The sequence below is a fragment of the Xenopus laevis genome, chromosome 5L, assembly GCF_017654675.1.
Source record: "Xenopus laevis strain J_2021 chromosome 5L, Xenopus_laevis_v10.1, whole genome shotgun sequence".
Lineage (NCBI taxonomy): Eukaryota > Metazoa > Chordata > Amphibia > Anura > Pipidae > Xenopus > Xenopus laevis.
The window spans coordinates 32,991,773-33,118,449 of NC_054379.1; the positions used below are offsets into that span (position 1 = coordinate 32,991,773).

General features: G+C 38.6%; 1 protein-coding gene and 1 long non-coding RNA gene across 5 annotated transcripts; one reads left to right on the forward strand and one right to left on the reverse strand.

The window, feature by feature from the left end:
* Positions 1–1,483: 1,483 nt before the first annotated feature.
* Positions 1,484–6,710, reverse strand: LOC121393627. The gene is made up of 2 exons (XR_005961200.1): positions 5,669–6,710; positions 1,484–1,577 (listed from the first exon to the last, which is right to left on the reverse strand). It is a non-coding gene; the product is annotated as an uncharacterized LOC121393627 (long non-coding RNA).
* Positions 6,711–11,089: 4,379 nt separating this feature from the next.
* bcl11a.L (BCL11A, BAF complex component L homeolog) lies at positions 11,090–110,261 on the forward strand. 4 transcript variants are annotated; one of them, XM_018261760.2, is made up of 4 exons: positions 11,090–12,158; positions 17,426–17,755; positions 101,581–103,594; positions 109,118–109,231. In XM_018261760.2, the coding sequence occupies exons 1-3, from the start codon at positions 12,104–12,106 to the stop codon at positions 103,590–103,592; spliced, it is 2,397 nt and encodes a 798-aa protein (XP_018117249.1). In that variant the 5' UTR covers positions 11,090–12,103; the 3' UTR covers positions 103,593–103,594; positions 109,118–109,231.
* Positions 110,262–126,677: the final 16,416 nt, after the last annotated feature.

The following is a 126,677-nucleotide window of genomic DNA, read 5'->3' on the forward strand; positions in this document are numbered from 1 at the left end:
GAACCACCCCTTCAAAGCTCCAAGACTTATGCCATAGTCCTAGTCCATTCCTGTGAGTTATCTAGTGCTCTATGATAGACCTTGATGACAAAAAGTAATGCAATTTCCCTCCAGCCCCTAATTTGCATATGCAAATAAGGATTCGGCCTGGAAGAGGGATTTGGCCGAATCGGAATCCTGCTGAAAGAGGCTGAATCCTGGATTCAGTGCATCCCTAATATATATATATATATATATATATATATATATATATATATATATATATATAAAATTTTAAACAAACAAGGTTGGGAGAGTGAGCATTTAAGGAGAGAGCCTACTCCCCAAAAAATATACAAATTTTAAACAAACAAGCTGAAATGCCGCTCCTCACCGTTCTTATTGGGTGCACGTGGGCAAGGCTTAATTTACATACTAAACAAGGTAGCCCCAGCACTCTAAATATATAACCCCCTGAAAAAATATTCTTGCACAACTGAACTGTAACTTTCTTAAAAAAGACACTTTTAGTTACAAAGTTTGTACAAAGCATGCATAAGCTAACGCGCAGTGTCCATGCGTCAGTCCTATCCTAAGTGAAAAAAAAGAAAGTGTTACCTTTGGGGGGAGACAGACCATACCTGCTTTTCTCTTTATTTAGCATGATCTTTTCCAAAGACACAATAAGTGGGGGGTTGGGAGAGCGAGCATTTAAGGAGAGAGCCACCTCTTGCAGTTATGCAAGAATATTTTTTTCAGGGGGTTATATATTGAGAGTGCTGGGGCTACCTTGTTTAGTATGTAAATTAAGCCTTGCGCACGTGCACCCAATAAGAAAGATGAGGAGCGGCATTTCAGCTTGTTTATTTAAAAATTTTATATTTTTTTGGGGAGGTGGCTCTCTCCTTAAATGCTTGCTCTCCCAATCCCCGCCTAATGGTGTCTTTGGAAGAGATCATGCTAAATAAAGAGAAAAGCAGGTATGGTCTGTCTCCCCCCAAAGGTAACACTTTATTTTTTTTTCACTTAGGATAGGACAGACGCATGGAGAATATTTTTTCAGGGGGTTATATACTGAGAGTGCTGGAGCTACCTTGTTTAGTATATATATATATATATATATATATATATATATATATATATATAATGGGTGTGAAAGGAAGAAAAGTAGGACAGTTAGGTAGCATGAGCAGCAAAAACTCTAATGAAGAAGTAAAAAAGGTATGCCTGGGGGAATGTGCGTGTGAATAAATTGAGGTTTGCAGTTAATCTTCTGTGGTTCCATTCTGTTTTTCTATGTACAAGTTTATGTGTGCCTTGAGCAGAGACATGGGAATGCCGCAGCCAGTGAAGTAAGGTTTTCAAACTTAGTTAAAGATTCAGCTGTTTTTTTTTTTAGTTTGTATCCTCAAGGGATCCTGTGCTTTCTCTTGAGCACAAGTAGTAAGACTAGCTAGGTCATATAAAGGAATGCTTCTGTGACTATGTACAGTATATTGCCATACCTATATGAAAGGAAGCTGCATACAATAGATATTGCTGATGTTGCTGGTAGTTGTTAAAGTGCTGGAAATATTTTCAGATACCATTCTAGGTTCCTATAAATGAAAATAAGACAGACATATGTTAATATCACATATAACTTCTGCTATAGCAGAAGGCCACCAGAGTTCATTTCTATGTATGGGTGAAATATTATAGGAAGAACAGCACAACAATTACAGGATTGGTGAAAATGGATAAAGGATAAAAATGCATAAAGTCCAAGCAACCAAACAGCAATTTAAATATTTTAATAAAATCATAAAACAAACCAAATCAAGGTTATTTTAGAAAGCCACCATGTATATCATAGTGAAACTTACATTTTCGAAAAAATTAGCACAGCTATATATTTCTACTATTCTTTAGCTTTCCATTGGGAACACCTAGAAATGTAGAAAGTTACTAAAGCTTAACTAAAGAAGTAGCTAGAAATGTTGTACATTATGTTTTGGGCTTCTGTACCAGCCCAAGGCAACCACAGCCCTTTAGCAGTAAAGATCTGTGTCTCCAAAGATGCCCCAGTAGCTCCCCATCTTCTTTTCTGCTGATTCACTGTAGCAGTGCAATTATCATCAGACAAACCTAATTTTCTACTTGATAATTTGCAACAACCCCTAAGCTTAGTTTCTCAACATCTGCTCAGAGCCCACTGAGCATGTGAGTGTCACAGACTCTTTCCAAGATGGTGACCCCCTGTGACAAGTTTGAAGTCCTGGATCATTGCTGCTATTGAGAAGCTGAAACTTTAAGCTGGTGCTGTAAATTCAGTATATAAAATATAACATATTTAGCGACATTAATTGTTAGGGATTAGTTTTTCTTTAAATAAAGATATATCATGGAACATATTCGTTTAGAGAGAGAGTCATATTGAATTATGTAATGTTTTAATTTTACGTCTACATAGACTAGGGCCAGGCCTTAAGGCATGGATTAATAAAATAGGTATGATGCCCATTGTATTTTTCACAAACCGATCTAAAGGCATGAAAGCTATGTATAAGTCACTGAAATGATGCAAGAAGGATCTTTTAAGCCTTTATGAAGACGAATAGACGAATAGAAATTTGACATTGTCAACAAAGTGTCTATTGAATATTTTGATAGAATTGACCCCTATCCTGTCAGGTAGAACTAGTTAGACTTTTATTTAGATATTTTTGTGCATCTATTTCATCTAGAATGGTTTCCTTATTGTACCATTGGTAATGCTCTATGGCATATCTCCGTATATAGGCCATGAGATAAAACAGGAGTTTATTCTTGTTATTGTTCTTTTTAAAAAAATCTTGTTCATTTCACCACCCAGTGATACCAGACTATGCTCCCTTAGGAACTAAGACAAACAAAGAGACTGATTTTTAGTAGGAGGATTATAACACTACATGATGGCTGTGGGAAGGCATAAGGAAAATTGTGGACAGACTTGATGAACCAGGCATAATCAAGAGTAATCCACCAAATGTAGTCAGTCGTACCTTCACAGGAGCAAGAGCAAACAAACAAGTGGAAAAAATTAGGTCTTAGTTACATTTTATAAATACAGTTATAAGACCAGTTATCCAGAATGTTTGGACCTGGGGTTTTCCGGATAATGGATCTTTCTGTAATTTAAATCTTCATACCTTCAGTCTACAAATAAATCATGTAAACATTCAATAAACCCAATAGGCTGGTTTTGCTTCCAATAAGGATTCATTATATCTTAGTTTGGATCAAGTACAAGCTACTGTTTTATTATTACAGAGAAAAAGGAAATAATTAAGAAAAATTGGATTATTTGAATAAAATGGAGTCTATGGGAGACGGCCTTTCTGTAATTCGGCGCTTTCTGGATAACGGATCCCATACCTGTATAAAGTAAAATGAAATGACCGAAATATAATGTACTGTGGTTCATTATAACATGCCCAGTGTCTGTTGCTTCGAAGTGTGGCCAGTATTACACATATTGCTGTATAAACTGTGGCTTATTTACTAACACTAATTCGCACAAGTGCAGAATTCAGAAGCAACCAGTAATGTATTTGCTTACCAATTTCAAGTGTTGACTAATTGGTAATGGGATGCTATTGGCAACTGGACATGTGCAGTTTAAAGGACCAGTAACATAAAAAAAATGTAAAAAAAAAATTGTATTTAACAAAGAAAAACCCACCAAGACACATTTAACTTCACGACGACATGGCGACCATCGTGCGGTGCTCGATTTCTCCTCCCTGGCTATCTGCTATACAAGGCAGGGAGGAGAAATCGAGCGCCCTGCCGCCGTTTCTGAAGAGGAGCGCAAGCGGAGAATCAATAAGTTACTTCTTAAAAAAGACTTTGCTAATTTAAAGTTAAAAATGTCTTGGTGTTTTTTTTTGTTAAAGGGGTGGTTCACCTTTAAGGTAACTTTTCGTATGTTATAGAATTTCCAATTCTAAGCAACTTTTCAATTGGTTTTCATTATTTATTTTTGATAGTTTTATAGTTATTTGTCTTTTTCTTCTGACTCTTAGCAGCTTTCAAATGGATGTCGCTGACCCCTTCTAAAAAGCAAACGCTCTGAAAGGCTATTATTATAGGCTTGTTATTGTTACTTTTTATTACTGATCCTTCTATTCAGACCCTCTCCAATTCATACTCAAATCTCTTATTCAAATTAGTGCATGGTTGCTAGGGTAATTTGGGCCCTAGCTACCAGATTGCTTAAAATGCAAATTGAAGAGCTGCTGAATAAAAAGTCAAATAACTCAAAAACCTTAAATAATAAAAAAGGAAAACCAATTGCAAATTTTCTCTGAATATCGCTCTCTGCATCATACTAAAAGTTATCTGAAAGGTGAACCACCCCTTTAAGTAGAAAGAATTTTTTTTACATTTTTCTTTATGTTATTGGTCTTTTAATACCTTTATTCATAAATAAGCCCCTGCGTCTGTACTCACACACATATAAATTAGGCCACATGGCTATCTTAGTAGCTGCTACTTATAGCTGACTATAAAGAGGTTTAAAGGAGACATCTTGTGTGAAAACCTAGAATGTGCCAGTGCATTACACTCTTTTAAATATTGAAGGAATGTATTAAAAAAGTAGTGATTTATAGAAAATGTCAGCAAAAACTCTACTAGTTCCTCCCATCTGTTCCACTTCTTGCTGCCTCCTTTCCCAGGCTGTGCAGGGGGCCGGCAGCACTCAGCACGCTACACTGTAGGATTGGAACCAATCAGCAGCTAGGCTGACCTGATAGGGAGCTTAAGCCTGTCTTGGCGTGTGTGAATGCAGGGCTGTGATTGGCTATCCCCCTGCTACTGTGCACCTGGCAGGGACAAATTAGGACACTCCAACCCCTCATTTGAAACATGGACAGGGACCGTAGCCAATCTATAGGGAGCTCCAGTACAGTGGCCATTTTTAAAGATAGCATTAATTTTTAGCCCAAAGTAAAGCCAGCCCCATATATTATTCGTTATGCCTACAAGATTAGGGGGGGGGGTTTCACTTATCCTATATGTCTGTCAAAAGCATATGAGCCCTTTTAGACAGTTACAATCAGTAGCTACTGTCCTTTTTGTTTTAGTAAATTATAGTGATACAAATAATATATATTATATAATGTATATGCAAATATTATATCCCCTCCAAATGCTAGCATTTTATGCCCCTGCATGAATGATAAATTCCAGTTGTGATAGAGGGGTACCTTTGTGCACTGCATGCAGTTCTGACAGGCAGGAGGCAATTCCTTGCTACACATTTAGAAAACTCGTCATTTTGAAAGTACAGCAGGCCATGGGATCTTTGCAGATATTGTGCCATGCCACAATATTGGTAAGTACATTATGTTTTAATATACTGTAAAATACATTTTAGCACTCATAGTGGGGGTTTGTATTCCATCAACAGCAACAGCCCGGTGTGTATTGACCACTAGATGGAGATGTATACTGGTGTCTATAGGGAATGCCGATTCTGAGGTCATGGATACATGCAGAAATACAAAAATGCAGGGAATGGGTTTTCATCTTTCAAATGGCTCTGTTCCAATCCACTGCCTATTTATAGAAATAAGGTAAATACCATTTATCGACTGGGCCTATGTAACTCTGACGCAACGCTTCCAGTGTTTACGGGGTTAATACAACCCTATGTTTAACTAACCTCCAGCCAGCTTGCAGTGGAACAACAAATGAATTGTGCCAATTAATAGTCCAGTTGAGCAATGCTGCGCAGTTCAGATTCTTTTACTGAAGGCTTTCTAAATGGGATGATAGAAAAAAAAATATCTAAATGGATAGTAACAGATGTTGAAATACAAGTATTTGCTAGTTAAATGCAATGCTCTAGAGGGTTCCCTGACAAAAATGAATTGATGCACTGCAGGACTGCTTCACACGTGATTTCTATCCCTCCTTATCTGGTTTGCACGATTATTTTAACCTGGGCAGAAAAGCTGAAGCAGGTCTCTGTTTGTTGTACAGGAACTAACTTTAGATCATAAGGGGTGCCACCCGCTCTGAAACACAAGGATGCCTGCCACCAGCAAGCTGCCTGTAGGAATCAGGCCGTGTCTTATTTCCAGCAGATTTTCTGCGCATTCCTTTAATAAGCTTCTTCAAAGCTGTCTGTGCCCCCAAGACAAAGTCGTGTCAGCAGAAACAGAAGTCCACTTGAATTTACAATATTCCCATTTTCACAGCGAACTATAAAATTCACATCTACAGCCTGGATTTGCCATACACATAGGTGATATCATGCCAGATGGCACACTTCAGCTTTAAGCCTTCTCTACCCTGATGCTATTTTGTGATTTTGGCTGGTATTGAGTTGCAGCTCATAAATCCTGCAAAACTCATAAATCCTGCAAAATGTTTGTCTGAAACGGACAACAGAGCAGTGTGATGCTGCACCACTCTATCTGTTTCAATAAAAAGGATGGAGCAATGGGCCTTAAACTATGTGTAATATTATTCAACGTACATTTTGTCTAATAATGGAGCTTGCAGATTAAAGTGTAAATGGTTAAACCTCCTTGGTTTCTCTCACATGGCAGCAGTAGTGTCACGCTTTATGGCTGTTATTCTAGCTATATTTTTAACAGAACATTAGGGACACAGTGGTCTAAAATCTTGGTATTGATTCACATGTACAGTATCTATTAACCAGAATGCTTGGGATGTGGGGTTTTTCCAGAAACTGGATCTTTGCATAATTTGAATTTCCATACCATAAATCTGCTAAAAATAATTTAAACATGAATCAAACCCAATGGGATTGTTTTACCACCAATATAGATTCATGCAGCTTAGTTACAGTACAAGGTACAGTTGTATTATTATTTTATTTGTATTATTACAAAGGTTCTAAAAATGATGAAAAATGTGCTTATAATTGACCTTATGAGAGATGGCCTTCCGTAATGCAAACCTTTCTGGGTAACTGGTTTCCGGATACTGTTAAAATATTATTTTTTGATGCTAAGACTTGTGAGTGTGGTATATTTTGTTAGTTTAAAATGTATATATACATTATATAGCATATAAGATATGTCTGTTGGTGCATTTTGGAATAATAGTCTTGCTTTAAAGAATCTGAAAAGATGTGTATAAGCTGTTTGGTGAGTGAAACAAAACTCCTGTGCCTGACAGATGCTATGTCCTGATTTATTGACAGATAAAGACAAACTAGCATTCTGGCAATTTCTCCTTATGATCTTTCCCCTGAGACAATACTTGATTTGAGTCTATGGGTTTTGTTTTTCTTTTAACAGCTCCCTACATTTCAATATAGGCAATTTGGAAAACTGCAGCCACACCCCCTGTTCAAACCCCACCCACTTTCCCCAAGTTCCATTCCTTTTCCAAGATTTGTGTCAGTCCTACCAAACATGGACAGTAGCACTCTGTCTGACAGGTGATACAAATATGTGTTCTAAATCTGAATATACATATAACTTTATATACAGAAATATCTAAAGGGTAGCCTGTTTTTTCCCTGATTATTATTTTTTTTTTTTGCACCTTATGGTTTTGATTATGTTTTGAACAACAAGTCTTCCACCCAGTCACCCCCATCTTCCTCCTGGCTATGATTATCTCTAGTTTCTCTTCTCCACGTACCGACAGCCTTGATCTAATTTTATTTCCAAGATACTGTGTTTGAGCTAATTTTTAGGGGAGTTACCCATCAGTATGTGGGGCATCCTGTATCACTTTTCTGAGGCCTATTAGCCTATTTTAATATACATGAATATTCATAGCAATACCATTCCTCCCCGCATACCTCTCTTAGCACTGCTGTTTGTTTGACCAGTGACCAGTTTTATCAGCTGTCTTAATCTGGTTGAACTCTGCCTTTATTCCTTCTGCCCTTAAAGCTATGTAATCCACTGCAGTCTTTGCTTCATTGTCTGTGTATAAGTATATCTACTTCCTTCTCACTCTCTGCTCCTCCAAATTAACCATATGTTTGCTACAGGATATTACTCTTAAAGAAAGAGTGACACGTGAAAATTGGTAACACGAGGAAGTGCATGGTACACTCTCTATATATGTGTGCATATAAATGTATATATGCGTGTATATTTAAAGGGAATGTAAGCAATGTTGCTCAATGATTAGCCAAATGTTTCTAGACTACAAATCCCAGCATACTCTAACATAAAATGAAATATTAAAATATGCTGAATGTGTCCAGCATTATGGTGGTAGTGTTCTTATGGCAATGCTGCTCCATATTAGCTTTTGCTCAGGTCTTGAGGACCAGCACCCCAATAAATACCAGAGTATAGAGTCCTACGTGGAAACCAATTTGTTAAACTCATACCCAACCCGCAACACCAAAACCTACATACTTACCTGCTTGGACCCGCAAGTACCTTGTCCGCAACCCGATCCACTGACCATCAAGAAACAGGAAGTGCTGTCACTGTAAACCGGAAGTGACGTCATTAGAAGTAGGCATGGACAGAAAAAAAGTAGTAAAACAGGAAGTGCTGTCATTGTAAACCTGAAGTGACATCATAAGACGTAGGTGTGATCAGAAAAAAGGGAGTAAAACTCGCTATTGAGAAGACCAGCGACCCGCAAACCCGGAGAACCACCGACCCGCATCTATACCTGCTCCCGAAAATTCTACCTGCAACCTGCTGGGTACCGTTTTTGTGGGTAACCTGCGGGTACCCGACCCACTGCAGGACTCTACCAGGGGATCCTGCTTTTGCCTGTGAACACCCCTCTCCCAGTTCTTAGTTCGCATGATCATCACTAGAAGCATTAAACACACTTTATTCTAGCAGTAAACACCCAAACTGCATTATGTTCACCCTTAATTACATTCTAATAATTGCTGAAATGATTGCACAGTAATCTCCCCATTCTAGACAACAGCACTAATAAGCCGGATTCTCACTGGCTATTTGTCTTGCAATTGTAATTAGTTCTGCCCCCCCCCCCACCCTACTTTGGAGAGCTAGGAGGGCACAATAGAAGAGTTTTAGGGCAATGACAAACAAGGCACTTTGTGCCCAATATATTAAATGCATGAAATTATTTTGATCTCGTTGTCTCATAGCTATATGGATATGTGCCTGTATAATGCCCATAATGATGCAGAGAAAAGAAGTCTTGACAAAGCCCAAGAAAAATCAGCTTTCTCTGGCCATAGTTAGAACTGACCAGGGTATGGCATTTTGCAGGTGCAGTTAGGGGGCTTTTGAATAGCAAGCAGATCATCTTAACTTTCCTGCAGTGATCCCGAATGGTCTAATCTGAAGCATTATGTGTCAAGGATATAGATTAGTGTTCTGATTCCGGCAGCACAGGAGACAGCAAGCAATCATCTGCCCATCTTATATTATTAAGGAGTAAAATATAGAATACTATCCTCCCATGAACATTTAATGGTTGCAGCTAACCTGAACAGAGGAACATATTAGGCAATGCCCTCTTTTTGAAATAGATTTTATATTGGAGAGGTATGAAGGCTTTAATGAGTTAAATAAAAGTTGGGGTTTAATCATAACCGCAAGGCTGTACCAGTAAATCTATTGTATTTGTCTATCTATATATATATATATATATACACCTATATGCCCTTTTATTATATTGTGATAATAATTAATACAGAATTTGTGCACCCTTTGGGATTGGCAAAGGGTTTGTCAGAAAACACAAATGTGATTTACACTCAGTTTATGAAAGAAGCAAAGTGTGTATCCATTGCGTCTAGTGGCAGCCACGTTGATGCTGGGATTCTGGGAAAGGAACTGCATTATGGGTAAAGAAATAAAGACAAATTGCTTTGCATGTTTAAAAAAAAATTCTGGTGCGAAATCCACCGTCCACCCCTGCGGGTCTCTTCTCATTCACAACAGTACAAAGTGCTGCAAGTAAACCCACCTACCATTAGTGAAATTGCAGGTAAAGGGCCATTTTGATGGGGTTAATTGAAGACTAGTTCCTGTGACTCACATTAGTCAGTTGGAAATTACCCCCAGCAATAGACGGGGTTTTAGAGGCGCTTCTTTTCTACGAGTCACATTAGGAAAACTCCATGTGCCGCAGTCTTAGGGGAACATTACTGGAAGTCAAGTTACAAGTTCCCCTTTATTGGCCAGGTTTTATATTTCTAATTCCAAATATGCATTAATAATATCAGTGACACGTTAAAGCCCATCAAGACACAAAAAGCATTTAAGCAGAATGGACGGGAGGGGGGTAAAATAAATCAGGGGTGTGTAACCTGTAGCCCAACAACTATGGTGCTTTAACTACAGCTGCCAACAAATGCCCCTTTTTGCCCTGCCCTAAACCCAGCCAAGATGCCATCAGGGCAATTCAGTTGTTTTCCATAGACTTCAACAGACTTCCCTGCTGGCATCTAAGAGGTTAAATCGTGCACTTGAGTGAACTGCCATGCCCCTGCTGTCTCCTCATTGTGTGTCACTGGCCTGTGTGTGTGTCACTGGCCTGTGTGTGTGTATGTGTGTGTCACTGCTGGCTTGTGTATGTGTATGTGTATGTGTGTGTGTGTCACTGGCTTGTGTATCACTGGCCTGTGTGTCAGTGTCACTGACTTGTGTGTATGTGTCTCACTGGCTTGTGTATGTATATGTGTGTCACTGTGTGTGACTAGCCTGTGTGTATGTGTGTGACTGGCTTGTGTATGTGTGACTAGCCTGTGTGTATATGTGTGTCACTGGCTTGTGTATGTGTGTCACTGTGTGTGTCAGTGTGACTAGCCTATGTGTGTGTCACTGACTTGTGTATGAGTGTCACTGTGTGTATCAGTGTGAGTGTGAGTAGCCTGTGTATGTGTGTCACTGGCTTGTGTATGTGTGTCACTGTGTGTGTCAGTGTGACTAGCCTGTGTGTGTGACTGGCTTGTGTATGTGTGTCACTGTGTGTGTGTGTGACTGGCTTGTGTATGTGTGTCACTGTGTGTGTCCGTGTGACTAGCCTGTGTGTGTGTGTTGGTTACAGTGGGATCATGTTGATAGTGTAGCAGCAGCAGCAGCCCAGTGTATTGTATCCTCACCCACCCCCGGCCCTATCTATCGCGCAGCGCTGCACATTCCCGGAGACGCCTTCTAAACAAGTGCTTCTGCTAAATATTAATACCTGTCTTGTACCATCAGCGCCTTAGTCACTTCTTCCCGCAACAACTTCATAAACCACCCTCCCTGGTCTTGCGCTTTGCCTCGAACTTCCCTTCCCCACAGCCCTGGCGGCTCCTTCTTCACAGTTCCTTCTACTGGACCCATCAAGCACCATTCTCCTGACTGACCTCCCCAGCCCGTGTGTGTGTGTGTGTTTGTGGTGCCCCTCCGGACCATCTTATAACCCCGTGAGGTGATTCTTCTCCCGCGTTCTCTTTGCTTCTTGTACATTCACTCCCCCCCATGCTCTTTGGGATGGTCCGAGGCCCGTAGGAAACAGTGACTTTGTGAGTGTGTGACAGGGGGCTGTGATCTCTTAGCTCTGTGTTATCTCCACAGCGGGATCACATTCCAGCTCTCGCCTTATTTCTTTTCCCCCCTCTCCCTTTCAATCAGCAGCAGCAGCAGCAGCTTGTGTGTAGCCCTCCCCTCCCCCTTGTAACCGTGTGTGCCCTCATTGCCACCCCCCTCTCCTTCTCATCACTGGCCATTGGCTTTGCCCGGGTCTCATTTTCCTGTCCAGCCCCTTATGAATGTCCATTGGTTTTGCCTTCCCTCCTCCCCTTCTCTCCCACTGGCCCTGCCCATGTTTTCTATGTCTCTGTCCATCCAGCTCCTGACGTTCAAGTTTGCAGGGACGTCACGTCCGCACTTGAACTTGCAGCTCAGGGGGGCTTTTGCCATTTTTTTCATTTCTCTCCTTCTCTATCTCTCTCTCGCTCACTCTCCTTTTTTTCACCCCCCTCTAAAAAAAAAAAAAAAAAAATGTCATGACGGCTTGTCCCACAATTCATCTTCCCCGCACCATCTTTGTATTATTTCTAATTTATTTTGGATGTCAAAGGCATTTGATGAAGATATTTTCTCTGGAGTCTCCTTCTTTCTAACCCCGCTCTCCCGATGTGAACCGAGCTCTCACGAGCCACCCACCGACCAACATGTCTCGCCGCAAGCAAGGCAAGCCGCAGCACTTAAGCAAACGGGAATACTCACGTAAGTAGCTCGCCCGATCCCCACTCTTACCTGCTCACACACACACAGCTGCCCACAGCTTCACTGCAAAGGTGATAGCACCAGAAAACCACTCACAACAAACGAGGGCAGGGAAATCAAAGAATCTTCCTGACTTTCAGCCTCTCGTGTCTTCAGAAGTAGACTGCAAAATACTTTTTCTTTGCAGAAAAAGAAGGAAGATTCTGGCAGGGGGGATTAAAACCCCAAATCTTGCAGAGACACAGAGAGAGGGAGGTGAGAGTGGACATAGAGCAGGGATCATGCAGATAAAAGAAATAGTAAGGTCTTTCTACTTCTTCTTTTAATTGAACTTGAAAGCAATCACCCACAAGGTGTAAGGTTTAGGAAGAGATGGGTGCTTTTTTTTTTTTTTGGCTTGCTGCAGACATGAGGCATTGCATGCTGTCTAGGCTGCTCTATGAACTCCGTGCTGCAAGAGGGAATCTCCTCTGTGGCCGCTGTTGTTTTTCCCCTTCCAAAGAAATCTCATTCTTCTTTCAAAACTTTTTTTTCTTCTCCTTCTCCTCCTTCACCACCGGCAGAGGAAATCCCTTCCTTTTCCCCCTCTCTTTCTCTTTCACTCGCTCTCTCTCTTTCTCTCTCTCTCTCGCTTACTATTTTTTGGAAGATTTTCAAAAAAAAAAAAAAAAAAGTGGAAGTGGATTTTGATTGGGAAAAATCTCGTGTCTGAATGTTTACAAGCACCGCGTGTGCAGAGCCTCCTGCCAACAACTGAGGACAGGAAAAGCAAAATAATCTCCAGAAAGAAAAGAAACGCACACACACACTCGCATACACACACACACACACAAAAAAAGCAATGAAGAGGTAGCTCGGCCGTGAAAGAATTCAAATTGTCTGTCACTTTGTGACTCTGAAAAGGTTCTCGAAGCAAGCTGTCGTGTCGTTTGACTTTTGGTGCGGAGCACCTTTCGCCGCTTCGAGTAAAAAATAAATAAATAACGTGTGTGAACGTACAGGGCAGATTTCCTTGGTCAGATCTGAATAGGTTCCAGACTCATTTATGTCATCTATATATCCATATTGTCACGACATTAATGTATTGTGGTGAAAAATGTACTTCTTTACATCTTTTCTCGTTGTTGCTAATCATAGATTCCCCATGACACCTTTCTCTCATTCCATAAATCTATTCGACCCCTTCAGGTACCGGCCTGACCGGAGGTGAAAGTCATTTTACCTGTCGTTTTTTCGCATTTGGATCATTTTGTTGTGCTTCAGTTCAGATTCTGTTTCCTTTTGTCTGTTAACGCTTTTTATAAATGTAGATATTAGCAACTTATCGCATTCACAATGCAGGATAGCATAGACAACCCCATAGCATGACCCAGTCCTGTGGGAATAGCATTTCATATTTTTAGTTATTGTTCCTTGTCTTTGTTACATGGTCATATTTTGCTTTTTTTTATTTAATGTTGGGTTATTATTTTCTCATTCACAGTTTATTCTTGTTGTAAGCAATAATGCCTTTTTTTCCTGTCTGAACCCACCCCCACCCCTTGCCAAGGGAGCTCCAGGGGATTGATCACCAACATGAGGTTTCACTTAAGACTTGCCTAGAGATACCAGATCTGACCGCTAGGGAGCAGAGGAAGATTAGGAAACCTACCAGCTTGAACCTTTAACTCGTTCAATGTATATTCCTTCATTTTCATATTCTTTTTTTTCATGGTGGGGGTGAATGGGTAGAATATATTTTCTCCTCTTCATTTCTTTGTCTTTTCCCTCATCTCACTCTTATTATTCATTTATTTATTAGCAAGGAGCAACCCAGTTCTGAGTTTAAAACAGTCTTCAATGTGTTTTTTTTTTTTATTGATGATGGGTTATTATGAAAACTGTTTTATGCACTCAATCGCTCCCCTTAGAAATGGCACAATGAAAGGAGAACATTGCCCTACAGAGAGAGAACCATTTTCCCCACTAGCTAAAAATCACCCACCTCATTATATATAAATAGAATTAATAAATGGGTTGGAACCGTATGTGGTACATGGAAACTCATTATTTCATCAGTTTATATGGGCTCAAGTCAGTTGTGTAATAATCCTTTCTTCCCCCTCATCCGAAAACTGAAATTGAATGCAGCTCTAAGCAACTTTCTTAAATACATTAATTAAAAAGGTATAAGTTATATGTGAGTGAAATTTCTGTTAAAATCTGGCAGTTTACATGCTCTGCACTTCTGGTTCTGACTCCTGAAACTGTGTTGCAAAAGCCAACTGCTTAATAGACCTGGAGTAAAACTGGCTTCTGCTACATTGTTCAAGAGTCAGAAAACTCAAAGGCATAAAAAATACCTCTTTCGTTAAGAGTTACATAAAAAAAACTTTATTAATTGAATTGAACATTGAATTCATGTCTATGGGATTTTATTTAATTTACAAAAAGGATTTAGGAGGAGCACCCCTTTATTTTTGAGGTTTAGCTGGGACTTTTTTTTTTTTTTGTCCGTGCATTTTTAAAAGTTTACGTCGTTCTGTTCTCCATTAACCCAGATGAAGGAAGCAAGGAGGCTTGAGTAAGAGGGGGAGGGGAGGGAAACAGGTTTTTCCTAAAACAGAGAGGTTCCTTGTTGACTGTCTGACATGTTTGCCTTTTATCCACGTGTTTGGACAGAGAGAGGAAGAGGGAGGGATAGAGTCCTCTGTTCAAGCTCTCATTGTGCTTTTATTATTTGCAAAGTTCACTTGAAAAACACTACTAACAAGGGCGAGATCGTTATTATTTCTATTTAAGCCCAGATCAGTCCAGATGCTGGATAACATTATCACTGTGACGTTATAGTTGCTGGGTATGAATGAATGAGGCAAAGAGTTTTCTCTTTAAAAAATAGGATAAATGATTTTTAAAGTTGATACACTGTACAGAAAATGCTATTTAGGCTAAATTGTATCAATACTTTCCCCTGCAATGCTTATGAAAACCAGCGTTGTCTATTGTATTGATATTATATTATCATTATAAATAGCATGTATTTAGTAGTGCCAATGTAGTATCTGTTTCTGTACTATAGAAGGGTTTATTCAATCAACATATGCCACAGATAGAAATATTCGGCGATCAAGGAGGTAAAGCGGGCCCTGCACAATAGAGCTTACAATCTAAAAAGGGAAGAGGGTACAAAAGCCAGTTCAGATAATGTGAATTTCATGTAAAATAAACACCAGATATGTCTGGACGTGTCATCTTTGCATGTACTGTACGTACGTGTCTATGGAATGGGCTGAGCTGTTTGTTTTTCGCAGCCAGCGCTGCATCTGATTTTAATAATAATGACAGGACTGAATAATGAAATCGTTTTCTTCGGTTATCTCAATACATCAGGCGGCCCAGCATATGAAACGCAGGCGGCAGCCCTGAATATACTTTATTTATCAGGATGTATTTTCCAGCTAATTGGGAATAATTTATGTCGAGAGCGTTGGAAATGTTAAGGTTATGGATTTTATATCTGTACATCTGATCATCTTGTTATTTTCAAGAACTTTGCCTCCTATAAAATTAATTAGGTGAAATGTGGAGGGGTAATCAGCAACCTCTGAATAAGCACTTCATTTCCTGGTTTTGATTGTAAATCAGCCCAGTCACCCCACTCCCTAGACTTAAGGCTCTTTTTTTCCCTGCAGGTTTCTTTTAACCATTCCAAGCTATAGTAGGTCAGTGTGTGTGTATCCCTGCTCTTCATTCATGCCAGTAGGAAATATACAGAACTTTTTTTTTAAAAAAAAATATCATTCTTGTTTTCAGTTATATGCTTGTGTGGGTGCGTGTGTGTGTATATTCTATAATGATCTGCTGAAATATCATCATCTCCTTTCCTTGCAAAAGGAAAACTCTTTATTCTTGCTTCTTCCCCACCTTAGAAAATGTAAATACCACTAGTTTCGTTAAACTAAACTGGAAGTTTCCCTTTAAAAAGCAACACTGGCTCGAAAACGATCTTTTTGTGGTCAGTTGCAACCTTCATAATATTGCAGTTGACCTAATATAAAGAACGATCCTAAAGGCTTTGGAATTGTGATGTCAGACTTTGTCCTAGTTGGAACTCAGGTGCAAGTAGGTACTGTTTCTATATTATTTGAGTCTGCTCAGCTGGGACTATACTTCACCCCCCCCCCCTCAATATTCCCTGTATGTGGGGTTGAAATAAATTTAACCTGAGTTCAGCAGATTTTTTGCACTTCACCAAGAACTATTGCAATAGTCTGAAACCAAATTAAAATCTATTTTTTGATTCTCTGTGGCTTTAAGTTCATTAAAATGTGAAATTGGCAGCCTGCTAAAGAAGGTCACGCTGATTAACTGTTTGATCGTTCTGTCGGGCACCCGGATATTTTTGAATGTTTTTCGTTTTTTTTTCTCTCGTAGCTCCATCGCTGATGTGCCACCGTTTTTTTGTTCATCAGAACAATGTATGCTGATGCTCTTTGTTCATACGAGTTGTATGTTTGCTGGACTAAGACCTGATCTGAAAGAATTCTGAAATAATCCGCTTGCTGATATTAAAATTTAGAGCATATTATACAGTTATCTGTCAAAAGTGCTTTAAATTCCAAATGAACAGTGAACTTTCACACACTATATAAAAAGCAGGAAAGACCCTATTATTTTACAGAATTGCCGCTTATCAGATACAGTGTGATAAAATGTATCATATACTGTAGATCAAGCTATATTGCTTTGATAGGGGAGCACAAGTGGATACAGTCAACCTGTACCTGAGACAATCCTCCCGTTTCCCACTGTGAAAAGATACTTCTGAAATGGTTATTTTTTTTCGAAGCAATTAAATTGATTTAGTGTATGGGTCGAAATAGAATTTTTATAGAGCCTCTCCTGCTTTGCTATATATATTTTTAACTACTATTATACGTCTCATTCAGGCTTAATGTAAGCGCAGGTGGGGGGGGGGGACGTGGACGTGTAACTAGTTTTACATTCATTTATCAAAATATCTTCTGCCAATAAATGCATGTTCACCATAACAATGGCAGTATGTGCTGATGCAAAACCTCTTGATTTCTCTCCTACATGTGTTGATCCCTTTATTACGTTATTTCTTCGACAGCATATGGGTGTTAAAAAAAAAAAAAAAAAAAAAAAAAAAAAAGTGATACGTGGGGTGTAAACTAAGCTTTGCTACAGATTTGTTTTTCAGTTTTTTTTTTTCCGTTCCCTTGTAAAGAGAGCTGATGTTGTTCCCTTTGTTTTCTAAACTGCAGCCGAACCTGTCGAAGCCATTCTCACAGACGATGAACCAGACCACAGCACATTGGGAGCCGGGGAGGGGGACCATGATCTCCTTACCTGTGGCCAGTGTCAGATGAACTTCCCATTGGGGGACATTCTTATTTTTATTGAGCACAAACGGAAACAATGCAATGGCAGCCTTTGCTTAGAGAAGGCTGGGGATAAGCCACCCTCTCCCACACCAAGCGAACTCAAGAAAGCATCCAATCCTGTGGAAGTTGGCATCCAGGTCACGCCGGAGGATGACGATTGTTTGTCAACGTCATCCAGAGGAATTTGTCCAAAACAGGAAAATGCAGCAGGTAAATCCGACAACAGGAAAGTTAGTGCATGCTTCTCTTTATTACAGTCACAAACGAACATACGTTTACACACTTGAAAGCATTTCATCCGTTAAATGTTTCTATAAGTACGTGCATTTGTTTTAAAGGGGAACTATCGCGAAAATGAAAATTTAATATAAGCTTCATCATACTGAAATAAGAATCTTTCTAAATACAAACAATTAAAAAATTCTGTACCCTTTCGGAAATAATCAAGTCTATCTGAACTACTCTCAGCATTTATTTCTCCTCGTTCTGTCTTCATTAAGGAGTTGGGTGTCAGATGTATGACCCAATATATCTTATAGGGGGGCTCCTTTTGTCTAGAAGATGTATTCGAGCTCCTTCTATTAAAATCACCAAAAATCCTGTCTTTCTACATGCAGAATTTGTGCAAAAGGCAGTTTTTTTGTTTGTACTGGAATCAGTTATTTGAGTGAGCTCTAATACATCTGCTAGGAAAGGGAGCCCCCCTCCCCCTTATAAGATACACTGGATCATTCATCTGACACCCAACTGCCGCATGAAGACAAAATGAAGAGAAACAGATGCTGAGAGAGGAATAGTACATATAAACTTTATTATTTCAGAAACAATGCAGAATATATAATTGACTGTATTTAGAAAGTTTCTTCAGTATGCTGAAGCTTATATTACATTTTTATTTTCGCCATAGTTCCCCTTTAACAATAAAATAATTCTTGCGTGCACTTCTCTATGGAGGCAAAAGGCCAGATCTTTGATAGGTGGCTTGTCTAGAATCTATCCATAAAATTATTTAATTCATTTGAAACCAGATTCATAGATCTATATAGTCCGTGCATATATAGTGTATATATTCCATCAAACAATGTAGGATTACAGCGTAAATGAGGAACAGAGTGACTTTTCCAAAGTGAGCACTGCAGGGGTTAAAGTGTGCTCTAGCTAGCCTTGGATCCATATTGGCTGTCAGCATGCAGACTGTAATTAAACACAGCCCCATGGCATAGTGACACCCCTGACCTTGACTTTAAGATGCCATTTTCGACTGGCCAGACCAGTGTAGAGAGGGCAGTTGCTGAAGCGAACAGACATGCTTATTCGAAAAGTTTAAGGGCATGTTGGAAATTTCAAAAGGTTGGTTTGACAGGAAAGGCCGCTTTCTGCTGCCTGCCTCTTCAGCCAAATGATAAATGCTTTCCTGAGCTTTCCCATGTCTCTGATGTGGCTTTGACAGATGTATCTTTATTTCCTTACTGCATTGCATAACCGTGTATTGTTTTAAACGAGGAGCCCAGCACAAATTTTATATTTCTTAAAATTTGAACTTTTCATTTTAAATTTTGTACTCATTACAGCTACAATTTTACTTACAATAAATGCCAGTCCTCACTGCTCTCTAAATTTCCATCTTTCTCTATATATTATGTTATTATTAGTACAGGTATGGAATCAGTTATCCAGAAAGCTCCGAATTACGGAATTACGGTCTCCCATACGCTCCATTTTATCCAATTTTTAAAAATGATTTCCTTTTTCTCTGTAATAATAAAATGGTACCTTGAACTTAATCCAAACTAAAATATAATTAATCCTTATTGGAAGCAAAACCAGCCTATTTGGTTTATTTAATGTTTACATTATTTTATAGTAGACTTTACTGAAAGATCCTTTATCCGGAAAACCCCAGGTCCCAAGTATTCTGGATAACAGGTCTTCATACTGTGTTTTGTACTGCTCTTTGAGTCTAAATTTTTTCTTAATTAGGATGTTTTGCTAAGGTGTAACATCCCAGTGAAAAGGCTAGGATTTCATGTTGGTGCAACACTTTTCTGCAGGACAGAGGAAGAACAGTCTTTGTCATAATGTGGAAAAGCTTGTTTAGGAAAGAGGAGTGGAAAATGAACCACGTGGCTATTTTTAAATTGATCTTTGTCTAATCTACAGTGCCGTTGTTGGGCTCGCTGTATTCTAGTAAAAATGTGTGTTGAAAATAATAGTTTAGTCCTTTATCGGGGATGTGCAGATGAAGAAAGGAGTAACCCCTCTAGTTACCTGCTACATTTTTGATATTATAAATGGCACTTTAGTTCTGTGATCATTTCTGTGAGTCATTATCCAGCAATGAAACTGTAAGACATTGATTAAAGATATTTTTTTATGCATTGTACATTTTCTTACTTCATTATCATTGGCCATTGAAATCTTTTGCAACAAGTTAAGCATGTTGTATCAAAGAATTATTCACATGCAACAAATGTCCTAAGATAACACGTGCATTAAATTCCTATGGAATTGTGTTCAGCTCATTGTCAAAGTTTTGGCACTTTCTGAGTTAAGATTCATTTCTTTCCTGAAGGGCCTGTAGCAATGACCATTTCCATGTGCTGTCTTTCATTTGAGGGACATGGAACAGTAGAGCGAGACATGATTAATGAAGTCAGAGCTTGGTGGAAGGGATTTGTAGCCTTCGGAGATCCAAAGCCATGCTAAATCACCAAATATGGAGTAACACTAGTGTGATGTAACATCATATTTACATATCAGAGAGCTCTGTTTAAAAGACAAAACACAGTATCTGTCAAGGAGGAATTAAAACCAGACGTCTTGCTTTGGTCCCAAATAGGTCACTCTATTGACAAAGTCCGCATGGAGCGGACTCGCCATGAGTCTGTATTTTACCTTTTTGGTCATGGCACCCTAAAACATATTTGTTAATGATACTTTAAGACAATCAAAGTCTTATTAGGGGGTAATTAAAATAAAAATGCCAATGCTAATACATATATATAATAATTTGTATTATATGAATTTATTTCCACCACCAATTCTTTCTGAGCATAATAGTCAGACTGAAATCTCAGCCTTGCAGTAGACTTTTGCATGCATACGAAAATGATTTACGTGTTGTAATAGGGGTTAAGTTTAACGCACATAAATGAGGATGTTTATAAATCTAGTTCCACGATGGCCTCAATAAGGACGTTTAAAAAAATAATTTCACTAATTTGTATACAGTGCACCGCAGAGTAGTAATTGTCAGAACAAGCGTAACCAACCCACAGGCTATCTTACATACACGATTATTTTGCACTGTTACCTCTGCTGGAAGCACTCATATTATTCTAAATTAATATTTATAAGCATGTTGTGCGGAAGTTATTTCAGGTGGTAAAAGGTAAATTGTACGATATCTAGGTTATTTTTGCAGCAAAGAGGAAGCTGCCTTTGAACATATCTTTGACTTTGAGGCCTAAATTAATCTGATTTTTCCATAAAACATTTTTGTAGCCTTCACTGTTTTTGTAGCAGTGTTTAGAGGCTTATTCTTGATGGATTTTCAGATATAGGATATGTTTATTCAGAGTCCGTTATCCAGAAAGTTTCAGAATTAGAAAAAAACCACATTTTTAATTCTTGGCTGATTTGCTTTTTCTATTTAATAATAAAATCGTGTCTTGTTCTTAATGTTAACTGATCCAGCATAAATCTATGTTGATGTCAAAGCGAACCTACTTTTAACACAAATTAAACCTTATCCGATCCCTTTTCTGAACCCTCAAAATGAATCTAGATAATAGATCTCCTACCTGTAACTGAATTTCTACAGGGTGAGGGAGTTTACAGTGATTATTTATTTATTCCATACGGTGGTTTTGAAAAGAATTATGCTATACCTAAAAGTTACTGACCTAATTCAAAGTGAAACAGACCCATGCTTCGAGGCTGAAGCTACCACCATGAGAGCTGCTGTGCTATGTCCTACTCCAGTGAAATGTTTAGTGCTGTGCTGCTTGGGGAATAAATATGTATAAGGTACCCCATTCATTTCACTAAGTAGCCAGAAAATATCAGCACATAGTGATGACCCCAGCTTCAGAGCACTCGTCAAAGGTTTCTGTTAATTTTACTGCCAGCAGGCATTACAGCTTTGTGACCCAAATTATGCTTCTTCAGTGGAACTGCTTGCTAACCCTTGAGTCTAGTTTGCAGACCAATGCATTTTTTAAGGATAAATCAAACTAGATATTTGATTTATAGTAAATATCTGTGGGTTCTTCTTTATGAAAGCCTTTAGAAGACTAATTGTCTACTGAATGGTAACACATATCATCTGCATTATCTCTCTGCATTATAAATATTAATGGATGATATTCCTTTTTGTTTGAACTACAGACAGCTGTCAGTGTTGCTATATAGTACTGTCTTAAAAGAGACCTGTCTGGGACACACACATTGAGTTAGGGATTGTGATGCAGCCATAATTGCAGGATCACAGAATACACCTAGGTATAATGCAAGATCTGAAATATGGACTTGCAGCTGAATCTGTAGCCACCTTGACTGAAATGCAAAGATCCAGAAGAATGATCCAAGGGTTTCCCAATGCAGTGGCTTTGGATGATGACAGATTACTCAGTCAGATTTGGGTAATAATCTAATTCTTCACTGATTTTAATCATCTGGTTGTTTTTTATCAACCCATTTGGTCAAAACCACCCATATTGTCTGTGGTGACCATAAATATGTAATGGGTACAGCCCTGTAACTACTTAGAGAAGCAAAGGGGCTCTTTAATCCAGGGCTACTTTGTAATCGCAGTAGGACACCACTGTACTACTAGGGCATGCCACTTAAACATCTAGATGGAAAACCTGGTATAATGCCCTGGAGACCTTTGGCAAATACATGGCAGACTACAGTATGAGAAGAAGTAAAATAAAGGTAGAGGCAGACTGGTAGCTACTATTGCCGTTTGGCTAATACTGATGATTAGGATTAGTGCAACCAATTGCTGTGAGCTTTCTACACTTCCACCTCCCCTATTGCACTTGTGGCTCTTGTTTCAATGCTAGCTCGGAGAACTATATAACATAGTTCGAATCTCATTGGTCACTCTTCAACAAGTAAATCCTTAATGCTGTTTCATTTCTAGAAAAAACGTGTTCAGTGTCTACCTAAATTGTTCTGCCTCGAAGTGTTATTGAGCTGGCTTGTTGTTAGCTTGGATTGTGTTATACTTAAAACAAAAACAATCGTGTGTTTCCAAGAAAAAAAAAACATGCTGAAATTTTGAAAGTACTCGGATAAACGGAGGCTTCATCTTAAGGCCTGCTTTGTGAGTGCAGCTCTACAAGTTAAACTGAGAGCTAATGCAATGTAATTTAACACTGATTTGAAGAAAAGCATGTGTGTCCTATAATAGTACCAAAAACATAACTTCCGCTTTAATAAATACTGTAAATGGTGCATTAGCAGTACTGGGACAAGCTTGAAGCCACAGCGGGCTTAATAGTTGACACCAAGTTCATCCACTTGGTTGCTTGGTGGATGCATCTGGTTGCTGAGGTTATTGCCAAACTTCTCTTTTAGCTTCAGTGGAGTGCAGTCACCCCCAGTAGGGTTCTGGTTCTGACACATACATTATTTGCTCAAACTGTAAACTCATTATAATATGTTAAATGTAGCACCAATGTTCTTGGTTTCAGTTTATCCTTAACCTCTGGCAGATGTTCTGAAGTCTTTACTAGGTGTTTGGAATGACTAGATATAAAAAGTTTGACTTCATGTTAATGAAATATTCCCTATGGAACTAGAGGCTACAGTGTGTAGAATGAGACAGTATTTAGCTGTGGTGAAAGAGAACCATAGTTATTTTTTTGAGCTTGAGACAGTTTTGGTGAGGCCATGAATTCTTGTTAGTATGGTTTTGTTTCTTAAGTCTAGATATGTCTGTTTTCTACTGTACAGATGATATCTGTACCATAATAGTAGCTTTTACTGAAAAGCGTAACTGCTTGCACTTTTCCATTAGCAAAACCTATGTACATCTGTCAAATTCGACTGTACCTCACTATTAATACTCAAAGCGTGATGAAGTCCCACTCCTGAGTGCAGAATGCTAATTGGAGTATCTTCCAAGAAATGTCACAGTACCAGTCAAGTTTGCAATTGAAAGTGTATTTTTTTCATTAGTGGCTGTGTGTGATTGAATGAAAAATGCAACAATTACTGTAAAGCTGGTCATAGATATAAAGATTTTTCGTTACCGTGAGACCACGATTATCTCGAAACAATCGTTTAAATGTACGATTTGTCCATCAGCTAAAAAGACAATTTCAGGCAATATTGCCAGGAAAACTGAGGGTAGCTGCCTGCTTGGCCCTGCAAACATAGATAGATTGCACTGGGACCCATACATTTTTTTTAACCTGGCCGATCAATTTTCTGACATATGTCGGACTAAAAATCGTAAGAGGTACGATCGTTTGATTCCCACTAACTTCACGATAATTTAATGAATTGGTCGTTTACCAAAGAAAAATCTTAGCGTCTATGGAGTGTATAGGGCACCCCCATTTAATTATATACTGTATGCACTAAGTTTGCTATTAAGATTAAAGTATTACTTCAGTATTAATCTAACATCGAGTATTGGCACAGTCCTAAATCTACATGTCCGTAGAAATCCTTGATTCCTATCCAACCTCCCCATTGATATCTGTAAATTCTCTACAGTCTGTACAGGTAATTATATAGCAGATTTCCCTTTCTCTTCAGCCAGTGACCAAAACTTGCTAAATTTGTTTGCAAAAAATATGTTTCTGGTTTAAGCCAAAATGATTTAATTAACATGTGGCCATTGTTATGGCGCTGCTACCTTGTAAACATGACATGGAAGGTCTGTGGGCTTTGATGTCTGCTAAACTCTAATAAAACAGTGTACATAGGTCTAGGTCAATCTTTAAATTTCTAAACAGCAGCCTTTTTATGAGCTACATGGCCAAAGAATGTGGAGACTGTAACCTTTTGTTTGCCAGAATCTCTTTAGTATGCCTCTAAATAATATATTATGACTGATAATAAATCATGTTCAATACCATTCCTAATGTTACAAAATATTCTCTCTAAGAAGTTTCTTGTACAAGAATTCTGAATTTCTGTAGTTGCCTATTAAATATCACCAACCCTGCTTCATTCCTTTTTTATACTGTCTGAAAATAATAAATGTCTCCAAAATATATGGTTTTACGTTAATTTGCCTTATTTTCAAGGATCTTTAATGAAGATCTTTCATCTGAAGGTACAGTTGATTTTGAATTGTTGTAATTGGGTACACTAAACTTCTGTGTTTGTTTGTATGGTTGAAAGAAATTGGGGAAATAATGGAAGAATTTAAATATCTCCAGAAAGCTGCATCGTTTACCTACAACAATAAATAACCGTATTGACTTTGGTCACTGTGCATGAGAGAGACAAGATGCATAGTGCCTTCTTATTGCTTCATTAAAAACATTTGTGAGTGTTCGTAAGGGGCATCGTTAGGCAAATAATGAATACAGTATATTGGCAGCGCAGGCAGAATCGTCAGGGTCAGAATTAAACCATTTGAAACATAAGTAATACGTTTTCATGATAAAAAAGAAAATTGGGTCACATAGAAGGAAATCACTAATCTGCACATTTAATAGATAAAGTTGTGCTCGAGTTTAACATTTATTATGGGAAGCCATAAAAAATCTGAAAGCTTTTTACAGATGCTGTGGCTGATTATTCAGGAGAAAGGGGGGACGGGGGGGGGGGAATGTTCTTTATTACTAAATTAGACACAGTTTTGCCCATGATGTAGCTGGCATTCGTATGCCATGGTACCAGCTTTGTTCAATGAAAGACAGTTAGAATTAGGCTGGACATTGCCTGGCATGTTGCCACCACTTACTATGAGATCTAATCAGCGAAGGTCTTTATTTTGTTACTGCTGGTAGAGGATCAGTTGTGCCAGGAGAACGCTATCATCCTCATCATTAAGTAGTATTTAGTACCTTTCTGTATCCAAGATTTTAGTTTACCTTTTTCCAAAAATACTTTATATTGCTGGCAGAATTGCAAGAATAATCATGGCAAACAATACCCCACAAGTATCTCTAACGATATGTTGTGGGTACGGACAGCTGGCCTTCTACACTGCTCACACACAATGTCTGTCTCTGTATCATTAAAGAGGGTTCAGAGTACAAGCAGATTTTGGGGTTGACATCATCCTGTCTGGCTACATCTCTCAAACTCTAAGGGGGTTATTTACTAAACCTTGATTTTTTTTTCTGTTAGAGGTTTTTTGGCCAAAAACTCGAATTTTTAGATGAAAAAAATAATTAATTTGATTTTTTCTAGATTTATTATGCCCTAAAGCTGCAAAAAGTCTGAATCCGAAAATCTGTCATCTCAAACCTGTCGAGGTCAGATAGAAGTCAATGGCAGATGTCCCTTTTACAATTTGAAGATATCGTGATCTGCTCTGGGTTTCGTCAGATAGTCAGAAGAATTCTGGGTTTTCGGGAGCTAACCCCGAAAAATCGAGCGATTCGGGCACCAAATCTGAAAAAATTGTACGATTGGAGTTTTCGCTCGATTTTTATTGATTATTTTCTTTTTTTTTTTAAACAACCCAAACTTTTTTAGTTATTTTATTCATAAATAAGATAAAATCTTGGACGGGAATTTGGTTGAGCTTGGTTTAATAAAAAGATGAGAGAAATTTGAGTTTTAGAAAATTACCACCTAAATGTGTCCCGGACTTCTATTAAAAAGGCTACATATATTATAAAGAGAGAGCTTTAAAGACATGTTCATAGATCAATATATAATATAAAGTGAGCTGTCACACTTTGGAAAAAAACATATACAGTAGTTACATGATCGGCCTAGGACCCATACCCTGGGGGGCCGTATGAAACAACAAATGTACCTGAAAGGCTGACCCTGAATTTTAGGTAAGATTTATGTCTTAATACACAGTGTCCCAGTTATACTAGATTTATTGCTGAAAATGTGCATTTTAGCAATTACTTGTACAAAAACTCACTCTTCGCTTCCATATAGTGCCTTGGTGGAGCTTATAGAAAAGGTTTAAGGTGTTTTAAGGTCCTTCATTGTCAGAAGTAACCACACCTTCAGGTTGAGGTTCACCTTATCCTGGTTGATACATAACCAGAATCTTAATGCTCTACTGGTTTTCCCTGGAAAAGATCTGTAGATGGGGATATAACGAAGTCACGTTCAGCAGCCAGCCCAGGGAACTGTACAACCCTCCGCTTAGTGTGGGGAGCAGTGTTAAATGTCAAATATATCTCTTTTTACCTATATTTTTCTAGATTATTGCAAAATGCTATGTACCTTGCCAACGCTTTATCACTAAATGATGCACAAATTTATTGGCCTCTCACATTTAAAAATGAATCTTAATTTCTTCATCCTATTTTAAATGTAATGGATATGTTTTGCATGTATCCTTTTAAATATAAAATGGATTAATCAGGAATATTAAATTATAAGCTTTTGTACTGCTTTAATTTAAAACTTTTACAACCAAGAACTGTTTCAGCCGATGCCCGGATTTTCAGTACTAGCCTTTCTTTCCTTTGTTTGGTGGTAGAAAGGAGTTTTTTAACTGTATGCCCATTTTGCAGGCGGAACATCTTTGTTGGCAGATGGACCAAATTAACAGAGTGTATAAAGAAAGAGGCATGCTTATAATAAAACACACTTGAACAAATTCATCCCTTCCCAGTTTGCTTAGTTAAAAGAGCGTTGACAGTGTTTTTACAGTGTCTTATGCTCCTGTGAATCCACAATCTTCCATAATGGAACCTGTCTATGGCTGCAGTGCTTTAGGGTGTTAGTTGGACAAATGGCTGTCAATCAGTCCTACATATGGTGCATTTGTTCTAGACCATGTTTTTAGCGTTTAGAAAATGCAATGGAATATTTAAAGGAACAAAGCTGTATCAAGTGTCACCCTAGCCCTGAATAGCCAGAAATTATTCTGTGTTTTTACACCACTTTATATAAACTAAGCCTTCAATTTGTTTGTGGTGTTCAAGCACATGAGACTTGCCTTGTGCAGCATCAGAATAAGCTCCATGGAATTAAACTTGACTTTAAATATTTTAGTCCACTAAGCCTCTCCTTTTTCTATTATGCCCAATGTTTTCTCTATTATAGCTATATAGATTGCATTTGTTAAGAATCAATGGTACAGGATCTATTATCTGGAATCCAGAAGGGGTCTTTGCCTCTCCATACTCTAAAAATAATTTTAACGTTAAATAAACCCAAAAGGATTGTTTTGCCACAAATGTGGATTCATGCAGCTTAACCATCAAGCTAATGTTTTATTATTACAGAGAAAATGGAAATTATTTTTAAAAACTACAATTTTGTTAAAAATGGTGATGAGCTTTCTGGATTGCAGGTTTCCAGATAAAGGGATACCATGCCTGTTTCACCTTTCACTAATGGTACTTTGCGCAGGCCGCAAGTTGCATTGATGACAATAATTGATATCTTTATATTAAAATGCTTTTGAAACATTTCTGATTTACCTTTATTACCGTTATTTTGAAAAAAAAATATATGTGTGTTTATATTCTGACGGTATTTTTTTTAGCTTCCTTTTAAAGCTCCTTATCTGCTAATAATGATTGGAACTCTGACTCTTAGCAGTTAAGGAGATCGATATACCTTTTGTTACAGTGACAATTCAGAATAAAATAGTGCAAAATGTTTGTTTGACTCTACCATAAATTTTGTCACCTGAGCATGAACCCTATGGTAACCTCTGCAAAAACTGCAATCAGATTTCTACTGTTTTGTGTTTTAATTCCAAATGAAATCACTAAAAATGAGAAAATTGCATCCTGATAAAATATCTTTTTTTTTTTTAAGTAACTGCATTAACTAAAACATTTCTGAAGCTTCAAAGAGTGAATTCTGTTCTGATGTTCGAGCTGTGTGACTTGTAGCAGCAGGATTTACGAAAAAAAAAAAAAAAAGCATTTCTTATTCTACATACAAGTGGATTGCTTAACAAGCCAGCACAGGCACATACTTGTTTGTACAATAGAGATAAAAATTCCTGTATAAAAATAATTCACTTGCTGACAGCAGGCATTGTGCAGGGGCTGCCTCTTTTGTGCTGGCCGCGGGTCTGAGATCGAGGATCACGACTCGTGCTTTTTATGCAGAACAGTCTATCAAAACCGCTCGCTGGATTCTGCCTAAAAGTTAATTGCTTAATTTTAAGAAATATTTCAACCTCTCCTTGTGACATTTTTCTTTCTTCTCCTCCCCTGCTAAGGTCCGTTTTTATAGTTTTCTGCAGACGCTGCAAAAAAAGGCATAATCATTATTTTTTATTTATTTATTTTTTGGCAGGTCAAGAATGGTGGGGCCTTCTAAATGTATTTGCATTACTTGCTATTGTCTAGCTTAGGGCCTTTTATCTTGCCTCTGATAGATTCCATGTAAGCTGTTCCTTGGCTCTGGTCCCTTGTGCAATAACTTTACCATGGGAAGGTAGAATTTGTGCGGCAGACCTGTGGCTGACAATGGTCTCTAAAGGGGAGGTTTTCATTGGCACAGATTTTAGGCAAATTCATTGGTCATTTACAGTGGAAAGACTTGAATCATCTGTTCAAATCACAAAACGGCAAAACCTTCAGTGGCAGTGAGTCATATGTTGTTTTTAGAATTGATTTACAATGTGGAAAAGGAGCTACGATGGTCTTCTGTTTATGCTTAGTCACATGCAGCATTACATAAACCTGTTAAGACAGATACTCTTCTAGTAATTTTTTACAAGTAAGACACTAGACTGCTCTTTGCAAACGTCACCCATATTTACTGTTTAGCATTAGGCTGATGGCAGATGGAGCGCTTTTTTAAAGTGATCTAGTCTAGTAATTTTGCTTTTTACACGTAAGGCACTAGACTGCTCTTTGCAAACGTCACCTATATTTACCGTTTAGCATTAGGCTGATGGCAGATGGAGCACTTTTCAACCAACGAAAAAAAGTGCCCCAAAATGGCATCTCCAATCTCCGGCTGTCAAGGCCAGTACTTGCTGTTGTGAATATGGAAAAGCCCCAGTACTCACTATCGTGAGTCAACGGTGGCAGAGGGCACAATTTTGGGGGGGCTTTTTAGTCGGCTATAAAGCCCTCCTTTAACTTTCATCTTAAGGGCAGAGATTTAGTCGCCTGGCGTTTAATCACCTCTTCTTCGGTCAACTAATCTCCACGAACTGCGTTCCTGCCAACTAGAATGTAAATCGCCAGCGGGATGGCACTCGGAGCGCTTAGATTTTCAAAGTCGCCCGAAGTTTCCTCGTGAGGCAACTTCGGGCGACTTCGGAAAAGAACCGATCCGAGCGCCATCCAGCCGGCGATTTGCATTCTAGCCGGCAGGAAGACAGTTCGGGGAACTTAGGCACCCGAAGAAGAGGAGATTTGTCGCTGGGTGACTAATCTCCCTGAATCTGAGTGTGTGTCTCTTCCCTAAGAGCTCAATCTCTCTTGAAATGTATTTACATTAAATTAATAAGTGAAGTGGGAGAAGATAAACCAAAATAACCATCATAGGGCTCAAGACAAGGAAAGCTGCACCCACTGGTTTAGTAAAACCATGTACTTAATACCTGCCTTGAGTAGGTGTTAAGCACAAGGCTCTGGATGCACCCTGTGCCTGTGGGTGCTCATACTTGTTCATCATAACTGACACACAGTTATACAGGTCAGGTGCAAGTGGTTTCAGGTTTGGTTTGGTTTCAGGGGCAACTCTTTGCAACCATTTCTGGTTGGCACATTGGACCTGTTTGTTTTTTTTTTGGTAACCTTGTCCAAACTGTTAATTATGGTCAAATCACTGACTGTATTATTCTGCAGTAATAGGAAAATAATTTGAAACGGTATGAATTAAAAAAATTAGTTTTGTATTTATAGTGATAGACACATTCCATTAAACGCCTTCATTTTAGGGTATTCATTATTCAAACCAAATAAGACTGCAACTAGAAAGGAGTGTTTTGGCATATATTAGGCAGCAATTTATTGTGTGGTTCAGCCAGCTCTGTGAAACTGTATTAATGATCCAGAGACATGAGATGTGGGAATTCGGTATCAAACAAATCACATTTTAATGGAAATGTTATGATGTGCAAGTGTAAGATTCAAATGTGAGGCCACTAATGAGTAAGACTGCCTGCTACTGAGTGTGATTAGAGAATCCTATGGCTCCTGCTGCAGAGAAACACATCTGTACATGCTGCTTTCCAAATGAATTGGTCAGTGTAATAATAAAATAAAACATGAGGGGTACAGTTCTCTGCTGTGAGAGGATGGATGTGATTTTAGTCTCTTCATTCCTTTATGGAAGGGGGAAGCAGTACAGTTTTAGTGAAGTTTCACAAATAATACAGCATTTCAGCATGAGCCCTCTCTTCTCCATGGCATTATTGACTTCACAACAACTAATCTGTTGCATACAACAAATTATGTGGGAAGACCTTTTCTTCTGTGATCTCCACAAGACCACTAACTGACTGGTGTGGTGTTTACCTTCCCAATTGGGTTAGGGCAACAATTAGAGGTCTATTTGCCCAGTAACCTTACTTTGGTCAACTGAAATGTCTGCTTATGCCCACCCTCAGCCTCTCGCCTCTCGCCCTCTCAAATATACTTAAAAGCTACCTTTAGGATAGGAAGATCCAAGTGTCACAAATTTTTGGCTGCCATCTTGGATTTTTCAATCAGCCTGGGCATTCTTAAAGTGTAAGCAGAAGCCTAGGCCCTTACCCAAAACCAGGGTGTAGTCATCAAAATCACAAAAAATCTGGGAACCAGCACTCCAGCGGTGTGGGCTTCATGCTCAGGCCTGCCTGATACTGTCTATATTCTGTTGGGTGGTAACGTTGGCCACGTTTTGGCTGCTTGGCCTGCCTGTAGAGATAAGATTCTGCCTAGACAGTGGCTTCAAATAAGTCTGTAAAAATAATAAATAATAGCCTTTAAAATGGCTTAACTTATGCTTTAAAGTACCCAATTGTATGGTGACATGACCATGGATTTATGCTAACTCAAATTTAAGACTTTTTATTGTTACAGAAAAAAGCAAATAAGTCAAAATTTAAGAAGTAAAGAATTGTTTCTTAAATAAGATATGGCATTCCCATATTTCACAGCTTTAATTGAGTTATGTATAGACACCAAAACTTTGTAGTAAATAATTGGCCTCAAATAATGTTTTTTGTGTTGCCTTGCTATGCTTTTTCGAATTTATTATTTCTGGTCGTACTAACCCAACTTGTTGCATACTTTTAGTGCACAAGTATAAAATTATCAGCTTTTTTTAATGTTTTTTTGGTTAAAGTAGAAATGCAGCAGTATCAATAAGTAGTCACATACAATGTTTACTGATACTCAACTTCCTTAAAAAAAAGAAGTTAATGGCAAACATAACTGATTTTTTCTCACATGATTTGGTTGGTACATGCAAATCTCAGTTTCTAAAATGCAGTTTAAGGTATGGGTTTGTATTTGCCACATGAGCCACCACACATGATGTTTGCAGATGAAGTATGAAATAACCTGGTTTCACTTCCCTAAAATCTTCTTTCTTCCTGTACTGCTAAAATTAATATGCTGTCTTCACTGTGAAAGTGCATTCAGCATAACCATTGTGCACCTTGGTTCCATTTACTTTGCCCTGGTGAATCATTTAGGTTGTTAAATCCATAAAGGTGGCTGTATGCAAGAGACTGATCAGCATCTGGGCCAGTTGGACAGTTGTGGTACAGTGGAGCCATTCATTATATAGCTAGAGTCTGTTTTGTATATGTCCTGGCTGTTGGATCTGGCAAGAAGTTAAGAAATGTGGCTCCTTTCACTTCCTCTTCTGCCAATTCACCTGCCGACACCTGGAGAACAGGTCTGTTGAAACTGGCACCTGGAGGTGACTTACATGTTCAGATAGTCGAACGGTATGGTTGAAATAGGCCAAAGTGGCTAAATCGGGGAGTTTATAATCAACAATCGCTGCGTTCATCACGATAGTGATACATCACGGAAAGATCCATGGAGAAATATGTTCTCAGTACAAAAGAAACCAAACCGATGAAAGTTTAAAAACAGGAGTAATAATAGTTACTGTTTTATTGCAGTGGTAGTAGACAACAGTAGAAACCCGAGAGGCGTTCAAATTTAGACATTTGGGGTAAATACAGGGCTACCTTGGTAATAATATTTATTTAATATTTTCTGGATATTTGATGAATTAGTAAAATGCCAAACCATGATGGGGGTAGTATTCGTGCAAAAGTCAGAAAGCCACAGGGCACTGCTTCTGCTTTAGAGCTATCTGTGGTCAAGACATGGTTCAGCTTTAGAAAAAAAATGACCAAAAGCAATCCTATTCATGTAGCTACTCGTCTGTAAATTCTTGCATCTGGCATGCAAGTACATGACTTGATGCATTCTTATTGTTTGCTTATAATTTCACATTTGCAGCTGAATATCCTGTGGTCACCAGCAAAATTAGGAATCTCGACTTCACTCCTAGGTTGTAATGCTGCTACACAACGGGTACAAGTTCTGTTTAAGTGTAATTGGAATGTTTTATGAAACATGACAATAACAAGGTCATTGTTCTCGTTTAGACTTTAAAATAATAATGGTGTTTTTAAATTGACACCTTTGCTATTGCAGGCCAGTTTATGGTGTATTCTTAGATTTGTTTACAAACACTCTGAGATGTGCAAAATGCCTATGCAAATTTACATGTTTTTACTAACCACTCAAGAATTTTTCTCTGAATTCCTTGATAATATTGTGCATCTGCTAAGTATAGTCGGCCATAACTTCTGAGCGATACACCAACATGCTTGCAAATTGCGGCACATTGTTTTCTTCTTTCATTTGTGTAGGAATGGCATAAATTCTGGAACCCGATATAATTAAGTGCATGTACATCCAAATCTGTTGAAGCAACCCACAAAGGGAACTCAGATCCCATCTAATCATATTTGTAGGCTTCCCATGTGTTCATCCGGACATTCTTGTTTGTGTGCCTTTTCAAGTCTTTGAAAAATCGAAGCTTACAAAGGAGAACCTCAGGTAACGTCGCAACCCAAATGATAATATAGATTTGTACCCCATCCACTTTGGGTTCATCTTCAAGTTTTTAGACTAGGTATATACTGTATGTAGTTAATGAGAGATTCCTTGTAATTGAAAATGCCTCACTATGTAAGCACAGCATCAAAGGTACCGTTATATTAAAGGAGAAGGAAACTCTTTTTGCACTTGGGGGTGCCATATGTTAGCTACACACAAGTGATTGTATTTACTTACCTGAAAGCCCGGGCCGGAGCTCGCATCAGCAAGCACCACGGATCGATCCTCTTCAGGCTTCTTCTTTCTTCAAATTTCCCAGGGCAGACACATGCGCAGTAAAATGAAGTAGTCGATTTTTAAGTTGCAGTTCGGCTTTTCGCTCTACTATGCATGTGCAGCCGTGTGAAGAAAGAGGAAGACGGAAGAGGATCGCTCCGTGGTGCGCACTGGTATCACCCTGTGCAGTTTTCTGCTGATAGTAGCACCGGCCCGAGTTTCAGGTAAGTCAATACACTTGGGGATGCCTAACATATGGCACCCACAAGTGCAAGAACGCTTTCCTTCTCCTTTAGACTAATCGCTTCTTCTGTAGGGCGACAATCTCCCCGAACTGCTTTCCGCCTGCTATAATGAGAAAACGCCAGCGCAATGACACTCGCGTCACTTCGATTTCCGAAGTTGCCTCACGAGGCAACTTCGGAAATCAAAGCGCCGTGAGTGCATTTGCGCAGGTGATTTTTCGTTTTAGCAGGCAGAAGGCAGGGGGAAGGCAGTTCGGGGAGATTGTCGCCCCGAAGAAGAGGCGATTAGTCACCCATGTCCCCGTGCCCTAAAGCTAATTTCTTACATGTTGATTGAAGTCACTTTAAATAGAAGCCTAGAATTTATGTACATTAATGAGAGAGTTGGTGTGTCTAGTCTGACTAGCCCCCTCCCCCCCCCCCTTTGTTGTGTGTATACATCATTAGGAGTCCAAATGGGCCTTACTACCCTACTATTTCCATTCATATGTGAACTACATATTTGTCTGTCCAAGTTGCTGGCCAATCTCTCCTACAATTCTGGTTGTGGGCGAAATTAATTGCATGCACCATTACATTACAATTCATTACATGTATCTGTGGCACTTAAAAAAATAGTACATAACCTTGTATGCATTACAAGAAATGACTTATTTGTTTTGAAAATATACTTTAGCAACCAATGCCACTTATATAACGCTCTGGGAAGATGTGCACGCAGGTCTTGAAATACCATTTAAAAAAATAAACTGGAGGTTTGCATTTAAACAACAAAAACAAAAAGCAAAGGAAAGGAAAGACAACAAAAAAAAGAAAATCATGAAAAAGCACTGTGCTTTTTGGATGAAATTTACTGATAATTTGCTAGAGCTCATTTGAATTTTAAGCACTTCTTTAATCTTCAAAGGCTAAATTGCTTTATGAATATGCATGGTGTGGGCAGACTTTAGTTCATTACCTAGTTGTAAATTCTAATGACCATTAGGTCCTTGCAGTAATTGCGAATTGTTTTGCATTTTTGATTGGCTTATTAACATGTGCATTCGGCACACATCAGCCTGGCCTGTCAGGCTGCTGAAGGAGAAAAAAAAAGGTGAAAATTGTTTATAGCACCAAGATTCTTAAGATTTTTTTTTCAGTCTGGAAAAATGGATGATGTAAAATAGAATGAGAGGGAGAGAAAGAGAGAGAGAGAGCAAAAAAGATTTTTTTTCCTCCTCAAGAGTGAAAGTTCACCAAGAGATTTGACATATTTAATTTACATGATGACTTTGCACTCCTTCATTAATGCAATTTGCATATGAAGCTGTTGTTAATCACTTTTGATCATGTTTTCTGTATTAGCTGCCTCAGTGGCTTTTTTTTTCCCCTCAGATGCTCAGGCAGAAAGCAGGAAAATGATGCATCTCCTTGCCAACTTTCCTTTGGTGAATTGAGAAATTAGGAGCCTAACCTCGAGTAATTAAATATGTTTTATCAGTTTTCTCTTTTATGTTAAGTACAGTTTGTGGACTGTACAACGAAACTGTTCCCATTTGGGGGAGACGTTCCTTCAAAAATTGAGATTTAATTTTTTTTTCTGTCACCCCCCCCCCTTCCCACTGGTTCTGTAGAGTTTATCTTGGCAAAAAAACACAGAGGTTAAGCTGCAAGCAATCTGACAATAGTAAGACAGAATGGTTTAGTGCTTTTGCTGTTTCACAGTATTCTGGAGTATAAAACCGGCCATGTAGAACCACCGGGCACCAATTGATGCCAGACTTGCCTTATAGAAAATGCGAATTTGCTTAAAATTACTTTGTGCCATTATCATTTTCTTTTAGGAAAAAAAAAATCTCTTAAGGAATGGAAAGCAACAACAATTAGATGGTTTAAACAGATGGTTTATCCGGCATGCCTGAGCGTGTCTGCCCCAATGCCACACAGAACAAGGACAGCGAACAGATAGTTCAAGGTAGTTTCAGGACATAATAGAGTTTCAAGGGCAAAATTCCTGCCATTCTGTTCATTACTGCGCAGGCATAACCTAGAGTTACCTGTTGCTTAATAAATTCATACATACTGTTCTTCATCCCCATATGAAACATTTTATAATTAAAGATTTGATTATCTAAAAGGCAAAGCATATACTATTGGCTTTTATTTATTTGATTGTGAGCCGCTATTGTTCTAGTCATGATGCCTCTTCCAAAGACTGGGGTGACCAGATTACCCTGAAAAAGGCAAGAATGCAAGGCTGCATCTACCAATCAACAACTTTTGACCAAAGAATACCCTTGGTTCAATCGGTAAGAACAGCCATACAAACCATCTAACAGAGTATTTGGTTTGTATAATGGCCTTTTAAACTGACAGAAACTAGGAGAGCGCCAGTTATTGTGCAGATAATGTAGTCGCTTGAGTGTTTACCTTATATGAGTAGGTGCTCCCATATTGACCACTATAAAAAGAAATAATTTTTTTTAGTCCTCTATCAACTGCATTACTCTTGTATATAGAAGAGTCTTTGACCAGGACAAGCAGATATGGCAGTTTACACACCGATGAATAAAATGCAGATATGCACACACGTCTTTTCACACTCATATTTTGCTGGTAAACATGCCTGTGTATTTAGGTTAAAGGAATAAGTATATAAACACTCCTTGTGAACAAGATATATTTTCCCTATAAACGGCATTGTTCTTCTATTCATGCACCGATCCCAAATACAAATTTGTTGCTTGTTCAGTCTCCTGCACGTAAGTAAACATTCCTGCTGCCTGTATTTTCAGAACATACTTGTCTGTTTTACCCAGAAAGGCCAGTGTTTACATTACCTGAACCTTGCAGCTACATAGCTAAAAAGCAAAGAATTGCTTTGCCAGTTAAGTAAAACAAATGCTGAACTGAAGACAGAAGAATTTTTTTTTGTAACCAAGTGCATTTTTAACCTCCAAGGGACCCAGTGCTGGCCTTCTGTAAGCCTGCTCGGCATTGTGGTAAAAGCACGCTTCAGTTCAAAGTTGTTAATATTCAGCTGGGAAACAGTATCCAGAACACAAATAAATTATTAAGTGCATGAACTTTTTAGACAGTAAGATGAACTGATGGGGTCCATCTGTGAGATCTAGGGGCTTTTTATTTGTGTGTCGAACTATTCTGCCCTTTCCGACTCCATAGCCTTTGGTCTCTGGCCAAGTGCATGCATAATTGATTCCACACGCACTATCCTTTTCTTGATGTAATTGCTTCAGTAAGATACAGTGCCTGGCAAAAGTGTTCAGACCCTTGACCAGTTCTTTCATTTTCCTAGATAATGATGCTTGCACTAATATTTTATTCCCTGGCATTTTTTTTATTTCAAAGCACTAAAATGCAGAATAAGTTCTTAACGTGAAAATGTTTTATGTTAAAAAAAAAAGCAATGGAAATGTTATTTGCCAATATATTTAATCCATGTGTTGTGAAAGCTTAACATTTTCACATGTGAAACAGTTGTCCATGGACACAGTTCCCTTACAATTGGTCTTCACTAGTGAATCATCACAATAGCTGCCACATTTATTTTCTGGATAAATGAGATCTGCCGATTTCTGGTCCTATAAGTACAGTCCGCAAAAGGTAGACTGGGGTCACTTAACTTCTCTGTTCTCAAAAAATCCTCTTCATGGGTACAAACACCCATATGTAAGTGCCATTTAGGGAATATTATTTAAATGGTGAATCTAAAGGACATCTGTGAAAATTTAGACTAAAAAAAGCATTCCAACAATGCCAAAGATAAAATAAGGCATGGATTAGAAAAGGGTACTCCCTTAGCTACCAAACCACCCCAGACACTAACTAGAAAAGGTGTCCCACAAAACTTTCTGTACAAACAAGGAGGAGACTTTTGAAGCAACAGAAAGGCCAACAATCAATTGAAGAAAGCTGCAGAGTTTAGTAAATGAGTGGAGGTATACTACACATCCATGCTCAGAACTCTGCAGAACGTTGTATGGGAGTGTGGCACATTAAAAACCATTTCACAAAAGGAACCGTGTGAAAGCATATCTGAAGTTTTCCATCAAGCATTAGTGACCTAGTTGCAATGTGGGAAAGGTTTCGAGACCACAACAACGTTTTTTGGCCAAAGTGCAAAACTGTTTGTGACGTTAATCTAACACTGAGTCCACCTCAAAAACACCATACCTACAGTGAAGTATGGCAGTGGCAGCATCGTGCTGAAGGGCTGATTTTTATCAGCAGGAATTGGGCATCTTGTTAAGGCAAAAGGAAGTATGTATAGGGCAAAATACAGGAAAATGTTTTGGGTTATTCAAAAAGTTGAATGACCTACAATGGCCAACTGATCTCCAGCCGAAAACCTGTTTCAGTCTTTCAAAACTGAGCTGCTCAGTGGTTGTAACCTAAGCAACTGTGGGTGAATCTGTCTGGCTGAGGGTGACCATGCTGATGCAGTTCTCTTTTGCTGGATGTTTAAAACTGTCCATTGGATATCTGCCAGATTTTCATCCGGATATCTGTGGTGGGAGGCCATCAGGAAGACTCCATACATGGGCAAGAGAAGCTGTGTATGGGCAGCTTTAGAAATGGTAGAACCATTCTGATTTGTGACATTACCAGTGAGGGGAAAATAACTGCATGCCATACATGAAACTAAAAATTATGTGAAAAGTCTTATCTCCCATGAACATGCATTTTTGCTGTAGTGATAGGGAACCCATTCCCCTTAAGCTGACATTGAACTACAACTGGCATAAGCTTTAGCCATGGGCTGAGATGATTGTGGACCAGTAACCCCCACAATTAAATTCTTCACTTTACTTAGCACCTCACCATTTGCTTTTATGCTATACACATAAAATATTTCCATCAAAGCAGAAATTTACATTTTATTAGTTTGTATTTGCAATGTGCAGCAATATTTTATCTGTGGACTAAATAATGCCCCACCCAGTGTATTGTGTTCAGCACAGCCAAAGATAATGCATATTCATGACCTGCCCTGAAAAGCCCAGTCAAATAAAACTGCAAGTATTTTTTTTTTAAATAAAAATACCATGTTTGTAGAAATAGTGCCACATTTTTAAAAGTGCATACTAATCATTTTTGTGTAAGTTGGTTTATATCTGTTATTTGCTGGTGGTACTGGCAACTCAGTGCTTGATAACTACATTAAAATGCTTTCTTGAAACGTTCCCATGACAAAGCTTGCAGATTATTCTTCCCAATCACATGCAAATGTCTGCAAGATGGCCAGTTGTATCCCCCCTCCCCCCCTGGCAAAAATGAAATAATCAGCACATTTACACCACACTTCAACCTAAACCAGACAACATGAACCTGACCCTAAGTCACAAAACCCTTACCTGCAAAATGTTGCCATTGTAGGCCCCGGCCGGCACACGTCATCTACTTTTGTATGTACCTCTTGTTCCAAGACTAGGAATCTTTGCTAATTCCCAAGTCTGACCCTCACTCAACCCAAACCCGCCCAACTGGTGGTCAACCTGAGGGTTTGGGGTCAACATGCACATCACTACTGTGCAAGGCCTGCCATTTACAAATCTAGTGAGGCCCATTTAGACCTTAGTGGCTGTTGTTTCTCTGTTGGAGCTTGTAAGATAAAACTGTGCATTTCTGTTGTTCTGATTCTTTTCTGGTTCTGTTACTTTAAAATGTTTACAGACGGCTGTAACCGGAAATATAATTTCAGCAGTGATGTTTCAGATGGGTGAGGCCTGGGTGTTGGCTATAAGGAGCATGTGAAGCCTGGCTGAAATAGGCTGAGAACCCCTGCTTCTAGTACTATACAAGTTACAACAGTGCCAATGGGAATGAGCCCAAAGAAAGCCAAGTTATTATTGCTGTCACTGGTCCAGTAAACGTGTGAGGCAAGGGCAGTAGTTAAATTGGTGAAACTTGGGGCAGGATTTTGGGATGAATTACTGTATACCACCGTCTAAGATCACTTTACTTGGCAGTGGGCATTTTCAGAATGGCAGTTGGTGCTGCTGTTCTGCTTGTACAGTTCAAAAGTAAATTTTAGAAGACAGGCATGGGATCCCTTATCCGCAAGCCCAATATCCAGAAAGCACTTGATCCAAACTAATCTTCATAAATCCATACCGATATTTGGTTTATTTCATGTTTAAATATTTTTAGTAGACCTAAGGGGTGGTGATCCAAATTAAAAAAAAATATATATACTCATGCTTTGAACCTGAGACCCTAAAACATCTGACAATTTGCACCCTGCCTACATCTGCTTTGGGATCCCATCAGAAAAATCATATCTGTGTGACGCTCCTTTTCTAATGCAGAGATCCAGATGCTGCAGAACTATAATTCAAAGCACCCCAGGGTTATTAGAGGGATGACGTGGATCTCAGTTGTGTTGCACTGAAGGTTCCCTATCCCTGGTATAGAGATTATGAAAGACAAATTCTGCATAACCTGTGAAATGCCGGAGATCACTAAACTGAAATGGCTTCCAGCACTTCACATGATTCATAGACGCGTGTGTGTTTTATTTTATGTGTTGTTGATTTTGGCAAATCCCGTGGACTGAAGACTGGGGTTTTTCTACATCCTCATAATGGCAAACACATGATATGACATTCGATAAGGAATACATACACACTTAGCTTAAAGATGCCTTGCCTTTTGATGAACATGAATGGGGAAAGTGCTAGAGTGCGACTCGCCCCTTGAATGAAAGAGCAGGGAAGTAGATCCGGCGCACACCATCATTTATACAACAGCATCCAAAGTTGATGGAAACAGCTTCATAATGTATCAGTGTTTTTATGAACTTGTAAACCTAATGGATATTTTTATTCTGTTTTTCTTATTTTAAAATGCTTGTTGAGTGCTGTTTGGCCGGTGTCCAGAATGTTTTAACGCTTCCAATGTACGATGCAGTGTAGTTATGGAAGTATTAAATTGAATAACTTATTGAAAAAAGTTGAACGTTTGGTTGTCTTATTCTCTAATGTGCTTATGTTTATGAGAATATAATACCATACGGGGGGATTAATAAAAAAAAATCTATATTGTTCCCAGAGGAGCAATCCTCTTTATATAGCAAGGCTTAAAGGTATCTGCTTTGTTTCCCACATGACTCACAATACTTTGCTAAATGCTGACTCTTTAAGGCAAAGGCACTGGGAGCATTTTGGTCACTTTCTTGAAAAAACAAAATTACAACAGAAGCAATAAAGCACAAGAGGTTCATATATACAAATATATATTTATATATGCAGGTATGGGACCTATTATTCAGACCTGGGGTTTTCTGAATAAGGGATCTTTTAGTAATTTGGATCTCCATACATTAAGGGGCAGATTGATCAAAATGTGAGTTTAATGCTTAATAAATAAAAACTCACCCATCCTCTATTCATTACTATGGGATTTTTTAGAACCATATTTATCGTTGAGTTCTAAATTTCACCCATTGATAAATACAATTCTAAAAATCGCACAGGAATGAATAGAACGTGGGTGAGTTTTCATTTACTTAGCTCTAAACTCATATTTTGCTAAATCTGGCCCTAAGTCTGCTTAAAATTAATTTAATCATTAAATAAACCCAATAAGAAAGTTTTCCCTCTAATAAGGATTTATTATAACTACGTTTGGATCAAGTACAAGGTACTAGGTCTCTTATTACAAAGAAAATGAAATACATTTTAAAAATCTGAATTATTCGATTAAAATGGCATCTGTGAGACAGACGTCCCATAATTTGTAGCTTTCTGCATAACGAGTTTCTGGATAACAAAAATATATAAATATATATATATATATATATATATATATATATATATATATATATATATATATATATAAATATATATATATATATATATATATATATATATATATATATATATATATATATAATATTTTTTTTTGTTATTTATGCACACACACAGTAGCAATTGAAAAGAAATGCATTGAATTTAATTCAGTTCTTCTTCTGTTGTGTTCATTTTCTGAATTGGTAGGGTGTTAGAGTTCAGTGCTTTAAGCAATTGCTCAAAGCAGGTAAGAGGTCAGGCATCGGGCTGACTACCTGGAAGATCTGAACAGCAGAATTGTGGCTCCACTTCACTTCTTCAACGTGGCTGATAATTCTACATTTTACCAGGATCACCGTATTATCTTCCTTCTCTGCCCCAGATGGTTAGGCAGCATGGTTTAAATCAGCCAAAATCTGACCAAATCTGGGCATATATGGGTAAACTGCTTTCTGTACATCATGGTAGATCAGCAATAATAAATAGGTAAAATGAGCATTTAATATAATTCTAACCAGAAAGAAGAGTAAAGCTGGCGACGGACCGAGTCAGCAGCTTATTGGCCCTTGTATGGGGCCCTCCGACGGGCTTCCCCGATCGATATCTGTCCGAAAGTCGGTCAGATGTTGATCGTTCAGGGCTAAAAATCCCCTCGGATTGTGGACTCCTGTGATCGGATTAGCCCGATATCGTCCACCTCAAGGTGGGCATATCGGGAGAGATCTGCTCGTTTGCCAACATCGCCAAACGAGAAGATCTTTCTGTGTATGGCCACCTTAAGAGGAAAGACACTACATGATTATTTAAGTTTAATGTGCATTTTGGGGTACCCTGTATCCACATCAGTCATGTAGATTTGGAGACAAAGTATTGCTTAAAACCTTTTGGAAAGAGTTAAAATGCATGCTGCTTATTAACCAGTTCTTGCCGGGGAATAATGGCATGAAGAAAAAAACCCACAGGAATGCAGAGCGTGCATTGAGTTTTGCTGAAGCAAAAGAAGGAAACTCAAGAGTTAGTCGATGGTCCTTTGTATTGTCTGGATGCAGTGGCTATGGCCTACTTTCTAATTCCTGAGGTTTCTTTCAACAGTCCTGTCTGGACTAGGAGGGGCTTAAGCCAAGTGGTCCATCACATCTGCGTCGGAGAAAGTGCAAAAGAATAGAAGTAAGTTGTAATTGGCCGGCAGCACAATGGCTAAAGTGTACACTGAGAGCCTGAGCCTCTTTAGACTAGTGTGGCCAGACTGGTTTTGCAGACAGAATGATAGATTGCTTTGTCAAGGGTCCCAGGGTGTGCCCTGATCTTAAAGCACTTTGTTTATCTTGAATAGAAAGGGGAAAGCACAGACATAATCAGTGTCTAGTTTGGAGGAGCTTGAGAGGTGGGGGGAGCAGTGAAGACTAAAAAAAATATTCTTTTAACCCATTTGTGCCATAGGGACTACTTATGTTCTTATTAAACTCAAAATACTTTACTAGGCAGGCTTGATTCCAGTAATTATGTAAAAGCTATACTAATACATTTTAATATATATTCTTCTATGTTTGTTTATTTGTGAACCCTGAGCAGGACCCTCTTTACCCCCAGTATTGGTCGTATGTTTCACGTACTGTTGTACAGCGCTGGGGAATATGTTGTCACTTATTGTGACTATTTGTAAGAACCTGTGCTTACTTCCCTATGTAAATGTGAATACCATATATAGTGTATATTATTTCCCATATACTGCTTTTCAGCAGGCTAAAATTCCTTACATCTTGTTATGTGAAGTATTTGAAACATGTGGCCCTCCAGCTCCTGCGAACTGCAACACCCTACTACGCAGTCAGTCTCGAGTTTTTTTTTTAGTTTTTTTAGGGCTTAGGTCTTAAATTCCCCAACTAGTTAAAGTACTAAAAAAAGAAAAGAATGTTTTCCCGTCTGATAGAAATAAATTGCAAAGTTGTACTGAAACATTCAATATTTGTATTATTTATTATTCTGAAAAAGTCACTAAAATCATCCTGAGCGCCAGTTATAGTAGCGGAACAATACAGACTTTTCGGGCTCTTTTATATAAAATAGGACTGTGCAACCTATGGCCTACAATTTTTGGCACCTCTTTTCCCAGCCTTCGTTGTAGGTGGGTGATTGGAGCTATCTTTAAATAACAAGGTTGGCCAACAATGATATCAATGTTTGTCACCATCTTGCCTCACAGCTGCCATCTTACCCTGTTTGGACAGCTTTTATATTCCTTGTGCTGTACATTTTAGAGGTCCAAAATTCAGTTACCTCCTGTTGCCTGTATTATGTGCAACAACCCGTGTTGAGCCAGAATCCTGGTCACCGTGTAGTATGGACCATTAGTGGAAAGATTCTCTCTTGGGTCTGTCGTCATATATCAGGACAATCTGAAACATTCAATTGTTATACAGTTATGGGATCTGTTATCCAGAATGTTTGGGGTTTTCTGGATAAGGGATCTTTCCTTAATTTGGATACTCTTACTTCTCTACCTGAAAATCATGTAAACATGAAATACACCCAATAGGTGGGGTTTGCTTCCAATAAGGATTAATTATCTTAGTTTGGATCAAGTACATTGTACTGTTTTGTTATTACAGAGAAAAAAGAAATACTTTTTAAAAATGTATCTATGGAATCTATGGGAGATGACCTTCCTATTATACAAAAAAAGAAAACAACCCCCCCCCCACAGAACCATTTTAAAATATGGAATGAAGGTTAAGAATCACTTCCAGGTAGAAGTAAGGCATTTTATAACTGGTTAACACTTTAATGGCAGCTGAGCCTACATAGCACACTCCTGACCGGCCATGCAAGTCTGCTTTGTGCTGAAGAGGTTAAGCGCGTTGTGATGAACGTGTAGAAGAAAGCAGGTGGGGGTGAGAGAGGGAGGATGATGCTGTCCATTAACAGATGAACTTGGACGAAGTCCAGGCTTTTGATGAGAAAGTGTCATAGCCCAAGAGCATTCAATATTTTTTTTTCTATACCTGCTGACTGTTCATCATAGTCTCTCAGGTCTTGTGGCTGAAGGCAAAAAGAAAACAAAATAGCTCTGTCTCTTTTTTTTTTTTTGTTCTCTGAGAACCAGTTGGGGCCAGTCTCTTGGCCACGCAGGCAGGTGCCATTGGCTTCATACAAAATGACGAGAAAAAAAACCAGAGGCTGACAAGAGCATTAGGGCCCTGGGCAAAGGAGAAATTTCCAGCTTTGAAATTAAGCTCTACCTATACACTACTGTATTTATTTATGAAAAAGGGTTGGAACATGATGTATTAGGTTAACTCTGTTGCATGTAGTGGAAATGCAATTTGCCTTAAAACTGCATGGGGATGTGGCGGGCAGCGCCAGATTTACCGGGCGGGCGCCCCTAGGTCGAACGGTCCTAACACCCGCCCACACAACACAAAACCGCCAGAGCACTGGGAAGCTGTGCGTCCCAAGTGCTCCCCATAGAGTGGCTGGGCAGCATGCTGCCCCTAATAATCTGCCACCCTAGGCCCGGGTCTTTGTGGCCTTGCCACATATCCGAGCCCTGATGACAGGTGATCACAAGTGTATATAACATCACCCAAACTTGTAAAGATAGCTAAGCTCTGTATGTAGGAGGCATGCCATCCTGGGGTTCACATGTACTTCTTTGGCTCATTCATACATCTTTTGCCTAGTAGCAGACCAGGACCTGGAGGGGGGGGGGTTTGAGGGGGCGGGCCCAATGGTGTCAGGGGTGGGCCCGATGACATGGCGATCACCGATTGGCTGATCACTGTGAAATCCGGACAGGTGGCAACCTTATTCATTCAGCTTCTACCACTCTAATTAGGTCAATCTTTCACTCGTGAAAGCCTAGGCCCGGGCCTGTTTTGGCATATTTTGCCCACTGCCCACCTGGTGAGTGACCTGCCCATTTAGCTGTCTGCCCATTTGTGCTAAGCTTTACACTACAACTTCCAGCATGCAAACAGTTACATTTCTCCGACAGCCTGAAGGCCTTTAAATAACTGTGCAGTAATTCTGGTCAGAGAATACCTTTTTTATTCTTGAATTGTTTTCCTGGTAAATTTTATATAGCACTGACACATTTCCACAGTGCTTTACAGAGATTATGCAATATTTCCATCAGCCCCTGCCCCGGTGAGCTTACAGTCTAAGATTTCTATCACATTCACCAATTTTATCAGGAGTCAATTAACCCGCCCGTATGCTTTGAAGTGGGAGGAAACTGGAGTACCCAGGGGAGACCCATGCAGTCACGGGGGCCATACAAACTCTTTGCAGTTAGTGCCCTGGATGGAATCAAATGCAGTTTGACCCCAGTGCTGTAAGGCAGCAGTGCTACCCACTGAACAAAGTAAAGCTGGGCATACAAAATCCTTTCCCCAATTTAGCCAAACTTACTCCAAATTAGGTTGAGTTTCATTTGCCCCCCGCGCACAAACTCTGATTGCACTGCAGGCCTATGCAGACCCATTAAAAGAAGACCACATAAATGTACTGATTTTCATCTAAATATCTGTCTGGCAAGCTGTGGGAAGGCCTCCTACAAAGGCCAAAAAGCTGCTGACTTTGTGTGGAGGGATAGACTTGGCAGCTTTTATTTTCCTGCATATGGCCAGCCTTAAGCCAGATTGCATGGGTATGTAACACCCCTCAAACTCTTCCCGCAAGTGCCTTATATGGTACCCGATTCTCGACCCGCTGACCATCAAGAAACAGGAAGTTCTGTCGTTGTATACCTTAAGTGACATCATTAGAAGTTGGTGTGGTCAGTAAAAAAAAGTTTTTAAAACATATGTAAAGGAGTAAAACTCGCTATTGTTGAGACCCACAAACCTACGACCTGAAAACCTGCAGAACCGCCAACCCATGTCTATACCTGCACCCGAAAAATATACCCTCAACCCTCAGGTTACCCGTTTTTTTTTTCAGGTACCCACGTGTACCCAACCCGCTGCAGGATTCTAACTCGGATGTCTAACACATGGCATCCCCAGTGATTATAATTTTCCTTCTCCTTTAATGTTTATCTTGTGCCTTAATAATGGGAAATATTCAATATAAAAAGCTACAGTGAAGGAGATTCAATGCTTTTCAGGTGACACTTTTCCCTAGGAAATGTATCCAGAGAGGCAGGTGCCAGGCTATAAAATATGAAAAGAGGTAAATGGGAGCATCATATGGGTTTTGCTTTGACGTGGTACTGTGACTTGACAATTTATCAGCATAATTTAAAAACCCTATGTTTTAGAAATACATTTGGAAATAATGTCAGAAAGTCAGAAAAGGACTGCTGTGTCTCCCCCACACACACTCAAGTTCATATAGGGTTAGATATACTTTTTATCTGTGCTTTGCAAATAAAAACAAAAATCCAGCCTAATGCTTTTTTCTAATCCCCAGCAAGGGAAATGTGAATTCTGGATGATAAACGACAGTGAATTCATCATGACAGACTACAGTGTTTTATGTCCAGGCAGAGATTTGTGACTGCGGCACTTTTTGCGAATCCCGTATCTTGGTTGCATTAATCAGCCTTATATTTGACTTTGCTCGAGGATTATAATCTGAGCCTGTTATATCATATACTACTGGGCGTACTGTTCTTGTACACTTATCAGATGATGTCTTTTTAATATTCAGCTTTTCTTTTCATAACAATTGGAATTGCTTTTTCCTGAGAAATGTGTCAAATCCTCACTTTGTCCATTGGAATGTAAAGTCTAAAGGCTAGTAACTGTCTCCATACCAACAGCAACTAGGGATGCACTTTTTGAAAATCCAACCCCTAATTTGCATTTGCAAATTAGTGCAAGACACATTATTCTAAAGGTGGCCATAGACGTTACAATTACAATTTTTCCTGGAAAGATCTTTCCAAGAAAGATTGTTCCTTTCAATGCACATGGTTCGAGCTCAATTGTACTGATATACAGGTAGAAACAATAGGATTCTACCTGTATCTGATGATTCAGCATCAACAAAGTCCGATGTTCAGGTGCCTTCAAAGGCCTTCAAATTTGCCAGCCAGCCCGATCCACAAGCCGATCGATATCCAAGTCTTCTGCTTATGTCGGTTGGCTTATCTCCCATAATACACGCACCAAGTAACGTATGAAAATTTTTTTGTACGATATTGTTGGTGCGTCTATGGCCACCTTAAAACTTTGGATTAAGTTCAGACAGGTGCTTAGATTTGGCAATATCTGAATCCTGCTGAATAAGGCTCGAATTCAGCCAAAACCCAAACTGAATCTGGGATTCGGTGCATCCCTAAACTCAAAATGTTCTATTGAAATCTATTGAAAGGCCTGTATTATCCACACTTGTGATTTCATACCATGCTTCATATAAATGGGAATTAAGGGTAATAGGAGGAGTGTTTTGACCGTTGCTATGCTCTTTGCCTCTCACCATTCTCTAAAGTAGCATATGGACGATTATTCAGGAAGAAATCATCTCTGATTGGTTGCCATGGGTTACTGCCCAGGTGCAGATTTGCCCAGTGTTTATAAATGGCCGCCAGGCAGGTCTCTCCCATAAGCAGAGGTTTTATGTTAAATGCCAAATTATAACTAGGATACTTATAGCTTTCCATCCAGTGTTTTTTTCTCACAATTCCAGTGTAATTGCAGTTGCTGAAAATCAGCACAGATTTTGCCTTGTGGTCTCAATATGAAAGGTCACTCTGTGCTTTCTGCGTGGTCATTTCTACAGTACAAGTCTCCATTTTCCATTCCTCCTGCCTGGCACTGTCACTAATAGGGTCAACTGGCACATTGGACATGGGCACTAATAGGTGTGGCCATTTAAATCTCATCAGATGTGAGTGATGTGTCTGTCAGCAATGCAGTGCAATGTACGTGTAGCTTCACTAAAAACGGCTTCCTGATATGAAACAAGGCATAATTCACATTTCCTAGTAACATGTAGATACATTTGTCCCTGGCAACTGCCTGCAGATAACCTTAAGCCTCTCTCTTTGGAGATCCTGCTGTGCTTAAGCTAATTGATTGTGCCATATTGCGACTCCGTGTGTATTTATTTTGCACAGTGACCTCATGCACATATGGATTACACAAGTTGTGTGCCATTTTCATAAGACATGTTGACATATCCATGATCCGAAGCTGCTTTTTTTCTCACTAAATGCTGTTTATTACATAATTAGGATTATGCAATAGACAGTGTTATGATGTTTAAAGGGAAAATACACCCCCATGTGAATTGCCAGTACAGGTATGATCTCCCGTATCCGTAAACCGGTTATCCTGAAAGCTCTGAATTACAGGAGCACCATCTCCCATAGAGTTCATTTTAAACAAAATTATTCCCTTTTTCTCTGTAATAATAAAACAGTACTTTTTAGTTGATGAATCCATATTGGTGGTAAAACAATCCTATTGGGTTTCTTTACAGTTTAAATGTTTTTTGCAGATAATAGATCCTATACTTGTATAATGTGTCTAACTCCAAGCCATTGGCACAAGCTTCTTGCTAAATGTCGATTGGAAGGAAGAGTAGTCAGCACATGGATTCCCAATATTCTTTAGGGATGGTGCGCGTTCTGCAATGGCCACTTCTCATTGGCAAACAGTATAATGCGAAGATTGAACAGCACCATCAACTCTTGAGTTATTTAAAAAGCCTTTATTTATGCTTTTGTGGGCATCACCGCAACGTTTCAGGCCATGCGGCCTTTTATCAAGCTGGGATGTCGATGGGAACCAGAAGACGATAGGAGCTGTCGCTCATTTTCTGTAAGTTTCCAAATTCAGTAGAATGCTTGGGCAGCAACAAGACGCTCTTGGTAACTTCATGAGCTGAAATACTCGTTTTCAAATCAGAATTTTGCCTGAATTTTTTATTCAAACCCACCTTGAACCACCATTGGAAAGATTCCTCTGGGCAGCCAGGGGCCCAGAAATGTCTCTGACAGGTAGGCTGACTCCTGACAAAATTGGCCAAAGTGTGTTGGAATGTGATTAATCAGTGCCAGCTCCAGTGGAGCTTAGATTGTAAGCTCCACTGCGATAGGCACTGATGTAAATGATGCATAATTTCTGTTACATGCAGGGGGAAGTATGAATATATATAGCTAGATGGATATAAATAATAATATATGCATTGCTACAGTCTTTAAATTAAGCTCTTGATAAATGATCCATTTCCCATCAGGGACGAGCAGTAATTATCCCGCTATTACATGCAACCCTAATACAAGGCACGTAGCGGATATGGCTAAGCGAAGGCACCTTTAGAATGCTACAGACCCGCCACTGACTGGTTAATAGGCTGTTGAATGAGTTGTGTATTATTTCTGCTTCAGAATGATTGAAACGTTGACTAAAAATCAATGCCGTTGACTAGTGATAATTTACAGAGCTCTGCGCGCTAAGTAGTCTCTCTGTGTGCTTGCTATCTGAGGACTTGCACAGTGAGCTGTGTACACACCACGATGAATCAAATGTGTTATGGGTCAGCCCTTTTACTTGTTTCATCATGGCTTTTACACAGTTGCCATGTAATTTATGGCGGCTTTGGCATTGTCAAACCTTTTCATTGCAGCTCCTCGGCGTAGCCCTGACACAAACACATCGGCTGCACACACACACTTATATAAACCATCACATTACGCTATCTCCAGGCTAATTTAAATGCACTGCTGACTGAAATCTGAGCTCATTTGTCCCCGATGCAAATTATTAAGTTCTAATTATAAATATCCATTTAATTACTCCATACATTTTTATTTCAGCGACCGATTTTTGGCAATTCAGCATGAGATAGATCCATGAGAGAGAGAGAATCTGCAGTAATTAATTGGGCACTTTTTCGAAATGTAAATGGCCAAGGTGCCAGCCTTTTTCGCTCAATGATGGACTGGATTGTGCACATACACATTAGCATTCCCTGGGTCATTATTTTCTTCTGTGCAGTTTTATTTTTATGTGCTGTTATATTTTCTTTATCGCAGATAAGCTGTCATGGGGTTAAGGTAAGTAGGTGACTATGAAAAAGAACCTTACTGATCCTAACTATATATCAGGGGGGTATCTTTGTTCCATATTTAGCTTTCTGGGTCCACTGTCTGGAGAACAGTTAAAGAATTGACATTACATTGGAAAAGAATGATCAATATGCAGTACTTGGTGAGTACATAGGTTTGCCACCATCTCTCCCGTGAAACTCCAGACAGGGGGCGTAGCTGCGATGTAATGGAGGCGAGTCTGTGATGCAGAGGGGGTGGGTCCATGATGCGGCGGGAGCGGGCAGATCACCACAAACTCATAGGAAATCCGGCGGTCTCCTAATTTGGAAAACCGGGCAGGCAGTTTTGACCCGGGCAACACTTTAAAAAAACAGGCTGTCCGGGTCAAAACAAGACAGGTGGCAACCCTGTGAGTAAAACAGTTTTTTGACTTCAGTTAATGGCTCATTGCTTTTCACTCTAAATCTGTTTACGTTTAGGGGTTATTCTTTGCTTTTTTCTGTTTTGTCTATTGCCTAATGGATGTAGACAGTACATGCAAGACCTTCTTTTTTTGTTGTGTTTTGTGAGGGATAACGTATCAAGAAGAACCTTTTTGTTTGACAATTTTTAAGCACTAGTGCAGAGCTGCCGCCTTTCACTTGCCTTCACTGGGTGCTCAGCAAACCTTTTGAGAAGCAGCAAGTATCAATTTTAGTAGTAATCATTCAGTAGATCATCACACCTGAGATATAAGGGCTGTGATTGGTTATTTTTTAGTCCCTATGTGGGCTGGCAGCCTACTGTTTGGCAGTACACTTGGTTTTTATGCAACCAAAACTTGCCTCCAAGCCTGGTATTCCAAAATTAGCACTTGATTTGAGGTCACTGGGAGCAACATCAAAGGGGTTGGTGCGCAACATGTTGCTTGTGAACTACTGGTTGGGATCACTAGCCTAAAGTAAAGCCTTGCACTTGCAAACGTTCTCTCCAAATTAACTTACCCTTTAAAAACAAGGATTGCTGTCATAATCTGTGGCATTAGAGACCATATGGTAAATATTTTATTGAGTCTCAAGATTTTAAACATGGAGGAAGTCTGACGGAAGAGGCAACTCTAATTTTGTACCAGGGCCCAGGAGGCTTCTGTGTTCATATTTCTTAACTTTTAGGAAGTACATTTCCTACATCAGGTTCTTTTTTTTAATTTGTAGTATGGACAGGGGGAGGAGGCAGTCAACAGAAGGCGGGAAAATCACAATTATATATGTATTTATAGCAGATTATCTCTTTTCTGGGTAGTCTAAACCTCCCTAAATCGTCTTTATTCTCTGCCTGTGCTAAAGGAAATGTTAAAGCTGAGTTTTAACACCACATTGAAAGGAATGTGTTCAGCTAGGCAGACAAATTAACATATTCATTTCAAATTGTGCCAGTTCGTGAAACTGATTTCCGGAGTGCCATACTTCATGTTTTTGATGTATATTCCATCAGCAAGGTATCTGTACTGCCATGCTGTTGAAAAAGACTTTCCTTTTTGTTAGATGTTTAACTGTCTAATATTTTGATTCACACTCTGCAAAACCTTTGGTTTCTGAAACAGGCCTCAGACATTGGCTCGGGTCAGTTGGTAAAATGCATAATCAATACGGCAGCATGAAACAGAATGTTTGAATTTTAGGCAATTAAATATTAATAAGGGAGTGTAGAAAACAGTAGCAAAGCATTACCAAGTGAATCATTAAGTAGAAGCTTTGCAGGGGCAAGAAAGTATTTCCAAGGAATAAATTTGTTTTTATTTTTCTGCAGGAAAGCCTTGTAATCGGATGCAAGTCACTTTTTGTCCTTGCCTGATGCTGCACTAAACTCTGGGTTTATGCGCCTTCACTGAAATTACTTAAAAGGGTAGTTCACCTTTTATTAACTTTAGTATGTTTTTGTGACAAAAAGTTACGCAATTTCCCTTCCCGCCCCTAATTCGCATATGCAGATTAGGATTTGGATTTGGTTCGACCAGGTACAAGGATTCGGCTGAAAACGCAGAAACCTGAACCAAATCCTTGAGTCGGTGCATCCCTAGTTATTATTATTATTGCTTTATGCTAGAATGTTATGTTACTTTTTATTACTTATCTTTTTCCTGTATCCTTATACTATTTCAGCTTAATATTCATTTATATCACTGCCTGGTCACTAGGGTAAATTGGACCCTAGCAACCAGAAACGTTCTGAAAACCCAAACAAGAGAGCCACTGAACAAAAAGCTAAATAATCCACAAACCGCCAAGAATAAAAAATAAAGACAAATTGCAAATTTTCTCATAAAACCACTGTCTACATGATACTAAAAGTTAGTTTAACTGTAAACTACCCCTTCAATATGTTTATACACTATGGGGGTTATTTACTAAAACATGAATGAATCATTTTTTTTTATTAAATAAAGTCGTCCAAACTCCCATCCCCGAATCAAACGTATTTATCAATAATTCTTCTAGAAAAAATGTTGGAAAAATTCATGCTTCAATTTGAAATGATTGACGAACCGAAAACTTGACTTTATCAAATTGTCGCTGTGAAAACTCCGACTTTTTTGGTTTATTGGACGGAAACCCTAACTTTTTCGGATTATCCAGCGCAGGTCATAATGTCAAGAAACAACTTCAGGGACATATGCCATTGACTGCCTTGACAGGTTTGAAATGGAGTATTTTCGGAATTGGATTTTTAGCTGCTTTGGGGTATAATAAATTTCTAAAAACGTAAGTTTTTTTTTTTCTTTGAAAAATACGAGTTTTCTCCTTTAAAAACTACACCAATTTTTTTTTAAAGTTTAATAAATGGGCCCCTATGTGTCATAAGGGATTCCATACCTTTACAGTAATTGTATATACAAGTTTATCTAAATCTATTCCAGCATACTCTCCACCTGGAGTTTTCTGGGTAAGGGATATTTCCAGAATTTGGATCTCTGTAGCTTAAAGATATATATTTTTGAAATGTTTGTTTAACCCAATCTAACCACCGCCTACTTTATGGGATGGCAGCTTGTTATTGAAACGTGCAGTCATTGTTTTCTTTGATTAGAGGGCTTCCAGGAGTCACTGATCCTTTTGCCTCTCCTGTGACCTTCACCCTTTTATCTGGTTAAATGAACTCCTATGATAATCCCCCCTCCCCCGCACTGTTCCTCCTTACCGATTGTTTTATTTCCTAAAAGATTGTAAGTCCTTCATGTTTTCAGCTGGCATGTCTACAGTGAAAACGGCTGGGCAATTTTTGTTTCAATCTACAAGTCTCTAGAGCCCCAGTTCCAGAGACTGATCAATAAGTTTTGTTGTCGACCTCGCAGTCTCTATAGGCCCGGTGACCTTATCCCGGCTAAAAATAGCGTCTGCTCTAACTGCATGCTGCACATTGACCTGCAAAAACCCATTTGGAACATAACTGACACATGCAGTCAGCTGTACATCTCCCACACATTCACGAAATGTATTTATTCTCTTTTCATCGGGCCTACTAGTAAAGCCTACGTTTTATTGGAGAAAGGGAAGGGGCTGGGGGATACCCTTTAACCTCTTGAGTGCCACAGTACTGGTGACAAACACAGCAATGTTTTTCATAAGGGGTATAGGTTCTTTCACTGCCATAACTGCTTTTTTATTTGTTTTAATGTATCTGGGCTGGATCCTACCTTTAGTCATTGAATAGTCATGATTCTCATGTCAGCTGGCAGCTTTATTACATGCATGAAACTCTTCTGTAAGAATCTTCGGGGCAAATTCACTAACCCTGGAAATTCGACCAGCGACGGCTTTGCTCACATCGCCACGCTTCGCCAGGAGAAAATTCGCCAGGACAATGCTAATTCACTAAAATGCGAAGTTGCATTCAGAGCGCCGAATGATGGCGAAGTTTCGCTAGAGTTAATTTGACAAGCAAAGCGAAGTTGCGCTAGCAATCGCTAATCTGAATACGACGACAAGTTAAATTTAAATGCATTAAATACATTACACTACATAAGCCCAGAGAACCTTAATTAAATAGAGTTGTTATAATGCCCTAAGAGCCCAGTGTATAGTTTATGTGCCATATGTTAGGAAATGTAGGGAGGGAGGAATCCGGGTACCCTAAAAAAATTTACGATCTTTTGCAGCCTATCACCCTGAAAAACTGAAAAGTCGCCATCATTTTTTGGGACTTAAAAAAATTATCAAATTTTCTTTGAGTAACTCCTATCTACTCTATTGCACTTTGCCTGGTCTGAGGTGGTGAAGGCAAGTCTGGCGCAAGAGGTAACATTCAGTAAAATCCGCATCTTAGTGAATTTGCGTAGTTATGTCCATTTGCCGGAGCGAAAATTCGCCTGGTGTTAGAGTGCGAAGTAGAGCTAGGGTCTACCTCCTTTGCTAGCGAAATTATGCCCGTTAGTAAATCGGCGAAGTCCCGAAATGACGTCACGCTGGCAAATTTTCGCCAGCGTTAGTCACTTCGCCCATGAGCAACCCATGAGTAATAAAAGCTGGCCATAGACATGCAGATTATTAGCCTATGTTGGATGATCGATCATCCGTGCCAATCTTCCGACTTGCAACTAACCATTCCAATGAATATAAAGTTGTAAAGGGAACAAATCACAAGATGCTCGGGCCATTAATCCCATTGTTATCGTCAGATAGGCAATACATGCAGAGAACTCATCGGTAGCCTATATAAATCTTTTTAACCTGTCCGATGCCATGCGACGGAAAATGTCGAGACACTCGCTCTGAAAATCGTACAAATCTTTGTTTCGTATGATGGTATCTTTGTGTCTATGGCCAATTTTATGGATGCAACACCTCATTTACAAACCACGGGAAGAGTGCAAAGCACCATGTTTTTTTTTTGCACTTTGAAGACACAGAGCAATACAAGTTAGTTTGCGTCTGTTAAAAATGTATATATATTAGATTATATAGTTCTTAGCAGCATCGACAAAATAAATATATTAGATTATATAGTTCTTAGCAGCATCGACAAAATATCAACTACTAATGTATCAATTGTAACAGTTCTGTTATAGTCTTTATACTTGGAGGGCATCCTCAGTAGGGACTGGAGGTTCTTCTGCTGAACAATGTATCAATATATCAAAAACATTGTCAGAGGGGTTGAAACAATATGAATACATCTCTAATACATATTTGCTATGAAATTAAAAGTCACTATTAGCAGTGTACTCTGCAAAAAATAAGGTATTTGGAGTTGTTGACATTTAGGTTTTGCTGTAATTTAAACAACTGCCATTTTAATATTGGTTTATTGTTCTAGCCCTGTTATATGTTCTAATGCTCTACTGCAGGTTCCTTTTTATACTTGACCACTATATTATTGAATTGGGGGCAGAGATGCAATAAAGCTCACAGCACAGTTAAAGCACCTAAACACTGTTGAGTTAAATGATGCCTCGGTTCTGATCACCAAACCTTGGGTCCATCATTTATAAACCGGCCCTTAGACTGGATTTATGAATGGGTTCTAGTAACTAAAATGTGGTCTGACCCTCTGCTTTATCATTGCTGCGCAACAGTTGGCACAAATGATCATGAATTAGAGCTTAGGTATCAGGTTTGGCAAACTCTCGTGTTGTTAAAGCTCTGATTCATAATGGGACCTTGTCAGGTACTTAGAAATCACTATGTGTTCTCTCATTCTGCTGTGAAGTGTTTAATCACGCACCTTTCAGGGCACAAATTCTGCAATACTTCCATACTACGTTTATACAACTCAGTGGGTTAAAGGAATAGATGTATAAATAGAGGGACAAGACCCTAATTTAAGGTATGGGATTCGTTATCCGGAAAGCCATTACCAAGAAAGCTCCAAATTATGGAAATAGATTCCATTTTAATCAAATAATCACATTTTTAAAAATGATTACCATTTTCTCTGTAATATTGAAACAGTAACTTGTACTTGATCCAAAGTAAGATATTTTTAATAAACCAGCCTGTTGGGTTTACTTTTTAGTAGACTTAATGCACGGAGATCCAAATTATGGAACGATCCATTATCCGGAAAACCACAGGTCCCGAGCATTCTGGATAACTGGTCCCATACCTGTACTAAAATAATCAATTAAACCATTAATAAACCCAATAGGATTGTTTGGCCAACAATAATGATTATTACATCTAAATTAGGATCAAGTACAAGGCGATGTTCTAATATTACATAGAAAAAGGAAATCATTTTAAAAATATTAATTATTTGATTAAATGTAATCTATGAGAGATGCCCAAACAGCTTTCTGTATAACAGGTTCCAGAATAACAGATCCCTTCGGTGAAAAGCTTTTGCAATTCAAAACACTGAACATGGCTAATGACCCCTTCATTGAAAGACCCTTTACACCCCTGGGCCCTAATCACTGCACTGACCATTGCACTATAACTACAACTATCCCAACGCGCAAATTATTCTGTTTTTTTTATGTGGCAAACAGAAGGCAGCTACTCATTTGTATAACTGTAAATATGCTGTAAAATAATGGTCTTGTATTCTAATGGCTATAAATGAAAGTAAATTGATTACAATTTTACAAAATTGGTAAGAATTTTTTCTTTTATTTTGTTGAATGAATGGAACAGAAAACAATCCCTTTATCCAGTACCAGGTTGGGCAATACCCAAAATAAATAAGAGCCTAGGAAAGACTGTGAGAATAAGAATAAAAAAAGCTTTGATTTCAGCAGTACAAAAAAGGTCTCATTTTGTTCTCCTCTTAACAAAAGGCCTGACTATTGTTGCCTGGAGGTCACTAGTGGTATTAGTGCTGCTAATCACATAAAAGCCCGGGTGGGCTTGGTCGACTCGCTCTATCTGCTGCTTAAGAAGCTGAGACCGGCCACACTGATCCGTTCCCATACATAACTTAAGTTGCACAAAATGTCCGCTCTTGCCCTGTTAATGCACAGCCTATTATTAGCCAGTGTCACTCGGTTATCTGAGAGTAGTGCTTTTAGCTGCCACCTAAGTGTCAGGCACTGCGGTTTACAGCAGATTAAATTAAATTTTAGGCTGGTTTGGCTTCACTGAAATCAGACAAAAGGAGCAGATGTTCTGGAAATGTAATTTGGCACCAACAAAACACATAGTACCATGATGGAAGCAGTTGTTTTCCTTTTTTTGTTGACAGTCTGTAATGCCCAGGTGACTGTTTTCAGATTAGGTACTGTACCTGATGAGCTTTCCTACACAGGGATAATAAAACAGGCGCCATTGTTCTACCACTGCTCTGGCTTTTCACTCACTTGATATTCACAGATGAGCAGGTTATTTACTGTACGCCTTTCTGTTTTCCAAACCTCAGCTGACACGAAGGTGCACGCTATTGGAAATGGATTTCAGTGTTTTTGTAGCAAGAGCACAAAGCCACTTGTGGATCTAATGTACCCTGAGCACCAGCATATTTCTGGGAATAAAAAGAGGTACATCCATTGAAATGCAGCTTTCTAAAGCTTAAATAATAAAAAATCAAGGGCCCCCGTCCATACATAACTTGGTAGCCTGGGAGACTAACAACCCTTATAAAGTCAGTTGCTGACATTCACTCGAAGAGTTTTTCTTTTTAAAACATATGTGTCACCTACGTAAATTATACTATTATGATTTTTTGATATATTTAAAAAAAAAAAAAAAACACTCCATACAGAAGTAAATAGAGTATAAGGGTATTTTTATCATTTGATAAACATTGGGGCCTATTTACCAAAGGTCAGATAGTGGTTTTAGAGGTTTTTGAAACCATGATTAAACTGTAAAAGCACAAATTTCATGCGATTTATTTAGAAAATCTCAAAAATAAGTACGAAAAGAAAATTGCACTGAACAATGTGCTAAAAAATTGAAAACTTCTAAAAGTTTTAGTTTTTCGGACTAGCAAATTCCTAGGGGGAAAAAAATCAGAAAACCTCTAAAAGTCCGAATTGGTTTAAAACTCTTTACATCATGCTGAAAGTACATTTAAAGCTGTACAATCCCTTTAAAGTTTTATATAAATACGCCTTCTTGCACCAGCTATTTCACCGGAGCACATTTGCTTAAACTGATCTATTTTATCTGTTGCCTTCGCTGCAACCAATCAGGGAATGAATGTTTTGGAAAATTTAACAAAGAACCCACCATAATAACGTACACGTGAACATCAGGGACTTTTTTCTGATCATAATCTAGGAGAGGCGCCCCTTCCATTTCTGAGTTGGCTGAGCTCATAGCCATTGGGCCACGCAGTGTTGTTTTGGTTGTTTCAAAATATTGCATGGAGGCGAAAGGTGCCAATTTTTTGAAAAAGTTTTTTACTTTTCATTCACAATGTTGTGAATGATCAAGGTCAGTTTTAATAAGTTTGTTACCAATTACATGGTGCAAAGTGTGTAGTGTTGCAGCCTTGCAGCTCCGGGGTCCCTGCCTTGATTCTAACCAAGGAAGGAGAATGCATGTTTTTTTACTTTGTGGCTTTCCTCAGGGTGGTCCGGCTTTCCCTCACAGTCCAAAAACATCCTGGCAGGGGAATTGACTCCTGATTTAAGTTGACCCTGCTTGTATAACTGTAATATTGTAAGCTGCACTGGGGCAAGAACTGACAAACTGTGTAAAGGGCTGCCGAATACGACACCACTGAATAAATAAACACAAGTACTAAAAAGTCTTTGTGTGCACTGCAGATTTTCCAAAATATAATTGTGAACTACCATCTGTGAAGCATTTAAATATACACTGTAGCATTTGCACAACAGTTTGATAAATACATTTAAGAAATGAAGAAAATCATATTGCATGTTAAATACAAAACTTTTTCTGAGTCTGTGAATAGTAAATAAGGTTGTATGCATAGGCAAAAAAAACCCCTGAAAATTAGAAGAAAACAAGGATCTGATGGCAAAAGGGCAAAGAAAGAGGCCAAAGATATTAAACCTTAGAGAAAAAGTGCAGTAATGGACTGTCAGTCCCTAGTGTCTCAGCCATCCAGAGATGACGTGTCCTAGCTGGGCTGACTAATGGCTCGGCATCTAAAATAATCTAAAAAATTAATAGCTTCATTATAGAGTCCACATTATTGTACACAGAGCAGTGAACAGAATGTTACAGACAGAGCAATACCTGGTTCTGTAGGGCAAACACTGTATTTTTTGATGCAGAAAGTCAAATAGGACTGACATGGGAATCAAGACCTTTTTTCTTTTTTTGCTTCAAAATAATTAGCCATTTTCATAAACGGGTGATTTTTGGCTACTTGTTGGCATACGCTGCAATCCATGGGAAAGCGCTTGCCGGGACAGTCAAACTCTGATTTAAAGAGCAGCTTTTAGAGGGTGCATAATGCAGCTATTGTTAAATTGCAAGCTCTGGTCAGTCATTTTATCATGGTGGGTGCCCTTTAACCCATTTGTGGCTATTCATGAATGCGGTCATAATGGCTGCCTTCACTTTTCTAATGATTTGCTGTGGCCTCTCCAATTAGTCAGTCAGGTGTCCTCATGAGCACCCAGAATGATGTCATTGTTGCTTTTAGAATCGAGACACCACATGATTGTGCACACTCCTTTAGAATTAATAGGTACTGAATAAGGGGGCACTTATGTACCAACCCCTAACCAGGAATATTTCAGTTCTAAGACTGTATAGATGTAAAGTTGGATAATCATTGGTTTAAAGGGTTGTTCATCTATAAATTATGTTTTAGTATGCCATAGAGAGTGATATTCAGAGAAAATTTGCAATTGGTTAATTGATAATTTGATAATTAGCTTTTTATTCAGCAGCTATACAGTTTGCAGTTCCAGCATTCTGGTTGCTAGGGCCCAAATTGCCCTAGTGACCACACACTGAATTGTGTGAGAGACTAGAATATGAATAGGAGAGACCTGGATAGAAATAATAATAATAAATAATAAATAATAATAAATTTGTAGCCTAAAGCTGGCCATAGATGCAAAGATCCCTCGAACGATCGGACTTCCCCATCTCCCGACCTGCCACTAACCATTCCAATCAAATAAAGAAACAAAAGAACAGATCAGCCGATGTTCTGCCCTGACAGCAATCGTATGAATGTCATGAAAAAAAGCTGGTGACAGTCTCCCACTGAAAATCGTACGATCGGCAATACACGCAGAGATATTATCGACAGCCGACAGAAATCGTTTAACCTGTTCGATCAACCAAATGACCGATCTCCGCCTGTCGGGACTTTCCACACACGGTCTGAAAATAGTACGAATCCTCAATTCGTACGATTGGATCTTTGTGTCTATGGCCAGCTTTAGAGAACATTTGTTCTACATGTGGTCAGTGACCCCCATTTGAAAGTTGGAAAGAGCCAGATAATTAAAAAACTATAAAAAAAGAAAGAAAAAATGAAGGCCAATTGAAAAGTTACTTAGAATAAACCATTCTGTAACATACTAAAAGTTAACTTAAAGGTGAACCATCCCTTTAATCAATGTCACAGCTGCTTGCCAATGGCAGCATAATGTATAAAATATGGCAAAGAAAGTTCATTTTTAGCGATTAAGATTCATTTACTGCGGACATAAATACGAGGAGTAAAATCACTGTCCAATAGGATATGATTGCCTTTTCTAGTAAAGTCATAGACACCTTGAGAATAAAGGGCATATCGTATAGACTATAACTAGAAAATACACAACTTTAGGTGATCATGGAATGAATATGTTTTACCTGCTGTGATCCCCTGCAGAGGAATGAATTGGATGACAAAGCGCCCCATGTGACATCAACATAACTCGTAAGAAGGTGATTAACATAAAGCTGCAAAGTTTATCCTGGTCTAGTAACCTATAGCAACCAACCAGCAAGTAGCATATACCAGTCACCTCTGTGGGTCACTACATGATTGTAATTGGAGCTCTTTTAATCAGGTTTCTTCGGGAACAGAGCATGGTTTGAGGGACCAGAGAATGGGTATTGACAGCTTATCCCAAGTTAACCTCATAGGAAGCCATAAGGCTGAACATTACACATTATGATAAAGCTAATACTGAAACGTTTCTGCATTTTCTCCAAGCTTGAACCTTTACATTTCAGGCACGCATGTCTTCAGCTAAAAGCAGCACCCTTATAGAAATATATATCCGGCCGATGCTGCATCTCAGTACAAAACAGCACTCTTTGTTCTGTAAGGTGCTAATCGGACTCGCTTTTGGCTTGACCATCTATCAGTGTAAAATAGCATGAGTATTCAATGCAGTCTGTCTAGTCCAATGTATTATTTATTTAGTGGTCGACAAACCTACATGGATTTGTGTAAAGGCTTTAATTATTCTTGTCGAATTTAATTAAATCCAAATCGGGCTTACGATGCTTGCTGCAGAATACTAGCATGCTTTTTGAAAGGACTGGCAGTAGCTAGGCCTCATAAACCACGTTAACTATTAATTACCCTGAAACCAATACGAATTGTAAAAAATGGAATAAGAAAAAGACATTAAAGGGTATACAGGTATGGCACCTGTTATCCAGAATGCTCGGAACCTGGGGTTTCTTGATAACAGATCTTTACCTTAAGCCTACTAGAAAATCATGTAAACATTAAATAAATCCAAAAAGCTGGTTTTGCTTCCAATAAGGATTAATTATATCTTAGTTTGGATCAAGTACAAGGCACTGTTTTATTATTACAGAGAAAAGGGAAATCATTTTTAAAAATTTGGGTTATTTGGATAAAATGGAGTCTATGGGAGACAGCCTTTCTGTAATTAGGAGCTTTTTGAATAACGGGTTTCCAGATAATGGATCCCATACCTGTACTATGAAAGGGATTAAATGGTAAGGCTGTATTGTAGATAACAAGCTGACCTATTGTCTTCATTCTATTACAAATGTGGAACTTGAAAAGCGTCAGCTCTGTGCACCAGTTGATTTCTATGTAAGCAGGGAAATAGATACAGGGACATTTTTACACCAATTTAGGCTAACAAAATACAATCACAACTGCTCTGAAAAATGATTGAGTAGAGCTGAAGTAACTCCTTGTATATTTAGCCGTAGCAAAATGAGGTAGCGGCCATTAAAAGTACAAAATGATGCTGATCGAAGCTCTTTATATCTCCAGCATCTGATCGGTGCTTGACTGCCTTTCATATAGCTAAAAGGGAAGCGCCCGAACAAGAGGAAAATATTAGCATTATAAACATGTTAACAAGTAACCATTAGCACTTTATGTCTGCATGAATAGCATCTTTAAGTGTTTTATTGGTAATGGAACGGAGAGCAGTCGGGCAAAATTGCATTAATTTTCAAATTGGCAAGTTATTTTTATTCAGACTATCACCTATCACACCGGCAGTAATGGCTGATTTTAATAGTATTATTTTTTTATTTTTTTTATATTGCTGCACATCTATGCTTTGCTACAATGAGTGATCATATGGACTCATTTTTAGAGGTTTCCCATTGGAACCCAGATATTTAAAAGATTTAAAGCCACAACACTAATGCTAAAATATTAATTGCTAACGGTAGCATTTACAGGATATGATTGTCCATGTAACAGGGGACCTAAAGCCTAATTCATACTATTCCCCAAGCACTTTTATAGAATTAGGGGTTAACAACAGCTTAAAAGTCTTGATTCTGATACTCCTGCGCCATATCTTTAAAACCATAAGCTTTTATTTTTTGGTAATGCATAGGGCTGTTGTATTAATTCTCAGCAGCCCAAATACGGTTATGATAGCTAGTTCTCTACTGCTTTTCAATGTAAAGGAAAGCAGAAAAGGAAAGTATGGGTCGCTCTCTCTGGTTGCTTACCTTAGCCTGAGTAAAAGGGGTGGTTCATCTTTGCGTTAGCTTTTAGTATGATGTAGAGAGCGATATTCTAAGACAATTTGCAATTGGTTTTCATTTTTTATTATTTGTGGTTTTTGACATATTTAGCTTTGTATTCAGCAGCTCTTCCTTTTGCAATTTCAGCCATCTGGTCGCTTAGTTCTAAAGTATCCTAGCAAACCATGCATTGATTTGAATGAGAGACTTGAATATGAATAGCAATAACAATAAATTTGCAGCCTTACAGAACCTTTGGTTTTAAGATGGGGTCAATGTCCCCCATTTGAAAGCTGGAAAGAGTCAGAAGAAGAAGGCAAATAATTAAAAAAATCTATACTAAATAAATAATGAAGACCATTGCTTAGAATTGGCCATTCTATAATATACCAAAATGTAACTTAAAGATGTACCACCCCTTTAATACTGAAGTATGTCGGAAAAGTGCATCGAGGGGAATGAAGGTTCATATTTATATTTTGAAACTACCTCCCAAAGGCTTGTACAGCTCCACCATAACGCATTGCACCAAAATGCATCATGAGCAAGCAGAAAAGAGAGCCTCTGTTTTGTTGTCCTCAATAATAATTCACCTCTATATAGACTCCGTTGACCCTCTATTATGGATGCAAGGGATGATGGCGAAACGTAGACTTGTTTGTGATAATTAGATACTCATTACAACATTACAAGTGCTGGAGCCGGCCATGAAGTTCCAAGTAGGAGTTGCAAACTTTTATGGAGGTGTCACGGGAACCAAACCCGCTGCCTTCTCAGTCACTTATTACTTTTTATCGTTAAATGGCAAAATGAAATGACATTGCGAGAAAGAACATTGTTTCGCATTAAAAAAACTTGGCGGCGGATGTACTCCCATGTTCCAGTTCTAAGTTACAATCTTGAAACCTGTCAGACATTGGAGGGAATCCTTTCAACTTTTTTGTGGCCTTGAAATTGGTACAGAAATGTCCCAAAACGGAGCTGCGCAGGTCAGGCTGAAAGGGACAAAAAGAATGTAAAAAAAAAGACCTCACAGATTTCTCAAAGGATGAGCAGAGCTTCTAAGCCACTTAGACTACAAAAAGAAAACCAAGGGCTTTTTCTATTGAACTCCATGAAAGACACGGTGGACTTTCATATTCTCTTTAGAATGTTTCATTGCTGTAAAAGTTAAGGTCCTACACAAAAAATAGCTCATTGCTGGGTGTTACATAACCCTACAACTGTATTCCTTGAAACTGTGTGTTATAGATGTTTGTCTCGCAGCAGCCAGCAGCCCTTCTTGTTTGCGTAAATGTCAGATTTTATGTAGCTATTGACTGCACTGCTGGGCCTACGTGTCTCACTACTGTAAAGGAGTTGGCCTGGGGCGTTGTGCTGTGTAATGAAGCCTTTCTTCCTGCTCTTCATGTCGCTCAGGCTTATTCTACATTCTGCGCCCGCTCAGAAGCATGACTTTGCCCTGCATGTTTTTATTTATGTAACTTTTTGGTAGATGGCTCATAGGCAATTAACACTTTTTTCTTGGTTCTTCCCAGTGAATATCTGCAAAGATGCCTCTGAAGCATCTTCGCCAATGTGGCCATTTGTGCTGTAGATGTCTTTTGCTGATTCCCCGGACATAATTCATGACTATACAAGTCCTGTGATATGATACAATTCTAGGGTTTGTTGACTCATTGGAGTCTGGCCAAATGTTTTTTTCGAAATGCATCAGTTAATAGTGTTGCTCCAGCAGACTTCCGTACTGGAATCTGTACAGATTTTTCTATATTTAATTTTGAAATCTGACATGGGGGTAGACATATTGTCAGTTTCCCAGCTGCCACCAGGCCCGGATTTGTGGCAAGGCCGCATAGGCCCGGGCCTAGGGCGGCAAAAAAATAGGGGCGGCATGCCGCCCAGCCGCATTATGGGGACGTGTGCGTCCCCATTCAATTACAGCGCTGGCTGCCACCAGTTATGTGACTTGTGCTCTGATAAACTTCAGTCACTCTTTGGAGTACCCCCTCCCTTTTCCCTCCCAGCAGCCTAACAGAACAATGGTAAGGTAACCAGATAGCAGCTCCCTAACACAAGATTACAGCTCCCTGATCGATCTAAGAACAGCACTCATTAGTAAAATCCAGGTCCCACTGCGACACATTCAGTTACATTGAGTAGGAAAAAAACAGCCTGCCAGAAAGCAGTTCCATCCTAAAGTGCTGGCTCTTTCTAAAAGCACATGACCAGGCAAATTGACCTGAGACGACTGCCTACACACCAATATTACAACTTAAAAAAATACACTTGCTTGTTCAGGAATGGAATTTTATATTGTAGAGTGAATTATTTGCAGTGTAAACAGTGTAATTTAGAAATTAAAAACGACATCATAAAAATCATAACAGAATCCCTTTAAGGCTTCCAACTACGAATTCACTGCCACTAATCATGATAAACATTCCACATGGTGCTGCCTTGTATTGCTGAGTACATCTGTCTGTTTTCCTTGGGTGCGTTGGGTGTAGCTTTAAAAGGCCATTATACTTGTCATCAATGGATCTGTACAACAAAACAGGCTTTGTATGGCTCTTCTTCCTGGTTCAAACAATGTTGCTCCTGTGCCTGACAGGTGCTTAGCTACTACTGCTTGGCCATAATTGCAGGCAAAGGAAAGTAGTTAGTTTAATAGAGAAGGGGCAGTGTCTCACAAACAAGGAGTATTTATTTGCTATTTAATATGTGTCCTTAAAATAGAAGAAATGCATCAAAACTTATATTTCTGATCAATCCTTTGACTGGCCCCGTATAGCCTAGCCTCAAACCCAGGCCGGCAAAATGCATAAAGAAACATATTGCTTGGTTTGATTTTTTCTGTATAGAAATAAGGCAGGGGTGAGCCACATTTAAATGGAAAAGGTGGAGAGCAGCACAAGAATGAAAAAAGTTTCTGCCAAATAAGAGCTGTGATTGGCTATTTTATAGACCCTATGTGAACTGGCAGCCAACAGGAGTGTACTCTGGCAGTACACTGGGTTTTTATGCAACCAAAACTTGTCTCTAAACCAGGAATTCAAAAATAAACACCTGCTTTGAGGCCACTGTGAGCAACATTTAAAGGAGAAGGAAAGGCAAAACATAAATACCTTTCTATCCTAAGTCTGGAGTACTCATAACTTATTGCGGGTTTTGAAAGTTGTCTGCCTGTTGTTATGTGGCAGCATGAGCACTCTGCGCAGACTGCCGTCTGTGACTTGGGTGACGTCACTGATTTTGCAGGCATATTCGTAACTGCTGCCAGAGGCAGTCTTGATGCGCATAGAGAACAATTTCAGTTCTTTGCGCATGTCTTCAGGGCGCTGCTTTCTCCCTCTGCTGATGAAGCGCATGCAAATTCTGCTATGCGCGCTTCATCATTGACCTGTAATAACACGCCCCCCAGCCAATCATGTTAGAAGGAGACGCACGGACAAAATTTATTGCAGTATGCTGGGGACTGCAAACAAGCTTCTGTAAGCGCTTGCGGTGCGCAGCGAGGGGACAATATATATTAATCCCAGCAGGCTACGGTGAGGCACAATGCAAAAGCTCACTTTATACACAGGCGCTCCTGGGTTTTCTTATTCTTCGCACATGCGCAATAAGGGGAAAGAGGAAAAGGAAGCATTCCCAACCTTACGAAGATGGCGCCTGCGTGCCTGAAAATGCGAGCCGAACAAGGACTGTGATTCTATGCGATTGGATTGGCATATGTGAGTTGAAACTATAGTGATTTAGGAGGACTTGGGAAGTACATTACAGAGAGATAGGTGATTATTTTTGCCTTTCCTTCTCCTTTAAGGTGAACAACATGTTGCTCACGAGCCACTGGTTGGGAACCACTGAAGTAAGGAGTCAAAATGTGCCACTGGAGGAGACTGAGAGTTAGTGAATCAGCTCAACACTCAATACAAGGAGTTGTGTTGTTTTATTATACAAAGCTCCCCAACCCACAACACAGACACACCAAGGTAAACAGAGAGAAACTGCTGCTATACAAGGCTAGACCAAGTTCAGAAATTCTGGTTCAAACACGGCTACTATAACAGATGTTCAATTTATTGTCATGGATTTAAGGCTTTCTTGCCGTTTCTTGCCCTTCAATAGCTAATCTGTATGGATGTAGAGTGGCATACTTTTTATCTTTTGATGGAGCAGCTGAGTATTAGTATAAGTATTATTGCAGACATGGGTACAAAGGTATAGCTAAGGCTCTACATCTTCACTTTTCATATTTTGCCTATTATGCCCAACCCGATTGGTATTTACTATTTCAAAGTCTTTCAAGGGAATGTAATAAAAGTTGATAACGGAAAGACTATTCGCAATACGAAAAGTGATGGCTTTTGCGCAAATTTAATATAGCTTTTGCGAACCCGGAAACTGTTTATCGATCACTTCCAACAGTGGGAGACTGTTTGTGAATTTTATAGTTTGCGCCAATGTGCAGTAAATGTAATAAAAACATTGCGACACCTTCAAGCACTTCTTAAGTCTCAATTAAAATTCGTAATGCGCAATTAAAATTCTCAATGCAATAACAGTTTAAGGAACAATATTACATTGCGAGATGTGGAAATTTTGTAAAACAGCTATGAAGGTTTTCATTCATATGGCTCATGTAGTAGTGACGAGTCTATAAGCAGACTTTGTTATGGTGATCCAAATTACAGAAAGATCCCTAATCTGGGTCTAAAGCATTTCAGAGTCCTACCTCCTACTGTCTCTTGACAATATCAACATTTAATTGTAAATCACTTTTGGAAATTGTTTGTCTGTACTGTATATGTTAACTGTTTGGTATATATGTTCGAGTCTGAATATATATATATATATATATATATATATATATATATATATATATATATATATATATGCATTTTTTACATGTCTGTGCTGCTGTGTGTTCACCCAGAGCTACATGGGAGCTACAGGTCTTTATTACTGTTGAATTGTTCATATACAAAGCACTAGTGTGAAATGCTGGATGAACATTAGTATAGTTGGACCAGAGTTTTATAATAACAACATGTTCAGGGAACGCACCTGTCATAGGGATCTATATAATGCACACTCTTGCGTGCGGTTCATTCTCTATTCACCTCCTGGTGTCTCTGTCAGTTTTGCTGTGTGATAGCAGTGGAATATCTCTAAATAGTCAATGATTAATTATTAAACAGTAAGTAGTTTACTTTAAACGTATATTCTATTATCAGAGCCAATGAAATCAGATGATATACAATCTAAACTGGCTGTTTATTTCATTGCTGGTGTTTGCTGGAACTGCGTTGCGGAAAGGACAGTAATTCATGATAAAATGAACCTGAGCCTTATAAACAGATACATAATGCTGCTACATATTACAGTATCTAGTTTAAAACTAGATTACAAAGTAAAAATGTTCTGAGTATTTTAAAAAGTGCTTCTTAATTAGATAGTGAGACACAACATTTTTGTTCTTGTAGTAACTGTTGTACAAAGTAATGAACTATCTGTTAGAATTTTTTTCTCAAAAGTATACCCTAGGTGGAAAACTAAAGTAATTAAAGCTTTGACCAACTAGCATTTGCTTACCATGCTACTCTATGGGAATTGTACAGCTTATCACATACCTTCCAACATTTTGGAAATCGAAAGAGGGACAAAAAGATTTGGCACGCGTATCGCAGCAACAATTTTGTGAACACGACCATTTTGGGCTACACCCCCTAATTACCATGTCCATTATACATTTGGCAGGTTATGAAAGCTTGAACGCATTTCTGTAGTTTTTATGTGTCATTACAGTTTTACTAATGAAGGTGAATTGCCCTTTAAGCTGCAAATCAGTTTCGCCTAGAGACCAGCTGTTCTTAAATTGTTACAAAAGTATCAAAGTATTTATTCTGGGCTCTCTGCAAAAAGCCAATTAAGCAAGGAAACTTTTCCTGACTGTTCAGTGCAAGAGATCAAAGAGAAAGTCGGGACATTTCACTAACAAACCTGGGACTGCAGCTGTCAAAATCGGGACTGTCCAGTGAAAAACGGGACAGTTGAGCGGTATGTTATTTGGGGTATAGCGTCGCTTATTAAGACACCAACTGGAAGATGCACAAAGGATCAGCACTCTCAGGTCTTAAAATTGTAGAAAATATTTTTGGCTCAAGACTAACGTTGTGGCTCCATCCATATATTATATGGATATATATCCATATTTTCTACAATTCTAAAACCTGAGAGTGCTGATCCTTTTTGCATTTGTTGGAGATTAAATGATGATTGTGCATCCAGGCATACTAACACTCTATATTGAGAGTGCCGGCTGCTCGTGGATTTGTTTTATATATATATATATATATATATATATATATATATATATATATATATATATATATATATATATATATATATATATATATATATAAAAAACGTTTTTTTTTTGTCAATATTTATGTAGGGTGAATACTGATTACCCCAGAGCCTTCTATGGATGCTTCCACGCAAGCACAGTCTTGCATGCTAAGGACGGTGGTCTGCTTAACAGCTGAATGCCCTCATGCACAGTGGTCACAATAGGCCAGTCTGCATTCACTGCCTTTTGTTTGCATAGTCTGGGTGCAGCAATAAAGCAAAAAGAACCACCTGTATATGACGGGCGATAGAAAGATAAGGAGAGGTGGGGAGCGTGTGATCTGGCGCTGTTCAGAAGGACAGAAGGTTGCACATCAATTGATGCAGATAAAATGTTTGTCCAGCTGAAACAAATCCCACCCATCTATATGCACGATGAGTGATTCCTAAAGCTGACAGCTGCTTCCATACATTTCACCTGCAAGTCCCAACAGGGCTTTGTGCTTCCAGTGGTTGATTTAAACATTTAGATTCAGGTGAAAACATATCAGGCAGTCTGATATGGAGAATAATGAAATATCTTTTTCCCCTACAGATTAATACATGGTTTTAGCACCATGCATTTAATGTATAAGTGCAAAAATATACAACTGTATAGTTGCTGTTTTACAGGTACTGGGGCATTAAAGGCAAAGCTTAAACAGCACTCACAGATGGAAAGTTTAGGATAGAAGAAGTAGTGGGCCAAAGTAGTGGGCCAAATACGCCATATTTTCTTAGTGGAATATTATTACAAGATGGTATAAAAGAAAAAGCCCAGTGCTACAGGGATATACTATACATGGTGCTGAAAGGACACGGAACTTGCCCTCTGCATAAAGAACATATATCAGCTATTGGATCGTGTACGAACTTTTAATAACCGTAGGGGCATGGCATAGACAACAGATTGAAAACAATAACAATAATCTTCGTTTCTATGTTATTTGTTTATAAGGTTTTTATAAACAAAAACTTTTAGCCGTCAAGTTCTACTCTTGCTCCTCAGGGAGGGGCTTGTCTTCTAGCATACCAGCACATGTTGCAATTAAAATAAAAAAAAAAAAAGAGCTATATCCACCAAAGACCTGTCCTTATATGAGTACTTCCTATAGAGATATGGGAAACATATGAAGCCTGTTTCCCATATATCTCTAGGGGAAGCTATGAAGGTCAAACCATCCCTAATGCCATAAATTAAATGGTTATCTAGAATGTTCTGTTATATTATAGAAGGAAAGGAAAAATACTCTGGACAAATTGGGATGTTAAAGGAACAGGCAAAAAGCTGGACAAAAAAGAAAGTGGAAAACAGCTGAGCTGATAGATGCAAGAAGGGACCAGGCACTCCCTTGAGGGACACTGGTGGAACTTCCCTCTTCTGCTGTAGAGAATATAAATGGAAGGATACATGCTAATAATAAATATATTGACATTTCCATTACGGTTTGCTAGGAAAGGGTGTCCAGCTGGAGAACCAGGGCAGGATGTTACCCTCCGATGCATTTTTGGTTTTTATCATAATTCATTCTTATTTCATACGTCTGGCAATGGTAAAGCAGTGCCGCTACTGAAAAACACCAAGACCATTTTAGTTCCAGTAGAATTCTGCTTTTTTTTGGGTTGTTTCCATTTATAAGGTGCTAGCCAGGGAACCAAACCAGTGTCAGGCCACTAAGATTTTACTTCTCAGCTAAAGGCCACATTACTAATCAAATAAGCCTACTAGATAAAGCAGTAAGTGTACGTGACAACACCGCAATTAATATATATTGTCCAGGGTAAAATATATGTATTTGTATTTTCACATGGACTTCTTCAAGATGGCACAGACAATAACTGGCAGTAATTAAGCAATAAAACCATAAATATATTTTGACCCCAACTGAGCAAACATACAGCTTTAATGTGTAACTACAGCGTACATCGCTGTCAAAGAACTTTTTCTATTTCACTGCCATAAAGAGAATGCTGCTGTCATAAAAGTACAGATAATATTATCCAATTTATATCTTTACAGTGTCTAAGTTAAAGGAACAGTAACACCAAAAAATTGAAGTGCCTTAAAGTAACGAAAATATAATAGCCCATTCCTTAGAAACACTAATTTTTTTTGTGACTGTTCCTTTAACAGCCAGCTTTCTAAAAAGTATAAAAATAATTTAATCATCACAAATGTATCGCATGCTGCGTGGAGCTGCTGTACATGTTCACATGAACAGCAGTTCTCAGGAAGCCATTGCACATGTTTGCCTGTAAAGCTGTTTTAAGGGAAAGTAAACCCCTCTACCCCAACTGCTGCTAAACTTGACTTATGAGATCTGCCCCCTACCGAAGATGCATAGTTTAGGGGCCAGTTAGAAAGAACTAGGGACATTGGGGTAATCCTGGCAGAGCCTCTGGCTGCCCCTGGCAGGGATTTCTGAGCTTACTCTGCAAGGCATAGCTTCTAATTGGAGGAAGCTGCATGACATAGGGTGATTAAAGGAGATGGCAAGGCTAAAATTAAGTAAGCTTTATCAGAAAGGTTTATATAAATATACCAGTAAACCCTCAAAATAATGTTGCTCTGAGTCCTCAGTCAAAACAAACACAGCATTTCTTTCCTCCTATTGTGTACACATGGGCTGCTGTCTCAGACTTCCTGCCTTGAGCTTAAACCTCTAGGGCTAGGGCTTGAGCATGCTCAGTTTGCTCCTCTCTTCCCAACTCCCTGCTGTAATCTGAGTCCAAAGCTATGAGTGAGCAGGGAGTGTAGCCATAATCAGGTCAGCTCATGGGTACAATCTATTTATGCACAGCTACAGTACCAGGATTTTTATTCTGGAGTCACATTTAATTAAACACTCAAACCTTGGCTATTTGCTTTTCTCTCCAGCCAAGTACATTTGTGTTTGCATAAATGTGTTGAACGGACCTTAAAAAAAATAATAAAAAAAATAAATAAAAGAGAGTGAGAGAGATAGGGAAAACTTTATCCGAGCCATTGGACTGCAATGGGAGCTGATATCCCATCGGCACTTTGATAAAGCGTCTCTACAAATATTTACAGTATTCTGCACACAGTGATCTTTCGGTCACTTTGTTACACCATACAGGGACGTTAACTAGAGTTTTCGACATAGTCTTGTTTAGTGTGAAACAGCCGCTGATAACAGAAAATCAAACCCAGCAGCAGCTATGGAGAAATAAGTGTGCCCAAAGAGTAGTACTGGCTAATGTTCAGTTATGGCCATTTGAGATTTGCTGCAAGTCAGTCTGTGCTTCTGGGGCTTATTCAATAAAACACAGAATGTGCCTTCCCAGAGATCCAGGTAATGCCCTGCTGATGTGCACTCTGAGCAAGGGGTCATGTATTCTCACCACCTGCCATAGGTCTCTAACAGTGATAAGATAAATGTAATAAAGTTCAGACTGAGCCAACAGCAGCAGGGGTGTGCGAATTGGCAATATTTCTGATGCACAAGCAAAAAAAAATGGATAAAAGTTATTGAGTATTGAAACAGCCTTGCAGACCTACACAGAGGGTATACAAGGCACTCTTTACCTTTAAAGGGGGTGTTCACCTTTAAATTAACTTTTAGTATAATGTAGAGAGTGATATTCTGAGACAATTGCAGTTGGTTTTAATTTTTATTATTAATTTACTGTTAATCTGTTTATTCAGCAGCTCTCCAGTTTGCAGTTTCAGCAATCTGGTTGCTAGGGTCCAAATTAATCTAGCAACCAGAGTCCATAGAGAATAAGAGACTGAAATATGAATACAGAGAGCCTTAATAGAAAGTAGGCGCACCGAATCCACTATTTTGGATTCGGCCGAACCCCCGAATCCTTTGTGAAAGATCCTTCGATTCAGTCGGGTATAAAGGATTCGGCCGAATCCTGCTGAAAAACGCCAAATTCTTTCCGAATCCCGAACTGAATCCTGGATATGGTGCATCCCTAATAGAAAGATGTGTAAAGTAGCCAGTGTCAGAGTGGACCTTTGGGGGCCCACCGGGTTCCATACCTCAGGGGCCCCCGCAGCGCGCGTGTCGGGCATGCGTGAACGCCGGTGCATGTGTGTCGCCCCGCTGGCCCACAATTTGTTTGTTTTTTAATGTGTCCAGCCAAACGGGGACTGTGTCTGGGCTGATGGGGGCCCTCAGGGCCCAGTCCGATCCTGCGCAATGACAACTGGGGGCCGGAAGGAAGTTTAGGAAGCAGTGTTAATAGCTGGTCTGGGCCAGCGGGGCCCACAGCGGCTGACCATAAAAGTAGCAATAACAATACATCTATAGCCTTACAGAGGATTTGCTTTTAGATGGGGGTCAGTGACCCCTATTTGAAAATTGGAAAGAGTCAGAAGAAAGAAGGCAAATAATTAAAAAAAGAAACTATAAAAAAGAAAGAAATGCAGACCAATTAAAAAGTTGTTTAGAAGTAGCCATTCTATAACATACTAAAAAATAACTTAAAGGTGAACCACCCCTTTATGGAAGGGCAACCCACATATTACATGTTCTCTCAGGGCACACCAGGAATGTGGAAAACTAGCATCACATATATACTCCGTAACTACCTAGCAGTGCAGCTCAGTAGCACCAAATGAACTGCAGAAACTACAGGGGCTGTATATACACTAAGGGGCAGATTTATCAAGGGTCGAATTTCGAATTTGAAAAACTTCAAATCAAAAAGCCCAACCGAAACTCAATCAAAGTTTTTTTTTGGCAGAATTGGTCCGTTTTCAAAATTCAAATTGTACGAATCGAAGTAATATCGCATTCGATCGAATTCAGTTCAAAGCTTTTCCAAAAGTCCACCAATTGACTCCAGATGGGTTCTAGGAGGTCCCCCATAGGCCCCCATTCAGCAAATCTCCAGACTGGAATTTCAGCAGCTATAGGGGTTGCTAGGGTCCAAATTACCCAAGCAACCAAGCAGCATTGTAAGTGAGACATTGGCATACGAACAGGAGAGGCCTGAATAGAGAGAAGTAATAAAATATAACAATATCAATAAATGTGTAGCCTCAGAGAGCAAATGTTTTTTGGCATCTATTCAGTGGAATAAGTCAGAAGAAGAAGAAGGAAAATATTTTAAAAAATAATAAAAAGTAAAAAACGAAGACCAACTGAAAAGTTGCTAAGAATTCAATGACTTTTCCATATTGCTTAGATAATGTTCTCTGCATAAGCAACAAAGGTGCGACTTTTTCCAGTTTTCCATCTCGATGGTTGGTTTTACACTCCATCAGTATGTACTGAAATGTTACATCAGTCTTCAAAATAGTTATGCAACACCCTTCAGCAAAGAAACGGTAAACTTAATTTCTGCTTTATCTCAATTTTGTATGCAGTTCTGCCTATCAGAACCCTCAGCTGTTAGCAGGGATATCTGCAGCAGAACTTGTCAAAATTGTTATCACTGTGTGTGCAGGGTGCTGTCAGACTGCTTGCAAACTGATCCAGGCGTCCCCCCCCTCCAACAGTTGCCCGATTCCGCATACTTTACAGAAAAATGTCCTCAATAGCTCCGATATTTTGCATGAAATAATTTTTTCGCTTTTTTTTTTCATATGTAATTAATCAAAATAACCTGGCTTGGTTTTACATGATCGTACATGTCAACTAAAGCCCTTGAATTCTAGAAAAGTAGAGCAGGATATACTCTGCTCTGAAGAAAATAAAAGGAGAAGTAAACCCAAATATTAAATTTTTCCAGTACACATTAAATGACTTTTTTTCATTGTAAATAGCCTCTGTCTCTATATATTCTTTTCCATGGTGGTTCTGACTTTTTAAACAATGTAGCAGAAGGCGTGCTGATTACCAGACCCGTAAAGAGACATGCAAGGCTGACTTCTGCTACATAATTTCAAGAGACAGAACCAGCAGTGCAGACAGGGAAATTCTCTTTTCAAATGCAATCATGTTTACAAATAAGTGAAAGGGTTAAATTATTCTTAAGTTCTAGTATGTTACTGACTGCCCTATTCTTAGCAGCTTTTCAACTGGTCTTCATTTGTATATTTTATTTTTTAAGTATTTGCCTTCCTCTTCATTATCTTTTCAGCTTTCAAATGGATTTTTGCTCTGTGAGATAATTTTATTGTTACTTTATATTACTTGTCTTTCTCTTTTGGCCCTCTCCTATAACCTTTATGTCTCTCATTAATTTCCTGGTTTCTAGGGTAAATTGAACCCTAGCAACCCAACAGCTACAGAAATCCCAAACTGGAGAGCTGCTGAACAAGAAGCTACATACAGGTATTGGACCTGTTATTTGGGACCTGGGGTTTTCCGGAACAGGGATCTTTCTGTGATTTGGATCTTCATACCTTAAGCCTGCTAAAAATGATTTTAACATTAAATAAAGTCAGTAGTATTGTGTTTCCTCTAATAATAATTAATTATATCTTAAGTGGTACCAAGAACAAGGTACTGTTTTATTGTTACAAAGAAAAAAAGAATCATTTATAAAGAATTGATGTGTGTGTTTAAATTGAAAATATGGGAAATGGGTGGAAATAGTGTGACTTTTTGTCCCAAAACAAGGAAGTAAAAACATTTTTCCCCTTCCCACCCCTAACAGGTTCGGTATTCGGCCGAATTTTTCGCAAAGGATTCGGGGGTTCGGCCGAATCTGAAATAGGGGATTCGGTGCATTATATATATAAATATATATATATATATATATATATATATATATATATATATATATATATATATATATATATATATATACTGTATATAAAACGGGGAAATGTGTGTTGTAATGTTTGCAACTGACAATGGAAATTCTAACTGTGCAGGAACACTATTAATACTACTATTCTGCAGGCATAATGCCTATAAAACTCCCCCCGGAGTATATAGAGAAGCATCTCTGGCCAGCCTGACAGGGGATGGCATTTATGGAAAATGGGCCGAGTAATGCAGGCAGCAGGGCCAAAATGTGAGAGTCTGAAATCTGTAACAGAATCCACATGTCAGAACAGCACAGAGCGGCATTTATCTTGCGATTTGCAGGGCCAAAATAAAGCCCCCCTTGTTTTTCAATTAAGATAGCAGTATCACCCCACAGCTGTGTATTTAGTTAAGACCTCTGCTGCTTTTTCTCCCACTGGGCTTGATTAGTCTGCAATACAGGACAAGAACAATGCTTCTGAGCCGACCACCCACCAGCACTGGGTGTTCTAAATGCATGGGTTAACTGCGGGTTGCTTGAACGCTAAGTATTCCTGAGGGTGGCAGAACAATGGGCATGCTAAAACCAGCGTACAACTCGCATCAGTCAAGGTACTGACTCACTTCTGCACACTTTAATACATCTAGCCATAAAACCCTGCAGCCAATGGCAGTGTTAAAATAAATATGCATTGTGCTGCGCATTTATTGAAGGCGGGTCAGTCGTGAATCTGGATTCTTCTTTGCAATTATGATTCTGTAACCCATGCGGGCTAAGATCATAAGCGAAGGAAGAAAAGAAACAGGAGGGAAAGAGCAAAGGTAATAAAAAGCCATGGGTGGACTTTGCTTCTGTTTGTTTCACTTGTTCCCGTTTCTTGCTTTTAACCTGTTAAATGCTAGGTGTAACTTACAACCCATTCAGTTGCCTCTAATCATGTTGACCGGCTAATTCCTTTAATTCTAAGGCCAAGGGCAGGATTAATAACCTATTCATATTTGTATTGCATTAAGCTCCTGAAGACATACATTTGCATGGGAGATTATTAATAGAGTTCATACACATCGTTGGATCTCTTGGTTGTACTAATAGTGAGCACCTTGTAAATTCACTATAGACACGGGATGTCCTTATTGGTATTCTCCATTCACTAATGCTCTTATTTCACATGGAGGAGGAGATGTACTTTGTATACTGTTCACTACTGGGTTAAGCATGTGTTGGCAAAATTCAAAAACATTTACGCCCAAGTCCATTCCTCATCCTATAATATTCCAAGATCTAGAACAACTTTCTTTCAGTATAGTAGAATTCCTATATGAAATTGACTGCTACTTGGGTATCGATTGTGACCCCAAAGATGAAGCACCATTTGGCAACATGGACCAATCACCTTATTCTATCGATAGTCCCGTTCCTATTGCATGGGACCGAGCTGGACACCATTCCTCGCTCACCCCTATATACTATTGTATTGCTGAGTGCTTTTAAATCATTGTAAAGAGAGAAAAGGAAATAGAAATAAGCAATGTTAAAAGGGGTTGTTTACCTTGTAAGTTAACTTTTAGAATGTAATACTAAAACCAATTCTAAGCAACTTTTCAATTGGTCTTCATTATTTGTTGTATATCGTTTTTATATAGTTGTATGTTTGTTTGTTTTTTTGGATTGTTTGCATATCTATTTGCAATGTTTGATAAACTACTGCTTTTATTGAATATGTGGGCAAAATAGAAGTAGAATGTGCTGTTTCTGTGTAATGCTATGGTACATTGTGGTAAATACAGGAAACCGGTGTGATTGGTTCTCAGAAAAAAAACAAATTATGTTTTTCTATTTGAAGCGATTGGTTCTCAGAAAAAAAACAATGTTTTTCTATTTGAAGCCATATTAAATTATTATCATTTAGATTTATATTCTGAGCCCTAGCACTGATGGGGTTCTTATAGTACAGATGCCCTCCAATAACCACCAACATTTTACTAGAATGGAATCAGTGCCACCAAAGCCATTGTTTCTATCATAAGTAGTTTGAATGAGGGATTCTTTGTTTCTTCTCTTTCTTAGGCCAGTAGTGAAAGGCTCATTAGTGAAAGCTGGAGGGGTACAAAACAATATGGCTGTATTTAAAGCAGGGGTGTCCAACCTTTTGGCTTCCCTGGGCCACATTGGAAAAATTGTCTGGGGCCACACATGAAATACACAAACACTTTTGATTTGTAAAAATAAAGAAAATACAAAGAAAAGAACTACAATACTAGTTGGATAACCAGATGGAGCTATACACTGGAATATGGGATAACTGGATATTAAATCGACTTATTATAATATTATTATTACGTTTCCTCGGGAACTGATCGTTTCAAGCTGGGCCGCATTCATATCCATCCTGGGCCGCAGTTTGGACACCCCTGATTTAAAGTCTTCTGTTATGCTGTAATCAATTCAGAGAGATGTGATACTGTGGCTGCAAAAGGAAATACATTTGGGTGTATATGTTCCTTTGTAGTGATGTGCGGGCCGGCCTGAAACCCACGGGGCCCGCGAGTCGGGTGGGTACTTGTCGACCCCTGCACAAAATCTTCCAGCGCCGGAATTTATAGACTTCTGCGTGGGTTTAGGGCAGCAGCGGCCCTGGGCCGGGTGCGGTTTTGGAGGACGCGGGTCAGGGTTGGCTGCGGATCGAGAAATTCTTGACCTACACATCACTATTCCTTTGATATTTGTTGCAGAATAAAAATGCTTTACCAAGAGTAGAGTGTATCTATTTCATTATGACATATAAGATAAACTTGGAATTTTCTAGTTTTCCGGGGTTTTCTCTATACACAGGGGCAGTTTCTATCAAATAATTTTTGGGGAGAAATGGCTTTAAAAGTTAGGGAAACCATCACATGTCAGCATGAAATTTCGATATGTTTCTTTGCTAACAAATGTAGCTAGACAGAAATTTAGGCTTACTTGTTTTTCTTTATCATTAGATGGCAGTAAAAGCTAAATTAAATCCAGTACCATCAAACAAAGCATCAACAAAGTGTATCGTGCCTGGGAAAAGTAATGCCACTTTTCACCTCCTGCCGGGTCTCATTGAGAAATGAAGGAAGCTTGCACTAAACTAAACATTATATTTGTGTGTGTGTATATATATATATATATATATATATATATATATATATATATATATATATATATATATATATATATATATATATATATATATATATGGAAATATTTGAATATATATTATTGCACAGTTGCCCCGGTTCTTTCACAAGAGCAGCCAGTATGATATATTGTTTGACAGTAGTTGTGCGTTACAAAAATAAGGCTTCCGTATCTGCACAGGGCACTGTTTGCTGTAGTGCACTTCCTCCTTTAGCCGGAGTTTTGTTTGGGAACAAGTGTTGGTCAAACAAGCTTTTGTTTGTGGTCAGTCACTTGGCACACAAGGACACGTCTGGTCTTAGACAATGAGGAAGCTGTTTCTGTGCCGAGAAGGGACAGCTGCAATCCTATTTTAAAAAGACGTATTTCGCAAGGTGGCGAAGGAGTAATAATTAACCTCTTTGGCACTGACTTAGTCGGGGAAATGTCAGATGCCAAGCTTAAAAAAGAAATAATTTTAGTGAAGCTGTCATTGAAGGATGGATTAACTGTGGAGGGACCATATCAGGGAACAACAAGCATGTTCAGGCACAAATAAAAACACTGAAACGGCAGAAAGGTTAAAAAAAAATAAAGCTGTTGGCACAGTGAAGGCATTATAAACTACTACCTCTCCTATTGTTTTAGCATATGTCAACATCTTATATATATTCTTGTTGCTTTCTCCTAAGGGACATAACGGATAGCAACTAGATCCAGCTGCGTAGGTAACAAGGCCACAAGACGGCACCCAGAGGAACTTTCTATGTATGTTTCTTAGCTCCATACCTTACCCAGTTAGTGATTTTTACAAGTGCTATGGTGACCTTGGCCCAGGAAGCAAGGTTTGACAACCCTGTGGGACGCTGCAGGTGTGCAACTGTTTGGTGAGTGATAACTAAAGAATCTGTGCAAGGATCCTATTTAAAGGAGCAGCACTCTCTAGGTATAAATGGATGCAGCTCACTTCTCCATAATAACGTAAAAATAGTGACATGTCTATTTGTAAAGTGGGATTTTTTTTCATTTATTTTTTGTATGGCCGTGCTGCCCAGTTTATTAAATCTAGTGGGCCGAGTAATTCTCATACAACATGTTTGAGGGCCAGATTATATTAAAATAATATCATACAATGAAGGCTATGAAGCTCTAGAGCAAGCTGGTGGCTATAAAAAAAACCTTTGGAGGGCTACATCCAGCAGCTATGCTATTATGGGGGAGCAGGGTTGCACCAAATCAATGATTTGGTTCAGGATTCAGCCTTTTTTTAGCAGGATTCCCATTCAGACAGGATTTGGTCTTTTTCAGCAGGATTCAGATCTGGCCAAATCCAAGTGCCTGGCCAAACCAAAACCAAATCCTTAAAATCACATGACTTTTTGTCACACAAACAACGAAGCAAATTCTTTTCACTGAGCTCTAATTTGTATATGCAAATGACTGCCGACTATAATGAAAAGAAAACTGCAGGGATTTCCCTCTACCATTAACCATCGATTTGTGGAGGAATGCAATTGATGTTTTGAATACTGAAATATGTTATTATTATCATTATATTTTATTTATACTGTTCCAACATATTACACAGAGCCATACAATAGGAAACTGGCTGACAATGGCATATAAGTGTGCTGAAAGAGAATGATGGAGGGATAGATGTAAATATGGCCAGACATTTAGTTGTGTTGACGCCATGTATCATTTTCAGCCACAATTATGTTCTTTAGTCTCTTGCATATACAGGTTTTAGTGACCTGCCAATGTACAACCAACTCCAGAAAAGATTCATGACTTTCAGAAAACTGTCAATGTATTCGCTGTCAAGTTGGCACGTGGTCACCCAATATACTTATCAAACTGATCACAGATGGGTTTATCTAAATGACATTTCTTAGCGGTGTGTCCTTTCTTTCACATCTTCTGTAATCCTGTTACAGCGCTGTCCCATTATCTTAAATAGTGTGATCTTTTACCGGAGTCGACTCTTAACTGGATTGGAACAGTCACCAGGGGGGAGAATCCAACTGAACTCGATGCCATTTTTAAAACACCCTGTGTACGTTTGCCTTTTATATCCCACTTTAGAGAATAATTCATCTAAGTAATTGGACAGCGGGAAAGGATTGCTTCCCTTGATGGAGAAAGACATACAGGAACTTACAAAAAAAAATAATAAAGGTGCAACAAACTGTAAAATACCGCATCTGAACTCTTAGATGACAGATTCAACTGTAAGAAATTAGGCCAGACTATAAAGAGCTTATTTATATAATGGGCACTGCTACAATTCTGCAGTCTCTCTAAGCACTTTCTGGTGAGCTGGGTGGTAGTGATGGGCGAATCTATTCGTCAGGCATAAATTTGCAGCAAATTTCCCGCGAATATTTGTGCGAAACTGCTGCGAAAAATTCACCATGGAAAAATTTGCTGCTCCAAAAAAGAATTGTCGTGCGTCAAAATGATTGATTCTAATGCATTTGGACAAAGGAGTCATGCATCAAAATATTTTTGATGCCCATTGACTTTTTTTTATAAATTTTTTGCTTTTTAGTGGATTTTTCCAGAGTTTCGCGAATTTTTCTGTGAGCGAAATGGGACAGATTTGCCCATCACTACTGGGTGGGTCTGTCATAGCCCATAGCCCTCAAAGCTGCCAGAGTTGGCTGACAATAGTTATTAAGATGCAGCCAGCTAAGATCCCAGGCAAGTAGCTGCTGAGTCTGAAGTGTCATCCATGACTTGGAGAGACGGCCCAATTCGCTGTCACACTGTCATACACTTCAGACACAAGAGCTCATCTACTAAAGAAGTACTTACAATATACAATTAGTCAGTTTATTTACCCACAGTTTCCCAACTTACTTCTGCAAGATAGGGGAAACACATGAGTCTCATGGATTGCAACTGGTGCAGCCCTGTAGGTGCAACATCTGTGAGGCTGAAGGGAATTTTAGTTTGACTGTAGCTGTATGGTCTGAGGATAAACATCTTCACTCTAAGCTGAACCAGTGCCGGGCAACTTGCTGTCCTAAACAAATATCTAAAGCAGTGGTCACCAACTAGTGGCTTAAAAAGCAACATACTGCTCACCAACTTCTTGGATATTGCTCCCAATGGCCTCAGAGCAGGTGCTTATTTTTCAATTCCAGGTTTGGAGGCAAGATTTGGATGCATAAAAACCAGATGTACTGCCAAACGGAGCCTCCTGTAGGCTGCCAGTCCACAGAGGGGCTACCAAAAAGCCAATTACTGCCCTTATTTGGCATCCCCGGGTACTTTTTTCATGCTTGTGTTGCTCCGACTCTTTTTACACTTGAATGTGGCTCAAGGATAACAAAGGTTGGGGACCCCTGAGCTAAAGGATATTTGGGCCATTGAGAGCAGCTGTCAGTAGGGCAAGGAAGTGGTAGGTCAACCGCATATTCACAGCTGCAGGTTTTCCTTACCTGATTAATACTAATAAGATATTAACTATATTTAATGTATTTTCCTAAAACGTTTATGCTTTTGAGGGTAGTGATGAATAAGGTAGCAGAGCCATACCGTTTTTTCCTTCTATTCCCTGGTAACCTGACAACGAAGTGCAACATAATTCAAAACCATTTAAACAAATGTGGAAGGTCTGTTTTCCACTGGCCGCATGCAAAGTCAAGTGCTCACTTTAATTGTTAAAAGAATGCAGCAAATTCAGTCCCATGCTACAGACTTGCTCTGCTTCAAATTAAACAAATTCAAGCCGTTTTTTTTCCAGTGGGATGACAGAATCTGCATGTGTCATCTCCGCAATAAGTTTTCCTTTATGTTTGGTTTATTGTTGGTTGGAAAATAAATGTAGTCTGTAAGCGCTACACAATGTGTTTTAAATATCTCCGGATTATTTCAAGTTGAATACGGAAGGCTCAGCTTAGCCCGGCCGCTCTGCTACTATAATGTTTTCCTTCCAACAATCCTGAGACCTGATACCTTCATCGCATGTGATCTTTAACATAAAGCTCTTCCATGCAGATGCCAGTCCAATAATAACCTGGAAACTCTGGCCGCATTGTGACATTAGCTGACCTCCCTCCCTATTTGACTCTACCTATATATAGCTGCATTTTGTCAGCGTTTGTTTAACGTGAGGAAACAGTGTATATGTGTGTGGCGTATCCTTACCCATAAGCTTCCGGATAAAGCCAGCAGGATGGACTGAATTCCCTGACATTGTAAAACTGGAGAGAAACCTGCCAAACCCGGGGAAGGTCAGTCCGACAGTTATTAGTGGCAAATCGTCAGGAGACAGAGCTGTTGACAGAGAACTGCATATGCAAAAAAGGGAAAAAAAATCAGAGGGCATTATAATTAACCGAGGATCTCTAAATTAGAGCAAAGCTGCTTGACAAGCCCACTCATATGCCATAGGTGTCAAGGCACCGATAATCATTACATCTAACAAGCCTCTGATTTTTAACAGTAGCTATGAGACTCAATCAGCTCATAATAGCTTTATTTCACAATGTTAAAGCAGAGCCACAGGTTCTCCCCCCAATTAAATGCTTTTTCTTCTATTCCGGCTAAAATATACAGCTGCATTGTCTAATTTTAGCCCACTCTGCCCTTAGCCGTGCTACCTTAGCAAGACCACCCGCCGGATTCATTACCTTTTTATTGCTCATGGTAAATGATCCGATAAATAGTGCAAAAATGCATAGTGATAATGGTGTCAGCTATCAAGTCAGAAGCCGTACGTCAGGGAAACAATAGAATTAAACATCGAATTATGTGCACTAGGCTGTGTGTGTCAGGCTATCCTTGTATATGTAGGGCAAAGAAACATATATATATATATATATATATATATATATATATATATATATATATATATATATACCACTCCAGAATCGCAGGTCTATGAAAAAGTATAAAAAAATATTTATTACAAAACACATAACTGACATTTCGGCCTACACCAAGGCCTTCATCAAAGTGCTCAATTCACAGTTGACCTACAACTCCCTTGATTGTAAAAAAAAAATGCTCATAGGGGCTGATTTACAGTTGCTAAATTGCACCATATTAAAGTAGGTTACAATAAAAAGACCAAAACCAAGTAGTACAAGTATGGGATCCTTTAACTGGAAACCTGTTGACAAGAAAGCTCCAACTTATGGAAAAGGCTGTCTCCCATAGTCTCCATTTTATCCAAATAATCAAAATTTTTAAAAAATTATTTCCTTTTTCTCTGTAATAATAAAACAGTACCTTGTACGTGAACCTAGCTAAGATATAAGTATTCCTTATATAAAGCAAAACCAGGTTTATTTAAAGGGCAACTCCACAAAAACATAACTTGAGCTTTTTGAAAAAAAAAATTTAAAGCAACTTTGCAATATACATCAATTAAAAAGTATTCAGACTTTACATGATTTTTAATGGTTTCTGATAGTTCCTTAAGCCTAGCCCCTGCTCTTCTGCTGATCTGTCTGACTACTTTGCTGAGCTGGCTGACTACTGTTACTTTGTATCAACAGCCAGCTGTCCTTAGACTGCATCCTCCAAACCCCACAATTCCCTGCACATGTGATTTCAATAAGGAACGGAACATCACAGTGCAATGCATCGTGGGTTATATAGTTCCTGCATGCTGTCTGTAAGCTGTGGAGAAGTTGTTACAATTTGTAACATCAGTGTTTAGTCCCTCCTTCCCTGCCAGGATTTCAAATGATGCAGAAAGAGAAGAACTGTTAAACAGAAGAATTTCAGCATAGAAAATGGCATTTATTCATACTTTTTGAAGAAACAGGTAACTGTAATGCCCATATAAGGGGTTTCTGTGTTATGTGGGCCTTTTTTTTAAAATTTTGGTTTGGAAGTCCCCCTTTAATTTTTTACATGGTTTTCTAGTATGAAGATCCAAATTACGGAAAGATTGGTTGTCTGGAAAATTCCAGGTCCCAAGCGTTCTGGATAACAGGTCCCATACCTATAGTAGCAATCTTCAGCCTACACTAGCCTTGCAGCCCCTCCACTGGAATGGCTGGTTTTCTAGGAAAGCCTGCAGGGTTGCATAGGTCAGAGTTGGAATTTTTTTTGGTTTTTTTACACAAAGTGGAATTTTCATTGTAGTTGTTAAATTCTTTTGCTGGTTTCAATCATCCCTATATAAAATAATAGCAAGTAGCAAGTTATTTCTCATGGGGCCGGTAAGCAAACATAATGGTGCTTTGTAGTAAACGGAATAGCTTGTCCAAGGGAACTGACATATGTTAGGAACAAGCATAGTACAACTGAGCCAGGTGAATGATTATGTTCTAAGCAACAACTGTTATTTTCTGCATTATTAAAGGGATACAGTCATCGCACCTCAGGTGAGAGGTTTCGATCTCATATATTTTACCTACTTTATATCTTCAATGCTTTTCCTTTTTATCTGTTTTACTCTTAACTCGTACTTATGCTTATGGTACATGGCAGTGGTGTTACTAGACCCCACAGTAAATTCAATTTAGGGCCCTAAAATATTGATTAGTTGGCCTATTCTACCAAGATACAGTATATTAAAATTGCTCATTAATGAGGTCCTCACTGGGCCCCCTACACCCTGGGTCTGCTTCCTCTGTAGTTATGCCACTGGTAAAGGGGGAATATTTGTCCCTGGCCAAGGAGCCTGGCAACTTGAATTGAGAAGTCCAACCAACTGTGACAGGCGGGTGTTCATTTAAAATAATAACAGGCTCCTCTGCTCAATGAAGAATGTGTTTGTGTGCCACAAACCATAGGCATCCCACATATTAGTGTGGTACATGTTATTAAAACTTTCAAGTAAAGGGTAACTGATAGGGTTGGCACCTTTCCTCCCGACTAACTCTGGGCAGGGAGGCGGGACTGTGACATAGTGGGAGGCGGGGCTGTGATGTAACTGGACGGGACTTGGATTGGGGTGGGGCGATCAGCGATTGGCTGAATGCCATATCAATCTTATGGAATCCTGCCCGGTTTTCATAATTTTCAAAAACCGGTCAGGCAGTTTTGTTCCAGACAGCCCGGTTTTTTGAAGGTCAAAACAGGACAGGTGGCAACCCTAGTAACTGCATTGTCGATTGGCTCGGAGACAAAAAGAAAGTCTAGATCTCTGCCATAAAGCATCACACATTCTATTGTTTGCCAGAAAAAAAGAAAATAAAAATAAAGCATAAATAATGACAATAACAACTCAAGCCGTAAAGTAAAACATATTTTACTGCCAAATGTCTCATCTCTATGCAGTACAGGTATGGGACCTGTTATCCAGAATGCTTTGGACCTGGAGTTTTCCAGATAATGGATCTTTCCATAATTTGGATCTTCATACTTTAGTCTACTAGAAAATCATTTAAACACTAAATAAACCCAATAGGCTGGTTTCACTTCCAATAAGGATTAATTATACCTTAGTTTGGACCAAGTACAAGGTACTGTTTTATTATTATAAAGAAAAAGTAAATACTTTTAAAAAAATTGGATTACTTGGATAAAATTGAATCTATGAGAGATGGCCTTTCTGTAATTTGGAGCTTTCTGGTTAACAGGTTTCATTATAATAGATCCCATACCTGTATTAAACATTATTAGCAAACATATACAGTACATGTGAATTCTGATGACTGCATACCTAAACTAGACTGAACCTGCATCATCCCATATCATTTTAACTACAGCTATAAATAATTACACAAATAATCTTTTATTTTTAAAGGCGATTGTAAGTCTAATTCGGCTAAGAATCTGTGCTGCGCAGTTTGAAAGATGAGCACCTCTTTCATTGGGTACAATGCCAATCAATAACCCTCCAGCGTGACCTGCTATCAATTACTGCTGCAATTATTTGTCTGGTTGGTTGGATGTTTAAAATGTCATCAAAAAGACAAAATTACATATTCTAGAAAGCAAGGCACTGTGTAATCAGATGAACTGAATCCAGTTAAAGGCATCAAAATCAGAATTCCAAAGTCATATCTGAGGCTCCAAGTGCGCTTCTCTGGAAAATATATTTAACCTTGGCACTTGCCGGAGTATTTAGGGTCAGAAGCTTCTGTTCCCGACTCAAGCTGATGTGTGTGACTTTGTTGTATCCATACTTCAATATCATGTCACTGTTTCTTTTTAAACATACACAACACTAGATCACTGTATGGAATTTGATGTAATAGCACAAAGAAGCAAATGTAGTCAAATTCAGTGCATTTGTGGTTTAAGATATGGGAATTTAGAATTTAGTACCTGTACAGACTAAGTTGCTGAAATATGTATCATATATTGTTATAATATAATACATTCTATATATACATTGTACAAGTATGGGACCTGTTATCTAGAATGCTCGGGAGCTGGGGTTTTCCGGATAACGAGTCTGGATCAAGTACAAGGCTATGTTGTATTACTACAGAGAAAAAGGAAATCATTTTTAAAAATTTGGATTATGAGGATAAATTAAGGTCTATGGGAGATGGCCTTTCCATTATTCAGAGCAAGCGGATCCCAAACCTGTAAATTAATACAGATGTAGAGAAGAGGTACCAGGGAACTATGAATAGAGAGAGAGAGAGAGAGAGAGAGAGAGAGAGAGAGAGAGAGAGAGAGAGAGAGAGAAAATGTTGTCCAATAGAGTAGCCAGGCAGTTAGAAAAGCAAGCAAGGATCAAGGCTGCATTTGCATTGGTAGTAACCTTAGCTGAGTTCGGTCCTGCTGCCACTTGGCAGATAGATGCAATCTGGAAGGCTTACATTCCATACATACATTTCAAATAAGACATGAAAGCATATTGACAATTCAATGGACAGTTTCTGAGAGTACAGTAGTTACTAAATCATAAATCACTTGGGAGGGTGAAGGAAGGCAAAAGGCAGTAGGAACCTTTTCAAATTTATTGAGGAATTTAAAGGTTAGGTTTTTCAGAGGAGAAAGAATGTACAGTGCTAGAGGACATGTTCTTCTATTGCAAAATTAAAGAATTCAGCATATTGCAGCTTTAGGAATTATTGCTTTATAGAATGGCGGGTGCCTGAAATTGTGCTTGCTAGGAGCAAACAACAGGGAAACAAATACACTGACCAATCCTCAAGGGTGAAAGATTTAAGGCAGTGGTTTCCACTGGACTTGATGCATTAGTAGGCGGATTGAGAATTAGAGACAATGGCCATTTGCTTTCCTAGGAGGTCACTTAGGGTGAGATTTGGGATAAAAATGTATTTCTCTGAACAATTACTAAATGATGGATACCACAATATTTTCATATATCTATAACCATGAGCTAAGGGGCTCCCTTGCCAAAGGCATGACCTTAACTGGTAGCTCTGGGCAAACTGACACCTTTTGACAACCACTGATTTAACATTTTTGTTAGTCATTCAGGCAAAATGAAAATAAAATACAATGAAGAATGGGGCCTTCTTACAACAGAGAACTTTTTTCCTACCCTTGTTACCTTCAAGACAGCTGGTAGACTAACAGAGTAGATGGAGTAGTAAGTCCATTTCGGGGCATCACTTATCTATGGCACCCTGAATGTTTTAGGAGACCTTCTCAGAGAAACTCTGTGTTCACCTTGAGCCACTAGAAGTTGAATGTAGATTCATAATATGGCTTCTAAGTTTGGGTTCTAATTTGTTGATAGCTGCATCAATCCTGTAGTATTATTATTAAATTGTGTATGGAGTATTCAATTTGCACTGCCCTTCATCCCTTGGAGAATTTAAGTACTGTATGTGCACAGTGCTTCATAATCGGCTGTACAAACCACGCATCCAGAAGGAACGAATGATAGACTTGGGAATAAGTATGATGCTGCAATCTTTTATAGATTTACTGTACTGGCAAGTGACAAAAAGAGAATACTCCATAGATAAACATAAAACCTAAAAATCTGTTCTTTTCTGCAAAGCTGCTAGAAGAAACAGAATATTATTAGCAAAGCGGTGGAAGGTTACGGCCTTTAAATCTGTTTCTTATTTTCAGTTTTGTCTTCTCCTTGTAGAAGCATTGTCGGTAGTGTTGAAATATTCACTTTTTCTGAAGATTGAGTGTGTGGGTGCCAAAGACAGACTCAAGATATTTAAAGTAGCAATACTCCTCATTCTTGCAATTCCAACACTATTTTCAGGTTTTTGACACTTAAAATATCTAATAAAATCTGCTTCTTCCCTCCCTCTAGTATTTTGCATCATAATGTTTATTGGCCAGTAGGCACACACCTTTCTACAACTGGTCAGGACCTTGAGCTTTGCTGGGAACATGTTATTTTAATAAGAAGGTGGTAAATGTCAGGCCTGGCCAGTTTAAAAATAAAAAAGCTATAGTAAATAGCAGCCCAATGCATTTTTGTGCTTCAATATTTGGTGCTCAGGGTATGTTTTAGTACACATTGTATCTCTGTTCTTGTCTTACCTGGTGTATGAAAACCGTTTTCTACTTGTAAATATGTTGTTAGATGGAATAATATGTATATAGACTATAGGGCATGTGCGAGTTACTTATAATCTTCTGAAGGTGCAACCCTGCATGCTATCCAATCTGATAAAGGTAATCCAACCAGATAATAAAGGTGGTCTTCACTCCAGTATCTGTATTTCTATAGGCTAGTGCCACAAGACACGGATTCTCCGCATGCCTAGAAATCGCTGCTCCTCTTCTACTGTTGAGCTATAGGTGTGGCAGATTTTGTTGCAAAATGCTAGATCTCTCGTTTCGCTACTGAAAATCACCACGTCTTACTGCACCTGAGCATATGTAATGATTCCGGGTGCAATAGCAGATTAGTAGTCAGCACAACTGTAACTCTCTTCTTTGGCTGGGTGCACGTCCTCCAATGGCCACCTCCCACTGGCAATACTGGCGAAGAAATTAGTACAGCACCCACTGTTTATGATTCCGGGTGCAGGCAGGGGATTCTCTGTCGTGTGGCCCTAGCCTTATTACATAAATTTCACCAATATTTTGATCCCCTCTTGGGGCCTTTTTAATGAAATAAAGCACTTAAGATGTTCGCTGCTGGCCACCTTTATTGTATGTATTAATCGTTTTTTGGAACTTGAGGGATGTGCCCTGTGCTAGTTAGGGTGTGGATTGGGAGAATAGTCAGTTGCTCTCTTAGATACACCAGAGAACACAGACTAAAAGTCAGTTAGGTTGAAGATTGGGGTGAATGCTTATTTGGTGCTATTATTGAATGACTGATCTACAGATTTTTTTTTCTAATTATATCATGATCTAAAGGGCGCCATAACCAAATGTAGGACCTTTAGGGCAGAGACACACGTGGAGATTCGTGGGAGATTAGTCACCTGGGCACAAATCGCCTCTTCTATGGGCGACTAATCTCCCAGAACTGCCTTCCTGCCGGCTAGAATCAAAATCGCCGGCAGGGTGGCACTCGGAGCACTTCAGTTTCCGAAGTTGCCTCAAGTTTCCTTGTGAGGCAACTTCGGACAACTTCGGAAAACAAAGCACTACGAGTGCCATCCCGCCGACGATTTAGATTCTAGCCGGCGGGAAGGCGGAGATTAGTCGCCCGAAAAGGAGGCGTTTTGTCACCGGGCGACTAAATCGCTCCGAATCTCCACTAGTCTCTGCCCTTAAGAGGGGCCCTGGCCAAAAATTACACTTTCAAGAGTGGCTTTAACTGATAATGTTTGACAACCATTGCTCTTGAGAGACTTTCTATAGACAACATTTCATTATCAATACATTTAAAGGGCAAGTCAATCAACAAGTCTGATCCATCAGGGCAGAGAATAGAAAGGAACAGACAAACACTGCTTTCAATAGTAATACATATATGAATAACACCATAGAAAATGTGTAATCATTATATATTGCAAAGCTGCTTAGAATTATGTTTTCTTATATTAGGGAAATGTTTGTTTTGGGGTTGACTTGCCCTTAAAATAACACCATTCAGGTTTCTTAATTCTTAAAACAATTATTGTCTTAAACCACATTGGCTATTTTATTCCCAAAACATCTGATGTGTCAATTTTATCTTAAAAAATCATGTAACATAAAAAAGTACATACATTTTGTTTTCAGATTAAAAAAAGAATGAAATCCAGCCCTCAGAAAATAAGTTTATTTTTTTTTTTTAACGGATCCATATCCTTTGTTTATATCCAGCAGAGAAGTCATGATTACTGTGAGTGTGGAATGCAATTTCTATTCCTGTGAACGGAGATGAAAGTAGCCTTAAACATCACATTACAGTGGGTTTCTCTAGGGCCCTCTTTAGTATTGCATTAGCGACTGAAAGCCTAATTGGGTGATTTTGTATTAGTATTTGTGCACCTACTTCAGAACCATATGGCGCAGTTTTAATATGTTTATTCTGAAAATATAAGGAAAAAATGCATTTTATTATAGGAAATAATGGAGCAGATAGTATGCAAGGCAAAAAAGGCATCATTAAGTACCTGCTGGAGAAACTGCTAAGCTACTTATGTGACTGCAATGTGAATTGCTAAGGTGCAACGATACGCATGATGATCTTGCTTTCCATTACTTACGTTAACCTCTAAATGTATGCACCTTATCCTACAGGCCTTTAGGTTCCATCATAGAATATGCATTGCTTCCTTGTTCATTGCCATTTGGAAGCTGCCAAGTGTGATAATTAGGTTTACTATTTCAAGTCCTGTTATCGTTTCGTGAGATGAGGTTAATGTATCTATTGGAATTATTTGTATCAACCAATTTCACAAATTGTTCAGCCTCTGATTTCAAAGCAAGACCTGAACTTACTTTTGAACTCCAGTGCAAAGTGCAATTTCGGTCATATGGAGCCATGTTTATTACAAACAAAGCAGCTTCCCCCCATCATTGTAGCATAATTGTGGCAGTGAGTGGGTTGTGTGCTTAAAGCAATTGCACCTGATGCATTAAAACACTTGCAATAGCGCTTGTCTTTTTGGCACGAGTTGGGCGCAATGGTGCTTAAAATGTTTGGTGTTGGGATGTCACCATTTCAGATGCTTGCATCAAAATGTCATCTGTGTATGATTCTTTAGGCGCAAATGCTCTGCATCTCTTGATATAGTCCACTGTGGCTACACTCTAGCTTCCACCACTGTCTAGGTGATGCTAGCTCCAGGGTTTTCCAAAGTCAGTAGGTGCACTGCCTATTCATTTGTGCCTATTTATGCAAGGAGTGGCTTTAGAAGTATTTTTAATGAAGACTCCAACGACTGCGGACCTGGGAGCACCAGAGAGACCTGTACTTACCACCCCTGCCCCTGATAGCTAGGGCCCCAGGTCCACTTTAAGCCTACCAGAACACTTCAGAGTACAGTAACATTCTTGACCATTCTGCTTTTTGGCCCTTTCATTTTTCAGCACAATAATGGCACCATGCTTAAAGCAAGGTCCTTGACCTAATCCAACTTGTGGGATATAGCAGCAGTAGGCTACCTTCATGCAAGTATAGAATATATAATCTGGTGCTTGGGGTTTTCTGGAAAACACATTTTTCAACAATTCTTTACTTTAAAGCTACTTAAATCATTTAAATGTTAAAAAAACAGGGAAGGGTTTATGGCAACAAATAGGGAATTCTGGGTACTCTGGGCAATGGCAGTGGTGACATATGGAGCTTTTGGATAACACGTTTTCGAATAACAGATCCCCTACAATTATAAATATTCTTGGTTTTGGTACAAAATGTTGAGCAGGCATATCTGGATATTTTAGGTAATATAGTATAGATACAATGGTAGTGATTTATTTATCTAGGTTCTATGATTCTGATCCTGTTACTGTATAGAGAAGGAAAGACAATGACGGTGTCAATTCTACTGCTTGTGAAAAGGGAAATGTTCTTATAGGTCTGCGGCAACAAAAGGGTCATATTCCAACAATTATACTTTATAGAGAACCTCAACCTTATACCGGTTCCTTTTTCATATTCCTCAGAAAAAAATTGTATTTGTTTTATGTATTTGTGCCTCTAGGGAAATATTTGTGTATGCATGCACAGATTAGATAGAAAGATTACTTTGCTGGATGTAAAAAATGCTTTGATGCAGGGAAAATTAATCTTTTTTTTATTATTTGTGGTAGATGCAAACATTATATGGGAAACATGATAAATGTTACTACCTTGAAGACTATTTTACAAAATGGAAATGACTCTTAATTTTTTCGTCTGGCTTCTTTTCTTTGAAATACAGAAGGAAAATGTGTATGCCGTTACGCTCAAGTACAATTACTTATTTTACTTTCTTTATGCTGCTCTGCTAATTAATATATTAGGGTGGTTCATAATATGTGATAATAAGTGTGAAGGCAGTAGGACAATTATAACATTTCTGTAATGTTCTCATAGGAAATGCTTTAGCCTATAGACAATTCATTGTGATATTTTGTGGTCAAGGTCAATTATGCTGCTTTAGTATTCAAAAATGTACTTATGTACACTATGATTGTAATAAATGAAAAGAAATTGCAGCCCAGATCTCATTAGTACTTTTGTGGTAAAATGTGTGCTTAGCTATAATATTCTGCAAAAGGAAAATAAAATGTAACCAATCATGCAATGGAATTGCAATTAATATGGATATGGAATTTGATATTCTCAATGTTCAGGGCAGAATATTCATTTTTATGGGGAAAAGGATGTAGCTATATGTGCCAGATGCTTCTTTTGTTTAAATATACTGTCTATTTTACTTTTATTTGTATAACCGGACAATAAATTATGAGAGTATAGCTTACTGTGTGCAAGCAACCCATCTCCTTAGCATAAGGGTGCTGTCATATTGATTTCTTTGCCTGAGGTGTTAAACATAGACCTGAACTGATCTACAACATCTGCTTTCATAGACTTGTAGGAAGCATGCCTGTGTAAGTAGCTTCCATGGCTTCTTAAAAAATGTGCAATTTATATACAGTAGAACCCCCGTTTTAAGTTTTTCAGGGGACCAGAAAAAAATTATGAAAAATCCAGGAAAATGTAAAATCCGGGAAATATATTATGCATAATATATAAGTGGGACCACAAAACCACAATGTAAAATGAAGAAAGACTTAATATCAGGGGATGTAAAATACTGTAGGTGTCATTTATATAGTTCAGAAAAGCAGTGTCTATCTTTGTACGTGGCCCTAGAGAACCAAGTTGGTGTTAGACTGTGGCCTTGCTTTGCAGTTCCGCTGATAAAAACCAAGAGAACTGACTTCACTTAGAAAAGGATATGCCAAATAAAAGCTGGTTCCCCTTTAGTTTATTCAGTATAATTCAAGTTTTTGTAATCATTGGTAGAGATTAGTAGGATGGAGAGCCTACTGGACATCCCACTATCTGGTTATCCTTAGGTTCATTTAATTCAGGTTTTGTAGGGATTCACCAAATCCACTATTTTTGGAATCCTCAATCTTTCATCAAGTATTCAGCTAAATCCTGAAAATAAAAAAAAGCCACATGCTTTTAAGAATTAGGATTTAGTTCTACCAGCACTTAGATTTTAGCAAATTCCGAATCATGGAGATGAAGGTCCTTTTGGACATGCTACTAACTGGTTCTCCTTAAGTGTGTTCAATTCAAGTTTTGTAACCATTGTTAGAAGTTGGTAGGATGGAGAGTCTACTGAACATCCTACTAACTGGTTCTTCTTTAGTTTATTAAATTCAAGTTTTGTAACCATAGATAGAGGTCCTACTGAACATCCTACTTAACTGGTTCTTCTTTAGTTCATTTAAGTCACATTTTGTAGGATTAGTAGGATGGAGATCCTACTGGACACTCTACTAACTGGTTCTCTTTTAGTTTATTCAAGTTTTGTGACCATTGATAGAGGTTAGTAGGTTGGACACTAAGCCACTAATCTACCAGTGGCACTTCTGCTGAGCTGCACCTCTCTGTATCCCTGAGCTGAACCAGAAAGCAACAGGACAATCATTTGCTTCCCAGAAAAACATTAATGAAAACATTTTCTGACAGAAGGGCTGGGCAAATACATCCCATTTTATGCCATTCAATTATGTTTCATGACATTTCATAAACCCTGCCTAATAAAATCTCTTTCATAGATTTTGCGAAGTCCAAAAATATTTCTTGCATTTGAAGATTGCCAGCTTTTTTTTCATATGAAACAGTATTTAGAAAGCCTTTCCACAGCTTGTTGGCACATGAGAAATTTACTTTGGTTCCATAGTCTCTTGGCACACAAGCTGTTTCGTTTTAGTTCAATAGATACATGTTGCCTCTCTCCTCTTTTGGCTCTCTCCCCAGCTTCATAGCTGATTACAATGCTGGCTTTGGACATGCCCGTGGCTGATATTGAGTCAGTTACATTCATTGCTTCTAAACACCAAGTTCCTTCAAAGTATTTAGCAGAAGCTCTGTGATGCCTTGTGTAATTAATCCAGTTTTTCTTCATTATAATAATATTACAAAATGGCTTGTTGTGTTAGCCTGTAACAAGCAGCCAATAACTGTAAAGTATAAAGTATTAGTCCGAAAGTAAAGTCTTGCCAAAAAAGCAAATAAACATTTGCAAATAAAAATGTTTCCTTGCTTTGGGTGTTTGCGCATTTGCTGCAACAGGATCATACACTGCCATGTACTTGTGTTTGTCTCTAGGTGGCCTATATTATAGTTTTCCAACTATAGATCCTATGAGTGTGGTCACCTTTCTGTTGTTCGGCCTGCACGACTGGAATAGCCGCAAAGTGTGGCTATTCATTGACCACAACGTGCCTCAACATTATATTATAATGACTCTAATCTGTGGCTTTGTTGTGGTTGTAGCTTCTTGATACATCAACACCACTATTTGATTATTCTTGAAGAACACACTATAATAAAATAATGAGTATTTTGTATCCATGGTTGCTATGTCTGCATAGACTTTGCTTGTCATTATGACCCAGCATGCATGACTATTGTGACTTGTTTAGCACACTTCACAGATAATTGGCAAAATTAGCTTTAGAACCGTTGCATATATGCTAACGTCCTCTGGATTATGGTGGTAGAGTCACTGCTGGGTTTTGCACCTGTGAGATATGTTGGCAGGACAAGTCTTATTTTCCTGTAGGGTTACTGACCTACTTCCTTCTATCAGCTCATTAAGCTCTTGACTTCTCTATAGGCAATTTAATGTAAAGTGACCCAGTTCCTTTGAAGTCAGGGGAACTTGCTCCCCCATATATACTGTTTATTATTAGTATCCTAGGTCGATTTATTAACCCGTGTCTAAATAAGTATGCAATGGGATTTTATAACATGTCTACTTTGCAGGACAATTACCCTGTAACTACTTTTTTTGTGAATGTTAGTGTGAATTCAATGTGCTTTTGGGAAAATTACGTGAAAATTAAGTTGTTAGATGCTGTAATAGTAAAGTATATTACTTCTGTAATGCAATTTTATATAATAAATCAGTCTAAAACTCTTAGAATTGTATGAGTTCCAACTCGGAAAGCATGTGTTCATTCTGAAGAAAACCTTCAAAACTAATGGCTGGCTTTTGGCATTGTAGTAATTTTAGTTGTGCTTGTGGTGGTTGGGTAACCACATAGCATGGGGCTTTCTATGATCATATTGTTTGGCCCAGTTGTATGTGCATAAAGATTGGCCACAGAACCAATTTGAAATCCAAGATATTTCTTGTTCTCCACTTCAAGCGTTTGCAACATGCAGTCAAGGTTTAAAGCATGTTGAAAACTTCAAGAGACTTATGTTCAAAAAACACGATGGGGCGAGAGTTGAAGGCAAAGTGTAAAACCGTATTCCCACTAAACACTTTGATGCATCTTGATCAAATATTAGAGCAGAGTCAGTGTGATAGAAGACCCAGTTATTGTTATTGTGAAAAGATCTATGTGCGAAAAGAAGCCTAAAGGTGGCCATGCACGTCAAAAAAACAATCTTTCAGGAAAGATTGTCAGATATACAAGTTGAAACAAAAGAATTCTACCTGTATCTTTTGGCTGATGTTTGGTTGCCTTCAAAAAATTTTCCACCTTGGCCGATCGTCTAGACCACCGATATCCAAGTCTTTTTCCGATTTGGTTGTTTCGTCTTCCTTCATAACCTCACCAAATATTATGTACAATGATATCTGTTAGTGTATAACAACCTTAAGAAAGATAAATACTCTTAGATTATCTGCTAACACAGGTTAAGTTTAGTACAGCTGTACCTTATAGTAGCCATTCAGCATTATTAATAGGGCTAGAGAAAACTGTTATGATATCCCTTAGTAATTGGGTTTCAGCTTTTTTTAATACCAGTTCTGAACTCTCTTGTTTTTCCCATTTGTATAAAACAGTTCATGGCCCATTTTGAGTGTTTTATATAGTTAAATAAGCCATTGACAACATAAAGCAAATGTATTTAAATTCCAACCTAAAAACAAGCAAATCAAAGCATTTTCTCTGTGCTGCAAAAGATGTAGCTTCTTTCTAACCTACAACAATCCAATTGTGTAAAACAATTACGCAGAAATGTGAAGGCAATGGCAAAACTTGTGCTTTGTGGTTTCAACCCCTAATTTCAACTGCACTGTAAATATTTAAACATGATTGAAGAGAAACGTCTCTGAAGGTAGATGTTAGCTCCTGTGCTCGTCATGTCGGCAAGGTTGTATTTGCGAATCTGGCTACTTTTCACATTTCGCATTAGGCAAATGTTTAAAACCTAATTTCAGTGTCTATTATCTAATCTTGTAGAGAGATTTATCCAAGAGCAGGATACATTTAATGAGATTAAAATGCATTGCAAAGTAAATTACAGGTCAAGCCAGAAGTTTATTATATAGCCGAGCGCAATTGTATTGTAAGTAGACTTTAATTTGTAATACTGATATATATTTTGCTATGATTAATCAGGGCTCATAGGATTTGGTTTTAGTCAGTAAATGTTTGCTTTTTTATGAAAATGGTCCAGAGCTATAGTTTATTTCTCAGATATTGGATGGTATTTTGTTATTTAACCCTGGACGCAGAGGGATTTTTTTTTTTAATACTGATGCTACGGCCGTCCATAAAATCTTTTAGCAATAGTAGAGAATATTATCTCTATCTATAGCTCAGAGGGACTCGTCTGCCCTTGATGTACTCATTATCATCTGTTTAGGAACCTACTTTGAATGCTGGGAATAGTATTTTATGACAAAGATTGACTATCTCTGCAATAACTGAAATTAAAGAAGTTCATATCCTACCTTGACTGATACCAACACTTCCTCCAAATGAACCAACTGATTGGCTGACCTTCCAGATCCTTCCAATCTGGTGTCCATAAATTAAAACAATCAGGTGACTTTATGAGGAGGACAACTCTTGTGTGTGTGGCAATCTTGGGCCTTGCTGTCCTTGCCGAAGAAGATTGGATAAGACTTTATATCACATCATACTTTCTATGATGTTCATCCATATTAAAGCCAGTACATGCATTTAGGCTTGGCAGTCTGTCATTTTGTGGTTGCCACTATTTGCTTCTGATGACCAGATTACAACACAGGCCTCAATACCAGACCTTATCTCCTAGTGCCTCTGGCATCAAAGCAAGATTGTAACGACCATTGGTCAATGACTTCTGGCTGAAATTGTAACCCCAAAAACAAGATGTCCCACAAGATCCTTACCTGATTGAATCTGCCATCATCTTGCTCATTTTTATTTGAGCCTCTTGCCTACTTCGATTGCCTTTGGAATAAGAATTGTCGCCATTGCTTTGATCAGTCAACTAGTTAAGCAATTAAACCTAATTACTTTGGGTTACTGCAGTGGCGTTGTGTACAATCTTGGTTAGTAAATGAGCTCTACAGACTTTGGGTTGGATTATACATACAAGGGGCTGGCCACTGCTCCTGTATAAACGATAACAAACAAGGGAAAGTGGTGCTAATTTTTAAAAACCATTAGGCGGGGGTGCAATGTAGCTCCCACACTTCCCAACTATAGTCAGGTGATCCCAGTGGACAACCAAGTTTGGGAGTTTTACTTTGAAAGCAGCAAGTAAGTTGCAGATAAAACTTAGTCCCTTTATAAAATGTATAATGAAGCAATAGAATTCTTAATGAATCAGATGCAATTTGAGTGTAGGACTGGCCAGATATGGGATGACTTTGACGTAGTTGGCCAGCTTAAATATATTGCAATATATGGAAAAACAATCCCTGTTTTGTTTTAGGGGTAAGGCATTTTTTAGTAGCTGTATGCACAAATGTCTAAAATAAATATATTGACAATGGGTTGAGTGCAGAGGACCTCTCTCTCTCTCTAACTCTCTCTCTCTCTCTCTCTCTCTCTCTCTCTCTCTCTCTCTAGATATATATATATATCCCCAATAAAGGCTGCCTATCTCTTCCACTTTACTGTCTTATCGTTCATTTTCTCGCAGAAAATATAAATCTCCCTTATCAAATGTGCCATATTCCAATGTCCGATACTTTGCACACTGAGTGCACAGAGAATGTGACTTGATCAGGGCTCTTGTCCCAGAGTTCTTGTCTGGTATCCAGTAGTTTGAATCACCAGGCCATATATTTCAGTTCAGTGAAGGGATAACAAGATGCACATATTGAGCCACCTAAATAAATAAATAAATATAAATATAAATATATATATATATATATATATATATATATATTTATATAATTTGGGCAATTTATCTATTTTGCTGAAAAAATATATATTTTATTCACCCTTTTATTGGCTATGCATCTTATCAAGACAGCCACTTGCCTACAGCTTCTCCTCACCTTATTTTGACACTGGCACACAAACCTTTTCCTCTGAAATGGATGGCATGCTATGTGATCCAGATAAGAAAACTAGGTCTTCTCTGTCTGTATCTACAATACAAATGATGCAAAGTGAAAAATGATCCATAGGAACTACTGGATCTCATCTGCATAATATCACCTGTGTTATTGTATGTGTGAAATAAGGAGGTATACATTCGTTTTGGCCTGTTCCTCTGATGCATCAATAATTATACAGTGAACTATACTGGTGTGGGACTCACTGTGTATGAATAACTATCAGGGTTATTTACTAACACAGATACACCATTATATGAGTAGGGGACTAGGGTTTGCTACACTGAAGACATTTTCTGCTTAAAAAAGAAATATCTTTATTAGGAATTTCCAGCTATTTATCATAACCATGGTTACTATGCTACGAAACATCATTAGGTAACCGTTATGAACTCTGTGTATATATGTAAGTGAAGTGTATGTTTGTGGTTCACATAAAGGAAAGTCTAGCTACACACAGGAAGGCATGTACAAATGAGACTTGTGTAGTTTGTCCTGGCCCAGATCTTTAATTAGTCTTGCGCGTTTAGAATAATGAAACACTTGGTTGGTATGGTTCCTGTGGGTTAAGTTACTAGGGAAAGTGTTGCTTTTGTTTCTATATAATCCCCAGGTCACATAGTTTATTTTAACCCATTTGATGAGCAGGCTAAGCATATTATACAAGTATTGCTTCTACTTCTGGGTGCATATTAAATTCAAATGCAAAAGCTTTATTTGGGGAGATGGTAAAAAAGTTAGGTGATTAATTTTATTTTTGTGTTGTGTTTTTTTTAGGTAAAGATGAGCCCAGCAGCTACACCTGTACAACATGTAAACAGCCATTCTCTAGCGCATGGTTTCTCTTGCAACATGCCCAGAACACCCACGGCTTCAGAATCTACCTGGAAAGTGAACATGGCAGCCCACTTACACCCAGGGTAGGCATTCCATCAGGACTGGGTGCAGAATGTCCTTCACAACCACCACTCCATGGGATTCATATTGCAGACAATAATCCCTTTAACCTATTGAGAATCCCTGGATCTGTGTCAAGAGAGGCTTCTGGTCTTACAGAGGGTCGTTTCCCACCAACACCCCCTTTATTTAGCCCCCCACCAAGGCATCATTTGGATCCTCACCGTATTGAACGCTTGGGTGCAGAAGAAATGGCCCTTGCAACACATCACCCGAGTGCCTTTGACAGGGTGCTGCGACTTAACCCCCTGGCAATGGAGCCACCAGCTATGGATTTTTCCAGGAGACTTAGAGAGTTAGCTGGAAACACTGGTTCCAGTCCTCCTTTGTCACCCAATCGGCCCAGCCCTATGCAAAGGTTAATGCAGCCATTCCCGTCAGGCAACAAACCACCGTTTTTGGCAACACCGCCTCTTCCTCCTCTTCAGTCAGTTCCTCCTCCTTCTCAACCTCCTGTCAAATCCAAGTCCTGTGAGTTTTGTGGAAAAACATTTAAATTTCAGAGCAATCTAGTAGTACATCGCAGAAGTCACACTGGAGAAAAACCATACAAATGCAACCTGTGTGATCATGCTTGTACACAAGCCAGCAAACTCAAACGCCATATGAAAACACACATACATAAATCTTCCCCTATGACCGTTAAATCCGATGATGGTCTTTCTACAGCTAGTTCTCCTGAACCAGGAACCAGTGATTTACTTGGCAGTGCAAGTAGTCGCCTAAAGTCTGTAGTAGCCAAATTTAAAAGTGAAAATGATGCAAATATGATTCCTGAGAATGGCGATGAAGAAGAGGAGGAAGAAGAAGAAGAAGAGGAGGAGGAGGAGGAAGAAGAAGAGGAGGAAGACTTGACAGAAACAGACAGTAGGCCTGATTATAGTTTTGGCCTTAACCTCGAAGCAGCTCGTCATCATGAAAATAACTCCAGATCCGTCGAGGAGAGATCTATGCCTGAAGTCATGCAAAGCATGGGTCTTGGTGGAATGCATCACTTTAGTGATGCCTTTCATCAAGTATTGGTGGAAAAGCATAAAAGAGGGCATTTATCTGAACCAGAAGTGCAAAGGGACACTTGCGATGAAGATTCAGTGGCAGGAGAATCTGATCGCATTGAAAGTGGCACAGTCAATGGGAGGGGGTGTTCCCCAGGTGAATCTGCTTCAGGAGGCTTATCCAAAAAATTACTTCTTGGAAGCCCAAGCTCTTTGAGTCCTTTTTCTAAACGCATTAAACTCGAGAAGGAATTTGATCTACCTGCGTCAGCTATGCCTAACACAGAAAATGTTTACTCCCAATGGCTTGCTGGCTATGCCGCTTCAAGGCAGCTAAAAGATCCATTCCTAACTTTTGGAGACTCCAGACAATCGCCTTTTGCCTCCTCCTCAGAACATTCATCTGAAAATGGCAGTTTACGCTTCTCCACACCTCCAGGAGAAATGGATGGAGGAATATCCGGCCGCAGTGGTACAGGAAGTGGTGGAAGCACTCCTCATATTAGCGGGCCAGGGCCTGGAAGGCCCAGTTCAAAAGAGAGCAGGCGCAGTGATACTTGTGAGTACTGTGGAAAAATCTTCAAGAACTGTAGTAACCTCACTGTTCACAGGAGAAGCCACACAGGTGAAAGGCCATATAAGTGTGAGCTTTGCAACTACGCCTGCGCGCAGAGTAGCAAACTTACCCGGCACATGAAAACACATGGTCAGGTGGGAAAGGACGTTTACAAATGTGAAATTTGTCAGATGCCTTTTAGCGTGTACAGTACCCTGGAGAAACACATGAAAAAATGGCACAGTGATCGAGTGTTGAATAATGATATAAAAACTGAATAGAGGTATATTGATAACCCCCCTGTAGATTTTTTTCTAGTCCCTTGTGATAGAAGTAACGAAAGCTAAGGATACAAGACAGTGCTTTGTCAATAGCACACTTTTTTTTTTTCCTCGTTTTTTTACTACTTTCTTTTATTTTTGTTGTTCTCACCGTTTGAATGCATGTTCTTTATTGGGGCAATACTATTGCATTTTACGCAAACTTTGAGCCTTTCTCTTGTGCAATAATTTACATGTCGTGTATGTTGTTTTTTTTTTATTTTTTTGTTTTTTTTTATAGACCGCATGTATGATATGTTATAGCTAATTTCAACTGTCCCTGAATTAGTTCGCAGAGCAAAATTTTTTGCTGTTTTCCAGTTCCATTCAGAGAAGTGACCATGCTGCATAAATTCTGTAATACATATCATGTACAGTTTTGTTTTGTGATGTGCACAGGGAACATCTTTTCAAGCCTCTGGGGACTGGGAATCCTAGTGCTGCAAAATGCCAGAGGAGCTTCATCATCTTCATGTTAGGGGTTACCTGTAGTGATTAGAATTTGGGATGCTCCGAATCCACTATTTGGTATTCGGCCAAATCCCGCAATCCTTCGTAAAAGATTTGAACGAACCGAATCTGAATCCTTATTTGCACATGCAAATTAAGAGTGGGAAAGGAAAAAGTGGGGAAACATTTTTTACTTCCTTGTCTTGTGATGTAACGTCACATGACTTCCCTTCCCGCCCCTAATTTGTATATGCAAATTAGGATTCAGTTCGGCCAGGCACAAGGATTCCGAAAACTGCTTAAAAAGGCCGAATCCCGAACTGTATCCTAGATTCGGTGCATCCCTAGTTAGAACACAACAAAGGATAAAAAAAAAAGGCCTGGAAGTCAAGAAAAAAAGTGAATTTGTACTATCATTTGGTTAAAATAACAGTATCTGAGTGCCTTCATTCTAGTTGAAACCATATAAATGGTTCTTCCTATGTGTCAATGAACTTGCTTAATTCCACATTAAAAATATATAGGACTCCATGGTATAGCAAATATTAATGATATATTGTATTACTTACTTAATAACAGAGGCTACCTAAAGTATGATCCAGTAAGTCTTAGTTAATCATCATTTTCTTTGATATTTATTTAATAATTAGTAAGATCGTTACTCCTGCTGATTTGATTCCGTAATTCCAATTTGCTTAATGCTACAGTGATTGAAGCCCCAAAATTAAGCTCATTTAGACTATAATAACCAGGAGTTTCCTTTTTTTATAGCAATGGAGTTACTTTTGTACGTAGCTGGGAACAAAAAAATAAAATAAATGAAAGAAGGTAAATTATTGTTAATTTATATGGTTGTCTAGCTGACAATCACTGATATTACTGTCCAATTCTGCACTGTAGGGAAAAGGTAGACGATTATATGCTAAAAGGTGGAGGAATAGGAAAAAAAATGTTTTATTAAACATTAGCATTTTAGAAAGACGATGCGGCACAAAACTTTCCTGCAAAAATAAAAGCAAACACATAAGCTAGTAGCGCTACGATGATGATTAACTATGAACTTGAGGCTCACCGTTAACCCTTATATGAAAAAAGCCAATGAAGAATTTTAAAAAAAATCATCAGATGGCAATTTCTTTGATTACATTATGGGGATTATTTATCAAGTTCCCAATATCCGAACCTCAAATAATTTGTAGTTTTCGGAGCAAAAAAGTCTGATGGTCTAAAAACTCAGAATCCGAAACCCTGTCATCTAAAAGCTCCTGTATAAGTCAATAGGGAAGGTCCCAGTGTCTGATGTCCGTATCGATAGCCAATGATTTAGGGGTTTCAGAGCAAAAAAACTGGAAAAAATCTTAGTTTTTGCGGAAAAACTCTGAACAATTCAGAGTTTTTGGGGGAAAGCCCCAAAGTTCGCCCAACCCTATTTTTTCAGGCTTTTTTCTTCATAAATAAGGTCCATTCAGGAATTCGGAGTTGGAATATAGAAATATTAGAAATACTGAGATAAATTTGGACCTTGATAAATAACCCAATATAGGTTTATATTCCCCAAAAAGTTTTTGCTTTGCACTGTCTTTTGTTATCATGGCAGGAAAAAAAACAAAAAACAAAACAAACCATACACCCATTCTCTCGTTTTGAACCCTTTCAGCATCAGGGTCATTGTAGAACAATACATTTATAAACACCCGTGGTCCTCAAAGGGTTTAGCTGCTATGTGCCCTGGTTAGTGTTCAGATAGCACTTGACTCTTCCACAATTGTCTGTACCAGTTCTTTAATCAAAGGTGCAGAGGTTGAGTATAAAGTAATAAAGCTCAGATACATGAAATGCACTGTACAATGTTCCCTGTTTACAAATCTTTATATATATATATATCTATATATAAGGGAAATGTTGCAAATATTCAGAACATTTGATGGATATAAATATAGATACATTGACACATGAATATAATTATATATATACATGCATGTATATATATATAACGTATACAGCTATTTACTTGACTTACCATATATACATAAACATGTACAATGCTGTGAATGGAAACAGACCACATGTACTTTAAAATAATGATTTCTTTGGCCTTTACAGTGCAAAGGTGTTTTTTTTTTCTTCTTCTTTTGTACAAAATAATTTTAAAATTTAATGTGGAGTTGATTTTTTTTTTTTTTAAATAAAGTCATCACTTTTATTAAGGGGAACTGTATTTAGGACTCCGTTGTCTTGGTGATGTACAAGACTTATTATTCATTGCAAATAAAATGGTAGAGGAATTCTTTGCCTTGGATATAAACTTGTCTCTTTCAGGTTGTATAAAATGTGTGTTTGGGGAGGGGGGAAAGTTTTCAGATTATATAGTACTTAAAAATAGGAAAATGCACACCCATGTTGATTCCTATGCTAAAACACAAGTATGGTCTTTTTTTTTCCTGTATTTCTAGACTGGGATTTGAATTTAATGTTCACTTAGTGTAGGAGCTATAGTATTTATATTAAAGTTTGTATTTTTAACAGTCGCTCATTCTTTTAAAAGGTATCAATTTACCTTTTTTTTTTTTTAAATTTGAAAAAAACATTTTTTTGGGGTAAAAAACACACCGGCTGCCACAGTATATATATAGATATATTATTATTTTTTTTTTAATTTGGCAGGATAATATAGCTCAAATTATTTGTATGTTTTACAACAAAAATAAAAAAACTAAAATAAAGTATGACATTGTACAGTAAAGACGCCATGTGATGGCTAAGATATGGAAAAACCTATTAGAATGTCATGCAGAGGGCTGAACATATCCTTTATTTGAATTCTTTTCTCTGGCTGCCATACTGTATGCAGTACTGCAAGCTAATGACGTTGGTTTGTTCTGTAGTGTGCTTTATTTCTTTTTTTTTCTTTTTTTTTTTCTCATCACCTACATTCCAGCATCGAAACCTCATATGCAGTAAAAGAAACAAAAACACACCTTTTGAGTTTATTTTCATTGCCAAAAATTAAATATGGTGCTTTATATTTAGAATGGGGGAAAAATCATATGCAAAGCATATTGAGATGAAATATGGCATAAGTCAATACGCTTTTCGTAACTGGCAGTGTACAATATTTTGTTATTGGCCTTTTCTATTCCTGTAACAAAAAAAAGCTGTTTGTCGTAACTTGAAATTTTATCTTTTACTATGGGAGTCACTATTTATTATTGGTTATGTGCTTTTTGTTTAAAACGGAGGCACATTTGGACATTTTTTTTATGTTTTTTTCCTTTGAATTTATTTTAATTTCTTACTGTTTTTCTTTGAATTTTTTATGACCAAAGGTCATACAAACCTGGCTTTTATGGTATTTGTTTCTGGTCTTTGTTAATTTCTATTGGATAAACCACTGTCTGTGTTTTTTGGCAGTTGTCTGCATTATCCTGTTCATATACCCATTTTGTCCCTTTATTGAAAAATAAAAAAAAAATAAGTACACAGTATAAGCCTCTCGTGCCCTTATTTGTCATATTTTAAATTTGTTGCAAAATCTCCTACTTAAAAATCCTTTCTTAAGGATTTGAATTATACATATTCTTTTAATTGTTCATGATTGAACTTAGCATTAAACTCCAGAAATTAAAACTTCTTTTTACAACTTTCATAAAATTGTCTATGCATGCTGTTTAGAATTGTGCCATAGAAGTATCTGCCTGATGGTTTTACATTGCCCATCTGATCCCCCATGTTCCTCTATGCGGGGGCTGCCATATTTGTGCAGCAGTAGTCAGTTAACATTAGGAGCTATACCTGACAGGTTGAGAAGGGACAGTCAGGTTGACAAAACAGACAGATTTTGGAACTTAGAGTAACAATAACTTACAAAAGCACAACTTTTAGCAAAAAACGATGACCATTTCCTATAGTAACATTTTAATGCACCTTTATTTTTTGAAAAGTAGTTTTTAAGTGTCAGTATCACTTTAAAGGAGAACCAAACCCTACATAGACCCCCTCCCTGCTCCCCCTTAGCCTAGGTGTTATCCTGGGTAAATGCCCCTAACTCTTTACTTACCCCTCATTGCAGATTCAGCGCATCAGAGTTCACAGGCGCCATCTTCTTCTCTTTGGTAATCTTCAGTCTTCTTCCAGCTCTTCGGCAATTTCCGTGGCTTTTGGCGCATGCACAGTTGTTCAGGACTGGAAGATAGCCAACTGCAAATGCGTCAACACGCCAATCTTTTCCCAAAGACTACCAAAGAGAAGAAGATGTTGCCTGTGAACTCCGATGCCCTGAATCTGCAACCAGGGGTAAGTAAGGAGTTAGGGGCATTTACCCAGGGTAACACCTAGGCGGGGGGAGCAGGAAGGGGGGGTCTATGTAGGGTAGGGGATTTTAATAAAAAGGGTATGGTTCTCCTTTAAGGAAAGTGTCAAAGTGAAAGGAAAAAGGGTCAGAAATGGTTCCCACTCCCCTGATTGCATTTAGCATGCAGATCACAAATGGTAAATTAATCAATTATTACATGCAAAAAAAAAAAAGAGAAATAACAGCAATCGAAAAAACAACAAGAATGAATTTAAAGCCCTTCTACTGAAAAAGAACTTTCCTGCATTGCTGTGAAACGCGTTGAAACCTCTTGGCATCCCCAGTGCTTTCAGTAGCAACCTCACTACATCAGCTACATTTCACTTGCTTCACTTCGTTTGCTCATGAGCCCACTGCCTGTACATCTCTGATTATTCATCTGCATTACATTCTAACCCAAACCCGTTTCAGTTTCATTTGTCAACTTGATTTCTGTTATTCATTCTCCAATCTGTGCACATTTTGAGCATTTGTATGGCTTCTGGACATGTTCTGTAAATATGAGTCCGGTGGTTTTGTTGTTGTGAAACTAGATAAGGACGGTTGGGAATGTGCCACATTGTAAAAATATGTTTTGTCCTTTTTTTTTTTATGCCTAATGGTTTGTGACCTGCTTTTTCCCCATGTCTTTACGGGAATACTCTTTTTATTTACTAAGAGTGTGATTTGTATCCCTTTTTTCTAGGGGGAAAATACAGCATCATTAAATCTAAGGACAGAACAATCAAATATATATGGCAAGAAGTCTGAAAAGATATGCAAAAGTGTTAACAAATATGCATACCAATATGGGCAGAAATAATTAACACATCTAGCTTTGGAGGAGAAGATGAAGAAAGAAAAGAAGAACGTGCTGATATGAACAGGCCAGATAACTGTAAATGCAGTAAAGTACTTCAACCTGGGCTCTCTGTATAAAAGGTTTAGCTAAATAGCCTTGGCCAATGGACCAGGCAGGAATGTTCAAAGCACACACTGCTTTCTCCATCATTCTGACTCTATTGCAGATGTCCAAGGATAATGTTTTTTGGGATTTAACTTACTGTTGTTTTTATGAAGGCGGCCAGTATTTTAGGATTTACAGATTTCATCAAGATCTCCAGGAAAAAAAAAAAGGATAAAAAAAAGGCAGTTCATTTTCATTCTCACCTCTTAAAAAGTATTCAGTAACGTCAGGCAAAATAAATCCAGGTTTCTCAAAATCCAAATTCTGACTTCAAATCTATGCTGGACTCCTAGAAAGCAAAGTAAATTAAGGAAGCAGAACAGAATTGTGTAGCATCTTCCCCCTAAGTAGAAAACATTAGCCCAGAAGATAATAGACAGCACTGCCTCAATAACTGGAGCTTTAATATTAGTCGACAAGAACACAACTTACAAATCGTTGTACTCTGAGCTCTAAAGAAAAAAATAAACAAGTACTACAAAAGTGTGACATTTTCTAACAGTGTGATAAATTAACGGTGTTATAAAAAACCATGAACCATCGAGGCCTTTTCAAGTTTGTTAGGATTCTGCACCAGATTTATATGGCATCCATAATGTGTTCTTAAGCTGCTGTACAATTCCATGCAAGCATGACCTAGTGTCCAGAGGAAAACTTTTATAAATATATTTCTATGTTGAAAAAATATGTGAAAGTGAAAAAAAAAAAAAAATAATGTGGTTAACTGTTCATTGTTAGATTTCAAGGCCTACCATCGATACAATGTCACTGTATACAATCTTTGCTATTAATGCAAATACAACATAATACATAATACCTAGTCAATTTAATTTAAAAAAAAACTGGGTTAAAAAATAAAATTTTAGCTGCATCTATTCTCCATTTAGGTTACTCCGAGTAGCAATAAATCCCAGAGAGATCCAGTATTAGTGCCTGAAGTTCTGCATATATTTGCTTGCATTATGGGATATACAGGTGGAGCTTCTCCTACTGCAGTTTGTACAGAATAAGATATTGTAAGCTAAGAAAAGAACCCTGCCAGTTATGATGTTCTTTTGTTACCCATTTTGGGTGAATTTAATGTGATGTATACTGTTGTTATTTACTGAAAATATATTCCAGGAATCATTGTTCAAAATACATTATGCATTTGCCTTTAAAAAGGTTGCAATTTTAAATTTAAATTGACACAATAAACTGTAAAAAAAAAAATATATATATAGGTCTGCTTTTTTTCTGAAGTCATTTATTTTCATAAAACATGGACCTTAACAACCAGAACCCCCTCCCCCAACAAATATATGAACAACCTTTTATCATTATGGCAGAAAACATGATCGACGTACCCATAGTAAAAAAAACAAGTTGTATTTGAACGGAGTTCTGTATGGTTCCATGACAGCAAATTTCATATAAAACGCTTTAGGAAGGAATGAGTTAATAACATGGTGAGCAATATTTCTTCTAAATGTTGAAAAGGAGTCCTATTTCAAATACAGATGTCTGGTGAACCTCAAAGGGTAACCCGTGACCTCATCTTTCAATTTTTTTTGTGTGTATGTGCATGGCAGAGCCAATTTAAACATATGCTGATTTAACCCCATCAGTGCTGGAGAAAGGTAACAGCCATTATTTTCAACAAAAAACAAAACATGGTCCGTTTTTGGTCTAACAGTGCAACCTGAAATAAAGTCACTGGGTTGAAAAGCAGTGGACACTAAGTTGAGTATCACAGAATTGATTGCTCTAAGAGTCATTTTCCAGATGCAGGTTTTTAGATCCAGAGCAAAACTACTGTATTCCACACACTGACAGACTAGGATGATCTGTTTCATGCAAGCCTCCTTAGACCATCTGTTGGGTTATAATTCCCTCTTTGAAGTCGACCATTGGAATTTCATATTTTACTCAAGTTTGAAGACTGAAAAAAGGGGGAACCTTTTGAAAATTCTTTGAATGTTTGTCCACAGACCATAAATTACAAAAATCACAGGTTCAGGTTACTTTTAAAATGTAGCTGCAACAGGGAAGATCTCCTCCTGATGTTAAACACCATTTTCTTTCACAAAGTTATTTACAGATATTTAGCCTTAATTTAATCAGCAGAAAACCTGCATAGCCAATAAATTGTAGAACACTAGAAATGAGCTTACCAATTCTTAAAACCTTATGTAAGGGCAGACGCAAAGATCCAGGGAGATTTAGTCGCCCGGCAACAAATCACCTCTTCTTCGGACGACTAAGCTCCCGAATTGCCTCCCGCCGGCTAGAATCTAAATCGCCGGCAGGATGGCACATGGAGCTCTTTGTTTTCCGAAGTAGCCCGAAATTTCCTCGTGAGGCAACTTCGGAAAACGAAGTGCACCGATTGCCACCCCCCCGGCCATTTACATTCTAGTCGTTGGGAGCCAGTTCGGGGAGATTAGTCGCCCCGAAGAAGAGGAGTTTTGTTGCTTGTTGACTAATTTCCCTGAATCTGAGTGTGTCTCTGCCCTTACCCAGTTTTAATCTCCAGTGGTAAGTCATAACAATGGTAAATTATTTGTACAGGTATGGGATCCATTATCCGTAAATCCGTTAACCTAAAAGCTCAGAATTACATAAAGGTGGTCTCCCATAGACTCCATTTTATCCAAATAATCAAAATGTTTAAAAACTATTTCCCTTTTCTGTGTAATAATAAAACAGTATCTTGTACTTGATCCGAACTAAGATATAATTAATCCTTATTTTAAGCAAAACCAGCCTATTGGGTTTATTTAATGTTTACATGATTTTCTAGTAGACTTAAGGTATGAAGATCCAAATTACAGAAAGACCCCAGGTCCCGAGCATTCTGGATAACAGATTCCATATCTATATCATATATATTTTCTATCATTTGAATAACAAGTTACTAGCATATAGAATTTCCATATCAAATGATGTGTCCTTCAAAGAAGTTACGTTTACTAAATCTTACTTTTAAAACTGAAAGTATAAATAGAAGAGGGAACCATGGTCTGAGCATTAATTATCAATTTTTATGGTATTCTTTTTGTTTAAATGAATTCTTAGAGACCTGTTTATGTGAAATTCTATATATAGGTTATCCAGATTTTTCGGGATTTTGGGTTTTCCGGATAACTAGAAAATCATGTAAACATTAAATAAACCCAATAGGCAGGTTTTGCTTCCAATAAGGATTAATTATATCTTAGTTTGGATCAAGTACAAGGCACTGTTTTAATACTACAGAGAAAAAGGAAACCATTTTTAAAAATTTGGACAAAATACAGTCTATGGAAGATGGCCTTTCTGGATAATGCGTTTCCTGATAACGGATTTCATACCTGTACTATATATTATTATACAGGTCCGTTATTTGGAAATCCATTTATCTAGAAAGCTCTGAATAACGGGATGGCCTCCTAGACTCCATTTTAATCAAATAATAAAAAATGTTTTAATAGTGCAGCTTAATACCTTATAACTTCCTTATCCCATCTAAGATCCAATCAATCATTTAGAAAGCAAAACAGTCCTATAGGATTTAATTAATATTTTAATGTTTTAGTAGACTCAAGGTATGGAGATCCAAATTAAGGAAAGATCCCTTATCTGGAAAACCCCAAGTCCCAAGCATTCTGGATAACAGGTCCCGCATAGCTGTACTGCCTAAATATACTTTGTTTTCTTGTATATGTATCATTATTAAAGGGACACAATTATGGTTTGATGGTGTACCCAAAATGTATATTTTTTTATATACTGAAATAGATGAGAAAACTCAATATTTATATTATTTATTTCTAGAGAGTTATGCATACATTTTCTGCAACCAATTCTCACTATAAAAAAAGCTAAACCGACTGCCATTCACCGTTCCCCTCCTACCAACAACCAAGACTACAAAAAATTGATTGGAACCTGATTGTCACATCCTGTATTGCCAGGAAAGTGTCACATACATGGCACATACGTATTTATGCCCAAAACGCATGGTGATGTCTTTAAACGTATTTTCATTAACATTTAACTGTGATAGCTTTTAAAGAAGCATCTCTTATAAATGCCAGACCCCTTGTTCTAATCAGGTAACATGATTGATTACATGGCTGCTTTGTTTGAGAATTACACATCCCAGAGAGCTCAACGCTGTCTGTCAAATGTATCACGTTTTTTTTTCAACATGGGGTCCAAACTTGTATTTAGTGCCATTGTTTGGCCAGATTCATATTACTGAAATAATAATAATTCTGGGCAGCTGGTGGTGGGAGTAAAGCCCTTTTTTCGGCAGAGCTCAAAGTATCATGTAACAAAGACTGCCTGGGCAATGTCTGTAGCTAATGACAGATTACAGTTAAAGAAGAAGTAAACCCTAAACATGAATATGGCCAGAAATTCCATATTTTATATATTGAACTTAATGGGATGCTGTCATGGGAAAAAAACGTTTTTTTTCAAAACGCATCAATAGTGCTGCTCCAGCAGACTGAAATCCATTTCTCAAAAAAACAAATCTGACTTGGCTAGACATATTGTCAGTTTCCCAGCTGCCCCAGTCATGTGACCTGTGCTCTGATAAACTTCAGTCACTCTTTACTGCTGTACTGCAAGTTGGAGTGATATCACGCCCTCCTCCCCCCCCAGCAACCTAACAACAGAACAATGGGAAGGCAACCAGATAGCAGCTCCCTAACACAAGATAAAAGCTGGCTGGTAGATCTAAGACCAGCACTCAATAGTAAAATCCAGGTCCCACTACGACACATTCAGTTACATTGAGTAGGAAAAACAACAGCCTGTCAGAAAACAGTTCTGGCTTTTTCTGAAAACACATGACCAGGCAAAATTACCAGAGATGGCTCTACACACCAATATTATACTGTGATTTGAAACAAATATCACTTGCTGGTTCAGGAATGAAAGTGTACATGGCAGAGTGAATTATTTGCAGTGTAATTTAGAAACTATATCATAAAAAACATGACAGAATCCCTTTAATACAACAAGCCAAAGGTTCACTATCAGGGAGGGGTTATATTTTTACAAATCTTTCTTTTTGTGATCATTTATTAAGTGAGATGCAAAGTACAAAGGATCTGCAGAGGTGCTCCTTTTATAGTAAAGATCTGTGTCTCCAAAGATTCCCCAGTAGCTCTCCATCTTTTTTTCTGCTGATTCACTGCACATGCTCTGTGCTGCTGTCATTTACTGAGCTTAGGGACCCACTCATAATATACAGTACACATAGAATATAAATGTCACAATATAAGGCTGATTAGTAATTAATACAGATAATTACTACATGGCAGCACACAAACTAGTGCAACTACCATCAGAATTTAATAATCAGCCCTGTAGCATCAGCTTATATTACAGAACAACCTCATTTTCTGCTTGGTAATTTGCGACGACCCCTAAGCTTAACTTCTCAACAGCTGCTCAGAGCCCACTGAGTATGTGAGTGTCGCAGACACTTTCCAAGATGGTGACCCCCTGTGACAAGTTTGAAGTCCTGGATCATTGCTGCTATTGACAAGCTGACACTTTAGGCTGGTGCAATAAGTGCAGTGTGTAAAATATGGCATTTGCAGCCATACTCATGTTTAGGGTTTAGTCCTCCTTTAAATATTTAAACCAAACAGTTAATAAGCAAATTATTTCTCTCCCAAAACTTTCTCCAAAAGCAGTATCATTAACTGAAAGCTCTCCTTTCCCAGGAACTCCCTATATTACATTACACTTTATTTAATTAGTTGCCCCTTTCACTCATACACTAGGTACACTGTACTATGGGAAGTTGCAAGGAGTAGTTAACACCTGCATTTGCTGCCTGTAAGTACACATGTCAGACTGGGACACCAGGGGCCCACCCAAAAACCATTGACCAGATGCCTACATGGTCTAATCTAAGACCAGGGGCCCACTCTTAGTACTATTTTTCTTCCTCTCCTCACTCAACCTCTAGTCTCTTTTCTTTACATATTATACTCTATTTTCCAACTATTTAGCCTCTTTGTTCTCATAAAATTGGAAATGCCATGAAATAGGCCAGATGTTTAGCAGCATGAGGGTCCATTGACACCTGGGCCCACCGGGACTTTTCTTGGTATCCCGGTGGGCCAGTCCGACACTGCACATGTCATTTGGACCTGGCGACCTCTGAACATTTACCTGCTACTTAATTTGTATACAGTGCTGGCAGAATGAAGATGTATCCTCTATAATATATATATATATATATATATAGTATATATATATATATATATATATATATATATATATATACAGTATATATATATATATATATATATATATATATATATATATATATATATATATATATATATATATATATATATATATATATATATATATATATATATATATATTATAGAGGATACATCTATAATATATATATATATATATATATATATATATATATATATATATATATATATATATATACACAGTATATATATATATATATATATATATATATATATATATATATATATATATATACCTGTAAATAACAGTGCATATACACTATCCTCCATAGAAATGCCAGAGGTGTTATGAACTACAGATCCCAGAGTTTCTCGGTGGCTGTAATCTGCTCTAAACACTGTTAAATGTAATTCCTGACAGTTAAACACCACAAGTTTGGACATCTAGGGGTCCGTTTACTAAAGTGCGATAAATTTGATCATAAGTTTCCGCATGTTATCGCTGCAAAAAATTTTCCACCAGAATATTCGCAAGCGCCTAGTTTTTCTAAACAGCGATGTGCTCAGAAGTCATTTCGGTAACTACGTTAGCGAACCAGTTTACGTTAGCGGTAATTTTAGCGAGTTTCGAATTTTCTAGGCGACTTAGTCTTGTTTTATGGCAGTTATTATGGCAATTTTTACTGCGACATTTATGGCCAGAAATGCATCTTCAAAGCTCATAAACTTTATTGACTGATGGTTATAACATCCAACAACATTACCAGAGTAACACCAATCAAACATTTATGCATCATATCAAATTTGCAAATTTAGATTTACCGCAGCAAAAACATTTTTTGTAAATTTGTCTGTATTTTGTGCGCATATTTTTACCGCGCTTTACTAAACGGACCCCCTAATCTGAGTGAAAAGGACATTAAACCATGAGAACTTGAAGAGCTTCCTGAACGTTTCACCATATGTATTTGTTTGCTTCTTGAGAACCAGACAGAACAAACACGCACAATTATTTTCCACTAGAATGTGTTGTATACACTCTCTTGGAGTAGTGGTTTCTGCACTGTAACATCACCATATTATACCTCTGTAACAAGAGCTTGATGGACTGTCCTTCGTGGAGGGAAATAATGGGTTTTGTTGAGAAAATATATAAAAACAAATAGTGAGTTTGTTATAAGGTATGTGCCAGTTTATGCAGACATTTATATCTTCTTATCTACCTTTACTGTATCCACATCTAGCTGGTTCCTGGGAAAGGCTGGTTTTTGCCAGACCATGATTATGATTATCTATCTTGGGTATTGGAAATTAATATTTGGGGCATTTACAAACGTAAAATAATGCTAAATGATCCGAAGAAAAATTATGAATACCGCTATTCCTAGCAAAAAAAAATCCACAAACCTCTAAAGGTCCAACTTGATTAAAAATGGTCCAATAGGATCAGCGCAGCTTCCATTGGCTTCTATAGGATCTTGACAACTTTTACCTGGCAACGTATTTCAGCATTGAAAGGCCCCACCACTAAGCAGTGAGCCACCGTCATGCTCTTATTCAAATCAATGCATGGTTGCTAGGATAATCTGGACCCTAGCAACCAGACGGCTGAAACTGCAAATTATAGAGCTGCTGAATAAAAAATGAAATAAGTCAAAACCACAAAAAATTGTCTCAGAATATCACTCTCTACAGCGTACTTAATATTTTAAGGAGAATGAAAGCCAGAGATAAATGGTAACATTTCTCTACCCACCCAAACCAGAACAGAGTAGCACATTGCGGTTGCAGGATACCATCTTCTGCTGCTGAATGTTCTCTTGCAAGTGATTGCAGGCATGTAGCCAAGTCCGATCAGCTTCAACTGGGCATGCTCAGTGTCTCTTACAGAAGAAGATTAAACAGTTTGAGATGGTGCTCTGAAACCCCACTGCGCTAGTCTGCTTGTTCTTAATAGGCAAGATAAATGTGGCTGATTTTGGAGACCACACCGATGCTGTTTAAAGGAGAATTCAACCTTAATGTTAAAAAAACCTCTACCCCCACATAAACCCCCACTCTCCCCCCCACAGCCAAAGTGTTACCCCGGGTAAATGTCCCTAACAGTTTACTTACCCCTCGGTGCATCTGAGTTACTGGCGTCATCGTCAGAATCTTCGGTTATCTTCGGAATGGCACTTTTCGTGAGTTTGGGCACATTCGCAGCTGTAGCGAAACAGAAAACTGCGCATGCACCGACACGCCGGTCTCATTCCGAAAATTTCCAAAGAAAAGAAGATGGCGCCTGTGAACTCCAATGCCTGAATTTGCACCAAGGGGTAAATAAAACATTAGGGGCATTTGCCTGGGGTAACAGCTGGGGGAGAGGAGGCAGGGGGATCTATGTAGGGTAGGGGGTATTTTTAACGTTAGGGTTGAGTTCTCATTTAAATGAAGGGAGAACTCTCCAGAAATACTCTGCACAAAGATTTTGACACCGTTTTGGTTCACTGAAATATACCGTAATAATAATAATTGAGCGCACAATAATAATAATAATTGATCACACTGAAAGTGCACAGTGGGTAAAATACTTTGCTCTGTCAAAAAGTGGAACCTGGCAAATCTTTTAACTGTCCAGAATGAGTTGTGATTAGGTATAGGAGTAATCTATTCTGGCAATATGCACATTAATTATATTGTTTTATGCCTGAATTATGATTTATACATTTATATTCTTCTGTGGAACCGACAGGCCTCATGAAAATATTCTCATCTCAAACGAAACAACAGGATCACACATCCTGTTGGAACTTCTTGCAAATGTTAAGACAAATAAAAAATATATATATCTTTTTTTTACACCTAGTTCCTTCACATTGAACACTGCTAAACCAAATAGCCAGTGGCACAAGCAGCTCCTTCAGCGGAGAAATACTTCTCTTTGTTATTAAGGCTGCCGACTGTGTTTTCTTTTCATTTTAACTTTTCAGTCAAATTTGCTGTTTCTAGCTCCATCGACACAGAAAAAGAAACTTTCTTGGAATTTAAGATCAACGATACCACACCAGTATGATGATTAGTTCACTTGATAAAAGAGAACTAATGCACAGAGCTGAGCAAGATTTCAAGGGTTATTTATGAACCCAGCTGCAAGTGAGGTTGCTCTATAATGGACAAAAATGTTGGCCTTGTTGATACCATTCATTAAGGGCGATAGCACACGGGGAGATTAGTTGGCAAGCGACAAATCTCTACTGTGGGCAACCAATCTCGCCAAAATTCCTTCCCATTGGCCTGTGGGATGTGTCGCTTCGTTTTCCAAAGTTGCCCGAAGTTTCCTTGTGAGGCAACTTCGTGGTGACTTCGGAATTAGGGATGCACAGAATACACTATTTTGGATTCGGCTGAACCCCCGAATCCTTTGTGAAAGATTAGACTGAATACCGAACCGAATCTTAATTTGCATATGCAAATTAGGGATGGGGAAAACATTTTTTACTTCCTTGTTTTGTGACAAAAAGTCACACGATTTCCCTCTCCACCCTTAATTTGCATATGCAAATTAGGATTCGGTTCGGCCGGGCAGAAGGATTTGGCGGAATCCGAATCCTGCTGAAAAAGCCCGAATCCCGAACCGAATAATGGATTCAGTGCATCCCTATTCGGAATCAAGCAATACATATGCCATCCCACTGACAGTTCGCATTCTTGTCAGCGAGAAGTCATTTTGGGAAGATTAGTTGCCCAGTGTAGAGAAGATTTAGTGTTTGGCGATTAATCTCCCCGTGTGCCATCACCTTAAAGGTACCTGAATCCAAATCTGTACCCTGCATTAATTAATAGTTGCATTCAACAGCATTACGTCTGTCCTTTTATTTTATAGAATCAATGCTTCTATAGTGGTGACGTAACTAGCAATGTTGTCTGGGTGCAGGACGTGCACAGGGGCCCCTTCCGGGCTCCCCTCTTGACTTGTACCCCTTGTCCACCGGACTCACACGAGAAATCCCTGGCTCTTCTGCCTAAAATATATATTTATTGCGGCTCTGGTGGGCACCAAGGGGGAACCTGGGTTGTACCCCCTGCATCCACAGTGGTTATGCCACTTTCTTTGAGTTAAACAAACAAGGTTGATTTTCAACACCTCTGAGCTGCTTTTGTGCATTGTGGGTCTTTTCTGTATAGTATAGTAGGGAAGAACAAAGCATAAACAATATTTAGCACTTGAGCTCATTAGAAGATGGAGACGAAAATCACACATTTTGCTTGTGGCCCCTCACATCCACATGCAAAGGATCAAAGTCAACAGCAGAACTGCAGCTTTATAAGAAGCAGACAGACAGAAAGTTGATTGGTTGGCTTGAATGCATGCTTAATAGTGAATAGGCAGTGACTAAGACAAGAAGTAGGGATGCACCGAATCCGGGATTCGGCATTTTTCAGCAGAATTTGGATTCATCAGAATCCTTCTGCCAGGCTAAACCGAATCTGAATCCTAATTTGCACATGCAAATTAGGGACGGGGGAGGGAAACCACATGACTTTTTGTCACAAAACAAGGAAGTACAAAATGTAAAAAATGTTTTCCCCTTCCCCCCCCACGGTTCGGTATTTGGCCGAATCTTTTGCAAAGGATTCGGGGGTTCGGCCGAATCCAAAATAGTGGATTTGGTGCATCCCTAACAAGAAGACAGACATATAGGAAAGTTTGATTCATCAGAGCTCAAAAACTAATACAAGTAAATAATGGAAATGCTTTAGCAAAATATATTATTATCTAATCTTTCGAAAAAAAGTTAAAAAAAATATTTTAAGGGAAAAAAACAACTCTCATCACTTATTTAGTTGAACAGGTTGGTACAGGTGATTCTGCACACAGACTATTATTTACCTTCATATATTGTTTTCTTATGAGCGGGGGCTGGCAGGTTGCCACCAAAATAGTTATTGCTTTGAAAATGCATATTCAGTCAGTATAATGAACTTTAAATGATGACCAGCCTTAAACTCATGTGATGCTGCCAGGTTTCTTTTTATAGTTATTCAATGCCTTAAGCTTAATTAAAACCATTCCCATTTATCATCAAAAACTTTCCCCCGGGGAAGCAGTGGTTGAAAGCGATAATACATTCTGTATACATGTTACTAATTGCACAGCAACTGCAGGTCCAACGGCACAACACTATCTGCGGCAAATTGGGCCCTGAAAATAAACATATTGGGTGGGTCCCCTTTTAGTAACATTATATTATTACATTGCCAAGATAATTACTGACAAGCAAATTGATACCTTAGGTATTGAGGGCCCTGTCCACAAGAGCTTACAATCCATAGTGGTGGCGAAAAGTGAGATGCATTGTATGACATATAGTTTTTCAATTCAAGAAGTTAACCATACAACAATGTACTGTATATCCTAATAAATGGCCTATTAAAGGGATCTTGTCAAATACCATATAGGTCCCATAGGGTGTGTAAACAATGTGTGATTATCCAATGGCACAGATTATTGTTATAAAATAAAATTTGTTATACGTAACTAATGTTTTTGTTTTTATAGAGACGTGCAACATTTAGGGGTATAGCTTTAATTTGGGCAGTAGCTGTATATAGTGGAGCAGTATTGTGACTATTGTCACTGTTATGACGGATAGCAAGGATAGCAAATAATCAGCACAATGTGATATGTGGGCATTGATGTGTTATAGGAAGTGATGACTTGTGAATAAGAGATGTTAGAAGTTATTAGGTGAGCTTCATGGTAGAGGTTAGTGATGTGTTGGCCGGTCCCATAACCGCAGGACCCAGAGATCGGGCAGATTTAGGCTGACTCTTCGCACCGCGAGCTTCCTGTTCCAGCTGCTTCTTCCATATATTTATAGGCTCCTGCTTGCCCTGCCCCCTTTTGTGGTGCCAGAGATGGGCAGGTTGGGTGAGGGCCTATAAATAGACATGTTGAGCGGGTTCGGGTCGGATGCAGGTAGGGAGTAGGTGGGTTAGGGCCGAGAGTGGGTCAAATTTTTGTTAACCTGCACATCACTAGAAGGGGTAACTTTATTAAATTACTTGGCCCAGTATTTAGGCAGGACTCCTTTAGGCCCCGGACACATGCGAATATTTGGAGTGTTTTCAACGCAGTTCATCCCGAGAGCGGACCACCGCGTAAATACGCTAGCGTAGCGTGCCATTGCTGAAGGTTGAAACCACTAGTGTATTTACGCAGCATTCAGCTTTTTTTTCAAAACCGAAAACGCTCCAAATATCCGCATGTGTGTCCAGTGGAATGGGGCCTGGGCTGCCACAAAGGGTCAGAGTTTGGTCAGATTGAGGTGGCATTAGGTGGAACAGCCCATGGCCACACACCCATATGGGGGCCCCAGCAATCCTTACTGCTAGGGTCAAACTGGGCCAGTGGGAAGCCGGGAAAAAACCTGGTGGGCCCGGCCCAGACCTTGGGATCAGGGCTTTGGGGTTGAGAAAACCCTTAACTCCCCAGCCATCCAAAGAAATTAGTAGGTACCTGTTGGCAGGGGGAAGGGAGAAGAGGCGGTTGCAACTGGGATGGGGGCCATTGGGGTGGCTGGGGTGTGCGCAGACTCCTGATGCATCAGCACAGGTAAGCTTGGACTCCCCCATACTCCTTGATACTGCTTACTGCAAGCCCTGGAATGTTATACCAACATAGCAGCCATACGAAGTTGTGCCATGAAGCTTTGTGTACTCCCAAGCATTTACCCTACTGCCTCATTACTGAGCATTGGCAGAGTGCCCTAAATGACTGACTCCTGTGCCAAGTCAGCGCTTGCCATGTCCCACATGCAGGGACACAATCAACAAAAGGGAGATGCTTTACCCTCTGCTCTGTACACAAAGCATATGGCTAACATTTACCATGCAGGTGACAGCATACGTTTAAGTCAGTGACTCCAGATAAGGGGTCTTCCTATAATTTGAAGCACCATGCCTTACAGCTGCTTCAAACAGGATTTCAAAGGATTGTTTTGTGATCAATATGGATTCATACAGCCTAGTTACCATCAAGTACAAGGTAATGTTTATTACTACAGAGGAAAAAAGTGAATTAGTAATAGAAATAGTTGCAGTATTTCAGAGCTTTCCGGAAAATAGGTTTCCAATGATAGAACTCCTACTTGATTGTGGCAATTCTGCTCACACGTTAGAGCCTGGCGCTGTTTCCAGCCATTGTAAATGACCCCTTCTGACTCTTAAAATGAATTTATAAAATAATGCTCCAGCGAAACACAAATATTCATAAAACAACAGATCTGCAGCAACAATAAGTGCCCTTCACATAATAGCAGGAAAATGCGCGCAATGTTTGTTTCGATTACCAGGCGTAATACATCTATGGAATTTTTACCTTGCACACATGTCACATCCTTCTTTAAATGACCCCTCTAAGCTCTAATAATTTCTGGTGGATGGGCTGTAGAACAAAATGGAAAAGTAACCCCTGTGCCACTCTTGTCCTTGGTTTTGATAGACCAAGTATTCTGTTATGGAATAAAAAGTACACAGTGTTTGCAAAGGTAGGAAGATATCAAAGGTGCGGCTAGTGGCACAGTTGTTTATTATACATAATAACCTGATGGGGAAACCTTACATATTATGTTTAGTATTATTATAACAAAAAAATAAATAAAAGTCAAACAAAATTGTGATTTAATTGTGCTGCCTTACTAAGCCTATATTTGGAATAAAATGCAACAAAGGCACAAGAAATACAACACCAAAACTAGGAAAGTGCTATGTGTATTATGCAGCAGTAGCAATATTTTTGCAAGGGACCTATTATCCAGAATGCTCGGGACCTAGGGTTTTCCAGGTCCCGTTTTTCAGCGTTCAGCTGCAGGGGAGCGCACGGGAGCGCAGGAATAGACGCATTTAATTTTTTCAAATGGGGCTGTACTCACACAGGCGCGTGTAGGCGCCAAACGCAGGTTCAGACGCAACATGCTGCATTTTTCCTGCGTTCGGTGCCTACATGCGCCTGTGTGAGTACAGCCCCATTTGAAAAAATTAAATGCGTCTATTCCTGCGCTCCCCTGCGGCTGAACTCCGAAAAACGGAACGCAGGGGAGCGCAGGTAAAAACGCTAATGAGTAAGAGCCCTTAGTCTACCAAAAAATAATTTAAACATTAATTAAACACAATAGGATCCAATAAGGATTAATTATGTCTTAGTTGGGATCAAGTACAAGGTATATTATTATAAAGAAAATATATTTCATAATGTTTTATAAAATGGAGTCTATGGGAGACAGCCTTTCCGTAATTAGGAGCTTTCTGGATAATGGGTTTCTGAATACCTGTATAATAGTGCATAAAACTTGCCTAATATAAGGAAATGAGCTATTTCCTAGTTTGCTGCTTGCTTCTTGTTATTTACTAAAATCCGAATTTATCTAATTTTTTTTTTATTAAACAAAGCTCGACCAAACTCCCACCCACAATTTTATCTTATTTATAAATAAAATAACTTGAAAAAGTTGGGTCTGGAAAAATCGAGGGAAAAGTCGAATCGTACTAATATTTCAGACTTTACACCAGAATTGCCTAACGGCCGGAAACCCCAAATTTTTCAGATTTTTGGTCTAAACCCAGATCAGACCACAATATCCTCAAACATCTCCCATAGACTTATTCATGACCTTGGCAGGTTTGAGTTGATGGGTTTTTGGATTCTGGCTTTTTGCAGCATTGAGGTATAATAAATCTCGAAAAGTTTTTTTTCCAAAAAGCCAACTAAAACAATTCCAGTTTTAGTAAATAACCCCCTTTATGATATTCTGAGACTATTTGATATTGGTTTTCATTTTTTATTATTTGTGGTTTTTGAGTTATTTAGCTTTTTATTCAGCAGCTGTCCAGTTTGCAATTTCAGAAATCTGGTTGCTAGGGTCTAAATTACACTTGCAACTATGCATTGATTTGAATAAGAGACTGAGTAACAACAACAAGTAGCAATAACAATACATTACAGATGGGGTCAGTGAGACCCATTTGAAGCTGGAAAGGATTAGAAGGTAAATATTTCTAAAACTATAAAAAAATAAAAAAATGAAGGCCAATTGAAAAGCTGCTTAGAATTAGCCATTCTTTAACATAACTTAGAGGGGAACCATCTCTTTAATATGCTTTTGCTGAAGATGACATGAAGCCAGGGAAGCAAGGCTTGTTTAGGATAGGACAGAAAGGGCATTTTTCCATGCCCCCCATAACATCAGCAGTTCTTTCTAGGGGAACCCCCTTTTCTAACTGTGGCCTTACAGGGAATCTACAGGGACTAACTAATGGCATTTTAACTGCTAAAGCCAACAATCATTTCTCACTACTAATACTGCTTGACACTGTAGATCACCCTCTCCTCCTCCAGTCCCTCCATTCGCTTGGCCTTCGTGACACAGCCCTGTCCTGGTTCTCTTCTTACATCACCAATCATTCCTTCAGTGTCTCCTACAACAGAGTAGCATCTCCTCCCCTACCTCTTTCTGTTGGAGTTCCTCAAGGCTCTGTCCTGGGACCATTACTATTCTCCCTCTATACTTCCTCCCTTGGCAAATTAATAAATTCGTATGGTTTCCACTACCACCTCTATGCTGACGATACTCAGATCTATCTCTCATCTCCTGATATTAACCCAGAACTCCTAACTCGCGTCTCCTCCTGCCTGTCCACTATCTCTACCTGGATGTCGCAACGCTACCTTAAATTAAACCTCTCTAAAACTGAAATGGTTCTCTTTCCTCCAACTAACACCAGCCACATCATGGAAGTATCCATCATAGTTAACAATTCCACTATCACCCCCTCTCCCCAGGCCCGGTGCCTTGGGGTTATCCTAGATTCTGCCCTGTCATTCACTCCTCATATCCAGTCACTTATTAAATCATGTCACTTCCACCTAAGGAACATATCCAAAATACGATCATTTATCACCCAAGATGCTGCCAAAATTCTTATTCACTCTCTCATCATATCACGTCCAGACTACTGTAACTCTCTTTTAATTGGCCTTCCTCTCCAGAGACTGTCACCTCTCCAGTCCATAATGAACACTGCTGCGAGGCTCATACACCTCAGCAACCGCTCCTCCTCTGCCTCGCCATTCTGTCAATCCCTGCACTGGCTTCCGTTACCTTTCAGAATCAAATTCAAATTAATGACACTGACTTTCAAAGCACTTCATAACTCTGCCCCACCCTACATCTCTGAACTCATCTCTATATAGTCACCCAACCGCTTACTACTCTCCTCTACTGACCTGCTACTCAACTCTTCTCTCATTACCTCCTCACATGCTCGCATTCAAGACTTTGCAAGGGCTGCACCCCTCTTCTGGAATGCTCTCCCACGGTCTGTCCGACTTTCTCCCTTTCTCTTCTGCTTTCAAGAAATCTCTTGTTCTATGTATGTAATTCATGTGATTTAGTTGTATAATCACATTTACTTTACAGTGCTATGCAATATGTTGGCGCTATATAAATACATGTTAATAATAATAATAATAATCTAGGGTTTGAGAAAGAAACTCAGAATGTCCTTATTCTTACTGGAATCATTTGTGCCTCACACTAATACTGGGTAAGTGATATTTCCTAGATGGAGAGAGAACGTCCAAGTGCAAAGGTAACGCAGCAAAATCCCATCAGTCAAAAAACTCTTAATGACTTTTAGCAAGTGTTCTGCTTTACATACTCCGCTATACTCACTTTGACATTCAAAGAAAAAGGGAAAAAAGAAAATCTGAAAATGATATATATATATATATTCCTAGAGCATAAGTGTTCTGACCCTGAAATGATTAGAAATATCAGTACTTTCCCTTTCAAAGTGTTTCATTCTATAATTAATAAAAGTAATTTTCACTCCCTCCGAGAAACTTCACTGTCACCTTCAGCATCTTCATGGAAGAGGTATTTCTTTTTAATAAGCCGGATAATGATTAAATAACCCTCGTGCTTGTTAACCCCCACATTTATTTCATTTTTTTCTTTGTTTTTGAAATGATTTTATTCTCTGTGTTGTGTGCAGAAAGAGCGTTGCAATAGCTCGGCGCAGTGGCAGTTGGCGCATGATAA

Bases quoted from the DNA above. Each gene is read 5' to 3' on its own strand.
- bcl11a.L (XM_018261760.2), top strand. From the start codon at position 12,104: ATGTCTCGCCGCAAGCAAGGCAAGCCGCAGCACTTAAGCAAACGGGAA. The intron at 12,159-17,425 runs GTAAGTAGCTCG...TCTAAACTGCAG, and splicing joins AAGCAAACGGGAATACTCAC to CCGAACCTGTCGAAGCCATT. The intron at 17,756-101,580 runs GTAAATCCGACA...TGTTTTTTTTAG, and splicing joins AAAACAGGAAAATGCAGCAG to GTAAAGATGAGCCCAGCAGC.